Source organism: Drosophila ficusphila, unplaced genomic scaffold (genome assembly GCF_018152265.1).
Source record: "Drosophila ficusphila isolate 14025-0441.05 unplaced genomic scaffold, ASM1815226v1 contig_198, whole genome shotgun sequence".
NCBI lineage: Eukaryota > Metazoa > Arthropoda > Insecta > Diptera > Drosophilidae > Drosophila > Drosophila ficusphila.
This window is the reverse complement of record NW_025064092.1, coordinates 4845693-4967588: the sequence shown is the minus strand read 5'-3', so window position 1 is coordinate 4967588 and position 121896 is coordinate 4845693. Positions and strand designations below refer to the sequence as shown.

Sequence of the window (121896 nt, the reverse complement as noted above, 5' to 3'; positions counted from 1 at the left end):
TAAATTAAAAGATAGTTATAGTTAAAATGAAATGTAATCATATTATTTCATGTGGAAAGTACTTTCAAATCGGATGGCGAAGTGTACAGAGGCAGAAACCTCGGCTACTGTTAACTACTGCCCGAAGTTGTCGTTCGATTGCAACCTCGACGTGTTGCGCGAGCGGTTGCAAGCCAACCGGTTTTCAAAACAAAGTGTGGGACCTGGGCTACGGGGCCTTACGAATTTTCAAATTTTCAAAACGAATTTGGACTTCGCAGTGGACGTGTCGAGAGCGTCGAAGAACGGAAAAACGGAAAACGGGAAGGAAATCCACTTTCGGAACTCGGCTTTTCGGCCTTTCGGCGCGCGCGTGTGTGTGTTTTTTGTTGCTGCTGTACGTCGGTGTGTTTATGTGCCTGTTCGAGCGAGGGAGAAATTGTTAAATAAACCGGTTCCTTTTTCTGCTTCTTTCTGCAATTGCCTTCTCGTAATTCGTAATTCGTAATACCCCAAAATCGAAATCGAGCATCGAATTGTTTTCGCCTGCGCTTTTTTATTTTCTTTTCGGTTTGCTCCTGGTTTTTCGGTGCGAAAATAACAACACAACAGCAAAACGAAAAGGCATAAACCATACATATAAAAGTTGCAGAATTTTCAATATTTTTTTACTGTGTCCCCAAAACGAATACAAAAATTCCATCAAATCAGTGAGTGAGAAATTCAAGGAGATAAAGCTGAGAATTAAAAGCCAGTGCCAAAAGTGAAGAGCCAAGAGTACGAGAAGTACAAAAAACAAAACAAAAGTTGCATATTTACCGAAAAAATTTAACCAGCGAAAAAAAAAGGAAGAAAGGTGAGCGAAAGAAGAGGACTAGAAGAATACGGTAAAAATCGCTTTGTGTTTTTGTTGCTGCTGCTGCACCATTCACTTGCATTTTGCGCAAGCGAGAAAGAAATCGAAGGGAGAAAAATGCTCTCTTTCAAGAGGATCAGATCCTCTCTCTCTCGTTGACTCGCTCTTTATTGTGCATTTTTCCATTACAATATTGTTCCCTGTTTTGTGGTTTCCTTTCTAACAAAACCCTGCATATTTTCTAGTTGTTGTTGTTGTTCCCATTGTGCATCATGTTTTGGGTTTTGCAGCCTAACTTTCAAACCTTTTAAGGTATAAAATTACAAGGAATTTGGTAAATGTTTTAAATAAAAATTGAAAAAACAACTCAACGTAAATTGGAAAATTTTGAAACAATTAGTGACAGTAGTTTTCATGTAACGAAAGTAATGCACCGACTCTTAAAACGTGAGTTCTGAAAAAAAACTCAAATGTTTTGAATAATTGAAAATAGATAAACCTTTTTAAGTCAAGTTCTTTTTATTAATTTTCACCTATACTCTTGCAATGCATCACAAAATTCTTTGGGTATTATGCATTAAATAAAATTAAAATTAAAACAATTGGCACAACATAGAATGCATTACAAGTATAAATTTTAAAAGTTTGCCTAATCAATAAAATAGGATAGTTATTGTTTGTCAGCTCCTTTAACATTAAGATTCTGTCACCCAGTTTTTTAACGAAAAATAAACCCATTAAGATTTCATTTGTGAAAATTATATGTAGCTCGAATTCTGGTTAAAAAACAAAAACTACTTAAAGCCAATCTACAGTTTTTTGTGGCATACACAAATTTATTTAGAGTTCCAGTTGTTAAACGCCATTTTCACTCCCATAAAATTCGATTTAGCCAACTTGGTGCGCAGTTTTGGTTTTAGTTTCTATTGCGCCAAGTGCATGACATTTTAATGGCCTGCGGCAAGGGGGGGTGGGGGTGGGGCATATGGGGGCACTGGGGGTGCTGAAGCTGGGCCAGGGGCGGGACCAGAGAGGGGATTCAGACTAAGTGCCTGGCAATGTGTTGCATAAGAGGTGTCAGTGGCTGGAGGGGCGAAGGGGGCGTTTGGGGCTAATGAGCCACAGCCATTTCGAATCCCAATTAAGTGGAATCTAAATAAAAATTTCCATTTTTGCGGTCTATTTTAGCTACAGATCAATAAACTTCCAAGGGTGAGGAAAATCAACTAAGCAAACAAAAAAATGCATTTCAAATTATACTGTTTTTTATGTGGCTTGGGAAAAAACAATAAAAATATTGTTTGAAAACAGAAAGTTGTACAATTTAATGCTCTAAAACATTTGTGTTCGCAACTGTTTTGCTTGCCATGTTCATTACTTACAAGATGAGTTCATTCAAAAAAAAAATTAAGTTCTTTTTTAACGAAATAAACTAAAACTTTAAAAAGTATTTACTATAATAGTTTACGAGAAGAAGCTGTAAAGAATTCGGGAACGGAAACTCATGACGAAAAAAGAAAAATTCAAACGACATTTTTTAGATGCTCAAATAAATCAGGCAAGCCACAAAAAGTTAGTTAACATCGCCATTAACTGTAATAAGGAATTAAAAAAGGTCCAAGAATTATGTGAACCTGGCCAAGCTATAAAAACAAAAGGGAGATTCCGAAACGGAATAAACGGAATGAAAGAAAAACTATGTATATGAACGGGCCAAATGAAGTTGAATGGTAAATGTCGCTGAGAACAATGTCTGCAACAGAGGAAATCGAAGAAGAAGAAGAGTCTGGTGAAAAGATATAGGACACAGAGATGACAGATAGACGTACTGTTAACGACTAAAGATTGAAGAGCACGATAAATGATTTCTAATATAGTATATTCGCCTGAATTTGGCCAGGTTTCAGTTATTAATTAAGTTTAAGTTTCCTCCATTGGATCGGCCAAGTTAAAGTCTTCCAATAGCTTTCTGGGTTTCCTCTTTCTCTCTCCGTTTCCCCTTTTAATAGCCGAGGGCCTCAACTGAGTTTCATTTTTCTTCTTTATTATTATTTTAATTTTTTTCTTTATGATTTTGTACTGTTTTCCTTTAGCTGTTTTTTTTTTTTCCCCCAGTTGTTTGTTTGTTTGCTGTGGTGTCTTCCGTTTAAGGTTATATTTATTCAACTTTTATTGCAGTCGCCGCGTGCGACAAATGAAAATAAACGGAAAATAAAGATGAAAACGTTATGAAAAGTAAAATAAATTAAAACAAAAAAGGTTGCTCTCTTGGTTTAAACTTTTGAGTAAGTTTGAAGTTGATTTTATTACATTTTAGCAGTCGGGAAAACAATGAAATTTGTGTAAGAATTGTTTTGGTTGTATATTGACAACAATGATTCCAAAATGGTTTTAATTTTTTTTTTTCATTTTGATGGTTAACATTATTGTAAAGCTATTGAAATACAGTAGAATCCGCTTATAGCGACTTTCAAGGGACCGACGATTTTTCGTCGTTATACCCGGAAGACGCACTAAGCAGAAGGATTTAAGTGTATAAGTCTGTCTGGGGACCAATCAAGCCATCGAGTTTTCGTCGCAATACCCGGACGGACACTATAAGCGGAGTCGTTATAACAGGATTCTACTGTAGTAAAAAAAATAATAATATGTATCTTAGTTTCTCATTTAAACTCGTAGATTTCAATTTCAATAAAAACGGTTTAAGTGTTTTTGCTCAACTAAATTTTCCTTTATTTATTATATTTCCATTTTTCAAAGAAAATCACACAATTTATGTAAACTAAATAAGACCGTAGTTATCTGTTAGTTGCCACTGAGCACAGAAATAAACTCTTTGATGATATTATATTTCCAAACGATTTTTCAATCTGTGCAGAGACATATAGTAGAAAAGGGGGCTTAAAAATAGGAAAAGGGGTAGGCGGACGCCTATGGTAACTTGACTTTGATTGCTTTGGCCCGATAAACGTTTGAACAAAAAAATTCTAACTAAATGGACATACCTTCCCCTTCCCCTTCCCTTCCCTTTCGAATTTTTCCCCTTTGACAATCGACAAATTGTTTTGTGTGTGGCAAACTTTTTCTTCCTCGCTTCGCTAGAGAAAAACGGTGAAAAAAAATGAAAAACAGTTTTGTCATGCTCTTGCTCATATGACAATTGTCTCTCCATTTCCATTCTCATAATTTTTTTTCCGCTCATTCACGGCCAACCACTTGACCTGGCCAACAATTTCCACTCCTTTGGCCACAAAAGAGTCGGGGCCACGTTGATGACTTCATGTCAGCAAGTTTGCAACGTTTTGGGTCTCTGGATTGCGGGGGAACGAAAGCAAATGTCAGACGAAATTATCTTTCGAAGAAATAATTTTTAATTTCTGATAAGTCCCGGACCCCGTGACAAGTTGAGAACTTTTCTTCCCTCGACTGCGTGTGAATTCTCGTAGTTTCCACAAAATTCTCAACGTCTCCTTGTCTCGCGAGAAAATTGTGTTTAAAGACGAGGATTGTACAGACGTATAGTATAAAGTGGAGAAATATTAAACACCAAACTCTTTTGATCACACAATAGTTAAAAGACAGCATTATCCTTTGTTGGTTAGTTAGTTATTTAAAATACAACACAATAAAATCATATTTGTCCCTAAGAATGTGTAAATTACTTTACTTTATTTGAATAAAATACTTCTTTTAAATATCAAATATTTAACTTGAACCTGCAAATTCAAAGTATATCTAATAAATTTATGAAAATTACTCAGTCAATCCCCAAAATAATATTAATTAAACTGACAAGAAGCTGTGGAAGGAAACTGTGCTGCAACTCAAGTCAATCAAATGGAATCAAATCAAAGTTCTTTCATCTCACTTTATTTGCTTGGCTGCCCCACACTTCCAAGTATTTTGTGCGAACACTTTGCATGCCATCTTGTTTCCATATTAAACGTTTTTCCCCCAAAGAGATTTTAATTTTATGGCGCTCGAATTAAAATGCTAAAAATCAAATCAAAACTCAAATCGATTAGCCCAAATGGTAAATGTTAATGAGAAGGGAGCTTCTTTAGTCGCTGCGTGCTGTTTCGCTCGACTTAATGTCATTCCATATGATATCTCAGCAAAAAAAAAAAGAAAATACAAAAAACTCAAGAATGAAATAAAAACTGAAACACCAGCGAAAAAAAAGGCAAAAAACAAAGAAAGCAAAGCAAAAGAACTTGGCCCTGACCAAAAAGACATGAGAGAAATTTGGTAATTCAGGGCGTTTAATCATTTAAAAAGCATCTTTGTAAGCGAATCCCCACGCCACTTCCTCAGGGATAAGGAAAGAAATGTCTTACGTTTTTGCCGGCTTGCTCTTAGGGCTTATACCCTCGGAAAATGGGACTATATTACTCTCAAGAAGTTTGCAACGCTGTGAAATATAATGCCATATTGTGTGGGTTGTGCTATTACTAGAGATGATGAATATTTTTGGATACTTCTTTGAAATTCTGTTTTAGATTACATAACACATAAAAAAAAACCAACTAAATGACTCCTGTCATTTTCAAAATATTCAAATTAAAGTGGGTAGTCTGGCTATTTTTAGAGTTGGGCAAAGTTTTTGCAAAGTATCTCAAAGCTGTCATATAAATATTCAATCTACAAGCGTATTTTATTATTCGGTTCCTAACTTTCCTTGTTCTTCTTTTTTTTTGTGGATCGTTGTCCTGTAAAACAGTCGAAAGTTGTCGTTGTTGTATGAAAAAGTCACAGTTGGAAAGATACCGCCCCAAAAAAAAAAAAAATAAAAACCACTGCCACCCCCTTTGACCCCCCGCCACCCCCTTTGACCCCCGCCACCCCCTTTTAGTCACGCATCGAACAAAAGATTGAGGTCACCCGAAAAAGAGCCAGAGGATTTTAAGCAGGAATGTGGAGGGAAATGCGTGGCAAGTAGGCGCGTGGCGCCTCAGTTTTGCGGGTATCAGTCTTATTCCGCCTTCTGACTCCTGATTGTAACCCCGCCCCCGCCCCCTTCCCCGCTAGCAGCACCCGCCCATGGAATCCCCCTTAACCCCTCGATTGGCCTTGCCTTGCCGGCGGCCAAAAGTTACAATAACTTTTGCCACAGTTTAAGTTGCCGCCGTGCCATTTCGTATCTTTTGTATCTTTTCTTGGCCTTTTTTGCGTATTCCGCTCTTCTTTTTTTTGGCCAAGGGGGGGGGGGCCTTGGGGGGCGGTGTCAGTGTCATTGCTACTCAAATGCATTTTCATTCGATTGAGTAGCTCACGCCGTTTTCGGTTGACTTTTTCCGGTTCAAAATTCAGGTGGGGTATCAAAGTTTCTTTGTAGCTAAAAAAAAAAATATAAAATAATTAACAAATTTATTTAAAGTGAAATAAGTATTAATGATTAATATTACAAATAGAAACAATACAATTTGCAATTGAATTTCCACTTATATAATTTCTTAAAACACAATGCAAATGATTGAACATATTTTAACGCAAGAGGTAGCAAATAGTTCGTTTACAACGAATAGTCATTTTTTGCACTCCATTTTTTTCGCAATAAGTAAGAAATTCTGCCTAGACTAGCAAAATTTTGGTCTTCTTTTTTCGTTTGGCACATTCAACTTTATTTAGTAGTTGGCTCTTCACTTTTTTCTGGAACAAAAGAAAATTGAACTTGAGGCAGTTGGCAGCGGTTGAACCGAGAAGGGTTTGGCCCGGGGTCATGGTCCAGGGAATGAAAAGCCTTTTCACCGAGCAAAAAGGGAAATGAATGATGAAGATTTGTGATCCAAGTGGTTGTGGCAGGATAAACGCAGAGTTAAGTTGAAAACAATAAGAACTTTATTTTAGCGTCCATTCGCTGGAGAGTTATGCCGAAGAGTCAGTGTGACCAAAAACATACAAAGCTAAATATACAGAGCCACATTGTTTCAGTATTTTAACACCCTTCCTCAATGTGTGTCTGTTTACATTTGTTCATACAAATTCATAAGCTTAACAAAATGACAATGCTTTTGTTTCTGCAGGTTTTTCGTGAAGATATCAGCAATCATATCCGCGGTTGCCACATACTTCAGCTCGACTTCTCCTTTTGTACGATTTCCCTGATGAAATGATGACGGATATCGATGTGTTTTGAGCGTGCATGAAAGACGGGGTTTTTTGCCAAAGCTTGTGCACTTAGATTATCTCCGTACAGCACAATTGCAGATTCCGCCTCACCGCATCCAATTTCGATCACCAGTCGCCTTAGGTGAAGTGCCTCCTTCGTTGCGGAAGTCAATGCCATATACTCGGATTCTGTACTACTTAAGGCAACACAGTCTTGCCTCTCAGATTTCCAAGATATTGGTCCACCTGCTAACATGAATACGAACCCAGTGTAGGATCGACGTGTTCCGACATCTCCGCCCCAATCCGCATCTGCATACCCTCGTAGTGCCTGTCCACAACGCCGGTAGTTCAAGTTGTGGTCCATCGTAGCTCCTAGATACCTTAGTAGATGCTTGACTGCTGCAACATGCTCGCTATGGGGTTCCTTGTTCCGTTGGGCCAGTTTCACAACTGAATGATATATATCGGGCCTTGACGTTAAGGCCAGCCACATCAGTTCCCCGATGACTGATTGGTACTCTGCTGGATCTTCCAGCACGCAATCCGATTTGCAGCAAGCTATTTGAAAACCAGGGTCCAGCGGAGTTGCCACAGGTCGAAAATTAAGCATGTTGTGTCTCACAAGCATGTCCTTAATATAGAGCTGCTGGTTTACTTGTATAGCTCCGATCTCGCCTTCTCGCTTTATCTGCATCCCTAGAAACATTTCCAGTTGTCCTTTATCTACGCACTCGAACTTCATGGTAATCTTCGTCTTGATGCCAATTATGTCCTCTTTTTGCTGGCAAGCAATAAGCAAATCATCAACGTAGATAAGTATCAGGCAAAGTCGGCCATCTACATCCATCTTGTACAAACATGGCTCGTTCTGACAAGGAGTAAATCCTATATCGCATAGGGCTTCGTTCAACTTTCCATGCCACTCCCTTCCTGCTTGCTTTAAGCCATAGATTGCCTTGTTCAACCGTAAGACTTTACGTGGTGATACCGCATCAATGTATCCCTCAGGCTGTTTCATATAGACAACATCGGTTAACTCGCTATTTAAGTAGGCCGTGCACACATCCATTTGGTGCAAGTGAAGATTCAGCTCAGCAGCCAAAGCCAGGACCAAACGTATTGTCTCGTACCGACAGACTGGCGAATACGTTTCCTTATAGTTGACTCCATATCTTTGCGAGCAACCCTTGGCTACAAGACGAGATTTATAGCGCTGCACGTTTCCCCTGCTGTCCCTCTTAATGGTATACACCCACTTACAGCCAATCGCTTGCTGTCCCTTGGGTAAATCTGTCAGGATCCAAGTACCATTTTTTACCAGCGAAGTGTATTCCTTTTCCATGGATTCTTTCCAGTAAGCAGCCTGCTTTCCAATTGTCGCTTCTTTATATGTACCAGGAAGCAAGAACTCTTGTGTAGCCATAAAGTTCAGAACGTTGTATTGCTTTCTCGGACGGCCGGGCTTGCCAGTCCGCACCATCTTTGGTCTACCAGGACCGACCTGCACGCCTTCCATCTGATGTCCATCTGCCTCACGATTCTCATCGTCATTCTGCAACTCTGTTGGCATGTCCGGCTCGGATTCAGCCTCCTCTGCGCTTTGGAATTCTTCGCTCATAATGTCTTCTTTTTCGAAACGATCTGGCTGCACTTTGTCTGTTTCCAACAAAGACAAAGGAAAATTTGTAGTCGTACTCTCTTCGAATAAAACATCCCGTTTTTCGATGACTTCGCGTGCCTCCTTATCATACAGCCTGTATGCCTTTGACACGAGCGAGTATCCTACCAGTTTATATTCCCTTCCTTTTGCCTGGAACTTACTATGCCGTGTTTTATCCAAAGCGACCGCTATAGATCCAAATGTTCGCATTCCGAAAACACTGGGTTTCCTCCCGTACCATGCTTCATAAGGTGTTTTGCCAATCAAAGCGCATGTTGGCGACCTGTTCCTTATGTAGCAAGCAGTTTGGATAGCTTCTGCCCACAAAAACTCTCCTAGATCAGCGTGTACTAGCATGCTTCTTGCCATCTCGACAAGAGTACGGTTGGCACGTTCTGCCACACCATTTTGTTGGGGCGTATAGGGCACCGTGAGCTGACGTAGGATTCCATGTTCTCTCAAATATTCATCAAAACGCCTGTTCACAAACTCGCCGCCATTGTCGCTTCTGAGGGACTTTATTCTCTTTCCAGTTTGCCGCTCTGCCATATTTTTGAATTCCACGAATTTACTGAAAACTTCATCCTTAGACTTCAGGAAGTACGTAAACATTCGCCTGGACATGTCATCAACAAACAACAAGAAATATGCAGAGCCACCCAGAGAACGTTTCTGGAAAGGCCCACAGACATCTGTGTGCACAAGTTCTAAAAGACACTTGGCTCTGTTTTCCGAAAGCGTCGGAAATGGCTGTGAATGGATCTTACATTTCATGCACGTCAAACATGAACTCGCTTCTGAGAAATTTACATTTTCCAACCCTGAAACCATTCCTTGTTTCGAGAGATTCATCAGACTCGCGTAGTTCAAATGGCCATATCTATTATGCCAAACACTTGCATCGGTTTGCCTGGCTCCGAAGCAAAGATTCCGTTCGGCCTCGAACATAAAGAGCTTATTCCTCTTGAATGCCTCCAAAATCTTTTCGCCATCCTGACTTACTGTTGCTTTTCCTTGATCGAACGTCACTGTACATCCTCGTTCGATGGCCCTTGTGACTGAAATGAAATTCCCTTTCATCCCTGGCACATGCAGAACATTCTCCAGCTTTAGCTCGCAGAATCCTGTCTGGAGTTTGACGCTACCCTGGCCAACTGCCTTTATGATGCTGTTGTCTGCCAAAATTACATCCTCGGCATGAGAAATGTAGTCTGTGAACATACTCTTCACGCAACACATATGCGCGGTTGCACCTGAATCCATACACCATCTTGAAGGTTCCAGGTCATTCGCTTCAGCCGCCGCCAGAACCGTGAAAGACTTAGTGATGTCCTGCTTTTCCGTTTTTTCCTTTCTCTTGACTTTGCATTCCCTCTTGTAATGACCACGCTGACCGCAATTGTAGCACTGTACATTTGCCTTCTTTTTCTGCCAAGCAGCAGCCGCACTCTGCTCCGCCTTGGCCTGGAATGCCAGTTGCTCGTTTCCGGAAGATCCTGGTTCGCTTGCCCTGCGTTCCCCTTCTTCTAGCAACTTGATCTTCAGCCGCTCCAGACATGGCAGCTTGTCTCGAGTTTCCATGGCGATCACAAAGTTCTCATAATCTTTGGGTAGACTGGAGAGCAAGATTATCACAGCGAGCTCGTCCCCTAGCTCGATGTCTACCTCCGAAAGCTTGTCTACAGTTGAACAAAAATTATTAACGTACTCGCACATACTGTCCTCACCTGACATTCGCAACCCAAGCAATTTTTTGTACAACGACACCTTTCTAGCAGGTCCGCTAGGCTCATGCACATCCTTCAGCACTGTCCAAGCATCCGTTGCTGTTGTGCAATTCTTCAAGTAGCCTAACTGCGTTGGCCTCACGCTCAAAGTGATCATAGCCAAAGCCTTCTCGTTAAGCGCATCCCAGCGAGGCTCCTCATCTGGTCTCAATTCGTTGACGACCTTCCATACCTCCGCATGCACCAACACGCTTCGCATTTGGATCGACCAGGTATCATAATTCCCGGTATCCAACTTTTCTATTTGATAGAACGAACTCATTCTCTCCACGTGCTTTCTAGAAAATTCTTGCACTCCTGTGCCCTTCTAGAAACTTCTTGCACTCCTGTGCTTTTCAACTCCTGCCGGTCAACCACACACTAATCTTATCTGCCCGCACTCACGTGATCTGGGCCCATAACCTGATGAAGATTTGTGATCCAAGTGGTTGTGGCAGGATAAACGCAGAGTTAAGTTGAAAACAATAAGAACTTTATTTTAGCGTCCATTCGCTGGAGAGTTATGCCGAAGAGTCAGTGTGACCAAAAACATACAAAGCTAAATATACAGAGCCACATTGTTTCAGTATTTTAACAATGAAAGGGCTTTAAAAAGAGATATCCTCTTGTCATCTATAAATCTCAGCTTGCGGTCGTCTGCCATGACTCAGAAAGCGGTTAGTTTTGAATGGAATTAAAATTCTGGGCTGGCGAAGAACTGGATTGTCCACATAAGAGTGTTAATTTCCCAAAGTTTTTAAATGAAATGAACAAAATATGATAAATATTCATGGGCGCGTGAATCATTTTGTGAACGAGATGGGCCGTCAAAATAGTTTGGAAGCCTACACGAATCGAAGGGTTATTTCAATAAACACCATTTTGATTGTCTATTTGATGTGGCTTTTTTTCCATTCGTCCGCTTCGTTTGACCTATTCCTATTATTTGTTAAGTCAATCAACTTTTTATTTGAAATGAATGTAAAATTGTTTACGAATTTCAAACTAAATTAGTATTGCATTCCCTTGAATTGTTTTCCCAATTAAGTTTAAATGTGAGTTGCGTTTTATTGTAAAATTTGATGAATAATTTTGCGAAAATTTCATCGAAACGAAAACTCAAATGTTGTTTAGCAATTTGCTTGTCTATTATTGTTTATGTTTCGGAATTTGCAAAGCTTCCCCCCGCATCCCCCCGCACTCGACCACTCATTCACTGTGATCTTTTTGCAGCATAACTTTGGCAACTTTGGCGCATCTGTTGGATGCAGGGCACACAGCGAGTCCATCTTGGGACCAGGTGGAAAAACAAAGGCCGGAGTAATTGAACGGCAACACAGCGGCGGGCAGAACAACAACAACTGGGGAGCGTAAAACATAAACAGACAGGTAAGCGAAGCCACCTGTTGTCAACCGGAGAGCTCCACCATCCACAATCCAATCTCCAGTATCTAGTAGATATACATATAGTAGTGTTTCGCTATCCCAATGTTCGGTATCAAGTAACCAGTGTCCAGCAGCAAAAGCCTCCGCTGCTGCTCTGACTCATCCGTATCTGTATCTTTTGGGCTCGTGTGTATCTTGTAGCTAGCTCGTCTACTGTGTCAAAAGTGAGCGCAAAACTTTGCGCTTTCGACTTGTAAGATACTTTGCACCAAAACCACCTTAACCCCTCCCCTCCCCACCCCTCCCCTTCCCCTTATCACCCCCTCCCCATTTACTTCCGCTGCTTTTGTTTGGCTTTCGTGCAGTTTGCTATCTTTAAGATACTTTCTTCGTATTTCGGGTATTGTTCTTTGCCCAGCTTCGGCTTCAGTTTCAGTTTTCCCCTAAATACTTTTCGCTGCCTGCAATTTCCCAACAAACAACAACATTAACCAAAAGGAGTAGCAGAAACAGCAACAACAATAATAAAAACAACAACAATTGCAGCTGCAAACTCTTTGAAAATTTCCTCCGTTTGAATTTTAGTTTTCCCCCTCGCATTTTGGGTTTTCATTTCGGCTCTTCTCTTTTCCCGCACTCGATCGGCAAATATTTGCTACTTCAATTAGCGCTCACCTGTGACTATTGGTGTTTGTCTAGTTAGAGGAAAATTCCAATAGTTTGGAGTTTATCGTAATTTGCATGACGCTAAAGGAGTTTTTCCGGGGAAAATATCTGTAGTTTTCTTTTGTAAACTTAAGTAAGGATTTGTTTTAAATAAAATATATTTTAAAGATTTCTTTTTATTTAAAAGAAATTTTAAGAAAAATATTTCTTAGCACAAATTGCTTAATGGTGTTGCATAGCATATTATTCCTTAAATACGCTTAAAACATTCCTTTCGCCTGAACATACTTTTTTGCTTGACTTTGAAATACCCCGAAAAAAAGGGGATCAAAATTCCAAATGGTCCAAAATCAGAAATTACAGATAAGAAGCGAAGAGCGGAGCAAACTTCACTTAAGTCGGGAACAACTTATCGCTTTTTTTTTTCTCCACTTAAGCCCCGCTCACCTGTCCCCCTCCTCTCCCCACCTCTTCTGCTCCTCCCCCTCCGCTCTCTTTGTGGACTCGCACTTTACCCGTCGAACCATTCAAATTTAAATCAATTTGATTCTGATTAGCCACACACGCAGTTTTTTCTCTTCTTTCCCCCTTCTGTCCAAACCTTTTCTCTTCCTTCTCCTTTGCTCTTTTATTTTGTCGCCATGGTTTTTTCGGAGTATATTTCTCAGTCGTTTTCTTTGGGACTCGCTTGCTGTGTTGTTGTTGTTGTTGTTGTTGTTCTTTGTACCTACAACTAGTAAATAAATTAGTTTTTATTATTGAGAAAACAGGTTTCCACTTTAAACGAAGACAGAGCGAGAGGGAGCGATAGGGCGCGAGGAGTGGAAGGGGGATGGCAAGAGGGGCAGGAATGTTGACTCTTGGGCACGCAGGTTCAAAAACAGAAACTGTGTACACTCAGAGAAAAGTGGAGCCACCTTTAGATAGTTTAAAAATGTATGATAACTATACAAGATTATATAGTAAAATGTTGGCTACTTTTGGTATACAAAGCAGACTCCATTCTTCTTCCTTTAATTTTGCATTATAAAACTATCAAAACAAAGTGCAATTCCTTAGTAACAAATGCACCTTAATTTTCTTGTGGTGCAGGGAAAAAAGAATTCTTCACAGTTCGCTGACAGAACCTGTTTAAACAGAAAGGTAGGTAGGTTGGCAGAAAGAGAGATATGGCTGGAAGGGTTCGGAGGCTCGGAGAGTCTTCTGGCTTCTTTCGCTCGATTTCTCAACACTTTCGTGATTTGAATTTTTTTCTCTCCTTTGGCTGTTGTTGTTGTTGTTGGAATCAATTAAATCAATGGAATATGCACGCACCCCGCTCCCACAAAAAAAAAAAAAAAAAAACCCGACAGCCCGACAAACACTCCACACACAAACAAATTATGAACAAACAGCGGCGAAGAAGAAGTACTATACTTTAGTGGAGTGTATGGGCGATATGGCAGTTGGATCCCAAGGAGTTGGCGAAGCGGTGAAATATTATTATTCAATGCCAGCGATGCGCTCTGTTTGCCATCCACTTTAATTTTCGTAGTTGGGTTTTTTTTCTCCTTTTTTTTTCTTCCTGCTTCTCTTCTGCGCTATTATTGTTGTTGTTTCCAACTGTTTATGCGCCGTGTCTAATGACAGTTTTGTGGTCATTATTTGAAATATATACATATACATATAAGGGGGAATATACATATACGTGTGATACCAGATAGATGGGTGTGTGCGTATTTATGCGTTGGATAACGCCCTAGAAAGCCGACACAAACAAGCTGAATTTTCGCAATTAAATGTTGGCCATAAATTAAATGTTTGTTGTCCACCATAAAAACAAAGAAATCAAAGAATTGGAATAGAGAAAAATTTACTGGGGATTAAACGAATGCGAAATGCTCTAGAGAGGTTAGTAGTTAATCAAATAAAAAATATAAGCTATAGATGTTTTTAGTTTATAAAACTGTAAATCCAACAATCTTAAAACCTCATAAAACCCTTTACCTACCAACTTCTTAACCCTTTAATTATACCCGTCTTAAAAAAAAAGTTAACTCCTAGATCTACTCGATTGAATTCGATTTGATGCGATAATAGGCATCACACTATATAATCATCAGCATTCGATTGTTTACACACACACTCACACACACACCATCGTTGAGTTCGGACTTATATGGGCAATGGTTATGGGCTATATAAATGATGATGCTGCTCATTTCTTGTTCGATATTGCCTCGATATTGTTTTTGTTTTTGTGTTCTCGCTGTTGTTGTGTGTGGGCCGCTGATTTTGTTTTTATTTTCGTTGTTGTTGTTGTTGCTTGGCTGCTTGGCTGCTTGCTGCTTTTGTTGTTGAAATGCCGCCTCTGATAAATGAGTTTTGGCTTTTTTGTTGAAACGACGTGGGAAAATAATGCATTGATTTACATGGCAACACAAGCTGACCAACACACGGCTGCAAAACAATGGGCACCTTGAGACCCCGTCTAGACATTCTGGATTCGGCTGGAGTCTTGGGATCTGGATTGGATTGTGGACTCAACTTCCACGGATCAAGTGGGAAGTTTTCTCGAAAATCACCATGGAAAAAGTTTTGTTTTCAAGGAAAAACAACTACTTTTGGCACGAGGTGACTTTTGTGTGTGGGTGCAACAAAAAAAAAGGGGAAATAAAGTCAGCTAGTTGCCAATGTAAGACAGAAAGTTAAAGGTTTCTTTTATTCAATAAATTATTATAAAATTATGCGAAATTTTGTCTTAGGTTTAACCATTTCATTGCACATATAATTATAAAATTAAATTAAATAGCAATATTAAATTTTGATGTGCCAAATAACATTATCTGCGAATGCATGATTTATTATCAGGATTTATTGTTAAATAAATCTTAGTGTTTCGCGCTTCGTTTTATTTCCGAATCTAGCAGTGAGAATGCATTTTTTACTAGCTCCCGAGAAACATTAATTCACTGTGAAAAACAGCCACTCATTTTCAACTTAATCCCCGCACCAATCTCGATTCCCAATTACTTGACCATTTATTTTACTGCATCCTCCCACTTTTTCCCCATTGCACACTCACTTGGAACAGCTGTTAAACTATTCAAAAGTAATCGCTCCACTTCTGGTCCGCACTCACACTTGCCCATTTCTCCCACACCTTGGGTTCCTCCTCCTCCTCCTCCTCCTCCTTCTCCCATTTCTCCTCCTTTCTCCGATTCACTTGTTTGGCTACTTTCTCATAGAAAACGAAGAAGAAACTGGAACTAGAGTGAAAATATCACTGAAGGAAAACCCCCATTAGTTTGCTATTGTCATTCACGCTTTTGAAAATACATTTTACCTTTTATCAGAGAAATTTGTATCATATTGCTTCTGATGGGTTTTAAACCTCAAATAATTGGTGCTCGATTTTGGAGTCTTGAATCTCCTAAATATGCTTACTTAATGAAATGCTTGATATTTTACTTGTATTACTATTTTCCTCATTATTTTTATTTCCATAAATGTTATGCTCGTTTTTTTTTTTTTTTTGGTTTGAGTGCCCTGCTTACAAATCGAATGGCAAATCATGCCCATCAGTTGCAGAACCTAAAGATCTGCTTGTCCATTAGTTGGAAAATGCCAGAAAAGTTTGCATAACAAAATAAAGGTCAGAAATGAGTGGGGGGCTGAAATGGGGCAAAACAGGTAAAAGTGGGCGTTTGGGTGGGGGGAAAAGCCAATGTTAATGAAACGGGGGCCTTTGTCCGAAAACTGAACTGAACTGAACTCAACTCAACTTAACTGATATCTGAACTGGCAATAAGCGCCTTTCCATTCATAATTCGATAGACATTTGGCCACTGCCAACCGCCCACAGAACCCCCCACCTGCCCCTCCCCCTTTCCCTGTCCCCTCATGATATCTTTTCCATATTTTCCACCTTACCCCACCCTCTACTTTTGCCCTGCACCAAAACGGATTCCCAAACTGTGTGTAAAAAGTATTTTCAACTTTTGGCCACATGCTTCATTTATCACAAATTCATTTATCATTTGTCCCCTCACACACACACACAAAGACACACACACACACCAACACACCCAATGATACAAAATGTGAATGTATTGCTTCCTTTCCCCACCTCCTCCCCCGCTTCGTACTTCTTTTTTGTTGGGTTTTTTTGGTTTTTTTTTTTTATTTTTTTTGTTGAATATATGTCGCTGGCAGTGCAAGTCGCCTTCGAACCCAAAAAACTAAGCTTGGCCAAAAATAAAGCGAGAGATATGGCAATAGCGAAGGATGAAGGATGAAGAAGGCGACGGGGGAGGCAGACGAAGAAAAATGATAAAGCAACAGCCAGGAACGAGGGGGGCGGTGGCCTCGGGGGGCGGGACATTTTCCCAGGGCGGAGGCGACTAGCGAAAATTCGCATAGCTCGATAAAAATTGTGAGGCGAAAAAAAAAGAGGAAAGGCTCGAAAACTGCCAAAAAGTAAAATGATATAAAAGAAAGAAAATAAATCGTTGTTTGTATCTTGACTTAAAATACCCTTTAATTAAGTAAGACATAAATTGAAATATTTAATTAATTCTTAAAAAAATCCTTAAATCATAAAAATCAAAAACTTGTAAGCCAACTTAATGAAAAATATTAAATATTGAATATATTACAAGTGTAATATATTATTTTTAAAGGTATTTATTTTATTTTTGTACTTCAAACCGAATTCCACCGCAATCAAAGTCTTTTAGGGGTTTCCCTTACCGATGTTAAATCGAACTATAGTCGAAAATCCTCCCACTACGTGAATTTCCTCTTTTCCGGCGTCCATTCACAGGATAAGGTCAGGAAAACGCTTCACAAATCCTCGAAAGAGACTCGGAAAAGCGGATGGGGAAAAATCGCCGAAAATGAAACGAAGCGAAAATAAAATTTCCCAGCTAATGACAAAAATTTCCGGTTTCACAGCAACAACAAATGATAGCAACAACAACTGTTAGGTGCAGAAAAAGACGTCTTCAATTGGCAACAAAAAAACCAAAGACCGAAATGTAACCGCTTGCAAAACGCTGGCGAAACGCGTGCAAAACGCGGGCGCGACTAATGATACAATTTCGTTTGTGTGGCTAGTGAAAGTGACTCAAAAAAAAGAAACAGGAGACGGGAATAAAATCTTCAAAAATATAGAAGTACACAGAAAAAAGCATAATAATTTTGGATAAATTAAAATATTTTTGGTTTTCTTAAAATAACTGCATAAATGTATGTAATAATGTAAAAATGTTGTAGAAACAGAATAATTATTCACTTCAAAATTAACAATTACAAATGATCTTAACTATACATAAAACTTGCTTTTTTGACGAAAGCAAAAAAGTATAAAAATGTGAAGCCGTAAATCAAAAGTTTAAGCTAATATTTCGAGAATATGTCGAGTGGCTGACACACACACCCACACCTTCTCATCACACCCACCAACACTCGGACACGCTCATTTAACAGTAAATTAGCCCCACAAAAAAAGGAACAAATAAAACAGCAACTTTAAATGAGTTACAGCGTTTTAAAAAGCAATTTTGCCCAGCGATCCGATTCGAATTCTCGGAGCACAGAGGCGTAGGGGAAGGGGTTTCGAGGGGGGCAAATTTTTGGGGGAGGGGGAGAGCCTTTTGTTGCGCATGCGTTAAGCGTTTGACGGTGATTTTTTTTTCGCTGGGCAGTCACTGCCGAGGATTGTGGAATTTTAAGTGCTTTTCTCAGGTGTTTTATTTTTGTTTTTTGTTGTTTTCTTTTTTTGAGCCGCAGCGAAACTTTAGGCCAAAATTGAATGGGAGTGGTCGACGTTGGGTTAAGACCGCTCTCGCCTTTCGTCCAAGTCAAGCGAAAAACAGTTAAATCCGCGCAGGTAATGGCCCAAATGAATTACCACTGGCTCGGTAATCCCCGCCACAGTTCCAAAGTTAAGACTCGGTTTCGTTCTAGACTGAGGCGAAATTAGTTTTCCTGGAAACTAAGCCAAAAGCCTCAATTTTACGGAGGACAGCGGATGGAATGACATTCCAGGAACTGCAGGAAAGGAACTGGAAAAAAATCCTCGAAACATAAATCATATTTTTCGCCACTACTTTCGATAACAAAACATAAATATTGGAAGAAGTGTTTAAAAAATTGATGGTGTTGAATACGAACGTTTTCTAGAAAGACCCACTGTAGCGGATTAAAAGCCATAAATTGATTTTAAATATATTGCTCAAGTTTCAATACTACCGTACACTTCCGAGCTTCTCATAAAAATTCTGTTCACTTAGATTTACTCATATTTTGCATGTCTTTAAATACACTGATGATTTAGTTCATATTCAGCATGCAAAATATACCTGGGCTTGGCATTTCTTATTGTTCATATTCTCTTATGAGTTATCTGAATTAATCATGAGAGTACATATTTTGTATTATGTTCAAAGGAAAGCTTTTATATTTTTACATTACCATAAAATATAAAATATATAAAAGTGTTTTATTGTATAACAAACGTTTTAATTGCATTATTATAAATGCTACTTCAACTATAACCAAATATTTTTTGATATAATACGTTTTTAAAATACATGCTACGGTTATTGCAAAAATCCATTTATATCTCACTTGTTCTTGGGGTTTCCTTTGGGATTATTGCAAAAATCTGCAGATCCAATTAATGCTGCCATCTGTTTGCCAGCGACACTCCCATAAAGTTGACTCCCCGTGAAACGCCCCCCTCCCAGTTCGCTCCCTCCACGCCCCCTTTTGGCCCCTCATGTGCATCCCCCATTTGGTGTCGCTTCTTCATCTCTTTGCCGTTCTTATGCTGCAGCCGTCGTCGCTGCACTTAATTTTCATAATTAAAAAAGTTTACCTTGGCGAACCTCATGTGCGTGCCCCCTCTTGTGATGCCACCCCCTCCGCCCCTGTCTGAATACGCACATTGGATCCGCCGCACACGCGGAAAATTACTTTCCTCTATTACAAGCCAATTAATACTACATTTAAAATGCGGAACATTTGATTACATTTTCAGATAAAAACAAGAGAAAATAAGCCAAACTTTTGGCAGTTACCAAATTACATAATTTAGTTAATATATAAACAAAATTACTATTAATTAAAATCAAAATAAATGTACATTTTCATACCATATTGTTTAACATTTGATTTTTTTTACCACAAATATTTTAAGCTCGTAAAATGTGTGTGATTGTTGCCAATTAATTTTTGAGGAGTGTACACACACTCCTACGCTGCTAAAGGCAAAACGTTTTTGTAATTAATTTATGCAAATAATCAGAGACGCCGCTTAGGGTTGCCACCCCGTCTGAATGCGGTGCGGTGGGGCCAATTGCAATCTTGTGCCACGCCCCCCCCCACCGCACCCCTGCCGCCCATGCGTGGCCATCGTTGGCATATTAAAATGAATGACCCTCGCCCCACAAAACAATATATGTAAAAAATATATATGGAATATAAATATATGTATGTATAAAAATAGGTTTCTTTTTTATTTTGCCCTATTCCCCGTGTTGTATACATACATATATTTTTATGCTATTTTTTTACGCCACTCCCTCACGTAAGGATTAAGTAGACAAGTTGGCAAAACATAGCGCCATGCAATCCAACAATCCCCTGTATTACCCGCTGCCCCTTCTCTTGTATGTCATCATAATTCCTGCTACACATGAGGGGAAAATCCAACGTGGTGGGGGGAAAAGGGGGGTTGGGGACGGGGGGCTTCTGCAAACTAGTTTTTCTGCAATACTTTATTTTTTCCCGACTCTCCGCTATTTCTCCCTATTTGCATGTATGCGAGTGCCTGCTCCTTTTGCCATTTTGGAATTTATTATAAAATATTTTGTATGTAATTCCCTTCTTGACTTGACTTTGGGCTCGCATTCATCGTTTGAAACTCCCTGGAAAAAAAGCAGGGAAAAGCTGGAAGAGGAAGATATTAAAAAAATATAAAGCAGGGCCTTTTAGGGAAGAAAGGAAACGGGTTTATTGTGCGAATAAAAGGATACTGTTCGTAACAAATAACAATTAAGATAAACAATGTGCTTATTCGATGTATTATCTTGATTTAAATTTATAAAAATATAGTGAGAGGGGGAGGAAGGCAACAAAGATGACACTATTTCATCGATCCATCAGTTGAATGAAATCTTTCAGCTCTAGATGAAATGCGCAAAAAGTTCTTTGCCTTTTAAAGCCCGAGGAATGGTTCCTGTCGTCAAGTCAAGCCTTTTTCACTGATTTCCCCCTCTGTTTTTGGTATGCCAGATTTTGGCCAGGCTAAGACACAATGACTGTGTTTTATTTCAGGGTTGGGGCTGTTGCAGGGCTGTGGGCCCTTTTTCCTTTTGCGAGGGACCCTCGCAGAAATTGTCAAACAAAAGCCCAAGGGGGGGCGGCATTGACTGCGCGGTGAGGTGAGGCGAGCCTAATGACTTAAGCCACAGTCACACTGCGAGTCACAGTGGCAGTCACAGTTTTCCCCCAATTTTCCTTTTTTTTTTTTTTTTTTCGTTTTTTGTTTTTGCCGAGGAGTAGCGCCTTTTGTGACTGGGTACCAACTACTACTACTACGACTACTACGACTACGACTACTCTCAATCAAAGCCGAACCGGGACTTTGGACTCGAGCTCCCCCCTTTTTTTTGGCTAGAAGCGAACGGGGGAAAAAAATGTTGGGGAGTTTCAGAAAAGTGCCGAAATGGGGGAGAACTACTACTGCGGCGGCGACAAAAAGATGAGGAAGCAGTTGGGAACTAGGGAAACCAAACCAGCGGTTGTTGGCCCGATTTCATTTTTCGGCGAGCTTTATGCCATTCTACCTACCCGATTGCTGGTGGGGTTCGACGTTACTTTTGCTCAACAAACGGGGCCAGTAAATCTGGCCATAACCGGTTCCCAACTGATAAGTAAGTGATTACTCAAAATTTGAAAGTTCGTTTTTCAAAAGTAATTATTTGATTACCTTTTAGAAGCTTAGCTTTACGCAATGATTTATGTGCTCCCGTTTTAATAACGATTTAAACGTAGTATTATTGTATTATGAGCTTTATTAAATCTACAGAAAATATAATCGCATTTGTTAAAGCTCCTCGGATTATTCGATGTAATTCCTAAGTTGCTTTTAAGAGCACAGTGGCTTCGCAACAATTTATGTACAGCTTCCTTTGGACAATAATTTTTTTGCACCCCCAGTCGGTTTTGATGGGGCTAAAATTTTGCTGTTTTTTTTTGTTGCTGTTGATTTTTTTTATTTTCGCCCCCGACCAAAAAGGGGTTATTGCCCGACACTGGGCAACCCCCTCCCATCAGTAAACAGGATGAAAAAAATAAATGGGGAGCACAGTGCACAGTGCACAGTGGGAAACCCTCTGCCAACTGCACTGACTCACTTCGACTACTTGAGAGTGTGTTGCACCCGCAAAAATACAAAAAAAGGTTTTTTTTTTTTAAATAACAAAAATTATATATGTACATGCCACTAGGAGTAGAAGGGAATTAGGAGTGGATTATTAAAGTGAGAAAGGGGAGAAAAGGAGCAACAGAGAGAGTGGCAAATGTGGGCAATGTTTATTTTGCGTGTCGGGGCACTTAGCGCAATTTCCGCTTCAAGGCGAGGCCCAGAGACAAAGTAACTCTCTTTTCCCGTTTCACCCAACTCTCTGTTTCTGGGTCCTGGATTTCCCCTGGACTTCCCTCCCCTCCCTGACATTTCCTTGAGACATCCTTAATGCTTCATTAACTGCTTTTACACTCGGGGGAAATGCTAAGTCAACAGGAAAGAAATTAAAATGATTTTATGTCAAGTCAAGATTCTAAAGATATTCAAAGGAAAGCCTTATACTTACTATATTATAACAAACTATTTTATCACTTCTTGTTTGAAAATTAATCAAATGATCATTTGTACAACCCAAAACACATTGTTAAATGAAATATTTTCAATGAGCGTATAAAATGTAATCCTTTTGAGTTAAACCTATTTCTTTTTTTGTTATGGAATTCTGTTTTTGGTTTAGATTCTCTCTCTGTAGCCAACCATAAAGCATATTTTATTTATCTGTGCGTTTTCTTGTGCCTCTTTCACATGAGATGCTGTGTTCCAGCAACCCGGATTCAGGATTCGGGATTCAGGATTCAGGACTCTAGACTCGGGACTACCTGAGCTACTTTTAGGCAAATATCGAATGACAGTAACCCATGGAGCAACCAGCGACCTTTGCTCACCGCTTAAGTGGCTGAATGCTCATTGAAATTTGAGGCTGGAACCGCGCAGCTTCCTCCTTCTTGCGGCCTTCTTTTTAGCCACCTCCCATTGGCCTTCTCCCTCCCGCAGGGCTAAAAACGAACATCAAATGTCAAGCAGCCGCCGAAGGAAAAGAATGGATGGAAAGAATGGAAGTGAAGTTGAGGAGCAGTTGAGGAGAAGTAGGTAGAAGTACGGCGAGTGGAAAAAAGAACAAATCCCGAGCAGAACCTTTAACGGTCTCACCGACAAAAGTCTCATTGTCTCACGGCTCCATGTGGCTCCGTAATCAAATATCAATGAGATGGAAGAGATTCTATCATCGAGCACGGAAAACAAGTATTACCTTTTTAAACTTAAAAAGCGTTTTCAGTTTGAAAACTAGATTTTTCAAACCAAAATTATAGGCTCACCCTATCAAAAGAAATTCTTGAAATCTATATATTGAAAAAAATGTTAAAGAAAACTATAAACGAGATATGATTGATTTAATTTTACATTTTTATTAAGTTCTGTAATCTATATAATCTGGACTGCAAAACTACAAATTTGTAAATTTTAATCTGAATAAGACTACTAAAATTTCTCTGTGTGTAAGCCACACCTCATCCCTCCTTCAAACACTTACACCAAAAATTCGCTTTGGCGTTGCGGGCTAATTAAGCTTCGGGCGACACACAAAACTAGTGTCGAAAAGCCAGGGCAAAAAGCAAAAAGAAGTTGCCCCAGAAAAAGGGTTTGAAGGAAACATAAGCGAAGGAGTTGCTGGAGGTTAAAAACGGAGCAGGAAAATCGGTGAGGGTTGAAAAAACGGATCTGGAAACGGATGTTGCAAATGATTGAATCAATTTGGATAAGATGCCAATTCTGCTTTTGCGCGACAAACGGCGGATGTGGAAGCGAAGATATGCGCGGGTTGGCAAAAACAATTTTTCCTTTAAAGATCTTAAATTTGCTCACTTTTAACGACATAGTTGACAGGGCTTAGTTCATTTTAAAAAAGAGTTACTTAATACAAAAGTTATTTATATATGTAAAAGGGTAAAAGAATTGAGGAAAAAATTAAACAAAGTTAAATAATCCGAAATTCTGCTATATTTTCATGCCACTTTTACATGTTATTAAAAAAAACAGAATGGCCATGGTAATAAAAAATCTGGCAACATTATATCCGCTCATGAATTTTTTTTTGCAAGATAAAAACCTTTTGTGCAAACATACACATCACCTTAATATTTAAAATTAAAATATTTTGCCAGTGGCCATATGGCGCAATGTTTTTTTCACAAGTAAACCACCTAAATAAAAGGCCAATAAATACGGTTCCTTTGAATGTAATATTTTTCACAGCACTTTCAAGCGCGTATTTGAATTTTTTATCGTTAATTAATTTGCGCAGATTTAAGCCGCTGATGCCCGGAGGAAAGCCCTTTTAAATAGTGCCATTTTTGATGGGCTCTTTTGCCAGGCATCGTCATCCACTCCATTCCGTGGCCATTCACTCTTCCGCATTCCATTAGAGCGGCAAAAAGTTATCCGCCGCCCGCGAAGGGAACTCACTTAGAGACTTTCCATCTTTGCATCCGTTTGTCTCGCAGCTCATCCCTTTGTCTTGGATCCCCAGAATCCCCAGAACCGTCGGAGCTCTTCCACCGACCTGCTGCGTTTTTGTTGACTACGTCGTCGCCAGAGGTTCATTTTTACAACCCGAAAACTAGTGGTTTGGGGTCCATTGGGGGTAAAAAAAAAAATAAAACTGCCGCAAGTTCTTGGCTTCGTTGGTGAATATAAAAAATATATATATATATATCCCCGAACAAACGCTTTAAATTTTACAAAACTTTTCCCAAACAAAACGAAGAAGTTGCAAGCGAAGGCGTGGCGGCAAAAAATTCCCTGAAAATTGCAGTCGTAAAGTTTAATTGTGGCCAACACTCAGCCCACTTGAGTTACCTCCCAAAATCACACACCTCAAACTAACGCAAAATGCTAAAAAATAAATACAAAATAATATTTGAATTTTCAAATATTTTTTAGAATATTTTATTAGAGTATTTGCAAACAAATTCTAATAGATTTCATAGTTTCATTTATTTCTCTTTTACGGCTTAACATTTTTTAAGACCAATATAATTTCTCCTATTTAAATATTTATTTGTATTTGTTTTTACCAACGATTTACAGTTGCGCAGCGCACTGTATATACCAGCAAACATATGTATATGTATACCTATAGAAGCAACTGCATCAAATTTGCACAATAAGTGTTAAAATTGTGCGCCAGCTGCACGCAAATTTACACAGCGCGAAAAAAGAGAGTGAGAGTAATGGGCGGCGATGGGAAAAAAGGGGGCGGGCGGTGCGGTGGGGGCGGCCAGTCAAATAAACAAGCAAGAGGTGTATATAGAAGAAGGCAACAAACTTCTTCAACAAACCAATGAAAAATTGTCCAAATAAATATTTTTGCAATGGACTCAAAGCAACAAGAAAAACTCGAAAAATTGGGAAATACAGCTGGAAAAAGCCAGGAAAAAAACGCGTCGAACAAGTCAACTGATGAAAGCAAAAAAAAAAAAAAAAAAAAAAAAAAAAAATAGAGAACAGGAAAAGGGAAAAAGCGGGAAGGCGGAAGTTCACACTCGAGTCAAGCATGAAATTGTAGAAGAGAAAGTGCAGGGGCAACGAGTGCAAGGACCAACGAACTTAACCATGCTGGACAGTGTCCTCGTCAATGGCCTATAGAACAGAAAGAAGAAGAAGCAGCAGCAGCAGCAGCGCTACAGAATTTCCCAGTGACATCAAAATTTACATTTTGCACTCAAAAAGAGTGCGAAGTGAGGGCAAAAAAAAAAAAAGAAAAATTAAAGGGAAGAAAAAATACAAAATTGTATAAAGGGAAAAGCAACTTCCAAACCGAAAATGGGAGGGTTCCTAGGTTCAGAGGGGTAGGTTGAAGGGGGTTTTCATGGAGTGAGACATGCATTTTGTAGGGGAAAACTATTATTCTACATGTAAGAAGATCCACAGAACCAAAAAGATAACAAAAAAAATAAATAATAATTAATAATAAATAAAAGTAAAGATACTTTCAGGATGCAATAAACTTATTTTTAAGGTTTAGATTAATATTGAAGTTAACTCCCCCAAAATGTTAATGATGCTAAAATCTGCGTATGCTTAAGCTTGTTAACGTCTTCAGTCCCCTGTTCTTTGAGTCCCACGTACGCCCCTGTCAAGAGGAGTAGGTGTTGACTGTGCAACAACAAAGTTGGCAATAAAAATGCAAGCAACCTAAGCGAAAAGGAGGGCGACCCCTGAAAAGACAGAGATAGATGAACGGAGGAGGAGAGGACGACGATGGAAGGAAGGGACTAAATCATAAATGGATGATAGTCCACACCAGAAAAAGGACAAGGGGGCGAGTCATAGGGGAGAACGGGGGCGTGGCAGTGTCCACAAGGAGAAGGAGGAGGCCTGGGGAAAAGGAAAAGCATTTGGTGGCCAAGAGGCGGGCGGCGGAGCTGCTGAAGGAGCATAGGAAATGAGTTTCAGGACTTTTCCCAGCTTTCTGTCTAATGGCAACTCGGCCACTCGGAGGCAGCTCTCAGATTTCATTTTGAACTTTTGAGGTCTACAATATATATAGTACATATATATATTTAAATTTATATTGTACAAACAACTTTTAAAGAGAATTTAAACTAAGCGGTTCATTCAGTTTTCTAATATAAAAGAGGATTTAAGAGTATTTTTATTAGATTTTTAAAGTTAATTTGTCGATTTTTTTTTCTATTTATTTATTTATTTTTAGGTGTGTTTCAAATTTATTACAAATTTAAGGTGCAACCTCTTCAATTGCAATTTAGTTATGCAATTTTCTTGATTTCTCCTTTATAAGTTCCCCTTTTTAATAAGATTCCCCCAATTTGAATATTCCCATTTCCTTTATAACTCCTCACACATTCCTTTGCCACGAGATTTTTAATTTGTTTTCTTTCGCTCTATATCTCCCAATTTTTTCTCCGTTTTTCGTTTCATTTTAATTTCCACTGCCACTTGCCCCCAATTGAGTCACTTGCCATTCACCAAAGACAAAAAAAAAAAACAGAAAAAAAAAAAACAGATGGAGAAAACATAAAAAACTGTCATGTGTTTGCCTCTGAAGTTGAAAATGTCACAGTCTGCGTTTGTATCTGTGTGAGCTGTATCTTGTAGTGTTTGATTTGCGCTTGATTTATGCGCTTTTTAAATGGCAAAGATTAGACATTTGTTTAGCAATTAATTTTGGATGACACTTTTGCCCACGAAAATGAGGCGGTTTCTTTTTTTTTTTGTGTTTTTATTTGGAGTGGGGGTTCGGGATCATTAAGACAGAACGCCTACATGTCGCAGTCTTGTGGTGTCTATCTGCCACCGTCTTTACATCGTTTTTCCTCTCCACTTTTGGCCGCTGCCATTCACTCAGCTCCACCTTCCCCCCCTTTGACGCCCCCAGTCGTCTATCCCCTTCCAATTTGTGTGTGTTTTTTCACTTGGCAGCAGGCGAAACGAAGCGGGCAGGTGCTAATTAATTATAAACGCTAATCAGAGGGTAGCAGAAGTATATTCAGCTGCTGAAATTTGTTGTGCACTCAACACTGGTGATTCACTTGATATGGAAAAGAAATGCATTAATGCTCAGCTTTAAAAATATACTTTTTTTATGGCAAAGGTTAAGGTTACAACTGGTTTTTAATTTCGACAAATTGTTCAATTTATTTTATTTCTTTAATTCAGTATACCATAAACCATTCTACATATTAATTGGAAATACTCTCCAACCCAATCAATAGGTATTTCCCAAGTTTGTCAGCTTTTCGGTCGCCTTGTCATCTGCTTGTGAAATGTTGGAAGGTGAAAGGTGTCTGGATGAAGTCTAATGGTGGAAAGTGGGAAATTTCGTCGGAAGGGTGTCGCAAACAGGGTCTAAACGAACAGATAAACATGGTGAGGTGTTTTTTGGGGACGCATCAAGTGCGGTGCCAATCAATTTAGCTGGAAGTTGGCTTCATTTTTCTCACTTTTAGGCTGACAATCACGGTGATAGAATGCAAAGGAAAACTAGAGGAAAAAACTATACTTTTACTTGAATTAAATATTTATTATTAGTCGTATTAAACCAAACTCGTCTTGTCATTTGCCATTCAAGCCCAGGGGACATTTAAATGTTTGCATTTCAGCCTAATTAGCTTGAAAGCTGCAAAAACTCCATTCAAAGTTTTCTTTTCGCTTTTCCCAGCTGCTTTTGTCGCTTCCTCTTGTTTTAACAAAAAAATACAACAAAAAAAATGCAAAATACAAATACAAGAGGAGTTGACGCTTCGGACAAAAGACAAACAGAACTTTTGTTATTGTTAAAAGTCATACAAAACTTCAATTAAATAAATTATTTTTATGAAATTAATTATGTATGAGCTGGGGGAAAAATGCAAGAACACACACACACACGCAACAAAAAAGGGGATTAAAAAATTAAAAAAAAAAATGTACATTAAAAAAACAATTGCATGCCAAATGCATAAAAGGAAACTCCAGGGCTTTTCCTCCATGCAAAATGCCAAATGACATTAACTTTTGGACTTTTTCTTTGCTCGTGTTTTGTGTCCAGCAGAGAAAATTGCAATTTTCACAGTTGGGGAAAAGTTAAAGAAGGAAAATTAAAGAGTATTAAGAGTCTAGAAAAAAAAAACAATAATAATTGAAAGCTAATAAGTTGTGTGTGAGTTCTTCCCTCTATAAATAATGAAAATATTTCACATCAGTGTATTACAGAATTTTCTGCTTAGGTCTCGTCGCCAATTTCCCAGTCCGATTTTCTCGGTGGCTATATTTATTTATAAAAGGGATTTCGCGCTTGCCAAATTGTTGGACTGAGTTCGGCCGAAGTTTTCAGTTGGAGTGTCGGAGTCGAAGGCATTTATGCACACACTTTTCAGTGTATATACATACATATGGCCTCTTCAACAGTACCATGCACCTTGACGTGGCATGTAGTTTATTTATTTCATAGTTTTTGTGCTGCATCATCTTCATTTCCGGCCAGAGCAATAGAAAAAGAGTGCGGGCCATGGACTGATGAAGAAAGCAAACAACTTCCTAAACAGTCAACGCAAGATGGCTGTGGAGGTCGGGGTTTCGGGACTCGGGATTTGGGAGTAATAGTTAGAGTTAGAGACCCCGCAAAACATTTTGTTTTTATGCCCTACTTGCGTGTGGCAGCTGCATTAAGCCGAAAAAAGATGGGAGGGGGCAACGGGGGTTACGAACGGGGATCGGGGGCTCTTGGACCCCACATGAGGTGAGCCAAAACTGGGTGGGTGACAAAGTGGCTGTGATTATGGCCACGACACAACAACGTAACTTACCAAACAAAAATAAAAAAATTGGAGACACCGAAAAAATATACTGGAATTTGTTAATCAATTAACTTCAATTTGAATTTTTTAAATAGGAGTAGTATATTTCTTGCTTACCATCTGAAAACGTTTACTAATTTATTATCTTTATTTTTTGCAGGTACGTTTGTATATTCGTAGAAACGAATTTCTTTCACTAAGCTTTAAAAAAGGTAGGAACTTTTTATCTTATTTGAACATATCCAACTCAAATTTGTTTGTAAAAAATAAAAAGCAAATTTAATAGTTTAGTTTTCAAACTTTATGTTGGCATCAAATATCTATAAAATATCAGCTTCAAACCGATCAAATTTCGTTCTGTGCACCAAAAAGTCGGGGAAAAGTTCATCTATTCTGTGCGGCTCCTACTTGGACTTACTACCGCCACCTTTCCCTTCCCTAATTTTCCCGTCCCTGCCCCAATCATCATCATCATCGCAGACGTTTAATTGAAATGGCCCAACGCACGCCACGACCATAAAAACCATTTCAAGGTGCCGCATTAGTCGTCAGCCACAACGCCCCATCAACCAAAAAAAAAAAAAAAAATTATGGTGATGAGAGGTGAGGAGCGTTGGCCACTTCCCTACTAACTGGGTTGAAAAAAAAGCGGTAGGGCCAACGAAATATGACAATTATAAACAATTTTGATTTGCCTTGGCGATTTATCACAACCTCGAGCGGAAGTTGCCGGGGTTGGAGTTGGTGTGTGTACTATATCATCATAAAGAGCAGACATCGAAGGCAATTTTCAAGGACTTTTCACATTTTTGTTCTTTTTTTCACCAACCATATTTCACTCGCCTGCTCTTGATGACTGAAAATTATTCGCAGCGTTAGAAGAGAATGAAAAATTATTTTTAAAATTAGGGGGAGATAATATACGGTGGCATTTGCTGGGGAGTTATGTTTCGGCTTATGGTTTGGATTGTTAAAATTAAAAACAATACAAGGCAATGGTCAACAGCTGAAAATTAAAGAAAATAATAAATTAGGAAAAATATTATATTTCTTGTAATAATAAATGGGGAACTTGAACATTCAGAGTCAATGATCAATAGCTGAAAATTAAAGAAAATACTAAATATTAAAAACTATATTATCTTAGTACTTCAATGCAATATGTATAGAGTTTAAGATAACATATTTTTTACATCAATAAATATGCTTATAATTAAATAGGGCCAGCGAGAAGATAACAATGACTAAGAGCCAAAGTGAAAATATGTTTCCACTTTTCCCCACTATTATGATATGCTTTTCCTTTTGCGGTTAACCGCCGCATGATGTTGCAATAAAATGTTTTTTTTTTGTTGTTTTTTTTTTTTTTTGACGAGGACGATTATGAGGCAAATTTCTTACGGGGTTCCGCATAAATTTTCAAGAAACTAAGTTCGCTTCTCGTGGGCGGGTAAATGCTTGGGCGAAAGATCAAAAGATGGTTGGGGTATCGTGTTTTACCCCGATAAGCATGCAAAAGTTGGGTTTCAGCATATTTTCGGCAGTTGGGAAATTCAATTAAAAGGCAACAAACGACGTTAGCTGGGCGACACTGGGGCGTGGAAAGCGGGGAAAAGCGAGGAAAGCGCGTCATGCATCAATCAATGGCATCATCAATCATAAGCCACCAAACAATATATGTATATAGGGAGCATCCAATGTATGATATTCATATTTATGCGAACAACTTTCGTTGTTGTTGGTTGCGGCAAGTCATTCATTGAGTTTCGAGTTCAAAGCAAATTGATTAGAGCCCGCCGTCGAACGGCTGCAAGGGGTTAAGGGTAAGTTAGGGCGGAGCGCGAGGGTTAAGACGAGCCGGCGAAGTGTGAGAGCGTTGCTGATAAAAACCATGACGCCGTCTAGTCTTCGGTAAATAATTTCTGAAAAATATAAAAAACCATTTTTTATCTTTATTGGATTTCCTATTTAATATTTAAGGGGTTAAAGTTGTGAGTCAACACGTGTGTCATAAAAACTGCCGGCTTATCAACATATTTTTCCCTCTGTTTACCTACATTTCAAAATTCTCATTAGGTCATCACTTGTGTTAAAAAGTTGCATAATTAAATGCTACTTTTCCGAGTGTTTTGCATACTCAGAATATATTTTTAAATTAATTAATTTCTCACTGTTTTGTGCGGCATATCCAATAAATTAGCCACAAATTTGTGAAGCGTGTGTATTTGGTTAGACTTGTAAAACCTCCATCAACCGTAATTCCACTAATTTGGATTTTCTTTTTGAATAACTCGCGGAAAGGGCATTTTTGGGTTAACCTCAATTATGATTGTGATTTTCCCCGCCCAATTTCCTTCACATACATTTTGGCTTTTGTTAATGATAATTCATTGATGTGCGATTGGCAAACAAAATTGTTAATTTCTGCCGCTGATGATGATGGCTGCTTGTGGAAATTGTTAACGAGAATTTCGTTATTATTATGCGCTGTAAATTTACAAATTCCCCTCCTCTTTTTTGCTTTATTGGCGCTGACAGGGGGCAGGCAGTTAATGAGGCGTGTCGGCCAAACATATAGTTAGCATTAACAACTATAAGCGAATCGATTCGATCCGCCAGCCAGCCATCGGAGGCCTGAATTAATTGTGGAGCCGCAGTTCCCTGATCTCGCTCCCACCTGGAAATCATCTTAATTGCTTTTCTGACGATTAGCGGGTCACTGAAACGGAAGCAATTTGCCGTGGCCATCTTACCATATTTATAATTATGTTACGTGGCCGGGGTGTACTCACTAATTTATTATTTCTCCTCATTTTTTTTTTTTTGCCTTCTTGCAGGTACGTTGGGAATCACGCAAAAAAAATTAGTGCTCCATGTAAGGTAGGAACTGGATGGGCTTGCCAACGTTTTTTTTTCGTTGCACTTATTATATAAAAATAACTGAAGCTCTTCCTACAAATAATATTAGGGTCATCATCGAGCGTTCACCTAGCAAGAAAAAGGTTTTTTTTTTCGCACATATCAATGTGTGTGATTTTCCGCAAATCATTGGGGTCAATTGTTTTTCAAAACGTTTAATTTTAGATTTATAAAAAATTATGGAAAAAGTTAGGTGGGTTAAATTCATCTTTTGATGGTTTAGCTTCCATTGGATTAAATATAAAAATCTTTTAAATAGTAGAAGCAAGAATATTTATTGTAAAAAATGTTAAACCACGAAAATTTCGACACTTGGAAATTGGCATCCAGTTAGCCAGTTGATGCCGTCTGCTTATCCAAATCCCCACTTTGGGCCTGTTGCCAGTTGGTATCGTCCTTATTTTTTCGTGTCCCGTTCTCCTTGTCTCCATTTCCATGGTGTGCATTACTTTCCTGGGACTTTTTTTTTCTTTTTTTTTTGGAGGGATAAATCAACAGCAGCAAGAGGAAGAAACGCATCTTTGTCGCTTCGCCTTGTGCACACAGATACTCCCATTTTGGAGTGGGTATATGTGTATATATCTCTGGGCTTCTCACATCGCTTAGCTTTTTGTCTGTTGCTATTGTTGCTGCTGTTGATATTGTTGATGTTGTTGCTGTTGTTGCTGTTGACTGGCCAGAAACTCGCGGTTTTAATGTGTTTTTAATGTTATTTCCATGACATGCCGCCAACATTTAAGCTTGGCCCCGGCCACCGTGGGGTTAAGCGGGCGGCGAGGGGTTAAGGCGGACCCGCGCCAGAAGTTAGAGCGAGATGAACGCATAGTTTGTTGCACGTTTTTCGCATAGCTCGCCGACTTGTGGAAGCCCCCATTCTTCTTTCTTCCCATATCGTGTCGCTCTTGGTTTGGTCTTTTTTTTGGCTTATTTCTTTGTTTCTTTATTTTGCCCTTTAGGAGGGTATTTAAATTTGGCCAAAAAATAAATAACCGATTTTTAAATTTATAGAAAAAAAGGTCTTCAAAACGAAAAAGGAATTGTGTAAAAAGGATGAAATTATTTAAATAGTTTTTAAATTTGAATGCTCGGATTTAATTTTAAAACTTCGAAGATTAAGATAATTCAATTAAAAGAAATATGTGGTGTGGTAAGGCTATTCCTTAATTTATAATTACTCAAAATATTAAAACATTTTATCCATTTATAATTAATTTCTGTTGGTTTCTGTAGAACTGACATTCCTGGTCTTAGTTTTCAGTTTCTTTAGGGTATCCAAAGTAATCTTCTCCGGAGCTGGCCTTTTTTCCCAAGTTTTTCATATATTTTTTGTAATGTTTGTAGCCGCTTCCTGAGCTATCTCGCCCACATTTGGCTGAGTGTGAGTGACGTCGCCCAGCCAAGCGAGTCACACCCCAGAAAACCAGAACCCGACTGAGTTCCCCTCCACGCGACGCCTCTGCCCACTCCCTTTGGCTTTGGCTGATGCATTAATGTGGTACTAAGAAATATTTTGCATATTTACTTTGAAATCTGTGAGAAATAAGTTGAATTTATGCTGCAGACGTGGCGTCTTATCCTTTTGGAGGCAGGATTATTAAGGGGGGGCCTATCAAAAGCGAGAAACACTTCAGTTTATTGACTAAAGTCAGATATCTCGATTCGACATTTCCGGCTTAAGTATTTTTAAATAATTTTATTCATCAAAGAAACAAGTTTTACACATTAAACTTGAGGTGAAGAATATTTTATTCGGTTTCTAAGAAATATTATATGCTAAATATGAAGAAAAGCAAAGACATGGTTAATTGAATTTGGAAAGAGTCTCATGTCAGGTATTATCCTAATAAATATTTGATATATATCCAAAAAACCATTCGATATTTTACGATTTGTGGTTATCCCCTCATTTACCGCACTTAATTGCTTACCAAATATTTTGACATGAAACCGCACCGAAAATGTGTTTCGTGTCGGGATCGTTCTCGAATTTCTGTATAAAATCTGGGCAGGGGAACTCGAACACCTTTTGGCTGATCTCATTTCGCCCATCAAAGTGGGCGTGTCCCGTCTGGAGTTTATGGTTACCGTTAAATGAGGGTGAACGCGAAGGAGAAGGAGAAGCGACAGCTGGTTTATGTCCCGGCTAAGTATGATCGATTGATCGATAAGCGAAACATTTTGTGCTAAAAATGTGAGGAGAAGTCCACAGCTACCGCTGTTCTTTCTCATTTTATACTTTTTTGGGCTGTCGAGACCCCGATGTTTCCCTTTTTGTTGCGATTTGCCACGCCCCTCGACTGCTCAGCTCCCTTTTCCCATGAAACCTTTTTGTGTTCTTTTTTTTTTGGGCTCAGGGTTTTGTACCCTGCTGTTACACCTCCCTTTTCACTCCTTCCCCTTGCCACTTCTACCAATTTGTATTGTTGTTGTTGCTTTCCACCGATGCCGCACACATGTTTCAAAAACCAAAAACAAAAAAAATGAAAAACGGAAAAGGCACCGGAGAAGCAGCATCTTGAGGTTCAATTACTTGTAATTTAAGCCGCAACAAAAACAACTCACAAGTCGGAGATCCTTTTTGATGCCACAGGGTATTATGCATTTTAGGCAGGCAGTTGCAACACATTTTCTTTAAAAACAACTTCAGCTCCGGAAACTGATAATGGTAGTTTGTAATTCATTATCTAAATAGTTTACAAAATTTAATATTAATAGGAAAACTACTGTACTAAAAAAGAAGCTAAAACTGATGATAGATGTTGAAAGCCCTTCACCAATAATGAATGCTTAAATTGTTTTTATTGCTGCTCTCTTTCCTCTGAAGTTCTATTCATTTAATTTCAATATATTTTGCTTTTACAACTCCCCCGCCTTTTCCTTCATTTATACCTCGTTTTTTGTTGTCTTTCGTTTTAAATTGTGATTTCCCTTGCAGCATCATTTACAGTTTTCAACCTTTTTCCTTTCCGCCAGTTGTTGTTTTTGTTGTTGTTGTTGTGGGATATCCTTTCCAGCTGTTGTTGTTTTTCACGCTCAAGTTGTTGTAATTGAAGTGTACATTTTTACATCTGTTTAATATGCATTAAAAGCAACAACAAGCGGCAGCAACAATAACAGGGGAATCGATAAAATGATTAAGGCGCAGGATACGGAGACAGCGAAAAAGTTTATAATAAAGGTTGGGTGGAAAAGTTGGGTTCAATGTGTGACTGTGAGAATGCCTGACGGAAAATGAGGGAAATCCAGAAGATATGATAGAGAAAGATGTATGGGAAGAGGAAGAATGTTCACAGAAAGAAATAAGATTTAAAGTTGTGTATTTGGTAATTTATTTGAACTCCAAAGTATATATTGAATTGAATTGCTATTTCTATTTAAAATAAATTGTGTTTGAAATCAGACTCAAACTGGCTGGTCTTAATTATTTGAAAAAAAAAATATATATATATTTTTACAAAGTTTTTTCTCCTACTTAATTTTACTTTTTGCTTTTTTGAATGATCAACAAATTCTAAAAAATTCAGAAAAACTATGGCTTATTGACATTTAAATAGGTTTTTGTTAGTGTGACAAATTGGCTGAATCCTTGAAGTCCTCGCCACCTGTGTTTACTCAATTGTCTCCTTCCCTCGCAGGCCATCGCTTAATTTGGTCTCATTATCAAAGCCGCCCTTTCTCTCTTTCGCTTCGCCTGTCTTATGTTTTTGTTTTCTTCTGCTGTATTTTTTTTTGTCTTTTTTTTTTTGTTTGTTGGGCTCTACTGTTTTTCCTTTTTTGTTCTTTGTTGATTTTTCCGCTGTTTTTCCAACCTACAGCACATGTGAATGAGAGAGAGTTTTCCCGCCACCCCCATACGATTTTTCTGATTCCTTCGGGCTCTGTTATTTTGCATTCATCTGGCAAACAAGTCACGTAACATAAACGATGTATGATGGCTGGCAGTCGAGGGTTAAGCAGTTGCTCCGAGGCGGAGGGGTTAAGGGCCAGTGTCTGTGTGTATAAATGGAGGGGTAGAGGGAGGGGGTAGGTTGGGGTTGGGGTTGGGGTGTTGTTGGTCAAGGAGAAGGTGCAAACAAAGCACGGCAACAACAAGTAGCCGAGACAAAGCAGAAGAGGCCAGGAGTACCAACAATCAAAAGGAACAAGAAAAATATTGTGCATAAAACTTTTCTAATAATAACGATCACGAAGGGCTGGGGGAAAAACTCGGGAAAAGGGAAAAGGGAAAAGGGGGAGGGGGTGGCAGATTTCCAAGACAATGCCTAGTACTCCATGGCAAAAAAAAAAAAAAGGGTGGTGGGTGATGGTCGGGTGGGTGGCGAAGGGCGTTCAAGGCTATTGTTTCACTCAGCCAACAAAACTTTGCGTGCAGAAATTAATTGCGTGACCAACAAAACAAAACAAAGTACAGGAAAAAAATCAAAGCAGCAAACAATAAGTGAAAGCAATTGAAAAAGAATTCTTTTATTTCACTTCTTTAAATGGGCGAAATGGTACCTGGCGAAACATTAAAATTGTATAAAACGGGGAAAGTCTTCAATAAAATCATACTCCTTTTAAATGGATGCCAACACCATTAAATACCTTACAAAATAACAAAATTCTCCTACAATTGTTATTGAGTTATTTTAGGTCTTAATTTGCATAAATGTTTAGTTGAACTCCAAACAAAAGCTTATTAAGGTTTTACATTTTAATTTGGCAAATGGAATTCGGAGCAATTTATGTTCATTCAGCAATAAACAAAAATCGGCTGAGTTTTTTTTTTGTGGGTCAATTAAAATCTCTGAGACTTTTACATAAATTTAAGCATCAAAGGCTTACAATTATTTGTCAAAAGCAAACACCAAATATTGAGAGTTGTGACAAGAAAAATATGCATAATTCCAACGCTTGTTTATGTATTTAATAATTCAACAAGCTGATTTAATCCGCTCAGGTAGTTTTCAACTTGAGGAAGGACAAAAAGGCTAAAGCTTGTCGATTTACAAATTATTTATGGTATAAACAAATGCCAGCAGCAGAGATAAAATTGACAAAGAATTTTTGCTGAAACACCTTGAATGTGCATTTTTCCCCAGCCCCTTCTGGAGTTTTTCAAGCTCAATTAAATTTTCCCCTGATTTTCTCTGCCCCTTTATTCTTTTATTTTTTACTTAATTTTTGTTCAACTTTTGTACACGAATATATATATATTTTTTCTCCTCTCCATTTTTGTTCTCTGACGGAGTTTGGATAAAATATTTGCGGCTGAACTGAACACTGACCCCAATCCCTGACCTGACCTGCGCCGGATTCTGATTCAGATTGTGACTCTGAATTCAGATCCAGCGCCCCTCGATGCCGCCTCCTCCTTTTCACCCGGATTTTCCACGGCTTTTACCAGCCTCTCCTCCGCCACCACACGCTTTGTGCTGTGCTCCCCAGTTGGGGAATTTAATTCACATTGATTGCATTTCGAGCGCCGCATTGCGTTGCATTTTAAATAATGCCAGCGGCTTCTGATTTTTTCACTCGTCCGCCGCGGGACGCATTCGGTGCTGGGGGGACATCACTTTAATTAAACAAATGCCAGGCGAAGGCGTCAATTTTTTTGCAATTTTAAGATGGCAGTGGCAGCATTGCGATTCCCAAAAAAAAAATAAAAACTAAAAACAATCTACAAAAATTGAGGGAAAGCCTGAAAAAGATGAAACAGAATGAGGAGATTGATGGAAATGCTCTGGTGGACTGGGGGCAATTATGAACTGCTGTCGGTCCCGGTCTATATAAACATCGCTTATAGATCGGCGCCAGCTGGTGTCGCTTAACACACACCAGGTGGCGCTAATAAACACCATAACCCCTTAAAAATATCGCAAGATGTGTTGAATTTATGAGGAATAATAAGTATGAAAAGGGGAATCAACGAATTCAAATTCATCAATCCAAACAGTGAAAGTTAAAACGTACAGTCAACAAATTAAATTAATTACACCCCTTACAAATGTATAATATAAGTATAAAAAAAGTTCGCAGATTAAATTCGGTTTACTCATTAACTTTAACAACGAAATGTTAAACACATTCATATTTAACATTAATTAACTAATTAGTAGCATTAAAAAAATCACTTATTTGAACGAGGCGCGAATAAAAAAAAAATTTTATTAATAATTGCACTCTTGCATTTATTAAAAAAAAAATAATAAATTCATATGCTTAAAGTTTATCCGAACTTGTAAATTAATATTTTTGCTGATAAAAACGCAATTTAACCGATGAAAAAACTAACCAATTTGATTTTTTTACCACCCCTTTGCCCTTGGTTTTATTTTATTATTTAATTTCCACTGCCACCACTTCAGAACCATTTTCCGAAATCATAAGTTAATAGACATTTAATCTGGTCATATAATTATGTGGAAAAGTTGTAAAAACTATGCAAGAGTGTGAAAAAAAACGAGGGAAAAACTTTCCGATTCGAATGGGGTTTTCCGGGCTTAATCCAGACGAAACTGCTCCGTTCCTTGCGCTTCGTTTTTAATTATGGACGTAATTATTTAACGAATATGTGTGAATACATTATGTCTGCCAGCGGTACCGAGGTGTATGTGGGTGTAATTATGTGTCCAGACTGCCATTGTAATCGAGGGGGCGTGCCACCGCCCCCTTTCTGTAAAGCAAAATCAATTTAATTTTGGCCTGCAAACGAATGACCGAGAATGAAAATAATGAAATCATCTTAAAATTCAGGGAGCGTAATTTTTGTTGGCATTTTTTTCACCAGCAATTTCTACCTAGTTTTTTTTTTTTTTTGTCGTTTTGTGTGTGCCGCTGTGTTTTTCATAAATCGAGTCTCGTTTGTATAAATTTAATCATCGCCAACAACAATGGAGCTCGACGCGGGCACGCTGAGAAATAATAATAAATAAGCATATAATAATTGAAAATACAATTAGCATAATTGCTGGCAGAAGCAAAGGCAAAAAAAATATAATTAACATAATTAGTGTTTACACATATTTAGCCGGCATTATGGGCCGGCCGCATTTATTTTCTTTTTTTTTTTGCGCCCGGTTTTTGCATTATCTCATCGCGGAAGCAGCTTCTTCGGAAACTGCGAAAATTATCAGAGGGGAAAAAAGCGCCATCAAGAAAAATCACGAAAAAGCGTATTTTTAATATATTTTTTTTGGCTTGTCAATGCCATTGTTTATCTGCATGTATAAATAAAAACATAAAGTGCAATATCTGTTTTTAAATAAATACCACAAACTGCACGCCATAAATTGTGTGTAGCACAACAAAAATAAAACGCGGAAAAATGAGTTCAAACAAAAATTTTGTTTGCTCATAAATTTTCCGGTTGCCTTTTTCCTTTGTTTATGGGGAAAATGCTTATCAAACAATTTCCGCAAATGAAATCAAATATATACGAATGTGTACTCTATATATATGTATTTTCAGTGGCAGTTGAAACTGCTACTCCATTTCTATGAAGATAAAACTTATTAAAAGGTTTTTACGTGCGCTCGCTGTTTTATAAATATTTTAATCCAATTTTGTTCAATTTTTTCCCTCCAATTTTCGTTTTGCAGGCAGTAAAATTCCAATATAATACAGCAAGGATTAGTTTTTCTATAAATTGTAACACAAGTCCCGGTAGGCATTTAGTAGAGATGGCAGGCCATCGGTACCAATGCCAAATGAAAGCATTTAAAATCGATAGAATGCAGTGAGCGGGATCCATTGACTGATTTCATTATAAAAGCCTTTTATGGTAATGATCTGCAGATCGGACCCATTAAGTCAAAGCATTTGTATGCATTTTTTGAGTTGTCTCATTTTGGTTAATTTGTTTTATTTCGACATTCCCGCCTGGAATTCCACTTTTCGTCATCTTAATGGCGAACATTCCGGGGACGTTTTGGGGAATTCCTGTGACCAAAATCGGATGCACTTTACTGGTTCTTTAAGCGCAAAACTAGAGAAAAGAATATGCGATTAAAAAAAAAAACTAAATAAAAAAATGAGAAAAAGAAAAAGAATGAAGCAAGACTCTCGGACACTGTCTGCGTACGTGAGGCATGAATCGAGATGGAATGAAACAAAATGAAATGAAATCAGGCAAATAAAATAAATAAATAAAGGCACAGGAGCACGGAGTGTACGGAGTGCAAGGCAAGAAACTTTTGAATAACAAATGAAGGCTGCTGCGACTGCGGCACAGACAAAACCTGAGCGGACTTTTTAAGCAGATTCCCCAGCATCGAATGCGAGGTAGAGTAAGAGTTGGCTGCCATAAGAAAAGCAGTCACAGCAGCCAGAGTGGGCATTTATATTTCTTTTTCTGTTTGTTTTTTTTTTTTTTGTGTTATATCCTTTTTTTTTGCTCAGACTTTTGCTGCATCAGCATGGGCAAACTGAGAAGAATCAGCAGCAGCAGAAACAGCAGCAGTAGAAGCAGCCACAGAAGCCGCAGCCAAAAGTCAGAAAGTTAAGCGTCCCCTCTCCATTTCCCCAACCCGAAACCCCTTTCTTTGAGATTTTTCCACGTCGGAGTTGACAGTTGCTAAGGTTCTCGAGAAATCTAGCTAGCTGTAGCATCCCAAAAAGACATAAGAAAACTGTTATCTTTCAGGTGAATGAATCGGATTCATATGTTCAATATAGATTAAATAAAAATATCTTAAGTTTTTTTTTATTTTCGTTTTTTAAATATTCATAAGGATGTAATTCCATCTAGAATCATTAGAGACAAAATAATATAATCCATAAACATCAAGCATAGCGTTTTTAAATTTAGAACGACAATTATTGGATTTTTTGATTAAAAGGTTTCTAAAGTGTTTCTAAATTTTTAAGTAATCTCAAAAACAAGAATTTGAATTTTCCCCGCTAGCAAACTCGGAAAACAGCTAGAAACTAGCCAAGTGCACACATTTCCTCCTCAACGCGGCGTATACGTAATCTGCGGCTGTCTGATCACTCACACGACCTGTCGTCCCTCCCCGCTCCGCTTCACCCCGCCCCCTCTTCCCCTCTTCGCAACGCCCCCGTTCCGCTTCAGTCGAGGAGCGGCTCATCCGTTTGTTTGTTTGCCAGTTGGTTTTGTTTGGTGGCATGCCTCGACTGCTGCCGCTGCCTTTAGCCTGATACGCCACTGAGTAGCAGATTAGTAGCGCTTATGCTTGCACCTACTACGTGGCAGCTCTCTCCGACGCACACGGACATGGGCGGGCAGGGGTTAAGACCGTAGCTGGGGGAGGTTGAAAGGGGGAGTGGGGAGGTTGAAAGGGGGAGGCTGGATGGGCGAAACTCACGCATGGAGGCTACAGGCGAATCCGCGTTACTCGTTCCCCGGAATGTTTCCCGCGGCGAGGGGGTGGGGGGAGGGGGTGTCCATCAACCCTGTCAGGGACTTTGGATTCGACGGTTTAACATATCTGCATATCGGGGGAGTCCACCAGATATAGATACGATCAGGAAGCGTTTCGGTTAAATACTCATTTTGCGGTGGCTTTTACAGCTAAAGTCAGGGAAATGTTGTCAGTTTGCTTGGAAATTGATATTTTTATATTTATTTATTTATAATAATTATTATTTTATGGAGTTTTGAATATAAAACTGTTCTTTTCTTTTGCAAAATATTCGTTGCAAGGATACATTTATAGGTATTCCTTTAGTTTTAACTATGCCACCTTAATGTTAAATGTAATTGTAAATGAAGCCAAAGGACCTGACCTCTTATCCCAGCCACCTTGCTTTAACTTTCCTGAACAATCAATCTCGGTTGGTAGTATCCGATCAATTTTAATCGATTCAGCGGGCAGAGTATTCCCGAAACATGTTGGCCAGCCTTTATTGGTTTTGCTCCCAGCCTTTGGGCTTCGGTTACGTTTTCGGCTTTTCTGTTTTTCTTCTCCTTTGTTTTTTTTTCGGTGTGTTTGTGTGTGTGTGTTGGTTTTTCTGTTTTTGTGCGCCGTCTGTTATCCTGGTCGCGTCTTGGGCCGCTGTCATCTGATCTGTGGCGTGGCTAAGTGGCCTCTCTCTGCTGCCAGCAAACCTGGAGTTCGATGCCGGGGGAACCTGGAACCCCGAAAATCCCCCTTGCCCCTTCCCCCACCCCCCGAAAAGACCCCGCAGGTCCGTCGTCCATCAGTTTGTAGTCGCATCCATCCACCCGCCATGACATGACTCGCTTTTGGTTTTCCTGGTCGTCTTCGGCAGCGAGGCTCCTCCACTTCATGGTTGTCTGGCGTATGCGTTTGGAATTTTTGATTTTGCCACATTGCAGTCTACAGACTACAGTCAATATGCAGCATGCTGCACACACACACAAACACACACACATACACATATATACTCAATTCGATGGGACTACTGTGGTCCGCTCTTGCGTTTTGTTTGTTTTTGTGTCCGCTTTTTCCTGCTTTATTTTTGCTCTTCGCCAAGCAGATTGAATTTTGATTTGGCGGGTAATTGAACTTTTACTACAGCAGCAGCAGAAGCAGCAGCAGCATCAGCCAACTGTCCCGACCGACTTCACCCCACCTCCTCTTTTTCCCTTCCCCTTGCCCCTCCTCTCCTCTCCTCCTTTTCGCTGGCCATGCCTTCTGCCTTGGCCATGATTAATGGCCGGCAATGCGCAACGCACGATCTACGTTTTTGGCCTCATCATAAATTATTAAACAAGTCCACTTGACACATGCACATGGAGCTCAAGAGCTGGTGGAGATGGAGATGGTTTTTTACGGAGGGAACGGGGGGATTGAAGGAGACTCCACAATATAAATGACCAGAACGAGATGGCTAAAACCTCCTACCATCCACCCCTCCCTTGCCTCGGCTAACAAAACTGTACAAAACGCTCTGAGGCTCGCCGCCCCCTTCTCCATTTCAGAGGCTCATTCCCGAAGAGATCCACACAACATTTTTGGCATTCCCCAGACACCGAAAACGGTAAAAACGAGACATGTCCAAGCCGAGATGACAAAGACAAAGTCGCATCTTCCATTCCGTTCTGTCCGCTCTGTCCGTTCTGTCCGTTCTGTCCGTTCTGTCCGTCGCTCTCCATTCGCGGGCAATGTTTAAATGATGATATACTTACTTATAGAGTGATCAGTGGATCGTCTCGTATAAATTGGCCAGCGGTGCAGAAGAAGTAACTAGGATAGAGTGATTCGATCGACTGGATGTGATCGAAGTAGGGATTACCCACTAAATGGGATCTATTTCCAATAAATTAAGGATGAACATTTTCTAGGATTTTTTTAAAATATCTTTTTTGTTTTTACAGATTACATTTACATTCCTTTATTTTACTACTTGTTTAATTGTACGAATTGAAGTGTGCTCCTTAATGACCATTTATTCGTACGTCTTCCTTTTGCCAGACGAACTTTAATGCGCCATTTATGAAAATCAACATGACTTGGACACAACTCCAAAGTCATTGTCCAAGATTGCGGCTGGTCGTGTCTTTCCACTCGATTTAAGTACAAATTATGTGGCTCTGGGGAGTTGGCGATTTTTGGCATTCGTTGCGACTTTAGATAGCAGAGTCAAACTGAGAATTTTACAGAGCGCAGAGGGAGCTCATTGCTGTTAAATAATATTAAATGGATAGCCATAAAAAAAACACTGAATTCATTTATGAAGCTTCAGGAACCTTAACAAAACTCTCTTCTTGCCAGCTCTTTTATTAATTATAATACTATAAAAACTAGTTAAGTGGTAAACGTTGTCATAAAGGAGCGCTATCATTATAACATTTAGTTTTATGCAAAACAAAGCTCTTTAATTTACTTTGAGCAGCTTTAAGGGTATGTTAAAGGCGATGCTTGATGCCATCATTAATGGCATCATTCACCTTGACGGCCCCTCCGACTTTTCCAAGGTGGAAGCATTTATGTAGCTACAACGCTCAGATAAGAAAACGAAACGAAACGAAACGAAAGGTGCTAAAGTTGATAGTCGACCGTCGGGCAGGAAAAAGGGATGTCAGATATAGGGATTCCAGATGCGGGATGAGGGACTTGCGAATGGGGCAGGATGAGGGGCAAGGAGTCGACAAGGCAGACAGCGGAACAGGCTACAAAACGCAACCGAAGCGTTGCAGACACAGAGTTCCCTTTGGTTTTGTTTACCCTCCCGGACGATGGGAACTGCAAGACATCCGATGACGATGCAACCGCGATAAGGAGAACAGACCAGGAATACAAAAAAAAAAAAAAAAAAAAATAAACAAAAACAAAAACAAAAGGGTCTGAGAAGTGGTCCGATGATTTCAGCAATAATAATGACAACAGCGACAACATTTCATAATAATCAGCGCGCTGGGGAACGCATTAAAATGCCCCAGAGATGATGGAATTGATGATGATCGGACTTCTGCAGGAGTTCCCCCCCCCCATTCCCCAAAAACCAGTTCTCCAATGGGTTTCGCAGCTCTACGACTCTTGGCTTTCGGTATCGAAACAATTGCCGACAACTGAAGGTTAAGAGAGTTAAGTAATGGCAGAACATGCCTGCTTTTAAATCGAAAAATAATTTAACTTGCATGCTGTAAATGCAGCAATAATATTAAATACCCCAAGAAAACTCCCACATTTAGCTGATATTCTTCGAAATTCAATTAATGGACTTTATTGTGTCTTCATTGTGTCTTCGAACAAATAAACCGATGTCCTTTGAATGTCCTTCTACTGGTTATGCGCCATTAAAATCATTTTCCTTTCATAATTATTAATAGTGTGTGTACTGGCTTTGTGCGATGAAAAGCGTTTTCCTTGCCGTAAATTGATTTCGTTAAATTCAATTTTTAATAAGTATTGATGTTGATTAACCTTCATGTTGTTGCGTTCGTTCTGCTCGCCTCGCATTCATCATTATTTCAAAAGGCAGCTGGAAAAGCATTTAATTAGCCCAACTCAATAGCTCAATATTAAATTCCTCAACATAATCACTTTTCCGTAGCTTAATTTCCCCTCGGACTGCTCACTTTTTACCTCGGAACTTTACTGCTAGCATTTTGTTGAAAGCAAAGGCGGAAAACTAATTTCAGCAACAAACTGGGAAAATGCCAACTGAGAAGAGCAACAACAACAACAGACAACTCCCCGATTCCCTAAGAAATCTCCTTGGCGGGCAGCTCTCATTATTAATTCATGGTTTATCGGGTGCCGGTTGCATTTAAGCGATAATTGAACGCTCTTCGCCGGCAAAGAAATTATCAACTCTGATTGCGCGATGCGATGGTTATTTTCCTTATTTTTCCTTCTCTTCAATTGCTAAGTTTTCTTTTTTTTCTTGTATTTATTTTTTTGGTGTCTATCTAGTCGTATTTTTCCTGCGGCTAAGAAGCTACCTGGTTGGTAGCCACCTGTCTGTTGGCTCGTTCATTTTGCCACACATATTGTCATGTGGAATGCCAATTTAAATTGTATACCCAAAGGACATTGCACATTGCACATGTCTCGACATTGCGTCGTTTGTTGGTCGTTGCTAGAGATGTGCAAGTTACTATTCGACTTCTTTTTTTTAGCTTTTGCTTTATAGGGTATAAGGATGGTGGTTAAAGAAGGCATGCTCTACCTTTCGATTTTTTAATGAGATATATTTTGATTTCATTGCCAAGTTTTTACCCACTGAACCTTCAAATAAATTATGTATTTATTTTATTGAACTATAAGCTATACATTTTCTTAAAACACAAGCGTAAATTTTGCACTTTTAGTTGGAATGGCTAGACATCTATATCTTGCATTAGTTTTCCTTGGGTTAAAATTATAGAAGCCTTGGTGGAAATACCCTGGTTATTGGTTGTTGTTTTTGTTTTTGAATTGGCGTGTTGTTGTCCTGCCAGGAGATTTGCCATAGTCACCGTCTTTTTAGTTGTTATTTCCTTGGTTCGTTAGTTGTCTAGGTCTTGACAGGACAACCTTACCTACCGCTCCTAACCCCCCTCCCTTCTACCCTCCCCTTTCCCCTTTCCCCTTCCACCTTCGTCTGTCATTTGCTGTCGTCGTCATTTACGTGGTAGTAGTCGCCTGTCGCCTCTGCAACCGATTCTCTCAGCCCCTTCCCTTCTTCACTCCTCTTTACCTCTGCCGTGTCCTGTGGGAATTTATGGGAAAATAACTTGCTGGGAATTTATGAAAACTACGACGCCATAATAACAATAATCAGACTAAGTAGTGACCGCTGCCAGACATAAACTCTGCCAGATAAACTCGTCGTCGTCGTTGTCGTCTTCGCTGCTGCTCCCGTCTCTCTATATATATATAAAAATGCTAATGTCTGGGCGACATTTTTAATGTGAGTAAGGATCTGCCACGCCCCCTTTACCCCCCCCTTCGCCGCCTTGCCGCCTCCCTTGGTCACAGCTTAATTAGCAAAAATGTCTCGCGAACTTCAGAGACGACGACGACACATTAAGATAAGAGGTTCGCCTTAAGCTGATTGCCTGGTTTAGTGTTATCTGGACTATTTATAGGGCCACTGGCGGCAGTCAGACTGCCAAATGGTTGCCTCCCAAGCATCTCTATATATAATATATATATATATTATATATTTATATATACATAGCCTCCCCTTTTTGATGAAGCGAGCCAAAAGATGGGAGAGATTCATCTTCTCGCCTATCGTTTTTCTAGATTTTTATGCCTTCGGCGAAATGCTGCCCTCAAGATGCTCCAAAAAATCCACTCCATTAACAGTTTAATGACATTCTAGATAATTTGTTAATCTCATTTAAAATTTTATAAGGTTCCTTCAAGGAACCATAAAATATTATTATCCTAATTTTTTTTTTTAATTTTTTGATGGGAATTCATTGATTGTTTGCCAAATAATTTTATGAAAGGCAAACTTTTTTGTATTAATTTCATATAGTTGTTATTGAAACTAACTACAAAGTATCTCCTTTGCTATTTTGGTGCATTTTTTCGACTGTGTTGGTGAAGGTGGCTCACCTGGGCACCTTTTGCAGGTGCGTTCACCCCCTCGAATTCCCCAGGTGACCACGCTCCAGTGACTTTCCCTAAGCCTTTTCCGTCTCGTGTGTGTAATGACCAAAATGCGAGGGGAATTACAAGGGGGAGAGGGAGGGGGGTGGGTCGGGGAAAAGGTGAAAAACATAGACTGACAAATTTCTGTTTACACCCTCGAAAAATATGCAAAAATGGCGACAGGTCGCTGGCCTCCTTCATAGTTTTTCCCTTGCTCTTATTTCAACTGCATTTAAGCGCAAATTTTCACTCGTTCTTGACATTCATTTCCCCAAAAAAGTGTTTTTCTGGGCAGCAAAAAGGGGTCGCTGCGCGGGGGAAAATGGGGAAACGGAGCTTGGAGAAGCCGACAGAGTGACTGGCACTTGACATGCAGGCAAACGTGTTGACTTTGTCTAGGGAATTGGTGAGCTGAAGTGAGGAGAAGGTGGCGGATATTGCCACACATCCAGAAATTACATTTTTAAGGGACCCCGTGCTAAAAGGGAATTTTTAAAAATATTTACAAAGCATTTTTAATGATTTTCTAAAGTTGAAAAAACTCTACATTTAGAGTATTATATCACTTTAGCTTTATAGTATTGCGAATTGAAATGAGTTATCCAACTACATATATAAATTGAGTTCTTTTTTATTGGAACCCCCAAAACCCATTTGAACTTGCTTTGCATAAATATATCATTCAATACAACTTTTCCTTCTTTGCCCCTTTCTTCACCATCCATTTTACGCCATATTTTCTCCAAGTGCATGCATTTGTATGTGTCGCAACTTTTTTAATGAGCACGCAGGCAAATGAAGTAGCAGTGGCAGCCACCGCAACGAAAGGGCGGCGAAGGGCGGGGGTTTTTCCGAGGCGGGTCCTCCGAAAAAGGGGAATTTTCCAGTGGTGGAGAGCCAGCCAACAACCGCCAACGTGTCATGGCCACCATAAAAGTTTTGTGACACTTTTTTCGCCTCGGATGCCGCTTCTTCTTTTTCTTCTGCTTGTTCTTCTGGTCTTCCCTTCGCAAAAGTCAAAATCTGTGAAAGAAGCTGGCGAAAAGAGGAATTTCCATAGAAAGAAAAGAATATAAAAGAGGAAAATATACGGAAAGGGGGAAAAGTGCAACTTTTTGCAGCGCGTAAGCAAAAACAAAAGTTTCCAGCAAGTGTGTATACACAGTCAAAAAATTAGATTAAATAACCATTGTTGTTATTATTAAATAAATAGTCAATGTGGTTTCAAGGATTATCCATGATTAAAACTAATATTCTGTTACTCATCTTATCCAATTTAAAATATAAATTATTACATTAAATTTCAAATGAAAGAACATTTATTTCAGGACGAAATCCATCTCATACATATTTTATTTCAAAATTGTGTACGTTGAAGAGATTTTAGAAAATATACATTTTTTCCCCATGTGGGTGTGTGTGTGGCATGCCACTTGATGTGGCTTCTATTTGCCATTTGCCAGCCTCTTCTCCTCCTGCACTTTCCTCTCTATATTTGCCCGTCGTCAACACACGCGCAAAATGACAAATTAATGCGACGCTTGCCTCCCTCTCTCCTCTTCCCTCTTCCTCTTCTCCACAGCCACGCCCCCATTTCCACAGCGCCCTCATCTGTCTGGTGTCGCCACTTGGGTGGGCGTTGCGTAAGCGCAAAAATTGTTTACGACATCCCCACTCTCTGCACCTCATATACATATATTCATATATATATATATATATATAACTATAAATACTTTATAAGATCTTGCGGCTGCTTTTAGGAGATTCTCTTTCGCGGTCCTCGTGCTGCGGTGGCGCCCCCCGGCGGCCCGATATCAAACGAAAAGTAATGGCATTATATTTCCAACTAATTTGTAATGTTTTTAACAGGGGGCTATATTTGGATTGCGGAATAAAAGAAAACGGCATTGTTAAGCAGCGACATGTGTTGCAATTTATCTTTAGTTCAAGATCACTGGGTGATCTTAAAAACTTAGAACCTGACTACATGACCATAAAAAGGGTATTTTATTTTATTAAATATTGTTCGTAACTCAAAATTGTTACAAAAACACAATCTCATATTCTAATTTCAAAAGTTGGGAAACATAGTTTCGGGTCACCAAAAGCAATTATTTCAATTGAAGAAGCTAAGTGGTTTTTTCAATTTATATAGAACAAGTTTTACGCTTGGAATATTTGAAGAGTACCTTCTTGGTTTTCTCAAGATTAACTTTTTGATATATGATCCTATATTCCGGAATAAGCTATTAATAACATTCTTCCGCTTTTCCCTCAAATCCAACTTATTACATCACTTATCCAATCTTTACTCAAGTGCGTCTTCTTGAGTTATAGCATATATGTATTCACTTTCCATCTGGAGTCTGAAGTCGTAAATCTAGCCCTGATTATGCCACATGATCCTCAAAGTTTGGACTGCGTTTTTGATCCCCCCGGTCGGTGAAATGCTACTTAGCCTCCCATAAATAAATCCCATCTCTCTTTTATAAGCTTATCTTGGAGGCTGTACAAGTGGCACTTCCCGGCATTTCAACACCCTCGGCGAAATCAATTTGTTTGGATTCCGAAAAACTAAAAGCAAAGCTCAAGTGATGACTGTCAGTGGCCCCTCGCGATCTGCCCGCCCATATATCATAATGATGAGGATCGTTCGGAATCGTTATGTTTTCCGTTCGCCGGTTCTGTTTTTTTTGTATTATTTTTGGGGATTCTTTCAAGTGAATCAAAATCAGTACGGCACACATTCCTCTTTGTTCGGGGGTGTCTGGGGTTTCTCTCCACCACATTTTGTGCACCCTGCTTGGGGCCTCATCTTCTCTAATTGATTAAGCGTGAAATAATTTCTTTTGATTGACTTCAATTGAAATGAATTATTCTTTAATTGGAGGCGCGCAGTCGGTGACCGAAAAAAAGAAGAAAAACTGAATCACAATGAAGGAATAACTTCTAAGCGCTCTGCGTCGGCGCAACTTTAACCCATGCTGACCAAAAGGGAAAAGGCAAAGGGGAAGGGGAAGTTGGGGAAAAACCCCTGTCATCGATGGGAATTGTGTCTATGCGGCAATAACATTCAACAAACAACTTTGATTTTGATTTGCTTCTCTCGAAACATAAATGCAAAATGTGCACAAAACTAAAAAGGAAAATAAAATGGGGAAATAGTTTAGGCTAGGCAAAAATCGTTTGTATATTTAACCAATAAACTTACGGATATCCAGTAAATAATAAATGCCAATAAAAATGGTTAAATAATAATGCCAATAAAAATATAGTCCAATTATGAAAGATTAACTTCTTGAAGATTTAGCTGGAGACAAATAAATATTTGATTTAAATTCCTGCTTCTTAAATGATTTATTTTAAGTCAGTTGCATTGAAAACTTTATATAGGAATTGAAAAGTTTCATTTTCTAAAAATGATATATTTTTAGGTGCTATAAACTTTTGTAAAACGGAAATTAATACCAATAACATTTGGAACTTTTTCGACAGTTCTCTGGTTTGGTTTATGACTCCCCTTAACTAATACACCCCATGGGCACACCCTGTATTTAGTTTTGGGATATGTTCCTGTCACACCATCCCCTCGCCCTCGGGTGGGAAACCCCCCGAAAATCGGTGTCCTGCCTGCCTTGCTGACTATGTTGTTGTGCCTGCTGCTCCTCTGTTGCCCGTTGTCGTTGTCAAGAACAAAAATAATAATAAAATTTGCTGTCGCTGCGAATATAAACAGGCAATTTTTGTGCCGCTCCCCGTCGCTAGCCCTCCCCTCCCACTTCTACCCCCTGTCCCCTGCCCCTTTTGACCCCCCCTCAAAAAACTGCCTCAACAGCAAATAGCAACAACAACAACAGCAACAAAAACAAGAACGGGAACGGAAAACAGGAGACGATGGCAGCTGTTTTTAATGTCTGCACAGCCGCCTAATGGCGCTTAACGGTTCACAGAGGGGGCAGCAGGGGGCGTGGCAGTAAGTGGGGGGCAGTCGGAGGAGTTTGCCACGAAGTTTGAGCTGCACTGAGCAAAAAAATTTAGCTAATGGGGATAAATTGGAAAATGTTTTTTAACATATGATCATCTTAAATTTTCATGATCTAAATCTAAATTGATTTTATTTTTGTTTTTTGACTTTTAACTTTTGGCTTATGAAATTCAACTTTTTTCCGTGTATCCCATTGGCACTTCGGTCGACAACCAGGCGAAGCCCAAAGTTTGGTTTGCGTGTGTTTGTCTGGATTTGTGGCAAAAATTGAAAATCATATGCTCATCGTCATTGTCCCCACATTTTCACCCATTTCCCCTCAAAAAAAAAAAAAAAAAAAAAAACGCGATCTTTATTGGCATTTTATGCGCCCGTTAAGTGGCAAGCGTTTCCCCAAAAAAATAACGTGAAGCGGTGCAAAAAAAAAAAAAGAAAAAACGAAAGAAAAACGTTCTATTAATTGAGAGACCCCAGTGGGTGGTAAAAACTCGTGTGGATTTAGAGAAAATGACTGCTGGGAATTGGGAAAAGAAATTAATATCAATTCGTTTAAATTTCGCTATTAGCAATAACACAAACTTATAAAATATGAAACCAACTGCATATAAAATAATATTAAGCCTAATGTCTACTAAATATTTAAAGCGTTTTATAAATCCCAAGAACAACGTAAAATAGAGTTTGAGTTTATTGCATACTGTTTGTGGCGACTTGTTAACTCCGTTGAGTCGATTTTGTAGCTTCTAAAAAAGTTCAAATTGATTTGACCTAAGCAAAGCTATTCCAGAATGGAATTACCGCTTCCTTTCCCCGATGCCCCCGAAAACTTGCCAAGGTTTTCCTGTTTTCAAAAACATAATTTCCTCGACTCACACACACAGGCAAACACAAAGGGAACGAAAAAATGCTTTCTATACAAAATGTGGAAGCCAAAAAGTTGCACAAAATTGCCAAAGTTTTGTTTGCTTATGCATTGCACTGCCCTTGTCAACCGGTCGCCCCCAAAATGTCCTTCTTTATCCACTGAAAATCCACCTCCAATCCCCCAAAAACCAGCCCCTAATTGTGGAGTCCTCCCCTTCCCCCTTTTTTTACTTCTACATATTTTGGTTTTTTTTTTTTTTGGTCAAAAGAGGGAAAAATTATGTCAGCGGGACGGCGAATCGAGGGCCTGGTGTTTAAATTATTTATGTGCCAACTGTCCTTCCCCAACGAGCTTCTTCTTCATCTCGCGGCACGCATGGGTTAAGCCCCCAGCCCCCTCAGTCCCCTTAACCCATGTTTCGCTCCTTTGTGCCAGTTTATAAATAAAAATCATTATTACTCGACGACACCCACGAATTTTTGGGGGAAAGGTTACGCCTCAGTCTGCTGGGGAACGGAAATAAGTGTAATTTTTAATTAGTATTTTCATTTATCACAAAAAATATATAAAATATAAAATATAAATAATACACAAGAATTAAATCAATGATGAACGTTGAAAAATATATTACTATCTAATAATCATAAAACAAAAATTACGATGTGTTTTCAGATTGTAATTATTATCTTGTCCTTTAAAACTCATTAACCGAAACTCAATGTCAGGATATTGAGAGTTCGGTGTTAATTGCATTGTTTTTGATTAAATTTCTTGGTGTGTTTTTTTTTCATGTTTCCTTTTCCGCTTCGCTTTCAGTTGGCCACGTTGAAGTTTTCGTTTGAAATTAGTACGCATTGTCCTTAATTGTTGGGGCGTTTGTGCAGGGGGCTGGCATTTTATGGGTTTTTGAGGGGGTTCCCTTGTACCGTATATATATATTCGTATATATATATTCGTGGTATTGTATATAGATGAGGGCTTTCGCTTTGGCCAAGAGCCATTGACTTCGTTCCCTGCTGCGTGTTTATTTATTTGACTTGTGCATGTCGCTTTTGGGTGTTAACTTTAATAATTAACGGCATTAATTGCCGCATATGTCACATGTTTGCTTTGTGCCCCCTATATAACTTCCCCCTTTTGTCTCCCCGGACCTGCATTTGTCTTATATTTGGCTTCATTTTGTTTTTATAAAGCTTTTTCCCCCACGCCAGCCGAGTCGCTCCTTTGAAATATTTAAACGCTTATGTCATTTCCACATCCACATCCACATCCCTTCCCCGTTGGCGTGTTTCCACGTTAACCAGTTTTCTTCGCCTCGACTGCATAATTCATAAATGGGCTAAATGGAAAATTATGCATTTCTAGGTCTTTAATTGACTGGGTTGACTTTGTGACCAAGCTCGAGGGTGCATTTTGTACTCCCTTTTAAGCCGAATACTAGCAAGCTAATTTAAATCGATATCAGGGTGGGTTTTACGTCCATTTCACGTAAGTTAATAATGTGCAAATGCAGATTTTCTGTTGGCCAAGTTTTCATGTTCTTCCCTCGTTAATGAGAAATTATTAAATTACCTAAAAAGACTTTATAACGATAACAACCCACTCGAATGTATATTTATCACTCGATTTCTAACGACCACCCAACTTTCGGCTTTAATATTTCGTATAGCAATGTCATAAGCCGAGACTTTATTTAAGAAATTAGAGTTTTCCTTTTTATATTTATTAATCGAGGTTCATTAGAGACGCCAATAAACCGGTAAAGTTAAAGCCCCCCGCACCTCGTCTCTTGTTCGATTGAAAAATGCTTTGTTTATCGTTCAGATGCGAGCTTGGATTCGAAATGTTTTGTCTCCTAATGAGAACTAATGAATGCGTTGGAGTTGGATGCCCTGCCACCGGTTTTCCTTTATTATTATTATTTTATGCGGTCCGTCGTCTTGTGGGTTGCACAACCCACACAAGATGACAAAACCGGAGATCCCATCGACAAACCAAAAACTGAAAACCAAAAGCCGAAAACCGGTCGAAACGATCTGCTCTGATTCGATTTTGGGGAATGACAAATGCATTCGAGATTAGGATCGGAGATCTTATCGAGCCCCCAACTAATGGGCTTAAATGTGATGACAATAAATTGATTTCATGATTATGGGAATTCGATTTCGAATTTATGGATGGTAATAATGCAATTTGAAGTCATTTAGATGTTGAGATAGTGGCATATCTCAGTGGGAATTAAGATATAAGAAGGTGAAACGATGGAGATTAAGATATATTATATGAAGTGGAATGAAGAAGGTCTAAAAATGAATAAAAAGTTTAGTTTTATCTGGGAATAAACTGTTCCGCACTCATACCATTAACTCACATTTAAACTACAAATATTTATTGCTTTTGAAATAAGCATTTTAATATCCTACACTTGCAGGAAATTTACCATTCGAATCAACCAACTCACAGATTTGTTTTTCACACTCCCCCGTCGGTCGAGGACATCAAAAAGAAAAACTTCTTGAATGCTCCTTGTTTTGCTTTCCATTTTGTGGCTTCTGTAAAGTGTTTTCACAGGGCGAGAGTAAACGCTTAAGGCGCTTATGGCAAGGAAAAGTTCAAAAATCTCATTAAATACAACAATATAAACATGCAGCAACAAGAACAATACACTAAATATTTATGCCCGGCTGTAAAAGTTCATTTTTTTCGCCTTGCTTTCATTCTTTCTATGTATATGTGTGTTTGTTTGTGTGTGTGTGTGTGTGTGTGTGTGTATCGAGCATTTGGCTTTCCGTATAAAAATTGTGTAAAATAATAAAAATAATTTCAACGACAATACAGACACAAAGCGACGCACACACACGCACACACAACACAGACACACGCATGCAACACATTGTCGCCCCAGACGCCATTTTGGCTTTGTTGTTGCGTGTAATGGATGCCGTTATGTGCAGAAATGGAGGAATCGCGATTGGGGGCGGATTTCCAAAGGGGGCGTGGTGGGGGTTTCGGGGATCGGGCATCGGAATCGGTTCTGCCATTCGCCCTTTTGCATTACTTCGACTTGAATGCGTCCTGTGCAATGGCCAATGCACATTTCCCCCCTCCCTTCCCAACTCCCCCTCTCTTTTCCCCCACGGCATAAATATAATTATTTTGTTATAAAAACGCATTCCACAATGTAAAAAAAAAATGGGGGAAGTTCCTTAATGCGACACTTGTCCTCAAGCATTCCTTGCACACGAGAGGGAAAATGTTTATTACCCCGACATTTCCACCCTTTCAGATCGGAATCGCACTCAAGTGCTTTCTGCTCCCTTCTATGCGATTCTCATAAATATTACTTGGTTGGTATCGACTGGTTGAATTGCATGGCGATGGTTAAGGATTTTTAAAGTTTATTTTAGGCATTGAATGTAATACATTCTTACAAAACATTCATAACAATATGAAATTATAATTACTAGATACCCAAAAGAAAGCAAATAAACAGTACAATTATTGTCCTCTGCAATATTTATTACAAGCTCTATATATCATTTCATCTAGTTTGTATTGTTTTTTATAACATAAATCTTTAAAATTACCACAACATTTCCAACGGTTTGGCAATAAATCTTCCGCTGCTTATTTATAACTTTTTCAAAATCAATAGGAACTCACTCCAAATGTTTTCATAACCGATTTTTAATAGGCCCTAGTTGTTGTGCTGACTCCTACACCCCATATCGATTGCTATGCATAATTACTGGAATTAACCCAATTTCTTCTTCTTGTCTCTTTGCAGTTTTAAAATCTACCACATTTCGAGGAATTTGATTTGTTCAAGGAGCTTGTGCAAGTGAAAATCGTATAAGGTAAGTCCGACCAAGATTAGAAACTAGACAGCTGTCATTGGCATTAAGGTAAACTAAGATTATCTCCTGTCCTCTTCTCAGTTTCCTACACCGAAATTAACAATAAATAGTTTTTTTAATGAATTAATTTTGTCTTAAAAATTATATATCTTTTATAATCATCAAAATTAAAATCTATTTAGATTTATAAAAATAGTTTGTATTCAAAGAGAAATATGTTTAAAAATCATGTTTTATGTTATGAAACAATTTAATTTTTTATTTTAAAGTATGCTTCTATTCGATTAAAAAAAAAACAACTAAACTTTGGCTTAAACAGTGAGTCATTCAGTGTACTCCATGGCTTCTCCTTTCTTCACGTTTCCAGTCAACTGATTATAATAACACGATTTATCAAATGCACGTAAATTACAATAAATTAAACACGAAATTAATATTAATGACAAAGGCAGGCAGACACACATACAGATAGACAGTGGTTGTGTGGGTGCAAAGGGGGTGGTGTTTGTTGTGGGAGGAACTGTAGATAAACGTGGACACAGAAATACAAATACAAATACATGCAGGCAATACACTCACTCGTATCTTGTGTGTGTGTGTGTGTACTCTTGTGCAGAGACAATTGCCAAATTAAGTGCATGCCTCTGTTCTCCAGCCACGCCCCATTTTATAACCGGCCTCCTTTTGCTGCTTTTGCTGGGTGAATAACCCTCAATACTCCCCCCATTAAACCCCAACTGAATTTCCCCCAAGAATTTTCGACCCTCTTCTTGTGCCATCTTAAATATGAAAATCGTTCTTTTGATTGCAAATTTGCTTATTTGCATTGCATTTGCGAGACCCGCAGTTAATAAGCTCCGGACATAATAGTCCAAACACACAAGGAGAAAGTACACACACACACACCCACACACACGTACGCAGCGATACACGACACACACACTCGCACAGTGAAAGCCAACAAATGACCAAGCGATTGATCAGGACAAGCTAACTGAATGAGGACCAAATGGAGGGCTTTTCATCCAAAGGCGGAGCAGAGTTGGGAATTCGGTGTGCAGCGGGAAAAGCCCGGGAAAAGGATGGGGAAAATGGAGGGAAAAAGGGGGACGGAGACGGCCAAACCAAACGCTTTATGTCTCCTCAGCCGATTCGAGATGTCTGAGTGAATTCCGTGTTAATTCAGTGATTGCGAAATGCTTGGTATTCCACGCAGACAAAAACAAGATGAATGACATATTGTGATTTGTGACTTGGATAAATGGTAACAAAAATTAGTATTGGACTTATCTTAAATTCGATTTTCTAACTGTTTATAATGTTATTCTTAATGTGTATTAAATGGTAATAATCATATTTTAATTATCTTGCTGAAAATTGAATTGATAAAGGTTCTGATTCTGTTTCAGTCACTGTTTGATCACTGCAATCATACTTTCTCTGATCTGGGGAATATTACGAATACTTTTATTTGATTACACTGTGCGACAAAATTTAACGAAATGTTTGTTTGAGTTACTTTTTTAATTGTTTTCGGTTAAGGGGCATAAGTTATGCACAAAAATATTTATGCCACCTTCTAAGTGATAGGATTTCTTTTTTTATGATAAATTTTATGAAATTATTATTATGAAAATATTTAACACAAAATATTATTTTTTTTTTTTACTTCCAATAAACTATTATTTTTTTTAAAAGTGAAATTTTTTTCTGATTTTTTTGGCTTTTTCGCGTAACAAGTTCCATACGTAGTCGCCCAGAGTATAGAGCTGGGAGAAAAAAATTTTAAAGCATTGTTATAAAAGCCTAACGGTATATTTGCTTAATATATTTTAATTAATAGATATTGAACTTGCATAAAACGCTTATAACGGTGAAAAAATATTTTCCCAATATGGTATTATAAGGCTGTGAAATATGCAAAAACACGCGTTTTTGGGACCTTTGAGTGTGCGTAGAAGCTGATTGGCTATTGATATTAACAAATCCAAAAACTTGTATTCTTATTTTGACTAGTAGAAGTGAAAAATAAGAAAAAATCAACTCAAACATTTTTTTGTCGCACAGTGTTATAGTTACAATGGCATCACTTTCCCACCTTTGGCATCGATTGCAATCAATTGGGCGATAAGTAGCACTCGCTTTGAGTCACCGTTTTCATTATCTGCGATTCGCCTTGTAGTCGCCTCGCCGGCAGCTCATCCTTAATTGCGATTGTTGCAAGTCCTTGCAAATTTTGCATATTTGATGAGCCGGACTCGGTTGCCTGCTGTGTATATCGCCTTCTCACTGTGTGTGTGTGTCGATGTGTCTATATGAGTGTGTGTTTGTTTGTCCGGGTCTTGGGGTCTTTCGATATCAGGGAGCCATCCGTAGTACGAACTGCATACCTGGCCTGTTGAGTTGCAATTTGGCTAACAAATTATGCAACAGCCGAGGCAAAGGCAACAATAACACAGCGGCACTACTGACCCAACTACACGGTGAGAAAAGGGGGGGTGCAATGGTGGCGCATGGGGGAATCGAAGGGGAAAGGAAGGGGGACGTGTGTGTCCGTTGCTGGCGCGTTGACTTTACGGCCCGTCCGACTGGCTCATCCGTCCGGCCCTGTTAAATAATTGTAATTTATGGCATTTTACACAAATAAATATATGGAAATCAATAAATTTACCTCTCACACGCACACACACACACACACACTTTCGCACACTCAGGAGGCACACACTCTCTTTCACACACACAAAAACACTTTCTGGCACTTTCCCCATGGAGTTGGTGCATTCGGTTTTTGGTTTTTGGTGCATTGCAAATTGCTTTCTGCTTTTTGCTCTGTGCTCTCCTGCTTGTTTATTATTATTTTGTGGACTTTAACAATTATTTTATGTTGTCACAATTTAAAAATATCGAAGAGAAAAAGAGATAGGCGGATTTCAGACAGCATTCAAAATTAATTTTTTGCCTTGTGCCTTTTCATTTTTTAATCATTGTATTTTAACGTTTTTTTTACTTCAAATTTTTATATGTGAACAATATTTTGCATTTCAATTGCGGTTTTTTGGGTGGGCGGATTGCGCACACATTTGCATCCATATATACGCGTAAAGGCCATAATAACTCAGTCAATTCAGGTGAAACAAAGATGTTACGAGCGGAACGTTACACATTTTGTTAACTTTGGATGGGGCATTTGGATTTATTTTCGAGGGTTTTTTGCTTATGAAATAAGCTCCATATAAAATGCGTGTATTTGTGCTTGTGGAAAATTTAATTAATGAAAAACAATTAATATCAAAGGTTAATAAATGAAAACCAGATAAATAACAAACCATATTTAGCCCTTAAACCATTTTTGTGGCCCTTTAGGTTGAAATAATCAAACGTTTGAATTGTAACGTCATCTTTTTTTGTTATTTTAGCTGGTCAAGCCAATAACTCTATTTCTTTTATTTGTTTTCTATTAAGCCTCAGGTATTGGGCAAAAATGCAATTGACATGCAACTTTAACACGACAAATCAATTTCGTTTTTGATTTGGATTTCTCAAAGCTCTTAGTTTAGTCGATTTGATTTGAATTCCGATGGAATGTCCATTCGATACACAGTGTTGGTTAATGAAAAACTCTAGCATCCTTTTTTATTCACATTTTTTTTTTATCAAAACTAATTTTGTAAATTGCCTTCGTTGAATTTTAATTCAATTTTTCACTGCATATGCATATGGCATCGAAGCAGGGAGGGAAAAAATATATATATATTCCATAAATATGTTTGCTTATGACTCGACCGATGCCCCGCCCCTTTTGCGCAGAGAAACGTATATAAAAAATTTTTATGTTGTGTTGATTTTTGTTTGGCTTTCGACATTTTGTTTGTTTGCCTCGGCGCGCTTGGTGCTTTTTTATGTCGATTCCTTTTTTTTATTTTTGTCATATTGAAAAATCGAAATTAATTAAATTGTGTCAAAGTTATTAAATTTTATTGTCATTCGCCATAAATAAACAAATGTCGTGCGCAATACGCTTTAAGCCTACAAACAGACGCCCCAACTCCTTCAATTAGAATTTATAGAAATTTACGATTGTTTATTTGTAATATTTTCCTTGTGCGTATATTTTGTTTTTTCTGTTCTTTGCCGACTGTTTGTGGGGCTTGTTGGGGCATAGATTTCCCCCCCCCATCCCTCTTTTTTTGGCTCCCCCTTTGCCCTCAGATTTCTTCCTCTTCTCACTCGTTAGTCACGCGTTCGAATCGCCGCCGCCTGGTGTGAAAAGTAATTATGAACGCTTTATGACAGCCGGTCAACTTCATTCGAAGTCCATTAATTTGGCCACACTTATAACCGTGTGTTGTTGTTGTTTCTCTTTTTTTTTTTTTTTGTGTTGTTGTTGTTGCTGTGGATTTTCTTTTTTGCTCGCCGCTCGGGAACAGGAAACTCTTTGGGGGATTTTGGGGAGCAATCCAAGGAGGTTGGTCTTTTACAAATATTTCCCTTCATTACATGCCATAAAAGTACATGAATAAAAATATGCTACAACTGTTGTTGCCTTCCTGTTATATTAATGTTTATGCAAAATCAAGAAAGGTTTAAACCAATCGAATATACAGAAATACATTTTATGGTATTCCTTTACATCAAATTTGTATGAATTGTAGCTTCTCTAAAAAAATGTAATATCAATAAATAATATTATAAATAAAGTTATTTATTGAATTTGAACTTGAAAGATTTGTAGCTTCGTTCTTGTAAACAAATCAACTTTAAACGAATGCATTTATTGATATTCCTTAGTGTTAAATCATTAAGTTTGAACTTGAAAGAGTTGAAGCTCCATTCCTTTTACATGGCGTAGTGCCAACTATTTTTGGTAAATATTTCAGAGTCCCCAGATCGTGAGCTTTGATTGCATGCCAACTCCTTAAACGGCGTCTTACCTCCAGCGTTTTTGTTTATTTTAGTTTTTATGTGTTGTCTCAGCTGGACACCGAATGAAATGGGTGGGGGAATGGGGGTTGCGGATGGGGGAAAGGGGAATGGGAAGGGGAAAGGGGAAAGGGGGGATGGTAAAGAGAAAGAGGGCGCGCCCCGAAATTCCATCGCCGGTCACGTATGATGGCCCAAATGTGTGGCCAACTCACTCCCCTTTTCGCTTTTTGGGACTTCCACCTTGACTTGGTCTTGGATCTCGTTTATGCGTTTGTTTGTATATGTTTTTAATAAAATTTATTACACTCTCGCATGACGAACATGCCATCTCCCTCTCTCTATCTCTCTCTCCCTCGCGCATATTTGTCTAATAGAAAAATTATGACCCAAACACAAACACGGGAATTTTTCTTTTTCGAGGTGGAAGGAGGGCGTTAATTTTTATTATGCATCCCTCGACTTGTCTGTCTTTGGGCCTATAATTATAACATAAAATTTTTATTGAAATTTCTGAGCCATTTTCATTTTGTTCCTTCATCAGAGGTCAAGTGGAGTTGGAGATGAAAATGAGATGGCAATGGAGTGGGGTTTTTTCCAAGGGGTGGAGGGGAGAAAAAAAGGGAACCGCACGAATGGAATAAAAGTAATAAACATTTATTTCATTAATTTATCATTGCACGCAGGCTGGCTTTCTCGCCTGACAGGGGATCGGATTGAAGTGATGTCATTATAAATGCATATACCAATCAGGCTAATTTAATTTACCATAAATTCTACAACCGCAAAAAAACACAAATTGACACCGAAAAGGTCCCAACTTCAGCAATAATAATAATAACATCAGCACAAAGCCTGGACAACCAAAAGCGGTTAAAGTCAACTAACAAGTATAATAATAATAATAATTTAACTGCCAATTTCAGCAAATGGCAAATTGAAAATCCAAATGGTATTGGGCATCGAAAATAATTTCATGCATTTTTCATGTCATTCATTTGCTGTTTGTGTAATTTCAAACTAATTAAACTGGAAAATATTGAGAATAACAAAGGATCGAAACAAAAGCAAGGAAATTACAAAAAGTGAAGGCGTGGACATGCAATTACACCTGGAAAACAGCGTTTTAAGCATAAAAAATGCAGTATATATTAACCCGAATTGTTGTGCTTTTCTATTTGTTGAAAATAATTTATTGGTTTAGGTTTTGTGAACATTTCCCTTTCGCGGTTTAAAATAAATTGACGTGACGGTAATTGGAATCAATTTGAAAGGTATTTAGAATCACATTAGTTGGACACTTTAACCAGCCTGTTTAGCGTCCATCGTTCTTCATTAGTCTGCCGTTTTAGCTAAAATGCATCTTGTGTTACTTGCAACAAATGCCAGCCGCTAGAAATGCACAACGCACACGCCAATGGGGCATTAGCCAATGGCTCTTTATCTGCCCCTAAGCACCCCCTTCCGGCGCCCTATTCTCGCCAAAGGACCCTCTTTCGAGCTCCAAAGCACTTTGTACTGTCAGACCGTTAAGTTTTTAATGAAATATTGCCAGGGCGTTATTTGTTTAATGCGCTTCATCAAACCCAACCAAGGAGGTTGATGAAAAAGTGCACGAAGAAAAAAGATTGTAACTAGATCTGCTTACTCTGCATTTACATTCAAATATATAAATATATATGAGTATATTTAAAGTTTGAAATTAATTTAGAGTGGTCAACCTCAAATGATTAATTTTTGTGTAACCAGACTTAAAGAAAACAATTATGAGTGGTTTAATTTTCTTTTTGTTCAATAAAAAAAAAAAGGAAAAAAGGGAAACTAATCGATTATTGTGTTATATATGTATCAGATTTAAATGTATAAAGCATTTAAAATCTTTTCTTTAACTCATGCAAAATTTCCCGCAGTGCAGAGTGACGAGAGTCCGTTGGTTGTTGGCCATTTTAGCCCGCAAATGGTTTTTCTCTTTTTCTTTGGCCGCGTGTGCTCTGTCAGGTGCCGGCTTTCAATTTGCTTTCAATCGCATTGAAATAAAACGCTGAAAGCGAAACCGCCAACGGCCAGGTCCGCCAGAGACACGCGAGTGCGACAGAGAAAGGCGATGGGCGGGGATTGGAAAAGTTAATAAATTACGGCCAGCCGAGATTATTATATGTGGCATGAAAAATTATGCACCACAAGCGCGCTCGAGCCTATGAAGGCCTCTCATGTGTCACGATAGAAAACAATTCAATGTGTTTCTTTTTTTTTCGCCTTTAATTTCCCGTTTTTTTTGCCTCTGCCGCCGCGGTGTTAAGTTCTCAGGTTATTCGACGTGGGAATTCGGTTCGGATTGCGTACCGCTCCTTCAAACAAAAAAATAAAAAAAAACCAAGTGGAAAAACTTTTGACTTCGACTCTGACACGAAAATAATAATTAAAAATCTCACATTTCGTAAACGACAAGTTGTCAATTTAATATATTTATTTATTTTTATATATTGCCCCTTTATGGTTAAAAGTTTGCCACTGAGAATAAAAAGGACGGGGAAATAAGCGATATATTACTTAGATTTCAATTGAGGATTAGATAACTTACATTTTTTCATAAGCTTGCCTTTAAAATACTGTAAGCATATTTTTTCCATATTAATTAGTATAATTTTTCAACATTTAAAAACATTGTTAAAATTTTCAAAAGCATCTATTCATTTATGTTATTTTCCGTGTTTCTAATTTTTAACTTACCCGTTTTTTGTCAGTTTCTTTTCGAGATGCAGCTGTGGTCCATTTAGGAGTTGACTGTCTTGAAGTCGCTCATTGAATTGAATGTTCAGATGAAATTACAAGACAGTCCAATAGAAAGGGATGGGTGGATGGCGGGGGGAATTGGATGGGGCGATACTTGGGAATACATAAAGCCCGGAACACTTGACAGATTCCCTGGGATTCCCCTCTCTCTTCCTCTTCTTCGCCCTTCGCACGCATATTTCATCTGTGCTGTCTGAATTTTTGAAGTGATTTCAAAATGATTATTTTTTGACACATGGGGCAACACCTGCGTTGCATTTGCAGCTGCCTTCTTCGATGGCACACATATACGAGTGTAGTGGAGTAGGTTGTATATGTTGTATACCATACATGCATATAGGCAAATGAGTTCGCCCTCTCTTTCACACGGCCCCCTTCCCCCCATTCCATCCGTCTCTTTCGCACACGCTCTCTGCGTGCGACCGTTTGTTGTTTGTGTGTAATTATATAATTTGACTGCTGCAATTATGTTGTTCGCCGTTAATTGAAATGTAAACGTCATCATTATGATAAGACGACGTCGGGGTCACCACTCTGCCACATGGCTGTGGAAGAAGAAGAAGGAGAAAGAAGAGGAGAGGGAGGTGAAGAGGGAAGGTGGAGAAAAACAAGAAGGGGGGACCCTTTTGTTTGCGTGCATCTGGCGGCTGAGCAGAGAAACAGGCAGCGAACGTGTCAATTCCATTTTTGATGGCTTCACACGCTTCAAACGCTCGCTGCTGAATCGAAGAAAAAGGAAGGGGGTGGGGGGATATCCAAAGGTGGGGGTAAGTCATCAAGACTATTAGTAACTTATTGCTCAAGTCACTATTTAAGGATCAAAGGGGTGAGGTGTCGAAAGAGGGTGCTCCTCATTAAGGTTTGTCAAGGCGAAGATGCTGAAAAGCTAAAAAAAAAAATTCACAGACTGGGATTCTCATATTGCAAAGGTATAATAACTCCCTACTTTCAATATTTAATTCGTTTTTATTCGAATTAAAAATGATTCAAAGGGATAACTTGACGAAAGGAGATATTCCTCATTAAAGTTCAATTGAATTGAAACGGAAAATGGGTTTGTTTAAAATAAAGGTATCTTCTTTTGAACCTTACATTTTATAAAACACTATTTACTCTTCCAAAATAAAAAACTCCATAGCAATAATTTATTTCCGTTTGTTTGCCTAAAACGTGTATAAAAAATGTAAATGAGACTAAAGCATAAATATCGATAATACCAGGCGAAAGTAACGGGAACCTCTCACGTGCCACGCCCAGAGCCCCTCGGTCACGCCTCCAGACAAACCGACACCTTCAGCCGCATTAAGTGCCGCAAGAAGTTGTGCGTCATACGGCAGAATTTCAATCAAATTCAATTGAAATTGGAGTCAGCAACGGCTGGCTTTTCTTTTACTACTTTTTTTGTACCCCCTCGAATTTTTTTTGTTTGAGAAGAGATGACAACTCTGGCGGCGTAGAAAAGCTGAGTCTTCGAGAATGTGGGAGGATGTCTTCTGTCCAGTTTGTTGCATTTGCCTTCGCATTAAGTTGGCAATTCCATTCATGTGACAGGCCTTATGAGCAGGGCAACCCTGCCACGCCCCCTTTTTGGCCATCATCCGCCCACTTCCTTCCTGGCTGCCACTGTCTGCGTACGTGACATTTGGCGGCGCCACCGGGAAGCACGTAGATGGAAAATACTCTGAAAATCTGTAAGCCATTTCGCTTCTATTGGTTTCATTTCTTTTCAAAGATTGTCTAGGGAATGTTGGACTAACATATATGTATGGTGACTTTGATGACAGTTTCTAAGCCTAAGATATTACTCATCTTTAAAATACTAAAATTTTAAAGTATTTTCAAACCCTATCCTTAACTCTAAATAAATTCATTTCAAATCATCTCTTATTATTTTTAAACCAAAAAATCTTAAATCCCCAGAGATATAGAAAAGCTCAGTTCTTCTACTTCTTGGTTTTCTTTATTTTTCCTAAAGCAGGGTATTATTTATTCGAAGTCTTTTCCTTTGTCCTTTTTACTAGTTTTTTTTTGCACTGCTTCTTGTGCTTTTTATTTTGCCTCCTTGCAACTTCTGGCTGCTGTTTTTTTTCCCCATTTTTTTTTTTTTTTTTGGCGTCTTTTGGTCGTCGCAGTGGCAGTTTTCTTGGGGTTTTTCCTCGGGTCCGTCCTGCCGCCTTTTTTCCCTTTTCTTGGTGGCATTTTCCGTGCCGTTTCGCCGCTTTCTTGTAGTTGCAGCTTGCCCCTTGTTTACAACTGCGTCGCCGACCAAGCGCAAAAGTGTTTGTTGCCGCAGGACTGCGACTGGAACTTTGAGTTCAGAACGAGACGACGGGACAGAATAGCGATCGAGGACGCAAGTCCTGCCATAAATTTTGCTTATCTAAACGGAAAAATACAATTTGTAATTGAAAATATTTTCGTGCACACACACAAACACACACACACACGCATACACTTGCACTTACATGAGCTGGAAAGTTGCTTTTAAGTTTTTGCCTTTTTTTGTGTTTTTTTTTTTTTGCTTTTATGTAGTTTTTTGTCTTTTTGGTCTTTTTAGCCGCCTTGAGATTTCTGGCTCCTCCTCGAGTAGTTTTTTTTATGGCCACTTGTTGTTGGACATTTCTAATGGCCTGGGAAAAGTATTCGCATTGTTTGCTCGCCTTTTGCCTTCGCAGCCTTTCGATGCGCTTCTCATTGAGCTTAGTTCGCGAAGTATGGCAATCTCTGTGATTGCTTTGTTTGCTCTGGTTTTCTGAGCTGTTTTCGCCACTTTTCGCTCACTTGTGCAACTGCAGCCTATAGTCATTCAATATTCCCTATTTACTCGTCTGCTTTAATCATTCAATGAAGAAATTTAATATAAACTTCCGCGATCTTAACAGAAAAGGCAGGCCTAATACGATACTGCATTCATTTTTCATTGAAGGAAATAATAAATACAGTAGAAATGGAAAATATAATACCTGGTTTGAAACTCAATATATTTCGGCTTATTTTCGTTTTTGTTTGCGATCCTAAAGTTAAATCAATGCACGGACAGCTTTCCCGATTTCCCCTTAAAGTCAACGAAATCTTTTATTAAACAAAATGTTGCTAAATTTAGAGCGAGTTTTCGAACAAAGTTTCGCCGAACACGAATGTAATTTATACACTTTTCATTATGCTGTAAACTGATTTAGCTTTCTTGAAATTTAATACGCTGCTCGGGTCTCAAGTTTTTCATTCGATGGAGCTGGCGCTGTGCTGTGTGCATTTCCATTGGACGTTAATCAGCTTAGCGGCATTATAAGCTGTTTTTTCCCGCGCACTCTTCTATGCGCTTCTCAAAGTATTTACCTGGCTTATGCAACACACACTCGCCGTTTGACTGCGGCTTAGTCGCCCGTTGCATAATCGCTTGTCGCTTAATCTATTTATTGATTGACAGTATTGAGACCCTTTTAACGCCACATTGCACCCAAGCCAGATACCAGATACCAGTTACCAGTTACCAGTTACCAGATAGTTACATATGCTATAGCATATAGGAGTTTACCAGTTAGCAGTTAGCAGATTCTCCACGGCACACAAATCGTTTTAATGCGTTCTTAATTAGCTGCAGTCGCTGGATGGCAGCTGCATCGCTGTTGGCGTTTGGTGGCACTTGTTCGACATTTTCAATTGGCCGCATTACTTAAAGTGCACAGCAGCCAGCCAGCCAGCCACGTTACGTTGCCCGCTTTTACCCGCCGCTTTTCCCCGCCGCTTTTCCTCTGGGCTCTGGGCTCTTGGCTCCTGACTCTCCAGGCGCTGAGTAACCCTTGAAACCGCAAGTGGAAGTGAGCTCCCGCCACTTGGCAGCAGAGTTGCATTTAGTTGCCATCTGCGAGGGCTTAAGTATATAAATGTGCACTCTCCGCAAACACACACACACACACTACACTATACTATACTCGTACTATACTATTACTATACTATATAGTTTGTGCTGATGCGAATGCGAACGCGAATGCGGATAAGTCCGTGTGGGTAATATCTCTGACAGGAGTGAAATGTGTTCTGGCAAAACGACTGATGAAGAAAATCTTGGCTAAATCTTTGCTAACGCTTATTGATGGTGATGATCGTTATGACGGGGCTCAGTCGGGAAATTAAGTTGCAAAAGAGCTAAGTCTAACTAATGAGCAGGACTCACGGAAAATGTGGTATGAACAAATCATAAATACTTCTCTTTCATTTTATTTACAAGAGAGGTTTCTTTAGCACGAATTACTTTGATACAATTAAGGAGTTGTTCCCTTTGATTACTTTTAGTAAATTTAATGTAATTGCTTTAATTTTTTGCGTCCGGAATGTTTTCCTTGCTGGAGGAGCACCAAGTGACATTTTCTGAGCCATTTCCCCACTCGAATGGCTTTGATGTAATTTTGTGCAAGCCTTCCTTTTGTTTCCCTTGAATGGTAAGCATTTGTTTTCGTTCTATTTTGTTGCGAAACTCCTTGAATTGCTTTCGATGTTGCAAGGGGGGGCGTTCAGGATGTTGAGCATTTTAATTGTTTGCCACTTTTGGTGGAGGCACGAGGCAAGTGGCAGGAGGCAAGTGGCAAGAGGCAAGAAGCAGCGGCAAGTGCAAGTGCAAAAGTCACAGCTTATGCCACCTGAAGAGCAACAAGTTCCGCTCGCGTTCCTCCGCAACTTGCAACTTGCTGCACACTCACACACACACACACACACATTCTGTGGCAGGAGTAGTTGGCACTGGGATTACTTATATTCATATCCATATCCTTTTGCTGGAACGCAGCTGCAGCTGCCGCAAATTGCGGCACGACTTGTGGCATGCTCCACTTTTATTAACTTTTTAATGCAGCAATGCCAGAGCTTTCCACCCCCTTCCTCCCCCCATCCCCCAACCCCCTTTGGTTAGAGAGTTTTGCCAGCTTTTATAAGTTTATGTCGAGCAGCTGTTGGCTTCTGTTCTCTGCTGCTTTTTGTTTGCCCCCCCGTGTTCCCCCCCCCCCTTTCTTTTTCCTCTTTTTTTCTTAACTTTTGTTTTCTGTTTTTTATTTTTTTTCTATTTTTTTTTTTTTTTTGGCTTTTGACTCATCTCTGGCATGCAAATCCTGTGCCCCCTTCCGTGCATCCCCCCTCCTCTCCAGCATCTTGGTCTTGCTTTATTGGCTTTTGGCTTGTGTGGGGGAAAAGTTTTGCAAATTAATTACATTTTATTGGGCTCGACTCGAGTCGAAATGAACTCGAGCCGGGCGGGCGGGGCGGAAAACTTTATTTGCGACCCCGCACAATAAGCAAGGGTTTAAAGTTCACCCAGTATTCCGGTATTATTAATAATAATAAGCTAATGCCTCAAACAAAGCCACTGAGGGGAAAAATCCACGGCTCTTGTCGCTCACTGTCCGTTGTTAAAATGCATTTTACGACTTTCAAATTCGAAAGCTCGTAAAACACAAAAAAAAAAGAACGAAACAGGAATGGGGAAAGACCATAAAATGTCGAGTGAAAACAAGGGGGAGGGGAAAATACAATCATAGAACAAGTACGACAACGACACCCAGGCCGAATGTGAGTTTTTATGGCTAATCAAACCTTTGCCACAGTCAAGATAAACATTCGAAAGCGTTTCCACCGCGCACAGTGGAAACGAGTTGCAATCGAAGGCGGCTCAGATAATTCATATTTCTGGCACTGGGCTTATCATGGTCATAATGCCAAATAGGTCGCCGCAATCAAAACAATTTAAATTCATTGGTTCCTAAAAGGCAATTTTAACGATGGTAATTATAATGGAGACTTGGAAGCAAGTCTTTAAAAATATTAAAAATTATCTTCCATAATTTTATATCCCCGACTATTTTGCTAGTTTCAGCTTTAAATATTTATGAGGTCGCTGTAAAAAAGTTAAAAGCCACTGACTTAAGCTTGATAAATTTTAAATTCAAAATAAATGTTACAAAACGTTTTGATTTATGGAATACATTTCTTATTCTATGTAACTCTTATATATTTAAGAGTCTGTTCATTAGCCGAAAGCCATCAAAATAAATAATATTTATGAGTTTTCAAAAATAAACTTTTAGTGCTGAGAATTATGACTTGATAAGACCGAGAATTAAGTATCTTTAAATTTTAAGGAATTATAAATTTGTTCCGTTTAGGTAAGAGCCTGAAAACAAAAAAGCCTATTGTAAAATGTTCATACGTGTATCTTGTTTTTTATGCTACCTTCAACTTGATGGTGATAATTTTCCATATGAGGTTAGACCTTCCATAAACAGACCGTCGTGTGTCCCTACACCTGTTGATAAAGATCAGTGTCCATTATTTTGGGTGGCCCTTTGGGCGTAAAAAGAGTATTTCAAAAGGGTAAATATGAAGTATAATTTTGATGATGATGCAGTTGGGTTTCATGTTGGAGGAGGGTCCCGAGTACCAGCTGTTTATGATGCGTTTACGACACATCAACCAGGACACGCACACGTGAGGAAGGAAAAAGCATGGCGAGATCGTTAATGGCGCCCAACGTGGAGCCCGCATGGTAATCGTAAAACTGACACTCGTGCACCCCCTTTAAACAGCAGCCCCCCTATCCCACATCCCCCTCTTCCTCCGCCTCTGTTGTAATAGTGGTGTGGAACAAAAAAACAGCAGCTCGACAACACGCAAAACAAATGAAAGTAAACAACAAGAGATTTTTTGTATGACGATTTTTCTTTTTTTTTTATTTAGCCGACTTTTTCGGCTCAGCTTACACAAAAGTCCTGATTTTTTTTGTCGGTCGCCGAGCATAAAAATCAAAAAAATAAATAAAGAACACAGGGAAAAAAGTGAATTTATTTTATACGTTCACTGCTCGTAAAAATCAATGAAAACATTTGTCAGGACAAGCTTTTCTGGCTTGATGGCCGCCCACCTTGCCAATCTGCCAGGGAAATGGGGGGAATGGGGGGGGGACTACTGGGATCGGGGGTGGAAGTTATTCCAATGAAATGCCTGCGAAAAGTTTTTCCGAGCCAAGTTTCGTATGAAATTTGTAGCCAGTGGATGCGGAGGGGAAAATAGGAGGAGCCAGAAGCAGGGAACTATAAAACTTGAAGTTTGAGTTTCTTTGAAACTGTTTTCATTTCTTTATTTATTTTCGCTCTCCTTCGTCTGCCTTCGTTCTATAGGTGGAAAGGAATGTGTTTGATGCAAGCCAAGTTAATTGGATTAACACCGAGGCCCTCTATCGCACAAACACACACACACACAGACACACATACACATACAAACAACCAGCCAGTGTTGCGAAATTCGATTTATGGTCAAAATGATTTAATTGCCAAACATGCCCAAAAAGTAAGGACGAACGGAGCTGCAAAGGGAATTTTTGTATTCTTGTACTTTCTTTTTCGAGTTGTTGTTTAGCTTTTGGAGTTTGGTAATGGAAGTTCAAAGCGGGCCAAGAAAATTGCAAAGGGAGATGTGTGGCAAATGGATCTTGGGCGGCAAACTTTGTCACGCACTCGGAAACTCATTTCAAGTGCGAACTGACTGAACTATCGGATGTTGGTAAAGGGTTTCGGTGTTATGACTTGCTTCCAACAAAACTTTTCGACTAATGGACTAACCAGATTGATTTTGTTTTGTATATTTTTACTCTAGACTAAATAATAAAAGCCTTGACTAAAGGATGAGCTTGAAAAGACACCTACTTCGTTGCAATTTTTGGGTTCAGCCAAGGGCGCCATACAATATCCAAGTACTTGAATTATTTAAGTGCAATTAAGAATTAGGCCCACTCGAAATTGTTTATAAAGTGAAACGAACCCCAATTTTCATTTATGTAGCTTGAGTGAAAAGTTGTTCTTGCCGGGAATGGCGCAATTACAAATTGTTTCCAGTCTGAAGCTCACTTGAAGACATGTACCAACTCCGCTTGAAAGCCATCTACAGACCTCCATTACACCGCTTCTCCCCTTCGCAGGCCCTCGGAGTTTCACCGTGTAATTTGGCCACCCCTCTCACCGGCCACAGACAAAAAAAAAAAAAAAACTCATTTCATGTAATTAATTAAAGTGACCCCCAGGAAAGGTCAACAACAAAGCCAGCAAAAAGGGACAATGCTCGTCCCGCTGCTTACTTTGTGACTACTTCTGACACGGCTCAAGTGCATCAAAGTCGGGGGACCATTCGGGTCTGTCTGGTAATTTGATCAACTCACTTCGCCTCACCTTCCCGCTCCTCCGCTCCGTTGCTCCTTCGTGCTGCCTTTTGTTTTAAGGACATAACACATTTTTCCACATTGCTGAGCACTTTTTCGAGCGGTCGGAGGTGGCCGGCTAATAATTTAGTTAAGTTGGGACCAAGTCAGGTAGGGCTTCACCACCAGTATTTCTTCCCGCTTTTTTTTTTTTGTGTTTGTGTCCTGCTTACCTTTTCCCTTGTGGCATATGGAAATTGGAATCCCATCAAATGTAAGCGTGGCTCAAGTTGCCATCGTCATCGCCATCGCCATCGCCATCGCCTTCTAGTTTTTTATTCCTCCCTGTACACGAAATAAAATTAGCTCAATGAGCATTTGTGCAATCAAGTGATTTTTAAACAAGCAAATGGACGGGGGTTTTTTAGGAGCGCAACCCCTGGGACGAAAGGGTTGTGTCGACGGGCTTGTGGATGTGCCACGGATACGGGCGGAACTCAAAACCCAACCCAACCTCAACCCCTTTGGGACGGCGGGCTGTGGCAAATAAATTTCACACATATTTGCACTCTCATGTGTGTGTTCAATAATTTTTGTTTTTTTTTTTCTCATTTTATTTTCCCCTACAAGGTCGTCTTGGTTGATTGTAGTGGAAACGAGTAGAAGGAGAGGTGTTTTTAGTAGGGGGTTCTTCTTCACAGTGACTCACAAGATAATAGTACCAAGTGGTGACCCCAAACTCATAGCTTTACTTACCAATAATCTCACAAAATATTTAAATACTTACAATAACTTTTGGTTTAGGTACGAAGTGGTGGTACTGACTAGTAAAAACTTCAGGATATTAGTGCCAAGGGGTGACCCCAAAAACTCGAATATGTATATGTATATATATAGGTAATTATAATATCAGAAAATATTTAAATACCGTTTTAAACTCTATGTTCTTTGATTTATAAAAGATTTTATATGTTCATGCTCTGTTTTCGTACAGCTATTATTTCAGCGGTGGCTGTGCATTAGGTACTATATCAAAGTTTGTTTATCTGTGGGCAAACAGCAGCCCCTTCCAGCGAAGGAACATGACTCATGACACAGTAGCCCAAAGAAAGGGTTGCTCCGGAGTCTCAGGACTCAGCTGCGGGTCTTCCGACATCCGAACCGAAAAGTAAAAAAAAAAAAAAAAATAAAATAAAATAGAAGGAGAATCGAATGGGAATCCTTTGCATGTAGGACTTCGGTTCGGTGGCGGTTTCTTTGACGATTAATTTGGTGCACAGATCATTGATTAACAATTGGCCATTGATTGAGGGTTGCAGAAAAAAAAGAAGAAAGGAAAACAAGAGGAAATCAGGGCAGCTTCTGTTCAATAACTATTTATTAGGGTTACCAAAATAATTAGCTCATTATTTCGATAGCCTTCCTCTTACCTTAACCTTTATTGGGTTTATTTAAGATTATTTCCCATTCCCACCTACCGCAAAAATTCCCAAGTCTTTTCAACAAAATCAATAGCCCAACCTTACCGAAAAAGAAAAAATATGATAAATGGCTGTGGAAAGCGTTTTGACTTGAAGGTGACTTTAAAGTATTTGAACGTGTCTGAGCTGGAAAACTCAACTGGCGACATTCCGCCGCTCATCATCTTTATCAGCGGCATCGTCACGATGATCATTATCATCATTTACACAGGTTACACTCAACTTCCTAGGAGCTTATTCCTTTCGCCTGCTTTCTTTTTACATTTTTGTCAATTTACCGCGAACTCAAGTCATTTGCAAGCCGACTTTGTACGTGTGTGTGTGTGTGTGGTTGTGTGTGTTTATGCTTGTATGTGTGTTTGTGGAAAATTCTGAGCTTAAGAGGGTCGGAAAAGTGGGGGTGATGTGGCAACGGTAGCCGCCTGTCACATTTGCCGCGACACGATTTCCTCTAACTTCCAACTTCCACCTTTCCCTAACCTCAACACATCCTTATTTATTCCTATTTTTATGTTCATGGGCGGAATAAAAAAAGAAAAAAAAAAAACGTACAAAAAAAAAGTAACTGAAACGAAACGAAACGGTGGCAACTGAAACCGAAAAAAAAGGGAAAATAAAATGGCAAAAGGCAAGCAGTTATTCTTGCTGCGCATTTTCACTCCTTCACCCCATTTTCCCGGCGACATTCATTCGCATTCCTCCCAATTGTGTTATAAATTCAAAAATGAATAACGCACGTTTGCTTGTGGTTTGAAATTCTATTTTATTTGTATTGTGCAAAATGCTTTAACTTCTTTTTTTTCCTTTTTTTTTCTTTGCTCGGGTTTCATTCTTGGCTCAATTAAAACATTTTTGCAATGACATTTGTGTGGCTTGGCGAAGGACTGGAAAAAGTCGGACTTTTGTGACCAACTGCTCCCCATTTGGGTTTCTATTTTTCCCTCTTTCTTTTTTTTTTTTTTTTGTTTTGTTAAGTCGGCTTAAGGACATTTTTTTATTATTGAGCATTTTGCGGGTTGCAGTGGAAGCAATTTCGTTGATGTAGTTGTTTGGGGTTTCCCAGCAGAAAATCTTTTATATCAGGAATAGAAAAAAGGCAAAGACGAATATGTTCCGTTCTCTAAAATATATTAAATGATATTAATTGAATGTAAAAGTGAATTAAATAAATAACTATTCTATTTGTTATGACAAAAAGATATAATGTAATTTAAAAATTCACTGATAGTAGGAAAGAAAACTTTGCAAAGCAAAAACTTTAGCCAAACTGTTGAAATACATCCCCAAAAATAGTAAACTCATCTTGACTCCAACTGGCCACAATTATCCTTGCTTACTGCTGGAAATCTCAATCAGAAAACGAGAATCCCAGAATTCCGAGGCCAATCGAGAGAATCCGGTCTAAGTTCCATAGACAAACGGCATCAGAATTTAATTCAATTGCAAATCCCATATCATCCCCACAAAGTTGAGAGAAACATTCAATTATGAATTCTGAGAGAAGCTACAAAAACACACACATTCACACACACAAACACACACACACACAAGCACACACAAAAATCGAAAAAAGGAAGAGGAAAAACTACAGAAAACTGTTTTATTTATCCAACATTTGACTTTGAAATGATGAAAATGGCAAAGCTAAAAGAAAAACCAGGGGGAAATTTTCATTTGGTCTGACATTGTAAGTCACATTTGATGTACAATGCTGCTGGTCGCTCTGCAGCATTTCCATCATTGATGGAGTTTCTTTTTCGGGAATTTTCCGTCCTCGGTCCACAGTCTACAATCTACAGTCTGCTTGAAAAATATACGCATGCTAATTAAATTTCAACTCAGGACTAATATTTTCTCGTTTCTCGTTTTTGTGTTTATTTACAGGTTCCCAGAAGGTTCCGGAGCAAAAAGCGTAACTGGAAAATTTCTTTAAAAAATTTCGGTAAGTGGAAGTGGGTTTTTTTTTGGAGGAATGGGGGAAATCTTTTTTATCGAGCAGAACCTTTTTCATTTCGCTGATACTAAACTTATTGGAATTTCGAAAATGATAGCGTTGACATGAAAGTTTCTTTTTCCCCCACAAAACCCCGAACCCCATGTCCATGTCATCACCCAGATTTCTTTTATTTTACTTTTATTGTGTTTTATGTCGCAACAGACTCACACAAAAAAGTCAACCCAGAAATCGGCTTAGCGTACAAAACAGAGGGAAATTTGAAGAGCAACAATCCGAAAGATGCGTATCTTGTGGTCCCCCAAAATAATCCCCCCCGACCTCCTCCCAAAAAAAAAAAACATTTCTTTCAGTGTGCGTGTGTTTAACTGTCTCTTCATCAGCATCTTCAGCTCAATATTTCTGATATGCATCTCATCGTTTGCCAGTGTGTGTGTGGCTTTTTATTGTGATTGGGGGTAAGAGGTTTTCTTTTTTTTTTTTTACCCCCAACTCTTCTTACTTTTCCGAAAAGATACAAAACGTATCTGCAGCTGGCCGCCGTCCGTCGAGCGTTTTGTTTATGATTTGTCAAGATCTTAAGGCCAGGAAAATGTGTTTTAAATTGCCACAGCATTTGGGCGATAAGAAGCACATTTAAGCGGAGAAAATGCGGGAAATATCCAGGGATTGATATGATTTCTTTTCACTTTATTAAAAAGAGATATTATACTTTAGGGGTTTATCTTTAAATTTAGTAAGACATATTGATGTTGTGGTGCAAGTTCTCGTCGGATTAAAATTTGTTGTGCAGAAATATCCAGGGATTGATATGATTTCTTTTCACTTTATTTAAAAGAGATTTTATATCTTAGAGGTATTTCTTGAAATTTACTAAGACATATTGATGTTGTGGTGCAAGTTCTCGTCGGATTAAAATTTGTTGTGCAAAGGAGGCCAGAATGGGTGGGGTTTTCCCTGGCAAACTGTAAATGAACCCGCTCTCCTCCAGTGCTAATAAATTCACCTTTTACCGCAAAATATTGCCCAACATTTGCGAAAGACAAACAGCTCGCCCCATTCCTTCTTCTTGGCCGCCCTGTATCTCCATCTCCATCTCCATCTCGTTCTTCTGTGGGCGTAGTGCCAACATAAATCTCTTCAACAATCTGCCAAAACCCCCCAACCCACGAATTTTCCCCCAGCATTTTCCTGCTCATCTTTCGGCTCCTGTTTTTCCCCGCCTGGCTGTTGATTTTTGTCAACCTAATACAAAAGGCAAACAAAATTTGTGTTGGCATTTGGTTAGATTTGCCTGAGAGGGTGGAGATGGAGTGGACGGCGGGGGTGGGGCGGGAAATGGAGTCGTGGGTCGGAGTTCATGGGGCAAGTGGGCACTGGGGAGTCAGTCGACTTGATGAAGGAGCCCGGAAATCAAATATTCGATGAGTTGTATGAATTACAGGTGGATCCGGAGGGGAAGGCGGATGGGCTGAAGAAATATCGGAGCGATAATCGGATGTTGAACTGAAGGGGGACCTCTGACCCCCCATGACCCCCAGTGACCCCTTGTAACCGCTTTACGCTTGAACTCCACTGCACTTTTGAACCAAAGTGGTAACTTAAGGGATAATTTAACCAGAACTATTTTTTAAATTTAATCTTAGCAGCTATTGTTTTTTACTTTTCGGAATACAATTTTTAATATCTATTATATTTTAATTTCTAATTTCTATCTCAGTACTTCAAAAATATAATTCAAATAATAAACTTGCTAAAATACTGTTTGTTAAAAGTATTTAAGATTAAGTTAACTTTTTATTTTTGAAAGTACGAACGATCTTTTTGGATTGGATTGGTTTGCACAACGTTGCGTTTTTTCCTTTTGTTAGTTTTAATTTGTTTGCAATATTTTTGCCTTGCGATATTTCGCCCTTCCAATTTTCACACCCATTTGGTCAAATATTGTTCCCTTTCATTAAGCGTTTGTTTGTTGTTCTTTCTGGCGAAGCTGGTCGAGATATTGTTGTTGTTGTTGTTGTTGTTTTTATTGGCGCTGCTGCTGCTGCTGGTGTTCGTGAATTTGTTGTTGCAGCTGCAATTGGCCACCAAGTTGTGGCCCACATTTCGGGTGGTTTTGGTTGCTGCTCTCGGCTCTGGCCGAAAAAGCTTCCACTTGAGCGATACCCCCTTACCCCTGTCGCCACTTGGCCACCCACTTCCACCCTTCTCCCCCCGGTGTAGACCACGCCCCCTTGTGCCGACGCCCTCGAAAGTTTCGTGTATGTATGTTAATTAAAGTCATTACGTGGAGGACGCCACCAAAAAGGAAACAAAAGGCGAATGAGCGAGCGCCTGCAAATTGTGCACGGCCCAAAAAATATGAATTCATATTATTATTACTTAAGAACTCTTTAAATGATATTAAAAATTAATCAAGGCATTACAAAAAGTACAAAAGAGGAGAAAAGCATTTATTGACAATTATCAATAATTGAATGGTTTAAAATAGGATAAATTCTAAATCGAATATACAAAATTTAATGTTTTTGAAATATCAAGAATATTTACAGTTTTACTGTTTAAGAAATATATTTAAAGAATGCTAATTTTCTTTTGTGTACTGGCGCACAGGGGGGACCTTTGGGGGGTGGTAGTAAAAGGGAGGGGTGTGCACACACGCACACACACACGCTACAGCAACTACAACAACTACAAAGTGAAGCCAAACGCTGCGCCAAATTGGCCAATTTTCATATGCATGCCAAGCAGCAAAGGCAGGAACTGAAAAGCAGGAGCAACAGCAGCCGAGCTCAAAAAGGGAAGGGGGAAAGTGCGGGAAAGCGGGAAAGCGGGGGGAAAGTGGCAAGGAAAATCTCCTCTTTGGCATTGACATCAATGAATAATTTCAGTTGGCGAGGTGCGGGGGCAACCGGAATGGGTGTGTTGTGTGTGTAAGTGTGTGTGAGTGTGTGTGTGTCCCAACTGCAGACGCCACGTGTCAGGAGCATTGTTGAAATAACGAAACATGTGAGGTGACTGCACTTCGAGAAATGTGCAGCTAGTGCTAAGAGACTAAGATTAAGTTTAGAAGAAGGGTGCAGGACTTCTCGTGGGTAAATATAATTAATTTCCAAACTAAGGGAAATAATCCTTTGAAAAAATAACTCATGATAATAATATTCTCTTTTGAGTAATGAATTCGAATTTCTTAGCAAACTAAATATATTTAATTTTAGTCATAAAAATATAAGAAACAAAAAAAAGGTTTATATAAATAAATAACCTTTATTCGGAGGAGAAATGTTTTTTTTTCATACAAAACTTGTATTTTAAACCAATATTATAACTAATTTAAAATGTAAGCATTTTTAGTGGCACAATATAGTCTTGTATTTATTTAACTAATTGTTTCTCTTAAAAATGAGTTTCTAATTCCCCCAATTTTTTGTCTGTGCATTTGCAATTGTAGCCCGGGGGCAAGTGCCTTTTCTGGCTGTGTAATAGTCCTTTCATCGGCCTCTCCATCGCATTGGCATAACCAAGCCGCATGCCCCATGCCTCATCCGCCTGGGTGCCTCCTCCATCCACATCCATATCCACTTCCACATCACATTGGCATCGTCTGAGGCTCTAATGATGCACAACATGCGCAAAATGTGTTAATGACAAACCAACCAACTGACTGCCACAACGACGAATCATGAGTTCTTTCGCAGAACTCGATCATCGCCTAATGAGTACCGCCCGAACCTGTTGCCCTTTTTTTTCCACCCAATCTTCCTCCCCCTTTCCCACCAAAAACGGGAGGTGGGGGGCGTGGCAGGTGAGGTGGCCGGGAAGGGGATTGTAGTTTGTGGGGGCGAATTGTGGAGCTCGCCTTGAGTTACTTTTGCTTTTCAAATCGATGCCGGTGCGCTGCCGTTTCTAGAGTGCCGTGGCCAGAGTGAAGCAAATTAAATTGCAGCATGAAATCGAATTGCCAGCAGGCAGCTGAGGCATTCAAATGCCGGGCAAAAAGGGGGAGGGAAGAGGGAAAAGGGGGGGCAGGTGGAGATATCCATAAGATACATTCTGTGCCTGGTCTGCAGCTGCTGCCTTTTTCCACAACGAACAGGAAGAGGATGAACCCAAGATTCAGCAGACTTTAAATTGCTTTTGCCGCCCCCTCTCACCTGGCAGAAAATAGAAAGAAAAAAAAGAAAACCCAGGGAAAACTGAAAAAAAAAAAAAATAGAGAAAATAGCTGGTGCTGCTGCAAAAAGCGCTCTACAAAGTGTTCGATTAAAATAGATATTTTTATGGCTTTTGCATTCGAAAATTGCATTAGGCAAGTGGTTGCCTTCGCCGAAGTGCAAGGAAGAATTGTTTTCATTGCCCAGATCGACCCATAAAGATATCGCCGTTCTCGAAGCAAGAAGCGACTTTAACTTTTGCCACAATAAAATGTACAAATTTAAGTTACACCAGTTCAAATTGAAAAATAACAGAGGAAATCCGTTTAGTTTTCCCCACCAGCGTTTAATTGCTGAAACTTTTGTGCAGCAATTTCCCGGGATCACTGCAAGTGCAGATATGTTTTATGAATCCATCCCAAATCTTAATTGAAAAATGCATATCAATATGCGAAACTGGCCGTTGTTTCCATTTAGATTTATGTTGGGTTTTTTTTTTTTTATTTTTTGTTTTGGTTATGACTTTTATTTTTGGACTTGAACCAACTCAATCAGGGAAAATCAAAATGTTGCAAAAATGTTGTTGCTGCAAATAAACGGCATATTGTTGTCATTGTTGTTGCCGTGTTATCATGGGTTTTTTGCGTGGCAATTGTTGTTACTTTTGTTGGCAACGCCTCGACAAGACCACAAACAACTCGTTAGAATTTGCATGTGAAATGCAATCGGCCAAAACAAAACCAAGTCCAAAAAAGGGAAACAGTCAACGCCGAAAAACAGCGAAAAAGCCAAAGAAAACTTTGTATAAAAGCGGTGACTGCGTGAAGGGATTTAAATCTTGTTTAAGGTGAAAATAAAGTGAAACTATTAATGATTTTGCTTTGATTCTTAAGCTTTTAACTACCAACATATTTATGTTTTTGGGAAATTTATTACAATTTTTAAAGTTACCTCGTGACACGTGGAAAATGCAACACGAACTCAACTCTAAGCCAAATATTGCAAAGTTAACAAAAAAGGTGAAAACGAAAAGGCAAATACGCAGGCACAAACATTTCCCAGCTTTGTTAAGTGGAAAAGAGATGGGCATAAAAGCGAGATAACGTTAGAGTTTTCCGTGGGGCTTGGGGGGTTTTTTTTTGGAGGGGAAATAGAAATATCTATGGGGCGATGGAAATTGGGTATTCCTGCAACAGCAACAAGGGCATTTGGCTATATAGCAGCGGATGGCTATCAATTTGATATATCAATCAGAGCGAGGGCCAAAAAAACAAAGAAATTCGAATAAAAATCCAGCCGAGAGGAAGGGAAATTCATTTGGATTTTGGGAGCTCCCCCAATTTAGGGGGCGTTAAAAGGGGCGGAGGAGGCTTTCAACAAAGGAGCCTGGTGTGAACGCTAATAGCCAGAACATTTACCCATCGACAAGATACCGGGAATAATTAGTTGTGCACAGCTGTTACTTTTCGTTTCATAAAATATAGAAACAATTAATATTCAATGCTTTATTGAAATGTGCATAGAAAAAATATAAATAAGAAATAAAATATTAAAAAAGAAAATAATCAATTTTATCCTATCAGATTTTTATTTTTCCAAATAACATTGCTACAGTTCAAACAAAATTCTCTAAATTTATTATGATCTCTATACTTTGTGCAGCATTTAAAAATAAGAAAAAGAAGACATTTAATAATCCAAAAATGTATATTTGCATACATTTCAGTATTCAGTATTGGTTTGATTTATATGACTTGTTTTCTTGGTTTTATGTCCTCGGAGTTATTAATATTTGGTGGCGAAGTAAATACGGACTTTGCCGTCTCAATTCACAGAAAAACACACAGTAATAACCATCGCATCTTGAGGCGATATTTGATACGGTTTTATTATTTTCTGTGCGTTAATAGCCACAACCCCCTTTCCCCCTCTTTCTCCACCACCAAAAAAAAAAAAAAAACTTGGCCTTGAGCTGGACTTACATGTGCATGTGCTTATGCACACATACATGTATATATACATATAGTACGTTCCGGTTTTGTCAGTCTGTTTCTAGGATTATCTTGGACACACGCTGTGGCACTCATAAAAGGGCGGCCTGCCCTCTGATTGATTTATGTTTTTCCCCCCACGCAACAAATGTGGATCAGAAGGGGCAGAAAGGGGGAAGCAAAAGGGGGAGGGGGAGAGGGAGGGGGGGAGGGGTGGCAAAGGGTGGTGGCTCTCGTCACTAGCTATTTTTTCTTCCAGCTACTTCTTGGCCTTCTTCTTTTGCCCGGCTGGCTCATTTCTCCTTTGACTGTTAATAGCTTTAATGCTGTTTTATGGCATTTCGTGGAGAAAGGGCCGCAATTTAGGGGAAGGAGCTGCCAAGGGGGAGCGGAGGGGGTGGAGGTGGGGGTGGGGTATTGTACACATCGGGATCTGGAACTGGAACTGGAAACGAAACTGAAACGAAACTGGGACCTGGCATGCCAACGCCAAATGTTTTACATGCGTGCCACTCTAGCACTATAAAAAAATATATATCCAATAATTATCATTTTAATGGGAAACTAGAAAAAAATTTAACTTTTAATGAGAAAAAAATTAAGAGAGTTTTTTTTTTTGTTCGAAAGAAGATAGTGATATTTAAACTAATCAATTATTAAATTAAACATTTACATATAAACATAAACAAAATATTTAATTAGTTGGATCTACCTTACAACAAAAGTACCTGATGATAAATTCTTATTTTCAATTATTATAAGATCATCTAGAAATTCCGTTACTCTTTTTGTTTATTTTAGCCTTTGCTACCTGAGTTGTTTTTTTTTTTCGAGTGCATTTCGCCTGCCACTTAGTGTGGCAACAATGTTTGCGCATAAATAAATTGGAATCGACTGCGGGTGCGGGTTTTTGGGTCTTGGAGCTGTGTGCTGCTCATAATTCCAGCTTTTATTTGTGGGATTTTGGCATGGCATGTCAGTCATGCATCTCTGCATCTCCCCACCGGCTGTTTTGCAGCATTCCTTGCCACCATCCTCCTTCTCCTCCTCCTCCATCCTCCTTCTTTCCTCCCATGATGATTCACCCTTGACCATACTCCACTTGCCACACTGATTAATGGCTCTCCCTCGCTCTCTGTTTTCTTTCTTTTTGTTCTGCAGATGATGCCCGACTCCGTTTGCCGTTGAGAGAATCCCCGGGAACTTTTCAGCCGAGCAAGGAGAATCCTCCGGAGAGAGCGTTAAACCCCGATCCAGCAATCCAGATCAGTGCGATATATACACAATGTATCCGGCGAGTGGAAGTGGAGGCAGTGCAGCAACGGCTGCCAAATTCCAGAATCGCTGTGCATCGCCGCAGTTTGCCAGCGATTATCCGCATCCGCATCCGCACCAGCATCCGCATCAGACGACCTCGGTGGCGGTGCACAGTGCACCGCCGGGTGTAATGGGTGGTGCAGCTGGCAGTGGCTTGGGTGGTGCTGCAGGAGGAATGGCCAGTGGCGGTGGTGGTGGCGGTGGCTCAATGTCGATGCGTCATGGCCAACGGGTGGTTGCCTCGCACCAGCATCCCAGCCAGATGACCTTGAACCACAGCGGACACGGTGGGATGGGTGGTCACAACCACGGAATGGGCGTGGCCATGGGAATGGGCCACAATCATGCCACCTTGGGGCATCCCCATCCCCACTCGCATTCGCATCCGCACAACAACAACAGCAACATGAGCAACAACATGAGCAACAGCAACAACAGCAGCGGCAACAGCAGCAGCAGCGTGGGGCAGCATCTGATCTTCCCCGACGACATGGACAGCATCGAGTTCTGCATGCCCGCCCCGCCCTCCTCCTCGTCCGCCTCCTCGCAGAACGGCCTTGGCCTGGCCATCGGCTTGGGGGAGCAGCTGCTCATGGGCGGCGGCAGCAGCCACGGAGAGGCGTTCACGGAGCGCCGGAGGCGTGGCCACAGCCGGCGCAGCAACCACAAAATGGACGTCGAGCACCAGGTGAGTCGCGCAAAAAGCCGCTCCAGGGGGTATTTTATATATTTAAAAGCAAGATCTACCATTTCAACCGTATTTAAGTAAATATATAATTTTTTTTTTGTCAAATTTTTCTACCTTTGAAAGCAAACCTTTATAACCGGCGAAATCTATTAGTGATCTTTGAACAATGTACAAATTCAAATTGTATCTAAAGTGGTACTAATCCGATTACTCTGTTCCTTTGCCATTAATTTTCAATAGCCAAACCCTTTTCCATTAAATTTTTAGGCTTACGGTTTTTGCTCTTACTTTATTATCTACAAACTTAAATGAGATTTAACTTCTAGGATATTTACAATTTTTAAGTAACCATATCATTAGATATAAGTGTACGCATCACAATTGAAACATTAAAACAAAGTCTTACTCCGTTCGATTTCTAAGAAAATTAAGCAAATATGTTGCAGATCAGCATTACAAAAAATGTAGTCCGTAATTGAGAAGTTTTAAAATAGTTATTATATGATCTAGTAATTAAAGTTTTTCAATCGTTTCGATCTCATTTGTTAATACGATGTAGGATTATGTTTTTATATTGTCAAGTAAATACAAATATATAAACTTTGGCTGCGAAAGTTACTGTCCTTTTTGGCACCCATCTAAAACATTTTCCCATATCCTTTCCGATCAGGTGAAGTGGTCTCGCAAGAACATCGCGGCCACCATGGAGCGCTTCGAGCCGACGACCAACACACAGTCCTCGTCGTCCACCTCCTCGCTGGACTACGGATTCGCCGCCGGAGTGATGACGCCCAGCGGCAGCAGTGCCACGCCCTCGCATGGAGGCGGCGCCTCGAACCCCTCGCTGCATGTGGCATTCAACGGGGGAGGTGGCGGTGCTGCCGGCGGCGGTGGTGGCGGTGGTGCAGTGGGTGGCTCCGCCTCGGGATCGGGAGCCAGTGGCTCGGGAGCAGCTGCTCCATCGGCGCCATTCAACCACGTTTACTCGTACGCCTACTACGAACCGGGAGCAGCCAAGTGCCACACGAATGTGCCCGCCTCGGGCTCCGCATCCGCCCAGGCGGTGCACCACCACCTGCAGCAGCAGCAGCAGCATCAGCAGCACCACGCTCCGCAGCAGGGACACTCGAAGAGTCCGCCGAGAAACTCCATACGCGCTCTGCTGGCGAAGAGCTTCCGCTCGAAGAGCAGCAGCAACCACGGCGGCCAGTCCACCTCGAGTTCGCCGAGCGCCGAGGAGCGGGACAGGCACACGTACACCACGCGGTACGGCACCACCGAGAACCTGTACGAGGAGGTCAGCGAGCAGAAGATCCGCAAGGTGCTCTCCGACAACCGGATCGCGAGTGGCTCCAGTGCGGGCAACGTGAAGGAGGAGCAGCGGCGCGTCCAGCACAACCACTTCCGGGTGCTCGACGAGCTGAACCTCTCGCTGGAGGCGCTCATCATGCCGCCCACTCCGCCGGACGTCAGTCCCAGTCACGTTTTGGGCGGCGCCGACGAGCCCGGCTCCTCGGTGGCCGCTGGTGCAGTGGGCGGCGGTGGTGGCTCCATCATGGCATCCAATGTGGTGGCTGCCACGGTCAGTGGCACGTCCTCGAAGACGAACACCCACAAGCCGCGGCGCGGTGGCCTTCTGGGCGGTGCCGCCGGCGCCGGTGGCAACTCGAACTCGAGCTCCGCCTCGCACGCCAGCCTGGAGAACCTGTCGAGCACCCTGAACAGCATGGAGCTGAAGGACCATCACGGCCACAGCAGCTGCATCAATCCGGAGTTCGATGAGGGCGACCTCGATTCCGGCTTCAGTGGCAGCGGCAGCAGCAGTGGCGCCAGCTACAACGAGAGCCTGCGCTACTACAAGTCGGCCACGCCCACCGGTCCGCTGCACCACCATCACCACCATGGCCAGCAGCAGCAGCAGCAGCAGCAAATGCAGATGCTGCACCACCACAGCCACAGTTTGAATAATAATACGCTTCCCCACAATTTGCGTAGCTGCCGCTCGTCCACCGCATCGGGAACTTCCACATCCAAGAGCAGCATGGCCAGTTGTGGCGAGGATCAGGGCATTGGCATGACCTTGGCAGTGGGCGGCGGTGGAGGAGTGGGTGCTGGCGGCGGTGGGGTAATGGCCACCATGCAGGAGTCGTCCGTTGGCGGTGGTGCAGGTGGCTCGCTCTCGCCCTTCAATTATCCGCGTCGCTGCTCGGCGGATCAGCAGCGAGCCTCCGGAAGATCAATGGTTTCCATTGGAGGCGGCGGCGGCGGAGGCGGTGGCGTTGGTCCCGGAATGGGCGTGGCCGTGGGCAGCATGAGCAGCAGCAGCAATGTGGCACTCTCCACCGGAGCGAAACCCAAGAAGAACTTCTGGACCATGAAACCGTGATGCTACAAAAAGGCGCTGCGTCACATTTGCAAGAAATGGACTATTGTTATGGTGAGTGCTGCATTAAATTTAATATTTAAATATATATATTTATTTAAATATGCAAACATTAAAATATAGTAAGCAGGTTATTCAGATGATCTAATGCGTGTGGGTATTAAATTAGAACTAACATTTTGTGGAATTATTTAATGTCAATTAGTTATGAATTACAATCCATTAATAACTATTGATTCAATAAGCAGTTCATATTTCCGTAATATATGCTAATTGTTTTCTTGAGCTCACAAAGTATGTCAGTAATCAAGTTTGCATGCATTTTTTAACAAACTAAATGCTCACCGACTTTAAAAAGGAGCAGAATCCCTTCAGAAATTCCACACCGAAGCGTCGGGCGTCACTTTGAATGGTAAATCACATCACATCAGCACTTCGCTCGCTGCGATTGTGTTAACCCCTTTCAATAGTTGATTGCTTTTTATGGGCATTTTGTCATTTAAGATCATCTGGCATGATTATCTCGATATTCCCACCCCCACCACTCCATTCCAATCTCAGTCGCAGTTTCAATCCCATTCCCAATCCCGAATCTCGAGTCCCAAGCACTTCCATCTCGCATCGCGCGTTCCATATCCCAAACTCGTCGTATATCCCAACTCTCGACTGCTTTTGGGCATCAATTTCAACTTTTCAACTTTAATCATAATAAATTTGCGGCCCCGTTTTCCAGCCACGGCCATGGCCATAGCTTATGGCTCCATTTCACAATCAACGAGATACTTCCGCTGGCGAGGAAGCAGATCCGCGAGAGATATAGACGGATATATGGTGAGCGGGGTGAAGGGGAAAGGGGATGGAGGGGGAGGAGGACTATCCACATTCCCAAGATAATAAATTTATTAACTGAGCGGCCCGACATCATCATTATCCATCCGAGAGAAGCGGGCAAATGTTTTCATCCCTTCCCCGCCGAAATGAATCAATTAAAACTGATTGAACTTCATAGATTTCCTCCCCCGTATGGGTACACTTTTTTTTGTATCTTCCTCTCCGGGCGAGAAATAAGAATTCATTCATTTATAACTGAAACTGGGCTAATCCGCATCGCTCATCAAGAAATTTATTTTTTTTTTGCTGGGTGTGGGAAGCGCTTGAGATAAATTTCGGATACTCCGGGGCCACATATGCCCCCATTTTTATACTGGTCACGGGGATTACCCGAAGATGAGAACTGGGTTTTTCGATTCGAATCGGAGAGGAAGTAATGGAAGGGAAGGGGCGAGGGGGAGGAAAGGGCGAGGGGAAGGAGAGTGGAACATTAGGGCGCCTGTTGAAATGTCCGCAAACCAAGAGATGCAACCATCTCTATAACACCCCCTTAAATCCGCCCCTTCCCCTTGTACTTGGTGTGTGAATAATACCGTTATTCATTGCATTTTGTTATAAATCTGTCAATTTGCACAATTGTGCGTATCAACCAGAGTTTCACTTGAAATAAAAGTTAATAACTGCAGCAGAAAACTGCCTATAAAACAATCAAATTTATTAAACACTACTTCAGTTTTTGGTTCTCAGACTATTATATTTTTTTTATTCTAATATTTAGAAGATTTTAAAGGTTATAACATAAATTATATAAACTACTTAAATATTCATTCTCCATTTACACTAAATTAGTTGCATTTAAAATTATATCAATTATGTTTTGCTGATATTTAAAAGTAATGTTTAATTATTTGAAGTATGAATAATTGCAATTTATTTTTCAAGTTAGGTTATCAATACACATATTAAGTATATCTTTTTATTTTCTCTTCTCTTAAATTAGTATTCCTTTGAAATACGAAAAATTTGTTTGTAGATACCCAGAGATTTTTTCCAAGTGCAGCATGCTTTATGCTCTATGCAATTCGACAGGGTTCGCTGGGGGATGCAACGGCGTCGAGGGGGTGGCAAGGTGTGGGGTGGTGTGGGGTGGGGTGCTATGGCGTGGCAGGGAAAGTGGGAGGGCAACACACTTCAGCCCTCGGGGGCAGGGTCGCACATGTGTGGCAGCCGCAGGGTGCACGCTCTTCGCGATCCTTCCGCTCTTGCAGCGCTTCTCGCATTTCGGCGGCGACCATAAAAAATGTGTTGCGAAAAACTCGGAAATGGCTCCGAAGGCAAAACAATTTTTACAGGTCACTTTTCAGGGGTATACAAGTTTCGAAAATAAATGAGAAGTTTAGCAAAAACCATAGATTAAATCATTAACTAATAAATATTTATAATATTATTTATAAAGAAATAAAAAAGGTTTTACTTTAATAAGATATACAATTGAATTTGATAGCTAAGTAAAAATAAAAGTTGATTACCTAAATATTCTTTTTTTGTAATTGTAAATAAGATGCTTAAATGCAATTTGGTGTTGTTTATTTATGAAACAGCTTCCATAAGAACTAAATCATATTTCCAGGGTATCAACGGCATCGATTCCTTGAGCCACTCGCCCAATTCCTTGGCTGTTCAATGTTGTTGTTCCGCTGTGGCTGTTGTCCGCGTGTTGATTTATATTCGAAACTGCGCCGAGGCGCAACTAATTTGCCTCGGGTGTTAAGTAGCATGTGAAATAAACGCAACGGGCGAAAGCCAAACACTGGAGGAAGTGGAGGGAAAACTGGGAAAGCACTCGCTTCGAAGGGGGATGGGGAAGGGGGGAAAATCACTGAAAAGGGAAACTCGACTGCATTCAATGCCGTTCGCCGTTTGGTTTGAATGAATGGATGGGATGCATGATATGCGAGCGAGCGAGTGTGTGTGAATGGTCCATTGCCGCTCCATGAATAAATGACCGAGTGCGAATGCGATTGCGATTGCGAATGCGAGTGCTTAAATCAGGAGATCCCAGCTATATATGCTATACATTTGTATATACTCTATGCTGTACACATAGCACTTCTTGTTCAATCGCAACTCGCATACAACATTTCAGCGGAGCGTTTCCGGGAGTCATTTATGAGTTCGTCCAAGAATGCGAGCATTCATCCATTCAGTTTTTCGGGCCCATTCACCGAGGGTCTAGGCATTCACCTTGAATTGGCTCTTTAACAAACATTTAACATTTAAGTTTGTTAGAATGTATTAAAGTTGTACAATAAATGTACGAAATTGAAAAGAAAGAAGTAATGAACCAATTTTAAATAAATATAATATGTGATACCAATATTTATATTGGTATATTTATTATTAAAGGTTTTCCCTTTGAATACGAGTATATATGTGTGTATGTGTTCTTTTTTAATATAGATGAGTAATTGTGAGGGGAAGAAGTCAGACTCCTTCCACTTTTCTTTATCCTATTCATTTATTTAAGACGACTTTGTCGATGGCATTCATTTTTTTGTGGCCATTGAGATGCGAGCCTTTGCTGGGCACTCCAGACACAAGTTTTTGGCTACAAGCCCCAGACATCTCATCATCATCATCTGTATTAGAATCTCACCCTTGACCCTAAACCCGAAAACCCCCAATCCCGAATCCCGAACCCCGAACCCTCCTCAATTTAGGGAACTTGGCTCATATGTGACCCAAAATGGTTCCTCGAGCGAGTCTATCTGCAAACGATTTGTGCACACTCGATTTGACAGTCAGTCAGTCAGTCAGCCAGTTTTCATTCCCCCCTCCCTCTATATATTTCTCCTTTTTTGTAGGGGGGAAGGAAGGAAAACCCTTTCCCTCACCCCAAGCCATTTTCCATTTCCCTTTGCACCGAGAATCGTTTAAATGTTGCCAACAATAATAAAACATTTTAAACTTGCGCCGGCTAATAAAGCAAAAAAAAAAAAAAAAAGGGAAAGGGAAAGGAGGGAAAAGCAACTTGAAATGAAATCAGAGCCACATTGAAAACGGGGGGAAAATGAGGAAAACGTCTGCTTTTCGGCTTTTGGGCAAATATGAAAATGGATCTCGGCAAGGAGGACGACGACGATTTGGGGATTCCATCGCCGGACAATGGAGATAAGGAAAACGGAGCCAAAGGATTCGGCACAAGGCACATGTGCCGGGAAATCGGGCATAAACATTCACTTAGCCATAATAAAAGCCAAGCCGCACACAAAATACTCAAATGAACAACATTTCTATTTGAACGGCGGCCAGCGGAAATTCGGGAATGGGGGGAAAATTTCAGGGAAAATTGAGGGGGTTTTCTTTTTTTTTGGGGGGAGAGAGGGGTCAGAATTCCGCTTGGGGGCAAGTTGGGAATTTGTCAGAAGTTCGGTTGAATGAAGCGTTCCTGGTTGACTTTTTGCCGGCGAGATTGCGTCCGACTGATTAAAAATTGAATGATGAAGGCCCCGAGACGATGACGCTCACATCGAAATTGTTAAACTTGCCACAAGTTTAGGGAAAGGGAAATTTAGGGGCAGGCCTTGTTCTTATACAACCATCGCTACACGGAAAGATATAGTTATAATTTAAGTACAAAAGGTACAATGTTTACAAACAAATTGCAGTCATATTCATTATTTTCAACCTACAAAACGAAGCAAATTTATAAAACAATTTCAACAATACCGACTATTTGGTCAATTTAAATGCCATTTCGGTTGGCAAAACAATGGCAAAGTAATTACAACGATGTAGCCCTCCAGATGGTACGTTGAAAATGGCAAAAACTTTATAATATTGGGAAGAAAGCAGGTGCAATCGATTTAGTTTTATTTTAGTTTCCAACCGCAAACAACGGCCATTTATTCAATGTGTTTAGCAGAACGTTTTAAACTCAATGTAAATGGCGTCATTTTCCTTTTGTAAATTGCGCATTTGGTTTTTAGTGCCCTTGTGACATTACCAATTATTTTCGCGTCCCATTGAACTGATTCGCAAATCCAATTGCGCAGCATTTCTGCGAGTGTAGCTGAGCGGAAGAAAAGCGAAAGAAAACCTTAACCCGCTGGCGCCAAAGTCGCGTGGGTAACACAATAAATTTGCAAGGACAAGGACCCGTTTGGTCTGGTGGTCCTTCGTCTGCTCCTTTCACTGGCAAGGCGCCAAGCCAGCGGATTGTCCAGGGGAGCGGGCCGAAAAACGGACATACGGACAGACGAACGAACGGACGGACAAGCGGACAGGCAGAAGGACGAAGGACGAAGGAATGGGAGCAATGGCGTAACGTAACGGCGGATCCAAAGGACAATGGCAGGCGTAGAGCAATAACACACACTGAATTTTCGGGGGTGGCTCAACGGTAGCTGGTGGTGACATTGTCCGCCCTGCATTCCCTTTCATACGCTCTCATGTACGAGTGCACTGGAAAAACAATTCGGTCATTCATATTATTATTAATACCTTATCTACAAGTACTCTTGTAAACTTATAGTTCAATTCTTTTGACTTATTTCACATTTATTCTAGATTGATGTATAAAGCAAGGCACTTAAAAATGGCAATATATAAATTTATGATATATTTTACTTAATAGTTTTTCTCTCAGTGCACTCGCAGCACAATAAGTCTGGGTGCTCCTTGGTTTTTCGGGGGTTGTCTAACCGAAATCACCCACCACTCGCTGTCTAAGACGAAAACTGTAGTAAATAATTCTTTAAAGATTTAGAGACACTCCACCCGCACAGTTGCAAATTTTTATGAGATATTCGAGGAGGACTAAGTAAAAGCAGGGCGTCGGTGGCTGAAAGAAGGGGGCGGTGGGTGGGAAAAGCGGGGGTGCGGAGCGTGCTTGTCGCGGCTTTTTAGCTATTTTCGTCAGTGGAAGAGTCGAGTCGAGTGGAGTGGAGTTGAGCGGAGTCGCATAAGTCGCACCGTACCGTACCGCTCGAGAAGAAGGAGAGTGGAGTCGCTGACATAAGCCGGCCACATATCAAGATTAATTTTTTTCAAGATAATAAATTCAATGCAGATTAAATGGCAGAGACCATTAAATTATCGACTTGAGGTTCGCTGCGCCCACAGCTGGTGTGTTGTTGCGTGGTTTAATATCGAGAGGGGTTGTATTATATATATACGATTATATACTGTCTGTTTTCGGGGGATATTCCGAATTGGGAACTTGGAAACTGAGACGCAGATGGAGATGGAGATGGCGAGTACCATCGAATAGACCGAATCTTTGGCCATTGTTCCGGCGACCCTAAGCTGATGACTGCATTAACATTAACAACGGGCAAACGTGCGTGAAGAGCAATTGATAATGCCAGATGAGATGAACTCAACTGCGTCGAGATGGGCAGACATTTGTTGCGTAATCAATTCAACTGCCAAATGAGGCCCAGTTGTCAAAAGGTTTATTCGGCTTACTAACTAGGTGAAATAACTCGCACGGCTCGTAATTGATGGGGATTACATACAGCAGGACTATTGCTTAATTCAATGTGTGTTTTAAGTTGCTCAAGTTGACAGTTGATTGAATTTAGAGAGCTGTTCACATTGCATCGGGATAAAGTATATAATGTATTCCCGAATTATGCAATTAATATCAAGTCACTCAAAAGCATTGAAGATTAATCGTTGGTGACATAGTTAATTGTTTAAGCTGATAGCTAAACAAGATTACTTCAGAATAAATTATGATAAATTGTAAAATCTAACGTGATAAACTGAAAATACTGTTTGATATCCAATAAAGTTCTTTATGCTTTTAATTGTTAATTTTATTTTAAAGATTATAAATTATTATAAAATGCAAACCTTGCCGACTGCTCATATTCTATTCATCTTGACTTAGGTTTTATTGTGGAATGTGTTGTCTTCTGGAAAGCCAATTCATGCACTTTAAACCCGATTTAAATGCCTTCCTGAGCTTCGTTTTCCTAACAACACGTAGTTAATCGTTATGGACCTCCAAGGGATAATCTTTATGGTCTTCAGATACTCCGTGTTGTTTTTTTTGGTCTCCTATCACGGCCACCATGAAAGTTATAATAGAGATGTACAACTCTCTGGGATTTGCAGATCTGCTTGCAAAAACGAAGTGGAAAACTTGTAAGTGAAAACGGAAAACAAAACGCAACGCAGACACATCAATTACGACAAAGGGTGGAAAATGGGAAAATCGGAAGGCAGAAGCGCAGCTTCAATTGAACGCGACTCGTTGTTCTTTTGTCGTTTTTGTTTTTGCTCCTCTTCTTTTGGCCAAGAAGAAGCGTACCGACTGTTAAATGCAAACGACAGATCCCCCCACCCAAAACCACCTCCCCCAAACCCTCGACCCTTGCTTTATCTCAGCCCATCAATCAGGACCAGAACGCTAAAAAGAAAAAAAGAAAAGAAAAGGAAACAAAAAAGCGAGCAACAAAGCAGTGCAAAAAAACAGAGAAATAGAATCTCAAAGTCAATTTTTTGGCAAACAAACAAACCGATTGACGTAGGCCCCCAAAACCTCCGATCCAAAACCCCCTCCTCCCCCTCCCCCATTCCCTTTTCCTTTGCTTAATCAATGTGTGGCGAGTGGTGGAAAACAGAGAGAAAGGTGGTTTGTGGGTGAAAGTGGATGGCGAGATGTCAAATGCGTTGATTGGAAAGCCGCCAGCGCGACTAAAAACGCTTGGCAAATCGCGTTCGCTTAATGTGAATGAGATTTGTTGCAAATCAGAGTGGAGGTGACAGGAGGTGGCAGTGGCAATGGGCGAAAAGGGGGGAAAGCGGGTGAAACGGGGGAGTAAAGGGCGCTTGTCCCCGCCAAACCGCACAATCAGTTTCCGTTTCCGGTTGCTGGCCGCACAATTAAGCGCGGCGGCAGCCATTTTGCCAATGTTCTTGCTGTTGTTGTTGGTGTTGTCGTTGTTGTTGTTGTTGTTGCTGTTGCACTGTGCTGGCTAATAAACAAGCGCTGCAAACGAGGTAAGAGGCAGGTGGCCAAAAGGTGCCAAAGCATTGGTTACACTCGCCAAAAAAAAGAGGATGAGTAATTAGGAAAGGCAAATTAGTTTTGACAACTACTGCAGAAAATTGAAAAAAAAAATGGTTAAATAGAGAGAAAGAATAACAGAGATTTGTGTAACTAGTACTTATTATATTGGCTTCAGATAAATCCTTAAAATCCTTGCCAACACTTTGAAACTCCTTTTCGTATTGGGGATCTACTTTTTGGCCGTGTGCAGTGGGCATTCCTTGTTTGCCTTTACCGCTGATGGTTGTTTTTTCATATTTGGTCGCTGGTCCTTGGTCGCTTCATTAACTGTAAAAAATACACACACCGCACTGTATATATGTATGTGTATGTATATGTATGTAAATGAAGGCAGTGGCGGCCGAATGCCACTCGCTGTTGTTGTTGCTATTGTTATTGCCATTGTCGTTGCACTGGCGCTTCGCACCTTTATTTGTATTTGTATTTGTGTGCAAGCGCCGTTGTTGTTGTTTTCGTTGTTTTTGTCGTTGCCGCGTTGTTGGGAATGCGTTTTCATTTCGTTTGGACTGGTTTTGTTTGCCGGCGAGCAGCGAGCAAACAACAACGAAACGTCGACATTCGGTCATCAAAATATATATCTCTCTTGGTGGGTGTATGCTATATATACATACATACATATGAGTTTGTATCTGTGTGTGTGTGTGTGTACTTGGGCTTGGCAAAGGCATTCCACTCGAACCACCATTTTCGAATTCAAGGAGTGTTGAGGGGGGGGTTGCGGGGTGGGGAGCTACTGGTGGGAGGGACCGCCCGTTGCGCCAATTTATGACCTGTCAGAAATTTCCCCAACACAACATCGTCGACGGCCGCGGCGCCTTGAAGCGACTTTAAGTGCATGCACCCCAAGCAGCCCAAAAAAGTAGGCAACACTTTCTGCACTTTGTTGGCCACGCCGCGATTTTGGCTCCTTTTCTACTTTTCTGCCGGCTGAATGGTTGACTGGTTGATGGATGGGCGACGAACTGACCCACCATAACTTGGCCTCATTTCAAGGCATTTTCAATGGATCCTAAGCGTGGTTCAACTCGCTTAAAAGTTAAGCATTTACTTAGTACGGAAATGTTTAGGTGTTGAGTGGCTTGAGTTGGGTTATTAAATTCCCTTTTATGGCTGCGAATAAATAAATAAATAAAAAGGGGAATCCCTTTACAAACCCCTTAAAGCTTTAAACTTACCACATCTGTATCGTTTACGGAACCCTTTTACAACCTCACTTGACAATATGCAATGATTGTCCCAATCAAATTCATATTTCCCCACTTTAAAAATTATCCATTATATATTGACGGCAGATGGTGCCATGTAGTCCCTCTTTTGATTATCTCCATCCATCCATCCATCCAGTGATCCAGCCATCCGTTCATCCATTCATCCATTTATCCATTCAACCATCCAATCCAGCCATCAATACATAATCAGTTTTAAGTTTGCCTTCCTGTCGCTGCCGAAAAACCGAATGCTGCTTACGACCCAATTTGTGTTTATTGCAATTTATATAAAGACTTTAAACACCCGCCCCCTTTTTGCCCGCCCCCCCGACTTCATATTCGACGCCCCTCTTTTGTTGGCAGAATATTTTCACTTGCCCGAAATTGTTTTCATCTCTTTTGCCTTCGCTCGTTTCGTCTGATGCGCAGATTTAATATTTCCGCACTATTGTCGGTTGGACAGGTGCCTTACCACCTCACCCTCACCCTCCCCCTCCGCCCCCTTTCCTCCTTCCCCGAAAAGGGGGAGGTGGGGTTAAGAGGGGGTGCAGGGTTGCCATGACGCTGTCAGGAGAGGGCACATGTCACATGTCGGTGCCACGCCTTTTTGGCCGATGAGGCGACGCCCACGCAGACAAACGCTTTATCGAGGTGTTGGCGCTCACCTCGGCCACGCCCCCTTTAAGCCGCCCTCCCCCCGCATTTTACTCGCCCTGTCGCGTTGGTTCAATGATGCTTTTTGACGGCTTTTGACTTTTTGGCATTGTTGTTGTCGCCTGCTTTATATTTATATTGACGCTTTTTTACGCACACATCCCGTCCACAGTTGTGCTCGATATAATAGTTGTGGTTTTTTCTCCGCTGGTTTTTTTCCTTGCCAGCTGCATTGTTTATTTAATTATCAACTTTTTCCACGTTGTTGTAGCCAAAAACAATTGCATAATTTGATGTAGATGTCTGTTTAAGCCTGGAAATTAAAACTTTGCATTAAATGTTAATGCGGTTTAGGTAATTAAGTAGTTGTCATAGAATTAATTAGTGGCACTGCCTATAATAATTACCTAATTGATGCAAAAATGTAGTGCAACATATTTTGTGCAACAGTGTTTTAACCACTAATTAATTAAAGGAAATTGTGTAAGAGAGAAAAATATTCCTTTCATTAATTGTTATAAATATTCAGAAAGAAAAGTATAAATTGATTATACCTGTGTTGTGCCATTTTTTCGCCCACGATTGTAGGCATTTTTTATTCCTTACCCCATTTATCTCTTCGGCACTCTCATATTTTTTCCCCAATTTTTTTTTCACCCGCTTATGGATTTTGATGTCTGGCCGAAACGCAACGAGCCACACAATGACCGACAAGAAACTGACAGCCGCAGCCTGAAAAAACCCACCACCCACCACCCGTCACCTACCAGCAGCCACCTGCCACACACCACCCACCGCCCACTTGCACCACCCAACACAGCCTCTCGTTCATTCATTCATTCAGTCAATCATGCAGCCATTCAATTTATCGTTGACTTAACTTTTTGATGGTTACAAAATGAAATTTATGGAAACTTTGGAGCGTTGCCTTGCTCCCTTTTCACCAGTGAATGGTAGTGATGTGTGGATCATATATACAGGTTCTTGTTTGGGGGATATAATATCTGAAAAAAATATATAGTGTGTGAATTATATGTTGCCTTATTTGTTAGAATTATTTATAGGTACTTAAACTATTTTAAAAAGAATATTTTCTTAGAGTGAAAAGCCATTTTGATCTTAGCCAGCATCTATTCTATTTCCTACAAAAAATATATTAAATAAAATTTAAAATTCTTCTATATTCCTATTGGAGTGTATAACTATCTTGTATGATTTTAGTCCAACCAGATAGCCCATCACTAGCAACTGGTTAACCTTTCCCCCCCCCACTCGTAAGTCCACCCAAAAAACCCCAACCCGAAGGCTCGACACTTGTGTTTGGGCATCCATCAGAAGTCGAGTCTGGACCGAAAAGCGAGTGTTATCTTTGCGGTCGCATCTATAATGGGTTTTGTCACGTTGCAGACGAGTCTGCAGCCCATTTTCCCTCCCTTCAACTCCCCATTCAATCCCCCCTTCGATCCCCCTTCACCTGATGACCCTCTGCTGAGGCATGAAAACTCACGTCGACATCAATAAACTTGAAACAAAAAGCGGTGAAAGGGAAAGGAGTGGTGTGTGTGTGTCTGTGTGTGTGTGTGTGGCATATTCGAAATACATTTGCCTGCTTAAGCCGATTTTAAAACTCAGTCCAGTTTGGGTCAGCTCAGCCCGGTTTAACTCCCAGCCCCAATTATCCCCACATTTTGCTGCTGCCCCCAGAAAAGTGCTTAATAACTTTGGCACCAAATGGCCAACCGGCTAGCGACAAGTGCATCAAATTGTCGGACATTTTGGCCACTGTTGACTTTGACCGAACCCGGCAAAACATAATTGTTAAAGTCCACTGTACTGTGTGTCGGTCTTCTCCGAAATTGCGGTTCAAACGGGGGGGGGGGGGTTGGTCAACCACCCCCTCTCCCCTTTCCCCTCCCCCTTCCCATTTTGGTGGACGTCCAATAAAAGCACATGCATGCAACAATAAATAAATTAGAACAAGGTGCGGTGCGACAGGGTCCAAGCCCATATTACGTGTACACTGAGCGAAAAGGATGGATAGGCAGGGTGAAACTAAACGTTTTATTTGCGTAAATTAAATATGCAAAACAATAAATATATTACTGTTGAAATTCGAGCTGAAAGAACTGTCAATTAAATATTTAATTGCTTTCGTCGGGTAAATTATAATTTGGAATTACAAATAAATAGAATCTATTAGTTACCATATACGTAAATAAAAAGTTTGTTAAGGAGTATCATCTAATATCTATTATAAAATACTGAGAAATTATCTACAAAATTCAAACTGAAAATTTAAATGCAGATTACAAGATAGCATATTACCCCCAACTTAGCTTTTTTCATAGCCACCATTAAACTTTTCATTCAGAATTCACTATCTTATCTAAAATGAAAACTATTACACCCCCAATTAAAGTGGAATCAAATGATATCCGCAAAAGTAATCCAGTAATCCGCAGAGTTTCTTGGGGTACTCTCGAAATATTTCCCCTCAGTGTTTGAGCCCTCGCTTAATAACGGGTTAGTCAGTCAGGTGGCCGTAGGTGGTGGTGGGTGCTCCGAAGAGTGGGAGGCGGTGTGGCAGTGGGTGGTGGGTGGTGGGTGGTGCAGATAGGGCTACCGTTTTGTTGTCTGCTTGACAGTCAGATGCAATTTATTGATAATATGCGGGGCGAAAGGCAGGAATGGGGAATGGGGAATGGGGCAGGATACCCCTGAAAGTCAGCGCCAACTTTATGAGAATGCGACCTTTCTGCCATTATGTTCGTTATTTACACACACCCATACACTACACACACACACACACACCCATACACACACACACATGACCACAGATGTCGAGGCAGTGCGCCAAAAGCCAAAAGCAAAGGCAAAAGCAGCAGCAGCAGCACAAAATTTGTTGCACAAATTGTGGCAACAAATTTCAGCGCAGACAATATTCAGTTGGTTCAGGAAAAGTCGAGCGAAGGGAAGTGAATTTTCGTGAGGACCAGGTTAAAAGTGGGCGGGGCGGAAGTGAAAAGAAGAAGAGCTGCCAAAAGTCAATTGCTGGAATCTCCTCACTTGACTTGACCAAAAAGCCCGAACTTGTTGAACTTGCACGGCATCGCAGTTCAATCGGTTAAGGTTTCAGTTGTGCAGTTCAATAAATACTATAAAATGCACAAAATATTTGTTTCATATCATCTAATACGATTTGGAAAAAAAACGGAGAGAAACAAATCAAACTAACGTCCAGCAGCGAAATATGAATGTTATTTAAATAAAACCATTTAGAAGCGAAAACTAATTTTACAGCGGAATGGTTTTGATTCGCCGTTTTCGGTGGAGTACAGCATATTTATTTACTCAACATGCAGGTTAGAATGTTTTTAAAGTTGTAGGGTATTCATAGGGGAACTGTTTTGCAAATTTGAAATAATATTTTGGATATAAAAATAATTTATATCAATGTTACTTTAAAAGTTTGAATGGTATGCATCACCATGCAAATTACAAAATCAGTACAAGTAACCGTTTTGTTATATTTTCTTACATTCTATTTAGAATACATACTTTTTTAGCTAGTAAAAACAGAATTGTAAGCTTTAAGTCTATAAATTTCTTCACAGTTTAATTTGCCATGTAAAATACCCAAAAATAAACATTCTTTGTTCTTTTTTTTTTTGTAGGAATACAATACAAAGACTGCCTCATGCCATGCCATCCACTATTACCACCAACCCAACGGCGGCAGCAGCTACAGTAGCTACACCAGCCGTCGCCACCATCAGCATCAGCAGCTGACGTCATCAGCGTCAACGTCATCGTCCACATCATCACTGCAGCCGCCCCATAAACGCTACTCCCTCGCCCAGGATCGCATGAATCCCTTCGAATTGGATGTCTGCGATCCGGGTGAGATGGACAGTAAGGAGGAGGAGGAGGAGGAAGAAGAGGAGGAGGAGAAGATTTATCGAAAGAAGGAGGAGGATCCCATGGAGCATCAGCGTTACAGAAGGGGGAGTTACTACTACCAGAGGAGTCAGTTGAACAGGAGGCGACACTACAAGTACGACGCCGTGGAGGAGTGCTGTCGTCCGATTTGCCAGGAACAGCACTATGGCTCCATAGCGGATATGTTGTAAGGAGCGAGCGGGGCGGGGATTACGGATACGGCGGTTACGGTTACCGGTTACCGATCAAATACGGAATCACTTTAAGGCGAAACGCAAGGTACCTACGACAAAGTAACTACAAAAGGGAACGCATGAAATGGGGAAAGGGGATTAGGAGAAAGTCGCTGCAAAGCGAAGAGATTTAGTAGCACATATAAAAAAGGTAGAGAGAAGTGGTAAAAACCCCCGCGATTAGAGCGATTGGCGATAAACGATAACCGATTAAACCGATGAACGAATTGAGCATGTTGAATAGATGTATATCGAAGTTTTTTTTCCTGGCGGCCGATGAACATTTTAAACTAATCGTTACTAAGCACAGAATTGATAAATATATATATTCAAAATATATGTATTATTAACCATCTGGCAGATCTGGCACCGCTATAATAATTATAACTGTATGTTAGGCATATGTTTATATAGATTATATGTAACCCGCACTCACCCCACGCAAAACACAAAACACCCACACTTATATATATACTTATATAGATATATATGAAGCTATATATGTATTTATTCATGTACATACGAACTATGTTAAAGCCAATTTTTTTTATTGCATCCGACTAGAGATACGTGAAGATGGTAATTTTTTTGTGGATGAACGTGGAGACTAGATCTAGAAGATTGCAGCACCATGTTGTCTACGCCGTAAAGCGAACATGATCATTAAACATATATAAATCTAAATATATACGATTTTTTTTATTATTTATAAACTAGCAATGCTTGTACATAGAGTAAAGATTGTGGATTATACCTATACGAATATTAATATTAATAAAAAAAGGAATATTTAATAACGAAGTGGTTTTTTTTTTGTAACTTAAGCTCTGAGTGTTAAACAAATTGTAAATAAATTTGGACACATAAACAATTTAATTGACGCACAACCAACAGAAGAAGCCAAGGAAAAACAGAAGTGAATATTTGTCAATGCCCGTCGACTTTTTTTGTTTTTGCATTCGATTCTCGAGTGGCGCGAAAAGAAAATAACGACAACAAAAAAAATAAGTAAAATCGATGGTAAGGCATTTAAGAAAAGCCACAAAAGTAAATCTGTAATTTATGTGCATGTAGTTAAAAACCGAAACAGTTGGCAAGTTGTTCCACTTACTTATTGAAAAATGTGTCTTAAGCAAATGCATATATAAGCCCATACATACCTACGTGTATACTAAAGATAAATGGTAAATGTACACCTCCTCCACACACACACACTCACACACACACACTCACACACACATGCACACCTCCAAACACCCAAAAACCCATACATCCACAGAGCAGGCACAGCTATAGAAAAACATTGTAAAGAATTTCATTTCCATTTCGAAAACTTTCCCCCAGCCAAACAAAGGATGTTCTTTTGCCCACAACAATTGGGGAAAATGGGGAAAGCGAGCTGTTGAAATGCCAACTGCAAAGACCCCAAACCTCGGCCAGAAATGAATTCCCTGAAAAACAAAGGACACGGGATGTTGCCATGCCAGAAAGATGTGACGAAACCTCTAATTACATAATATGGTTTTTATTATTTCCGACAACAGTAAACCCCAAAAAAAAAACAGGTGTCTGCAAATGTAGAGTTTTCAATTATTCAAGCCACATTTTCGGATGATTGTAGATGGCAATTAATTTCGTTAGCTGAAATGTATTATAATGCATCATCTCTTTTCCGGCTGAGGTATTTTTTCCCAGTGCATTCCGAACACCTTCCAAGTATCCTGCCCCTTTTTCCTTTCCACAATTAGAAGCAAACGAAGTTGAGAAGGCGAAGCACTGTAGGGGAAATTCTAGAATCAAGTTGTAGCAACTATGGAAAACCAGATTGTCGAAAGTGGCGACCACCAAATGGCGCACTTTCCACTCACGCACACAATAAGAGACAAAAAACACACAGACACAGATACACACACAGACACAAACTGGCAGAAAAATGCATATACAATGAAATTACAATTTTAAATTCCCCAAGCTGCACTTTGCAGACTTTTAAATGTCTACATAAATATTAAACGCGAACGTAACGCAGAAAGGCGCATTAGATATTGGATAAATCGTAAAATAAAGCAAAGTTTTAGCACCACAACCACAAGTATATGTATAACGAATATCGGGATAAAGATCTCCGATCTCAATCCCGATTCCAAATCCCGAACAAAACAAAAAAAAAAAAAGAAAAGAAGTGCTGGCGTTCTTTGGGTCTCGCTAGATTTGCTTTGCTTCTGCCATCGCCCGAATTTTGCTTTGCCGGTGAATTTTCCGTTCGAAACTTTGGTTTTCCCACAAACAAAAAGCTTAAAATGTGATATTTTATAAAAACAAAAAAAGAAAAAGAACTAATGAAAGAACGTAACGAAAGAACGCAGCACAGAACTATATAGAAAAACAAAAACGATACCAACAACAACGGGCATTTAACGAGAGAAGTTTACACCTTATTATGATTATTATTAATTATTATTATACTAATTTAAGCGAAAACTGTAAGTAACGTTATGCATATTAATTATTACCAGAGGAACGTTTTAAGTCTTAACGTGGAACTTGGCGAGATGAAAACTTTGCCTAGAAAAACGAGAAAAGCGCAAAAGAATTAAATAAAGATTTAATGCAAAACGAAAAACCCCAAAAGAAACGAACTATTTTTCTTAACATGGCATCCACAGAGCGTCCACATTGGGGAACTCGAACATGTTGCGCCGGCAACATAATATCCATGCCAACACAATTGCTCGTGCAACATGTTGCAAGTGTTGCGTGTTCGAGGGGACAAGCGTTGCATGCTTTTGGGCCGGGATACTTGTTGATTTACGGGCATGAGTTGGAGCTTCCTCTGCAGATCATGGTGAGAATCATTGCTAACTGATTTAATTTTAAAGATTAATACATTCGTTTTTAGTTGGGCTTTTCTAGTTACCAAAACTATACTTTGTTTGGCTGTAAGTTGTTTCTTGCCCAAATAACAGACAAATTACCAATGGAAAAAGTTTTTTTTTTGCCCAAAACTACAAAAAATGGGTTAAAAAACCCAGTTTTTTTGCATTATCTGAGGAAGTACTCTTCCAAATGTGGAATGGCATACATCGTTGAATTCGCAATAAAATTTCCTATCCGATGGCATAAACACCCAAAAAAGTTGAAATTTTGCCATTTTTCGCAAAAAATGACGATGTTACCCCTAATGAAAATTGCGAAAATTGGCCAAAAATCATTTTTTTTGAATCGTCCAAAAAGTGATTGGGCTCGTTAACTGTGGTCATAGGGTGCTCAAAACAGTGTTTGGTTCCGCTGTAAGTCACTTTTTGGCCTTATTACAACCAAAAAACCACTAAAAAGATAGGATTTTCTACCAAAATTGTCAACTGATCTTTCCCAAATCAGTTTTTATGAACTAACTAAAGGATCAGGATTAAATAACAATTGGCATGAATAGTTGGGCTTTTCTAGTTTCCAAAACTATACTTTGTTTGGCTGTAAGTTGTTTCTTGCCCAAATAACAGACAAATTACCAATGGAAAAAGTTTTTTTTTGCCCAAAACTACAAAAAATGGGTTAAAAAACCCAGTTTTTTTGCATTATCTGAGGAAGTACTCTTCCAAATGTGGAATGGCATACATCGTTGAATTCGCAATAAAATTTCCTATCCGATGGCATAAACACCCAAAAAAGTTGAAATTTTGCCATTTTTCGCAAAAAATGACGATGTTACCCCTAATGAAAATTGCGAAAATTGGCCAAAAATCATTTTTTTTGAATCGTCCAAAAAGTGATTGGGCTCGTTAACTGTGGTCATAGGGTGCTCAAAACAGTGTTTGGTTCCGCTGTAAGTCACTTTTTGGCCTTATTACAACCAAAAAACCACTAAAAAGATAGGATTTTCTACCAAAATTGGCAAAAATCCTATTATCTGAACGGAAGTTTCCTAACCATTCTTTTCCATACTCATCTACCCATCGATCAACGAGAGCAGCTGAAACCACGTTGGGGGATTCATCGAGGAGCAGCAGACAATTATTCGCCTTGGACGAGCAGAGAGATTTATTTATTATTAAGGTTTTATGTATGTTACTTTAGAGATATTTTTTTAAATATAGAATATTTTATTATAGATTTTAAGTTATTATTAAATGAAAACGAAATTAAATAAAATGTTTTTTGTTGGTTTGGGGCTATATTAAAAATTATGAGTGGTTTATAGAATATCCTCATAAGGAGTGGCTAAAAAAGAGATGATGGCTCAAATCCCTAAATTTGATGAAAAAAGCGAGTTCGAAAAGTATTATTGTCCATTTCGACAGCCAAATTGGCAATTTCTGAAAACGAAATACCAGGCGAACAGAAATGCTTAGAAGGTGGAATTTATCAAATTAATTTATACTTATATCCGAGTTTCAAACCCAGTACTATCAGTGATGCTCAACCCACAATCCCAGTATTTTTCGTGGATCGTGCATAGTCAAGTTTCGAACCACAACCATTACTACCATCCACAGAGGAAATTGTTGCATATCTTAGGGGGCTGCTTATTTTGGATTTCGGATTTTGTTGCCACCTTCTAGGCATTTCTGTTCGCCTGGTATTTCGTTTTCAGAAATTGCCAATTTGGCTGTCGGGACTTGGAGTTTCGGATCTAATGAATTCCCCACACGCCCAACTTCCACATTAAAACAATCAGCTATTCATTTGTTTGTTTTTATTATCTTCAATACATAATTCGATTTCTAAATAAATATTAAGTTAGTTTCTTATGTTAATTATGTGTTATATGTTATTATAGTATATTGTATCGCTGACCTCCTCCTCGAAGAATCTGGCCCGAAACTATGCCACGCCCTTCGGTTTCCAGCTGTCCTCGTTGATCGATGAGTACTGAAAGAGAAATATTTAATATATTAGGTATGCCACTTATAAATGTAACGAATTTTGGTCAATTTTCAGCAAACTTACTAATTCAAAGTACATTACTTTTCTAATTTTAATCAGATTTTTAAGTGCCATGCCCTTATTATTATTTTGTTTCATTAATTTTAGTGAAATCCCTCTCTCTTATTTGCATTGGCCCCTAGTTCATAAAAACCCAAGATATAGAAAGAGATCTAAAAAACCCAAAGATTTTTGTTGCATGCTGTACTTCAGACGCCATGGCTCTCATCCTAACTCCCTGGCGAAGAGGCTAATTTGGAGAGCAAGAAGGAGAAGACTTAAAAGACACCACCCACATGACCTTCCATTAAGATATATTTAATACCCTCGAAGTCTGATCCCCTATATTTACAACTTGTTCTAGCTGGTAGCAGTATACCCGTTAATTCTAAATAAATATATACACTTCTTACTTTTCTTACAAAAAGAAAAACAAAAAAAAAGCCATACTAAAATTGTATAGAAGCGTACAAAAAATGTTGACATAAATTACAATTATGTATGCTAAGCAAGGTAAAAAATTTGCATAAAATGAAAAGGCTTTATGCTTCGCTTTGTTTCGATTTAAAGTAATTAAATTTTTCTTTCATTGAATGCAAACGGCATAAAATATTCATTTTCTTAGAATCTTTTCGGACGTTTCTAATCGAACTGGATTTTATTTTGTTCGTCGTGCAACCGTTCATAGTTGAATAATCCAATTTAACAATCGATTCAATCAGTTGCAAAATGTTCACAATTTTCACAAGAGTCGAATTATTGGCAATTTGTGCATCATCATTTGCTTGCTGCATCTTTTGTTAACTTTGCAATTATATTGTCTAAAATATTATGATTAAAAATGTGAACGCTTGAGTGAGTCGCTCAGCTCGCATTTTCCCAGTTTGACCCGAGTTTAGTTTCAGCTTTCGCAGTTTTCTGCCGGCTGGAAAAGCCCTCTGGAGCGGAAAATCCGCTTGGCAATTGCCAAGAGCCAACAGCCGAGTGCCGAGTGGCGAGAGCCGAGAGCCAAGAGTCCGGCCATCCGTCCAAGTATCCATCCATCCAGTTAGTCAGTGGCAACAGCATTATGCAACAGCTTGCACTTCGCTGCGAATGCCCCTTCTCCATTCTACATTTCTCCAGTTCGCCATTCGCCATTTCTCTATTCCTATTACTGCCTCTGGTTTATTGTTATTATTATTGCCGCTTTTGCGGCATGGGCTCCATCTGCCAAGTGGCTATAGCCTACTTCAAGACTTTGCCGGGGAGTATGCCACAGTTTAAGACTCCGCATCACCATGGGGCTCCTCAAGTGGATGAGCTACTTGGTAGTTAGTACATGCGACAGTCTGGAGCATATTAAACTTAACCATCTGTTCTATAGCGTTTCATTAGTGGCAAATAGTCCATTAATATAATTTTCAGCCAATTTACCAGTTTATGTAACCTGTAATTTATTAAATATATAAAGAAAAGTAAAGTATTGCATTAAAAGAAGTTGGTAAAGTTGTATTTTGTTGCTGAAGGGCTTAAAATTAGTAAATGCGTTCGTTAAGCTATTATTTGCCAACATAAAATCAAAGTTATTATCTGTACCTCAACTTTTCAACGCGCTTTAATATCCTATTAATACCCTATTTTTAGATTAAGCTAAAGCTTTTGTAGAAGGATTAGTTTATTGATTTATTTTTTGATTGCTGCTTAATAGTACAACCTATTAAATTCGATTTGCTGGCAATTATTTGGCAATATAATATCATGTAAAAATAATATTTAAACAAAGTTAATGCCAATTTATCAGTTAAAATAATCTGCGCATTGTAATATTATAATATAGAAGCAGAGTTTAAAAATTTATATATTGTACCAACTTTTATTGAAATCATTTAATAAATTAATCTTCTTATTTAATTTTTGTTAAGCTAAATTATGAACTAATTAAGTTAAATGATTTAATTACTGATTTGCTTATTAAATAACTATTTCAGGGCATTGCTGTTTTAAGCTACATAGAAAGTACTCAGCACTTTGTTGAACTACTTTTCGAACTGCAATCATTTGACATTAAATTTCGTGGATTTTGTTTTGAATGTATTGTTTTCGACTTATGAGTTCCGTCGTCCTGGGAAAGTCCTGCTTAATGGTCAGCGGATCACTTCCCAGAATAGAGCTGTTTATAAACATCAGAGTGTCCAAAGTATCTGAGAGGGTAATTAAAGCTGCGTTTCCTGGACTAGATTTTCTTGCTGTTCTCCTGCTGCTTTTTTATGCCCGTCGTGTTTCGCTTTGGGTTTTGCGAGTCGCTTGTTCCGTATCTGTAAAGCAATTAATAATAATTGGCCCTAAAAACCCCTTTTTGCACTGGACGTTGGACGAAGGGCCGTGGTTCGGTGGGCGTGGCTCTTGGGGTCGAGTTTCGGTCTGGGATCTGCGAACTGCGAACTGGGAACTGGGAACTGTGACGGCTATTTGCAAATATTTACAACATCCGCTGCCCGTTCTGCACAAACACAACTGAACACCAGCACAGTTAAACACACACACGCATGCGGATGTGACTGTGAGTGTGAGTGTGAGTGGGTGGGTGGCAAAGTGGGTGGCTTGTGAAGTGGAAGCGAGAGGCACGCAACTCAGGGCCTCTCAGTCGCACATGTGACTGCTGTGCGGGGCAAATAAAAGTTCTGAAATGCGATTATCTTGATGAATTGGAATTTGAATTTTAATTCTCTGCTTTCGGACAAATCCACCACCATGTGGGTGGCGATAATACACGGAACTTATATTACGTAGTTGTATAAACACTATTTTGTTCCGATCCTTTTTTGCAGCTCAGTCTGTGCTTGGGATATAGATATTTTTTTAAACCAAGTCCTACAAAAAACACAATTCACCCGATACTACTAGAATAAATAGTATTGAATAATAATTTAAAATGTCATATAAAAGTATATTTTAAGGCTCCTTTATTATGCAATTTATTATTGTTATTGTAAAGTTTTAAAGATAGGGAATAACGTTCATTTTGTATTATTGAGTGATAAGTAAATAAATCATAAATTGATTTATTTTCTGATAATGTCACTCAATAAGGTAGACAGAAATCATTTTTTGTTCCTCCGCAATATAAAGTAGAGATAAGAAAGTTGGTTACAAGTAATAAAGATTACAGGTTTCCCTATGTTCTATATTTTTGTGCTGTTGAATTAGTCACCTATTGGAATTTAGACGCATTTCCAGTATTTTCTTGCAGTGCATCCTGTGGGCTGCTGGGATGCTTTATATGCCGGGTGTGCGATGCGAGTGTTCAGTTGCAGACTCCTAGCCGAGGGCCATCCACTTATTTACCCCGAAAAAGTTCTCGCATTACCCGGCAAACAATTGGCTGTTGTTGTTGTTGTTGTTGTTGTTCTGGGGGTCCATTTCAGCTGGCGGACACGCATACGGACAGAATAGGAGCCCTTCCGCCCACTGGGATTTTCCCGCAGTGTACGAGTAGATTGCCGCACTCCATCAGTATCATCATCATTGCGATCCTCCGCCGAGAATCATCATCATCAGAGTCGCATCAAGTGCCTGGTTGGGTTCTTTTTTTTTTGTTCTACCTGTTGTAATTGCATAACTGTCGAGTGTGTGTGTGTGTTGGTATCATTGCTGTGTGTTGGTATCATTTGTATCCGTGTCCGTCGGTTTGGCCCGTGTGCGTATCTGTATCTGTGTCACAGGCAATTCTCAGAAGCATAAAAGTCAAATTTGTCGCATGGCCCACGGAGACTGTGCCCCAGCGTCAGTTTTGTATTTCCCCGAGCAGCCGCAGGCCCAGACAAACCTTTCCCCCCTTTCCCCCTTCCCTTCTCTACTCCCTTTTCCCCTTTCTCCGTCCCTTTCCATTTGGTGGGGAACAGACGCACAGGTAATTGGCTTTGGTATCCCGTTTCCCAGGCATATGGATACATTTAGATACGCACACAAGGGTCACGCCAACTCAAGGCAATATGAATCGGTGAGGGGAAGGGAATTTTAGATACTCTACCCACAAATTGGGGGAAAAAGAATTAAGATGCAGTAATAATTAATTATGAAATATATAATATAATAAAACCAACTACGGATATAGGTATAAATAAACTATAATAAGTTAGTAAATAAGTATTTCACTTATAAGTAGTACATTTTATATTTGATAGCTGATGCTGATATAGTTAAGCTTTTATCTATTACTTGGTTACCGTCAGTAAAAGTTAAACAACGCAGTTTATTATGTTGTGGTATTTAACCAACACCTCATTTTAATAATAAGCCCTTTCGATGTCACTTAAATAATTCCCTGGGTTAACCCCCTACCATTGAGTAAGGTCTCCACCGCAATATATCTCTATATCTGAGGCGAATCAGGTTGAAGGGTAAACGTAAGCCCCTTTGGGTTCGGGCTACAAAAAACGGGGGTCTCCAAAGGAGCGATGCAGGGCATCCGAGGGATGCGTATCTGCAGGTGGAACCCAAAACGGGGGACCGTGTGAGATGGCCGTGGGCACAATGGACACCCAGGACACCGAGGACATCCAGGACATTCAGGACAACCAGGACAGCAAGAGCAAGAGAAATCAGGAGCGGGTAAACCCGGCAGCAGCTCGCAAATGAACTCCGGCGTTGACACACCATCCCAAGTGCGATGACATGGAGGCCAGAGGATGAAGCCACACAAACAGCCGAGTTATGCAGCAATTAGTGCAGCAGATTCTTTTGTCAAGGGCCGAGAAGAATTCTCGAAGTATTAGCCAGGTTTCGAAGGCTTCCCTTTCGACGTGAGTGGCATTCGAGAAGGACTCCCTTGGGCTACTCAAATCCGGCTAAAGGTGCTCCGAACAATGTCTGTATCGTGTGCTACTGATTTCTGAAATGAATCGAATACCTGCGAGAATTTTTATGATCACAAGCCACCAAGATTTAATAAGCAAGTTGATTTACAATTTGTACACCCACAAATCCATTTACACAAATATGTTGCAATTAAATATGCAAGTTTAAATATAACTATTTCCAGAAATCTTTAAAGCGAACTGAAACCACCAATGTTTAATTTCACATAAACTCACCAAACTAATTCACAAATATTATTATTTATGAGCTTATTCAGAAAATTGCTTCTTTAATGATTGCAACCTTCAATAAGTTGGCCATCTACTCATAATATTTTTTATTTGTACTTGTAACTTGCACTTAGGAACTATTTCAACAAGAGTCTGGAAATAAAAGCTTTTAGAACTTAAAAACATATTTGTTTTTTTAATTTCAAAGAGACGCAACTATTTGCACAGATACCTTCAACTAAAAGCCTTTGGGAAGCGTGCAATTTTAATGATCGCCAACTGCAGAAAGGTGGCCCCAGTTGGAGCTCCCTTTCAGGGTTTCAGGGGATCCCCACGTTGCCCACTGAGTGCCGCACTGCTGAATCGAGTTGCTAATGAGCTGCGATGTCCTGCCGCCCACACTCGCCCCAAAGTATTTATGGTTCGGCTTTTTTACAACACTCCAAAGGGGCGGGGGGCAAATGAAAAGGAAAGGGAAGGGGAAAAAGGGGGGGGTTGGGGAAGTGCGGGTGCTAATAGGATTTCCCTCTGTTTATGTAGATGCTAATTAGAGGGCGAAAACACATTTTTGCTGCCTTTTGGTTAATTGATGAAATGAAAACGAAGCGAGTGCCGGACACAAACAACTTGGCCCAGAGCGTGCAAGCCATAAAAACAGGGCAAACTTATCGGACTGGCGACACTCCTGCGACTGGGTCGAAACCCCCTCCCCTCAAACCCCCCAAACCCCCCTTCCCCCAAAAAACCCCCCGGCAAAACCCCCACTCGAACTCCCCCTTCGGTTGTGGGAAATGCAAATGAGCCTAAGAGTAGACAAGAATGATAAATATCGCTTTAAATGACAAAGAGGCCAGCCAAAAAGGCGACGAGAGGTGCGGGATAATAAACCACAAAATTAATTGCAGTGCATAAAAAACTCTGCTCAATGGAAGAGAAATGAACCAGCTTCGAATTGGGGCAATTTTTTTCGAAAACGAAGGCGAAATGAATTTCTGGCAGAAAGTATTTTTTGGTTTAGCTTGCGTATTTCAAAGTGAAACATTTCAATAAAATTGTATTGTATTTTATATGGGAAAAGATTATTCAAGAATTATATCCCATAAAAAACACAATATGTATATAAGTTTTCTGTGCATTTTAATTCAAAAAGTCCACCAAAAAGTAAGAAATGTACTGTTAAAAACCATTATTAATTTTATAATTAAAATACAAGCACGCAATATTAATTTGCCTCCTGTTTCTGCAGCAGTTGCTCACAATTATTTTTGAAATACCCTAGTTAAGTTAATAATAGCTTAAAAGCAGCCCACCTCATCGACTTACACGCTCCTCATTAGCGGCAATGGAGAAGGAGGTTCTGGCCAAGTCAGTCGCCTTGTTGGCCACCTGACTCTCGCTCTTGGCCATTGAGTGACTTGCAGCTCCTTTGGGCCATTGGTCCTTGGTAATTGCCCGCCTAATTGGATGCATCAACATCGGTGTTGTCATCTTGGCCAGCTTCCTCTCTCGTTTCGGTCCGAATGCGAAAAATGTCCACAAGAATTATCGGCCACGCTGCAATTGCCAGTTGAAACAGAATGATAGTTTGCTCTTTTCATTTCTGTGGTCAAACATACAGGGGAAAAATCCCCAACGCGACTTATAAAATATATATAAAATTAATCTCATGGAATAATGATAGATAAATTCAATATAAACATATATTAATTTTGCTTATGACTAGTTTACGAATTATATTCGAAGGAATTTGAATAAATTTGTGTACTCAATTTGAATAGATATGTATAAGTTGTTGAACTTATTGTTTAAGCCTGAATTTTTTAAATATATAATTTAACAAATATTAAAAAAGTAAAATATGCAATAGGAAAGCACTCTTTTTTTGTCAGTGCAACTGGGCATCTGTGCGGCTTCCCCACAGCCTCCGATGTCCTTTTTGGTCAATTATGAAAGCCAATTAACGCGACAGGCCCACGATTTGCCTGAACAGGTGAACAGGTGAGCATTTGAAGGGGAAAGGTGGTAAGGAGGTGGCTAGAGGGGGAGGAATTCGAGGCATGCGGCTAATTGGAGGACTTGTTGCTACCGCAATTTTCCATTTCTCACCGGCGCCGAAGTGCGAGGAAACCTTCGGCCGATGTCTGGAATTTGATTTGCTCGCAGGTGAGAGGGCCGCAAAATGTTTGCCAAGCTGGAGCAAATGAGCTGCAGCAGTTGGAATTCTGGCCTTCCAAAACGCGTTTCCAAGGGCTCTCCAAGCCACTTCTTAAAGGATGCCAAAGTCGCCTAAAGCCCAACAAAACCCACATTTGAACGATGTGCAAAATACTTGAGGCCACCGCGATTGCTTTAAGTATTCTTAATTATCAAAACATTTGGGGTACAACTTACTTAACGAACTGTAAAATGAGATGTCGGAATATTGAATTTATTAAAGTATTTTGTGGGATTTTAATTATACTACATTTAGTATTCATTAAAATAAATTTGATTTCACTGCGAGTTTAAAGTGATTTTAAGATTTAACTGCACCATGATTTAAACATTTGAAAACAATAATTTCTGCTTATATTTGTTATTTTGTTGGTTAATATACGTATAAATAGTACAAAGGATTAGTTGCTTCCCTGCGACATCTGGAATTGTAGATGACTGCGATGGCTAAAATCCATGAATTAAAGTTCGAATTGTTGGAGCATCCACCCTATTCACCAGATTTTGGCCGCAGCAACTTCCTTTTGCTTCCAGAACTCAAAAAATGTATGCGTGGCAAGCATTGTTCATCAAATAAAGAGGTCATAACGGAGGTTGAAGCGTATGTTGAAGATCTTCCGGATTCTCACTTCAGGATGGGATCCACAGATTGGAAGATCGTTGGCCCAAGTGTAATAATGTTTAGGGAGGATATACTGATTAATAAAGTGTTTCTTAAACAACGAAATTGTGTTTCTGTTATCGAACGACAAAACGTATTTGAACAACCTAGCCTTAAGTATCATTAAGTATCAACTTTCTCGCAAGTGCTCACTTCCTATGTTCTCCTTGTGTTGGTTTATATTCTACAGTGTTCTTTTTTTGTGTGAGTGTTTTATATCAAATTAAATCGCACTTTACTATTCATATAAAAGGAGCCGCCTTAGTCAGTCCGATCAGTTTGATTGTGCACCACGATGCGAGTGGTTCCAGTTTCTTCAGCGCTTCTCGCGATCCTCTTTTTGGCCCACTTCGGTGGCTCAAATGCAGAGTGTTGCACCACGATGGCCAAGTTGGAGTTCATTATAAACGACGGGTCCTGCGGACAGGTGAATGCAGAGAGAACCGCCCACGGATGCACCATCACCGTTTGCGGCAATGGAGAAGCTCTCGTGGGCAGCTTTTGCGGCCGCGGTCCGTGCAACATTTTCGGGTGCGACTGCGAGGGAGGTTGCCTCCATGGACGCTACGGGGAGAGCTTCCTGCAAAGGAACAGGCGGCACAACATCCAGCTGATGCGCACCCAAATGATATCCTCCAGCTCCGTGAATGCCGTTACTGGTATCTTTTCAAAGTTTTTCAAGTGAAGTTTATCATGAAATGTTTTTAAAATAAATTTTTTGCAAATCTGTTACTACAAATCTGTTTTTTTCAAATCGGCCGACTATATCGGATAGCTCCCATACGAGAGAATAAAAAAAATTCTCACGCCGTTGTTTTTGCTCCGATCGACTTTCATTTCATTTAGATGGCGTTTGACTATTATTGAGTTTCGAATTAAATTTTATCTAAATCGGATAACTATATCATATAGCTGCCATTAAAAAGAAAATTTCATACAAATCGAGCAACTGTATCATATTATATATGTATGTATGTACGTGCCATAGTAAAGATTGTAAAATGTATATAAAATCATTTTTTTTGTACATATATGTATGCTGACATATGAACAATTGGTGAAAATATGGAAAAATAAATAGACAAATCGTTATTATTTGGAAATTTCGACATTTGTGATGACTGCAAGCCTGCCGAAGCTAGCTTTCTTTCTGGATTTTCTTTTTTTTTAAGCATTTCAATTGCTTTTTGTCTCCTGGCGGCCATCCAATTATCGAAACCAGTGCGCCTATAAATCTGCAGTTTAAAAGTAGAGTGCTCGGCCTAGAAATTTATGATAATTGTGAAATATGTGGCCAAAACACTCGACTGTAAGACCAATGGCAACTTCCTTTTTTGGGCCCTGCAGGTGGGAAAAGTCTTTGGCATCTGGTTAAATGGCCAAAAGGGGATGGAGTCTGGTTGATGGGGGAAGGGGAGGTGACTGGTGGGTGGCTTGGTTGGTGGTTACTAAAAGTCATCGGTGTCGTTGCTGCTGCATTGATTTTTCGCTGCCTTTGCTGCTGCTGCTGATGATTTTGCTGCTGCTACTGCTACTGCTCCCGAGCAAATGTCATTGACCACAAGGCGAACAACAAAGGGGCGTTGCAGGGGGGCGGCAAGTGGGGGGTAGCAGAAGGGGGGCGGAGCGGTTGAGGGCGGGGCGGTGCGGCTACTCGCCACAGTCAACAACCACCAAAAGTAATCATCGCAAACGTTGCTTTGGGGCGGGAAATGGAAATGGCGACGGGAGTGTGGGCTGAGGTGGGTGGAAAGAAGGGGAAAGGAGGGTGAAGAGCAGGGAAGAGGGTGGTGGTGAAGGAGAAGGGGGAGCTGCCTGCAAGGACATCCAGCTGTGTGAGCAGCGAGCGTCAAGGAAAACTAAATATGACGGCCTTTGCTCCAACTCCAACTACACAACTGAAACTCCAGCTGCAAATACAACTAAAGCTACAGCTACAGCTACAACAACAACAACAAATACATATAGTAGCTGAAGCTATAGCTATAGCCAACCCCCTGCCATTATCCCCGCACACGATGACCAGAAGTCCTGGCCGGAGTTGTTTCCCTGCCGGGAAAACTGCAAGGAGCAATGCGATTAACGTTTCAATATGCGACAGTTGCAGCGCGACATTCGAGCGGATACACTGGCAGAAAATAGTTCTTAGAAGTTTATTTACAAAAGAAAAGTCTAACAAAAAATGCACTTCGTTTTTAGGAAATTAATTTTATAATTAGATATAATTAGACATTGTTATATTTATTATATATAAAGAATTTCAGAATTTTGTATCTAGAAAAGAAAATTGCTTGTTTATTTAAAAATACATATAGAGAATATTTTAAACTTTTTAAAATTGACAATAAAAAATCAATTAATAAGTTGATGTTCATAATTTTTTTTAAATTTATAGAAAGCTACATTATTATTATATTCTTTCAAATAGGCAATACATATACTAAAAAGATAGTGTTTTTGCTCACCTTTTTCTTCACTGCACCAAGAGGCGTGGGCAGTTTAAGGGGGAGGGTGTTAATTTACCATACATGTGGCACTTCCTCCGCCTCCTTGGCCTCCATTCCGACCAGCACCGTTCGGTTACGTCCCGTTCCTTGCTGCTCCGTTCTGCTCTGTTCCGTTGCGATCCGTTTGGCGCGTCTCCTGTCGCTTTTGCAGACCTCCTGCGGTCCAAAGCCATCGCTGCATTCATAGAAAATTACGCGCTAAGCTGCAGTCGCAGTCGGATTCTGATTCTGATTCTGATTCGGATTGGGATTCGGATTGGGATTGGGATTGGGATTGGGTCTGGACTTCTGGACTTGCAACTCCGAACGGACTTGGGTTCGCTGAACGGGATTGAACGGACTCTCAGATTGGTTTGGCAATGGAATTGGTCTGGGGACTGCGATTTCGGTTGGACTTGAACTGAACCGCACCGAAAAAGGTCATTATAACTTTGGCGCAGAAGTTTTCATTTATTTCCGCCGGATTGGCGTTACAAAGTGGAGAGGGAAGAGTAATGGAGTGGAGTGGCGTGGAGTGGCGTGGAGTGGAGTGGAGTGGAATTTACAGAGGTATTCGCGAAACAAAAGAGCTCGCTTTGGCAAATAGTTTACCGCAAAACGGCTTTACGTAAGCTAAGCAGCTGGAAGTGGGATAACCGAGATGGACTTAGCTTGTTGCACAACCTGCTGATGACTCACGGCTTCAAGGGGACGGAAGACAACACTCCACCCGCTTACGTTGCCGATTAAGGTCACCTCCACCGCAATCGCTCAGCTGATTACGCAGTTACGTAGTCGAGGGCTTACTTTCTCCTCGGCGAGCAGCTGCTTTCGATGTCCGCTGTCCCTTCGTCACTTAACTTGTAACCACATTTATGTTGTCTAATTAGCCAGCTGTTGTTACAGTTCCCCTAATGATTTATAAAACATCTTCTATTCGGGTTATATGAATGTTATATGAAATGGTTCTTTATTAGGCATGAGTTTAGTTACAACCTAAACGTTTTCCACAAAATCTCTAAGAAAAACGGTTAGAAATCGATATTCAAATTTTTAACGAATCTTTTGCTATGTCCATTGTTCTATTTCTGCGGGTGTCACTACGTCTCAAATAATTAGTCATCATCGATGACGTAAGCTGGTTGTGAAAGCCTCTGCATTCGGGAGTCACAATTCAGAGCTCTTCACTCCGCTTCCACTTTGCACATGGCCAAAAACGATCCCTTCCTGCCTCGAGCTGCGTAATTAGCCCTCCGAATCCTTTTGTCCAAGGATTTTGGAATTCGGGTGCCTTTCCGTTCTCTAGATTTCCGCATCTGGCGGCGCTGAGCTTGTTAGCTGTCAATTTACATCTCACGTTACGTGATGAATTACGCCATTACGTGGCATGGAAGTGTGTGTATGAGTGTGCGGGCGTTTGAGTGTGTGTTTGCGGGTGCGGAGCGCACTGAGTTTTTCAATTAGCTCATTTCTAATAATTCAGGATGTTGAGGCAGCAGCCAAAAAGCACCGCCGGCCATTGTAGTCGCACACGTAGCTCCATAGAACTATAGAGCTATAGAGTCGCAGAGCTATAGTTCAATGCGGTTGGGAGATTACAACAAAAGCCCTCAACTACACACACGCACCTACACACATCGACACCCCTTTTGGGTGAGTGAGTGTGTGTGTGTGTGTGTGAGTGCCTGGGCCTCGTGGGCAATTCACCTGACTAATTAATAACTAATAATGTGCAGTGCGCTTATTAGAGAAGCTTGCATACATTAGTCAGGGACTAATATCATTATACGCTGGCTGACGCCGCTCTGGCTCTAAAGGCCCCCACCCCCTCTCTCTTCTCTTTTCTCTCCCTCTCCACTGACCGCCCTCCTCTCTTCTGGCACTCCCCTACATGCCGTTATCCCGCTCCCGCTGGATTCTCCACCAACTGTGCTGACGGCTCTGACAGCAAAGCCTTTCGTCTGGCTCCTACTCATGCACTTAGGAAAATGGGGAAGGTATATTGAAAAATAATAACAACAGAAAATATATGTTTATTTTGCATAAAGATTAGCTCTACTTTCAACAAATACAACTAATAAATAGTAGAAAAACACTAAACAACTTAGGTGACCAGTAATAATTTCATACTTTTGGTAATGGCTGCACAAATTCATTTAAGCTGATGATTTTGTACTCATTTGATTTTACATACTCGAAAACTATTGAAATTAAAATTAGGAAATTTCATATTTATTTAATCTTTCAAAATAAAATGATTGTTATGACTTTAGAAGGCAGGATTTTCTTCGAGTGCTTGGGTATCTCCTGTCTGACTTCCTGCTATTGTCACGTACAAAGTGCAGGCTGGACACCAACACACACAGGCAGAGCCACACCTACACACTCACACACACACACACACGCACAGGGACGGGGACACGCATACAAAGAAATGCAATTATGACAATCAAAGTGGACAAATGCAGTTTGCTGCCGAATGCCGAACGCATCCGTGTCCCAATCGCAGTCCCATCAAAGGTGCGACTCCAGCTGACAAATGACAGGTGCACGGCCACTCAAAGTCACCTGTTCGCCAACCACCCAACCACCCAACCACCCAACCACCCAAGCACCCAACCATCCATTTCGCTCCATAAATTTCAAATTCTACAGGGAATTCCTTTTGTTTAAGTGAAACTCCCTGAAGAACCCAAAAAACGTTTAGTTCAACTCGTACATATTCATATTCACCAGCCATTGAAAAATGTATAAACAAATTTAATATCTGTAGGGGAAGGTGGGGAATCGTGGGCCACGTTTATATTTTGTTAAATATCTTAACAAATAAATTTTTTTTTCCAAAATTGTAATATGGTATGTTATTCTACATTAAATTAGGTAACTTTTGACTATTACACTTCCTTACAATTCTTTTGTTTTTTCCGACTTTTCGTGGTTTTTAAAAAAATGGTGTTTTGGCGATTTTCAAAAACGGTGGGGAATCGTGGGCCACCCCCGTATTTTAATGAAAATCAAACAATTATGATGCAAAACTTTATTCAATTAGTAGAAATGACAAGTACAGTTATTTTAATCGAGAAAATGGAGAAGGATTATGCACAATCAATCTGATACGCAATTATCATATTTTCCATAATATCGTGGCATTATTGCTGAAAACTAACAAAGAAATAGGAAAATTTAATACATAATATTTATTTATTGTTTTATTTATTGATTTACAGCCTCCATTTTGCACAAAACATCATAAACACAACATACCAATGTGATTGATAACAAAAAATTTAAAAACACGGGTGGCCCACGATTCCCCACCAAAAGTGGCTCACGATTCCCCACAAGCTACTTTTTGCAAAATAACGGCGTGTAATTGACTTGTTGAAGTGTCATGCAAAATTACTTTTGTATGTTGAAAAGGAAAGGTCTAACGATAATGTGAAACATATTTACCTGTGTTTTGTCGTAGCAATTCGTCCAAAAATGATGGAAATAAAACACACAAAAAAGGTGTTGCCGATACTTTTTTTGGGCAAGTATTGTGCAAAGCGAATAAAACGCGTGCGTTTGTCAACAACCAATCTAAAAATGACTTCAGGTTAAAAGAAAACGATGACAGGTGCATTTCACTATTTATCTCAAAATACTGCCGACAGGTGGCGGTGGCTCACGTTTCCCCATGGCCCACGATTCCCCACTTTCCCCTACTATTTAAGCCAACTTATACAATTTAAATGGGGAAATCAGGATTTATTTTTGTTGGCTGAAGCCAGTTTTTCGTTTTTTTTTTATTTTTGAATTGTTAGAATAAGTATCGTTGAATTTGAAGTTTACTGTAAGTTAGTTTAGGGCGAAGGCGGGAGCGCAATAAAGCTTTTGTTCGCTCTCTGCAAGTTCGCTCCGTCTTCGCCAACCTTCGGTAAGCTAGGCTTAAGTATGATTGTGGAGAATAGAGCATTCGTTGAAATTGAGTTCGATCGAGCGCACGCATTATTTTTCGTTTCGTTGTCGTTTTGCCAATAAAAATTAATTAGCCACCCAACGTTTTCGGGATTAAATATTTAGAAAAACTATTCTAAATTTTCATGGCGCCCCCGGGTGGACTAATTAATTAAATAAAAGGCAACAATTTTTTTAAAGTGACAGTGACACAAATAACAAACAATTGCAAGTGATTTTTTTTCTTGTGGTTTTTTTGCTATAAAAATTGCACAAAAATATAAAGTTCTTGTGAAGTACATACAAGTTGCCCGCGACGTGTGGTGTTTTTAATTATTAAAAAACAACAGCAAATTCACTCGTGCCGGTCGCGAAATTAAATACCTAATTCGAATTTTCTGCCACCGACGAGGGATGCCCTGCGATTGTTCGAGTTGCAAAAGGAAAGTGGCAGCTGGATTGAAAGATCCAAACGAAGAACCAAAGGTATTTGTGCAAAAAATTGAAAGCTGAGTTTTTGACAATAAACTAGAAATATTCGTTAATTGTCTAGTGCTGAAAAATTGCACCTCGCTTTCAATTCTTGGCACATATGTACAAAATAGTAGAGCTAGATTGCATGCAAATTAAAATTTAAACAATTTAAATAATATCAAAAAGTAGCAAAATATTAAAGCCATTATATATATATATAAATACCTAATATATTTACAAGTGCTAAATTTCTGTATACTATTTGAACCGCCTTTGGATGCAACTTTTGTTTAATTGTGTTAAATTATTGCAATCACTGTCGCCCCCCTTGTTTTTAATTATCGTCAAAACCTCGCAAGTTAATAGTTGGGAAGTTAATCTGAGCCGTTATACACAAATATATAAGCCCTTATATACAAGCAGCTGCAGCGGTAAACTTTTTTCGTTTTCGCTTTCGCTTGGTCGCCGCTAGCAGCGTTGTTGTTGTTGTTGGGTTCTTGTCATTTGGGCGCGCTACAGGTTAACGGACCGTCAAGTGACGCGCTACCCCGCATTCGGTTGGGTATATTGTTTTTCGCCGTCGTTTGCACCCACTATTAATTTTGATACTTCGTGCCTCGATATTCAATTTAAAAATTATTTTCGTTGTTTCTCGCTTTTAAATAATTATTTAATAATAATAATTATTTAATAATTTTTTTTCGAACAAATTTAATAATTAATAAATTATTATTTTTTTGTGGTTTAGTTCGAAAATTAATCTCATTTAAATTTTTCACACTTGGTCCTTTAATAATTTACTTTAATAAATTTGGTTTTTGATAATTTAATTCAAAAATGAGCCAAGAAAAGCCAAAAAGTAACCTGCTTGAAGACTTGAAAGCCAAGTTACAAAATCGAGTAAAAAGCATTCGCCGATTAAGTGATCGACTCGATTCTGGCGCGATCGCGATTAAAGAAGAAGAATTAAAATGTAGATTAGATACGTTAAACGCTGCAATTAATAAGGCAAATCTATTGCAAGAAGAGATAGAAGATATAGATGATGGCGATGAATTTAGAGATGAGTTGGAGGAGCTATCAATTGTTACCAAGGCAAAATTAATGTCGCTTTTGTCGGCCTTGAAGACAGCAAGCGATCCAAAAATTTCCGGATCAGCTTCTGTAGCCCCAACTCGAGCTCGACTTCCGAATTTGGCCTTGCCAAAGTTCAGCGGCAAATATTCGGAGTTTAAAAATTTCATCAGCCTTTTTGAAACTCTCGTTCATCAAGACGACAGCATTCCAGTTATCGAGAAATTTAACCACCTAATTTCGTGTCTCTCCGGTGAAGCCTTAGGGACTATTAAGGCTTATCAAGTCACCGCGAGCAATTATGAGAAGGCTATGGCCAGCCTTAAAAAAGTCTACGATAACGAATGCTTGATTTTTATGAATAATATCTCAACATTGTTCACTCTTCCAAAAATTACGCACCAATCAGCGTCTTCCTTAAGAAGCCTTATCGATACCGTTTCATCAATTTATGGATCGTTGTTATCGATAGGAGATGATACAAAAATATCCAATGCAATGTTGATTTATCTCGTCTTGAACAGAGTAGACCCAGTGACTAAACAAAAATGGGAAGAACAGCTCGATTATGAAACTTTGCCGCTTTGGTCCGATTGTGAGAAGATGTTGAATCGCCGATATCAGCATTTATCTGCTGAGGAAACATCAAAACCAAAGCAAGATAAATTAATTCCGAGCAAACATAATCGAAGCTCGTTTTCGTGTTCTTCGACCAACACTAAGTCCGTGCAAAGTTGTAGCTATTGCAATGCTGGAGACCATGTCCTAGCGAACTGCAGTCCGTTTGGTCGGCTGTCAGTAATGCAAAGGTTCGATTTTGTTAAATCTGCGTCTTTGTGCATCAATTGTCTGCGAAAGGGTCATACGGTTTCCAAATGCAAGGGAAGTAAATGTCGAGTTTGTGGTCGCTCGCATCACGTTTTACTACACAGATATACCGTATCCGAGAATAGCTTAGCGTTGCCACCACCCCAAGAGAGTCTGTCTCCCTCTAAAAGTCAGGATCAGCCTTCCACGTCACATGTTATGCATGCGACATCGTTGGACAGGGTGATTTTGGCCACGTCGATCGTAAGTGTCCGCACGAAAAGCGGTGAATACATTTTGGCTCGAGCCCTTCTTGACTCTGGGTCTCAAGCCAATTTCGTTACAGAAGACCTTGCTCGCCGCTTACAGATCCGTAAAGAGGAATCGTGTATCAACTTACTTGGTATTGGCGAATCCAATTCTCAAGTTAAGAAAAAGGTACACACAGTGGTGAAGTCGCGAATAAATGGTAGTGAATTTTCGTTCGATTTTTGGATTTTGAAATCGATATCCGGATATCATCCGGACCAGTCTGTGAATATCAGTGACTGGAAAATTCCAAAGAACGTACCATTAGCAGACCCCTATTTCTACAAGCCACAAAGAATAGATATGTTGATAGGAGCAGAATCATTTTTCGAGCTTTTAGCTGTTGGTCAAATTAAGCAAGGTCCTGACTATCCAACTCTTCAAAAGACCCTACTTGGATGGGTTGTTTCAGGCAGATACAAGGCGTCTGCCCCAAGAGAT

General features: G+C 39.8%; 2 protein-coding genes across 2 annotated transcripts; both read left to right on the top strand.

Annotated features, from left to right (window-relative positions):
- Positions 1-227: 227 nt before the first annotated feature.
- On the top strand, positions 228-99104 carry LOC108087585 (hornerin). The gene is made up of 7 exons (XM_017185016.2): positions 228-835; positions 11606-11761; positions 55627-55696; positions 74951-75008; positions 82327-83170; positions 83841-85607; positions 99002-99104. Exons 5-6 carry the CDS (start codon positions 82451-82453, stop codon positions 85554-85556), a joined length of 2436 nt encoding a protein of 811 aa, XP_017040505.1. The 5' UTR covers positions 228-835; positions 11606-11761; positions 55627-55696; positions 74951-75008; positions 82327-82450; the 3' UTR covers positions 85557-85607; positions 99002-99104.
- A 13557-nt stretch (positions 99105-112661) lies between these two features.
- LOC122319740 (protein Diedel-like) lies at positions 112662-113051 on the top strand. Its single transcript, XM_043207383.1, has one exon. The coding sequence runs from the start codon at positions 112662-112664 to the stop codon at positions 113049-113051; it is 390 nt and encodes a 129-aa protein (XP_043063318.1).
- The last annotated feature ends 8845 nt before the right edge of the window (positions 113052-121896 follow it).

Coding starts and splice junctions, on each gene's coding strand:
- LOC108087585 (XM_017185016.2), top strand. CDS start 82,451: ATGTATCCGGCGAGTGGAAGTGGAGGCAGTGCAGCAACGGCTGCCAAA. Junction 83,171..83,840: donor AAATGGACGTCGAGCACCAG/GTGAGTCGCGCA, acceptor CTTTCCGATCAG/GTGAAGTGGTCTCGCAAGAA.
- LOC122319740 (XM_043207383.1), top strand. CDS start 112,662: ATGCGAGTGGTTCCAGTTTCTTCAGCGCTTCTCGCGATCCTCTTTTTG.